This window comes from Henckelia pumila, chromosome 3 (genome assembly GCF_033568475.1).
Source record: "Henckelia pumila isolate YLH828 chromosome 3, ASM3356847v2, whole genome shotgun sequence".
Classification (NCBI taxonomy): Eukaryota; Viridiplantae; Streptophyta; class Magnoliopsida; order Lamiales; family Gesneriaceae; genus Henckelia; species Henckelia pumila.
Window position 1 is genome coordinate 195,456,988 of NC_133122.1, and position 117,992 is coordinate 195,574,979.

At 35.5% G+C, this 117,992-nt stretch overlaps 17 protein-coding genes across 23 annotated transcripts; 6 read left to right on the forward strand and 11 right to left on the reverse strand.

The window, feature by feature from the left end:
- Window positions 1–4,862: 4,862 nt before the first annotated feature.
- On the reverse strand, window positions 4,863–5,222 carry LOC140890285 (cysteine proteinase inhibitor 5-like). The gene has a single exon (XM_073298045.1). It carries the CDS (start codon window positions 5,220–5,222, stop codon window positions 4,863–4,865), a length of 360 nt encoding a protein of 119 aa, XP_073154146.1.
- Window positions 5,223–6,517: 1,295 nt separating this feature from the next.
- On the reverse strand, window positions 6,518–8,178 carry LOC140890286 (uncharacterized). Its single transcript, XM_073298046.1, has 3 exons — window positions 7,882–8,178; window positions 7,307–7,792; window positions 6,518–6,631 (listed from the first exon to the last, which is right to left on the reverse strand). The coding sequence occupies exons 1-3, from the start codon at window positions 8,176–8,178 to the stop codon at window positions 6,518–6,520; spliced, it is 897 nt and encodes a 298-aa protein (XP_073154147.1).
- Window positions 8,179–9,105: 927 nt separating this feature from the next.
- On the forward strand, window positions 9,106–10,464 carry LOC140890287 (uncharacterized). Its single transcript, XM_073298047.1, has 2 exons — window positions 9,106–9,766; window positions 9,905–10,464. Exons 1-2 carry the CDS (start codon window positions 9,106–9,108, stop codon window positions 10,462–10,464), a joined length of 1,221 nt encoding a protein of 406 aa, XP_073154148.1.
- Window positions 10,465–19,272: 8,808 nt separating this feature from the next.
- On the forward strand, window positions 19,273–22,295 carry LOC140891577 (uncharacterized). The gene is made up of 2 exons (XM_073300139.1): window positions 19,273–19,511; window positions 21,798–22,295. Exons 1-2 carry the CDS (start codon window positions 19,301–19,303, stop codon window positions 22,109–22,111), a joined length of 525 nt encoding a protein of 174 aa, XP_073156240.1. The 5' UTR covers window positions 19,273–19,300; the 3' UTR covers window positions 22,112–22,295.
- A 134-nt stretch (window positions 22,296–22,429) lies between these two features.
- On the reverse strand, window positions 22,430–24,226 carry LOC140891578 (acyl carrier protein 3, mitochondrial). 3 transcript variants are annotated; one of them, XM_073300143.1, is made up of 4 exons: window positions 24,159–24,201; window positions 23,814–23,889; window positions 22,951–23,164; window positions 22,430–22,726 (listed from the first exon to the last, which is right to left on the reverse strand). In XM_073300143.1, exons 3-4 carry the CDS (start codon window positions 23,155–23,157, stop codon window positions 22,535–22,537), a joined length of 399 nt encoding a protein of 132 aa, XP_073156244.1. In that variant the 5' UTR covers window positions 23,158–23,164; window positions 23,814–23,889; window positions 24,159–24,201; the 3' UTR covers window positions 22,430–22,534. The 3 variants fall into 3 exon arrangements, with proteins under 3 accessions (XP_073156244.1, XP_073156241.1, XP_073156242.1); XM_073300140.1 differs by lacking the exon at window positions 23,814–23,889 and having other exon boundaries at window positions 24,159–24,226; XM_073300141.1 differs by lacking the exon at window positions 24,159–24,201 and having other exon boundaries at window positions 23,814–24,054.
- A 12,263-nt stretch (window positions 24,227–36,489) lies between these two features.
- LOC140890288 (secreted RxLR effector protein 161-like) lies at window positions 36,490–37,203 on the forward strand. The gene has a single exon (XM_073298049.1). It carries the CDS (start codon window positions 36,490–36,492, stop codon window positions 37,201–37,203), a length of 714 nt encoding a protein of 237 aa, XP_073154150.1.
- Window positions 37,204–38,230: 1,027 nt separating this feature from the next.
- On the reverse strand, window positions 38,231–41,702 carry LOC140890572 (oligopeptide transporter 3). The gene is made up of 6 exons (XM_073298448.1): window positions 41,072–41,702; window positions 40,770–40,867; window positions 39,885–40,454; window positions 39,499–39,754; window positions 39,230–39,412; window positions 38,231–39,145 (listed from the first exon to the last, which is right to left on the reverse strand). The coding sequence occupies exons 1-6, from the start codon at window positions 41,567–41,569 to the stop codon at window positions 38,528–38,530; spliced, it is 2,223 nt and encodes a 740-aa protein (XP_073154549.1). The 5' UTR covers window positions 41,570–41,702; the 3' UTR covers window positions 38,231–38,527.
- A 7,859-nt stretch (window positions 41,703–49,561) lies between these two features.
- LOC140887249 (pentatricopeptide repeat-containing protein At4g16390, chloroplastic) lies at window positions 49,562–51,976 on the forward strand. The gene has a single exon (XM_073294368.1). The coding sequence runs from the start codon at window positions 49,627–49,629 to the stop codon at window positions 51,709–51,711; it is 2,085 nt and encodes a 694-aa protein (XP_073150469.1). The 5' UTR covers window positions 49,562–49,626; the 3' UTR covers window positions 51,712–51,976.
- Window positions 51,977–52,053: 77 nt separating this feature from the next.
- On the reverse strand, window positions 52,054–53,988 carry LOC140887251 (two-pore potassium channel 1-like). Of its 2 annotated transcripts, none has more exons than XM_073294369.1 (3): window positions 53,740–53,988; window positions 52,564–53,478; window positions 52,054–52,327 (listed from the first exon to the last, which is right to left on the reverse strand). In XM_073294369.1, the coding sequence occupies exons 1-3, from the start codon at window positions 53,823–53,825 to the stop codon at window positions 52,183–52,185; spliced, it is 1,146 nt and encodes a 381-aa protein (XP_073150470.1). In that variant the 5' UTR covers window positions 53,826–53,988; the 3' UTR covers window positions 52,054–52,182. The 2 variants fall into 2 exon arrangements, with proteins under 2 accessions (XP_073150470.1, XP_073150471.1); XM_073294370.1 differs by having other exon boundaries at window positions 53,864–53,917.
- Window positions 53,989–56,011: 2,023 nt separating this feature from the next.
- On the reverse strand, window positions 56,012–56,753 carry LOC140893104 (uncharacterized). The gene has a single exon (XM_073302171.1). It carries the CDS (start codon window positions 56,661–56,663, stop codon window positions 56,094–56,096), a length of 570 nt encoding a protein of 189 aa, XP_073158272.1. The 5' UTR covers window positions 56,664–56,753; the 3' UTR covers window positions 56,012–56,093.
- Window positions 56,754–58,074: 1,321 nt separating this feature from the next.
- LOC140887335 (transcriptional adapter ADA2b) lies at window positions 58,075–63,959 on the reverse strand. 2 transcript variants are annotated; one of them, XM_073294518.1, is made up of 13 exons: window positions 63,645–63,959; window positions 63,083–63,138; window positions 62,550–62,728; window positions 62,171–62,236; window positions 61,933–62,058; window positions 61,773–61,848; window positions 61,102–61,150; window positions 60,969–61,027; window positions 60,793–60,870; window positions 60,494–60,716; window positions 60,015–60,225; window positions 59,438–59,695; window positions 58,075–58,727 (listed from the first exon to the last, which is right to left on the reverse strand). In XM_073294518.1, the coding sequence occupies exons 1-13, from the start codon at window positions 63,692–63,694 to the stop codon at window positions 58,536–58,538; spliced, it is 1,623 nt and encodes a 540-aa protein (XP_073150619.1). In that variant the 5' UTR covers window positions 63,695–63,959; the 3' UTR covers window positions 58,075–58,535. The 2 variants fall into 2 exon arrangements, with proteins under 2 accessions (XP_073150619.1, XP_073150620.1); XM_073294519.1 differs by having other exon boundaries at window positions 63,083–63,129; window positions 63,635–63,959.
- Window positions 63,960–71,074: 7,115 nt separating this feature from the next.
- LOC140886796 (scarecrow-like protein 13) lies at window positions 71,075–73,750 on the forward strand. The gene is made up of 2 exons (XM_073293648.1): window positions 71,075–71,209; window positions 71,847–73,750. Exon 2 carries the CDS (start codon window positions 71,966–71,968, stop codon window positions 73,625–73,627), a length of 1,662 nt encoding a protein of 553 aa, XP_073149749.1. The 5' UTR covers window positions 71,075–71,209; window positions 71,847–71,965; the 3' UTR covers window positions 73,628–73,750.
- Window positions 73,747–75,903, reverse strand: LOC140886797 (thymidine kinase a-like). Its single transcript, XM_073293650.1, has 4 exons — window positions 75,395–75,903; window positions 74,506–74,650; window positions 74,235–74,356; window positions 73,747–74,143 (listed from the first exon to the last, which is right to left on the reverse strand). Exons 1-4 carry the CDS (start codon window positions 75,733–75,735, stop codon window positions 73,888–73,890), a joined length of 864 nt encoding a protein of 287 aa, XP_073149751.1. The 5' UTR covers window positions 75,736–75,903; the 3' UTR covers window positions 73,747–73,887.
- A 152-nt stretch (window positions 75,904–76,055) lies between these two features.
- On the reverse strand, window positions 76,056–79,570 carry LOC140886798 (ras-related protein RABA5a-like). Of its 3 annotated transcripts, none has more exons than XM_073293652.1 (3): window positions 79,358–79,570; window positions 76,719–77,455; window positions 76,056–76,608 (listed from the first exon to the last, which is right to left on the reverse strand). In XM_073293652.1, exons 2-3 carry the CDS (start codon window positions 77,056–77,058, stop codon window positions 76,271–76,273), a joined length of 678 nt encoding a protein of 225 aa, XP_073149753.1. In that variant the 5' UTR covers window positions 77,059–77,455; window positions 79,358–79,570; the 3' UTR covers window positions 76,056–76,270. The 3 variants fall into 3 exon arrangements, with proteins under 3 accessions (XP_073149753.1, XP_073149752.1, XP_073149754.1); XM_073293651.1 differs by having other exon boundaries at window positions 79,354–79,570; XM_073293653.1 differs by lacking the exon at window positions 79,358–79,570 and adding an exon at window positions 78,543–79,276.
- A 7,115-nt stretch (window positions 79,571–86,685) lies between these two features.
- Window positions 86,686–89,728, forward strand: LOC140887551 (inositol transporter 4-like). Its single transcript, XM_073294861.1, has 7 exons — window positions 86,686–86,882; window positions 87,300–87,493; window positions 87,595–87,665; window positions 87,758–88,093; window positions 88,177–88,284; window positions 88,409–89,020; window positions 89,120–89,728. The coding sequence occupies exons 2-7, from the start codon at window positions 87,361–87,363 to the stop codon at window positions 89,591–89,593; spliced, it is 1,734 nt and encodes a 577-aa protein (XP_073150962.1). The 5' UTR covers window positions 86,686–86,882; window positions 87,300–87,360; the 3' UTR covers window positions 89,594–89,728.
- A 2,117-nt stretch (window positions 89,729–91,845) lies between these two features.
- LOC140890420 (uncharacterized) lies at window positions 91,846–94,542 on the reverse strand. Its single transcript, XM_073298187.1, has 2 exons — window positions 93,097–94,542; window positions 91,846–92,394 (listed from the first exon to the last, which is right to left on the reverse strand). The coding sequence occupies exons 1-2, from the start codon at window positions 94,399–94,401 to the stop codon at window positions 92,332–92,334; spliced, it is 1,368 nt and encodes a 455-aa protein (XP_073154288.1). The 5' UTR covers window positions 94,402–94,542; the 3' UTR covers window positions 91,846–92,331.
- Window positions 94,543–106,779: 12,237 nt separating this feature from the next.
- On the reverse strand, window positions 106,780–107,184 carry LOC140890289 (cysteine proteinase inhibitor 1-like). Its single transcript, XM_073298051.1, has one exon. The coding sequence runs from the start codon at window positions 107,182–107,184 to the stop codon at window positions 106,780–106,782; it is 405 nt and encodes a 134-aa protein (XP_073154152.1).
- Between the last annotated feature and the right edge of the window lie 10,808 nt (window positions 107,185–117,992).

Consider the following 117,992-nt stretch of genomic DNA (forward strand, 5'->3'; position numbering starts at 1 on the left):
ACAGAGGAGATAGAAGTCAAGGTAGAGCACACACTAGAACAAGTCATTCTCTCTCCACGCAAAGTTAAGAAAGGTAAGGAAGATGACTTAAATTCTAATGTTGATATTTCTAGTCTTTCTTTTCCCCAAAGAGCTAGACAATTAAATTTTGATCATCAATTTAAAAAATTTCTTGAAATTTTCAAGAAACTCCATGTTAACATCCCTTTTGCAGATGCCCTAGCTCAAATACCGAGTTATGCTAAGTTCTTGAAAGAAATTCTAGTAAATAAGAGGAAGCTGACCAATTTGGGTACCGTGAATTTGAATGAGGAATGTTCGGCAGTACTTCTAAACAAGCTCCCACCAAAACTTCAAGATCCAAGGAGTTTTTCTATACCTTGTGCTATCGGTAGTATGTCATTTGATAAGGCTTTATGTGATCTAGGTGCTAGTATCAATTTAATGCCATATTCACTTGCAAAAAAATTGGGTATAAGAATAATGGAACCTACCACTATGTCCCTCAAGCTTGCTGATAGATCAATTAAACATCCTAAGGGAATAGTGGAGAATGTTTTGCTTAAAGTTGATGAATTTATCTTTCCTGTGGACTTTGTGGTACTTGATATGGATGATGATCGTGAAACTCCTTTGATATTAGGACGTCCATTCTTGGCAACCAGTAGAGCATTAATTGATGTTCAGAAGGGGGAATTAATACTTCGGTTGAATGAGAAGCAAGTGGTGTTTAATATGTTTAAAAGTGATTCCTCTTATCCTAAAGTCAATGATTTTTGTCTGAATGTTGATGCTCGTGGTACATGTGTAGGTAGCAATGTTGAGGTACGAAATGAAGTGAAATTGTCCTCTTTGAAGATGAAAGAATTAACTGCAATCTCGCAAAATCCAAAATTTTCTGTCGAAGAGCCTCCTGGACTTGAATATAAATCTTTGCCCTCTTATTTGAAATATGTGACGTTGGAAGATTCAAGTATACCTATAATTGTGTCATCTTATTTGGCAGGTAGGGAAGAATCAAAGCTTGCTAGGCTCTTACGCGATTATATTCGCACAATGGGGTGGAGCATCGATGATATAAAAGGACTTGAACCCATAGTGATGGTGGATGACAGCATAGGCAGAAATCGTGGTGACGAAGGATATAGATCCACTACATCAAATGATCCACCTTAAAATTGAAAGGGAAGCACAGTCGGGCTATAGACTATAAATTTAGCGCTTGCTGGGAGGCAACCCAGTTTCTTTTCCTTTTGTTTTTTTTTTACTTTATTTTTTATTTCGTTTTGTTTTGTTTTTATTGTTTAATTTATTTTTAGTTCTTCTTTAGTTAATCTCGGTTAATTTTTGGGGGTGCAGATTTTTACTGAATCTGAGTAAATCGATGATTGAGGAGGAGAGAGCGCGCGTATTGTTGGGCGTCTTATCATTCAGGCTGTCACCTGCCCCTTGTGTTACATGGCCAACGACATTTTTCAGAGAAGTGTTTTTGGTATTACTATTTTTCTTGCTTTATGTTTTATTAGCTTAACACTGAGGACAGTGTCGCATTCTAAGTGTGGGGGTAGGTCGTTCATTACGCTCTGTTTCACATCACTTGGCAAAAACTTTCAAAATAAAAAGAGATGAGCACTTGTGGTTTACATGACATACCAATTAGTTTGCTAGATTTTTGATCGCCTGAAAAATTGTTTTGTACCTAGAACTGAATGAGATTAGCTGTAGTTGCAAGGAGAGACTTTGATATGAACTAGTTTTGCATTGACTTTATGAGACACCTTTCATGCACTTTTGTCAGACTTATGCAAGTTAATTGTGAATTGGTAAGAGGTGATCTCATGAAAAAAAAAATTTGGTAAAAGAGAGAAAAATTGCAGTTGTTATCCCTAGAACTTGTCTGATTAGTCCTCGAAGCGAAAATTTGAATGATTATGACTTAGGGATGATTTAGGCGATCTTTGGACCGTTTGAGCCTTTCAAGCCTACCTGAGAAATTATTTTTTTCCCTAATAACCCCATTGAGCCTGATAAAAATCAAATGGTGTGTGCCAATGACACACAATTAGACCCCATTCGTCATCTCTTATGTCCTACATTGACCATCTGATTTTTAGCCATACACTATGTTTTCTACCTAAGTTTTGAGAGAAACAAACCCTTTTGGCGCTTTTAAATATACAAAAAACTCCAAGTATTCACAGAAAAATATTTGAAGGAGTTAGTGAATTATTTTTGAATGAAAGAAAGGGTTGAGTTGAAAAGCAAAAAAAAAGAAAAAAAGAGAAGAAAGTACCCGAAAAAAAATTTTTAAGGGGTATTGAAAAGAAAAGGAGGAAAAAGAAGAAGAGAATGGTTGTATTGATGAATCAAAAAAAGGTGATGAAATTCAATAATAGATGGGGAATGGAGCTTTTTAATTGCGCTAAATGGCAACTTGTTTGTTGTCTCTCATTTTTGCTTTCCTATCCTTTATTGTAGCCGTGAACCATGGCCGAACGTTATAAGCTTAAAAGACCTATTGACCGAGTCATAATTATTCCACATTTAGTAGAGAGGGATATGAAAGATAAGCATATGGGGCGAGAAAAAGAAAGAAAAATTTTAGTTGGTGAATAAACATGATAGATCTTTAAATCGAAAAACTTTTGAGGAGTATAAGTTCTGACACTCACACTACACACGTCTCATTCTGTTGATCTTTTCTGGGTAGTGTTCGAGTTTTAAATTGCGACGAAAGCGAGGCTTGTGATTTTCGAAGTATGAGCTTTTGATTGGGTGTGACGAGATTTGGTAGATTGAAAGGTTTTGATTGTGCCACTTTGTGTCGATATTTTTCATTTCTAATTTCTTCTGATTTGTTCGAGGACGAACAAAAGCTAAGTGTGGGGGATTTGATAAGCACGAATTTTATAGCTTATTTGGCACTTTATTTTGTCGTATTCGTGCTTATCTGGCATTTATATTCCGAGTTTTGTGCATAAATCGTCATATTTTCTATGTTTGTATGTTTGACTAAGATTTGAGAAGAACTGAATATTGAAGAAAAAGTCAAACAATTCAATGCCACGTTGGATCTTGGCCGAAGAACATGAAAAAATCTTAAGTCGCCAAGAGAATTGAAGGAAGGAAATAACACGGACCCTGTGCATACTTTGAAAGAGGGTCTGTGCATGTTCGATGCAAAAGACATTGGAAGAAAAATAATACACGGACCCCGTGCACATTCTGGAAAAGAGTCTGTGTACCATTGGCTTTTGAGATGTTCATCACGAAAAAATGCACGGACCCCGTGCACCTTCTGGAAGAGGGTTCGTGTGGCTTCGTAAAATGTTTGGGCTGGAGTTTTTAATGCCCGGACCTAGGCACGGACCATGTCCGGGGTCCGTGTACATCGCAAATATGGAAAAAAATAATTCGCGCAGAATTTGAGAATTTTGGAACTCTGATTATTTTGGGCTACATTGAATATTATTTTGGACGAAAAAAAAGAGGAGGTATAAAAGGGAATCAAGCCCTAATTAGAGAGGACTTTTGAACTTCTTATTTTAGACTGATAAATTTTGGAGAGATTTTTGGGATTTGACGGCTGGAGCTTGGAAGAGAAGAAACGCGCAACGCAAGAAAGATTCGACACTATTGCTGAGAATTTTCTTTTCCTCTTTTTCTGTTTTATTTTATTATGAATTCAAACATGAAACTTTTGTTTGATTTTATTATTATGGAGTAGTCGTCTTTTGACCGGGGCCACAATAGGGCCAGACTATTGATTTTTTTTTCATGGAACGGATTGATTGAATTTTGATTTATGGAATATTTATTGATTAATATTTGTGCATAATTCTTGCTTTTAATCTGGCCAATTAATTGCATGTATGTCGTTCGATCTGGACTTGAAAAAGAAAAGATTGAAATTTAGCTTCAAAAATATTGATCAACACATGGTTAAACCGACTAGAAATAGTATTTGTTTCAGTGTGCGATTTTAGGCGAAAGCTGAAATTCCATAACTCGTGAATGCGTTTTTGTTTAATTAAATTCATTTAGAAGTAATTGGACTGTTAAATGAAAATAGGGTTATTAATTCTAGAAATTGGTTAATAATTATTCTAGGGAATTTCGTCGTGAATATAAATGAGTTTTGTTTGATTAAATCCAATACGTGGCAATTATCGATGTCTGGTACCGTTGTGTGTTCCTGGTCGTTTTCCTAAAATTTGAATCAGTCTTAAAGCTTTTCTGCTCTTTTAATTTAATTTAAGTTTCTGTTTTAAAATAATTTATTTTAATTTAATTAGTTTAATAGTTCAGAAAAATCCTTCATTTTATTTAGCCTAGATTAATTTGAATAGTCTATATCTTAGTATTTAAACATTAGTTTCTGTGGGATCGACTTGGACTCTGTCCAACTATATTATAACTTGACATGGTACACTTGCCAGTAATTATTTTTAATACCGAAATAATCGGTCAATACCTTATCCTAAAAATTAGCTTAGAACCTTCAATTTTCTGGAGACGACATGCCATGCAAACATCCATTATGATTTTTGCATGTGATCTTGAATATATTTGAATTCATCAATTGTTCACTTACACATTGTTCGGTGCAGCTAGCAGTAAGCTTTTATATATGTATCTTTATTTTGCATGATTAAGAACTTTAAAATCTTCAAGTGGTCGATCGATCAATGTTTTTCAAAAAGTTTGGTTGAATTTAATCTCGGCTATATATGAACAACACCAAATTGCACAACTCATGATCAAAAGCTAAAATTTTATTAATTCCACATGCAAGCTCATGAATACACACACACACACACACATATATATATATATATATATATATATATATATTATATTAATTAAGCTGCAATCTTCACAAAGGAAATGAGGTTCCTCTCTTTCATCCAAGGCTTGTCCAAAACAACCACTTGATAATTGCTCTGTGTCATCAGGTCGGCGGCATCTGCGGCGGAGACGACGAGCTTGTAATTAATACCATTAACGATTTGAGTTTCTCCTTTAACTACCGACACAAGCCGTAACATGCCACTGACATGCATGTTGTTGTGTTGTTTCACGGCAAACTCCGCGATCTCCACCACTTTTGGGTCCGTCACGTTCTTTATCGTCTGCCAACCGCCGAGGGCGGCTTCGATCGAAGCGGAAGCGAGAAGGATGGAGCAGACGACGACAAGCAATGAGAGACATTTGGATGCCATATTTTTTGCCTTGGGTTGCTGGTGAAATTCGAGTGATGATACATGGGTTTTTATAGTTGTGATGCTCAAATTAAATTAAATACTTGATTTTTATAATATTAAACGGAGATTGCTTTCATTGAAAGAAAAGTAAATGTAGTTCTTTTCCTATTTATTTTTGTTTTTTTATTAAAAAAAATTCATTCCTATTCATTTCTTATTTGTTGTTAATAACTATATGACAATTGTCAAAAAAATAACTATATGACAAAATTTAATAACTATAAGGATCACTTTATATATATTTAAAAAATATATTTGGACTCTTTATAAATTCTATAATCATCCAAACTTTATCCAATAATTACTGTAATTTTTGTGATAAAATTGATAACTGAAATATGATATTTCAAATTAAATGACTGTAAATTTATATTTTTTTGAAAAATCATTATAAATTTATTTTCGTTATTTAAAAAAAGTAAATATATACTACTTTTTTAGAGTAGTAAATATATACTACTATTTAACAAAAAAGTATATTTTCTTATAACTTCAAAGTAATGCGATTTTTTTTCCTTTCCTTTTTATGTTTTTTGTTTCACTTTTATTCATAACTTATTTTATTCAAGACATTGTCGTTTCAAATGGAGCACAAGTGTTGGAAATCAAATTTTGGTGTTTGCGAATCAAAATTAACCAAACTGATCATATCGAAAGAAGTCAATTAAACTGATATTGGGATGAAAATGTTAAATTGATATCATAAAGGAAGATAACGCCAAAGTACTGGACTGACATTACCACAAAAGATATTAAACTAATATCAAGAACTAAATCGATCGAATTACCAAGTACGTTAAACTAAACAAGCGTGATCTAATTACAAGCATCTACTTAAGAAGCAGTGAATGTAAGAAAATATGTCACATAATTAAAACGAGATATATATGATGATGAAAGCGGTGACGACCGATGCCGTGCGCCATACTTTAATACTGTGCATATGGCGTCTCATATTCAGAAAAGTGAGACACGCAACGCATACTTATTTGAATCTCGTGTTCCCGAATACTCATTGATGATATGAGAATTTGCCTATAAATACCGAGGCTCTTGAGCTCCCTAAATACACAACTCATAATAACACAAATACACCATCTGCGAGAGAGTTGGAGTGTTTAGAAGGCTTCAACTGAAGAGAAAAACAGCACACTTACAAATTATTCGATGACTGGAGGTAACGCTCGATCTTGCTTCCGCATATTGTTTATCATGTTCATATATTTGTATAAACATGATTATTGAGAAAAATCCTAAGAGCATCTCCAACCATCCTCCATTTTGGAGGATTCCTTCAAAATGGAGGATGGTTTGGCCTCCAACCATCCTCTATTTGCATCCTCCATTTTGGAGGATGTTACAGTGATCTTCCATATTTGGAGGATCACTGTTCAAATAGAGGATGGATTTGGAGGATGACATATTTACAAAAATGACATCTTCCAAAATTATTTTTTAGACCTTGAAAATGATGAATTTATTTTTTAGTCCCTATTTTAAATTATTTTCAGTTTTTATATTAAATATTACTTGGTAAATTGGTCTAATTTTTATTATTTTGAGTGTTCTCCCATTTTATTTTTAAAATTCATTTCAGTGTTTAATTTTTTTAGTTTAATTAAATTTTATTTGTTTTATTTATAATTTTTCAATAAATTAATTGTAATTTTATTATTTTTAAATAACATTAAATGGAAATTATGAACAAAGTAATTAGAAACACACAAAACAATTTAGCACAAACATTTTATTCAAAACACGATTTACTACAAACATTTTGTCGACTTAATATAACTTGGAAACCATGCGATTATTTTGACACGAGAATAAATCACCAACAAAAAAAAACACAAATAACAATAAAAATAAACACACTCGTCGTAATCAAGAAAATAAACTAGTAGTCCGATAGGTTGGGTCCGAGTGGTGAAGTTCCTCCAAAAAAATTGTCCGAAAGGTGCAAAATTCCCAGCGGAACTATCCCCCTTTGCTAGTCTTTTCTTAAAAATGTTTTTTTGCTGTTTGATCAAGTATGGACGCACTGACTCATCAACAGACATGAGGTTCAACAATAGTATTTTATTATCTTCCTTCTCGGCTATTATATCATTTCTTTGTCTCTCAATATCAATGAGCTCTTTTCGATGGATCTCAGCATTCTTCATCACAGCCACCATTTTCTCACTACATTTGGCCATTATGGAAAGGTCATTCGAGTGTTCTTCATTAGTTTTTCTTTTTCCTTTGGCCTTTTTTATGCCAATTGGACGCTTAAAACCCCCTGATGGGCTATCTTCATCCAGGTTTATAGCAAATCCGGATAAAACTGGAGAATCGGGTGTTGGTGATTCTGTGTTGGGAGAATAGTCTGATTGGGATGAATCGATGTTCCCATGGTTTGGTACAAAATTAGGTAAAACAACGTTGGATGGTCTAAACTTCTCTTGATCTTTAAGTAACTGCCAAACATGATCCAACCTCCAAGTCAACCCAGATGATTGCTTAAATAATTCTTTTGCTCGATCCAACTACAACCACATATAATTTGTATCTTAGTTACATACTGTAAAAATAAAATTCATTTGAAATATATATTCTAACAAAATTTACTACTCACAATGTCTTTCTCAGAAGCACCACTTGGACGGCTATGTTCCATCTGGCTAACACATGAACTAAAGTTTTGAACAATCTTGTTTATGTTGAACCAGCGGCATTGGAGGGCTTTAATAGTACGAGGCTCTGCTGAGCTATCAGTGACTTGTTCGTTGTAGGTTGCTGCAACTCGCGACCACAACTTATCACGTGATTGGTTTATACAAATTATTGGATTTTGGGGGACATCAAGATACGCCGTGACAAGGAGTTTGTCCTCCTCGATTGAGAAAGCAACACCGCGTTTAGATGAAGTCATTTGATAGTAAATAATTAGTTTATGTATCTGATATATGTGAATGCTAAGAATGTCACTTTTATTTATAGCTCAACAATTTTGGATAACAAATATGGTCTAACGGTTAATATTAAAGGATATATGATCTGACGCTTCTAATCAACTTACTTGGATGTATGTTTCTTGAGATACGCAAATTGAATCTGAAAGGTGTATATTTAGATAACTAAGTTTTAAAAAAATATGCAAAGATATGTTATGTGTACAGATGAGTAGTCAAATCAGTCATCAAGACCCGTGAGTAGTGGCCAACTAGACATCACATCTTTTATGTCTTTCATTGCACGATTGTAGACAACACGTGATAAAGCTGTGCAATAATTGAGTATTGAGTTGTCTCTGATCGCGACTAGACAACCCATGCCAGCTGCTACTAGAAGACATGACTACTTGCAAATAAAGTATTAAAATATGTAAATATATATATACATGACCTTTATATGTGTGTATTGTACATGACCAGTCACATCATTTGTTACTACCCGTGAGTAGTGGACAACTAGACACACCCATGCCAGCTGCTAGTAGAAAATATGAGTACTTGCAAATAGACAAATAATGGAGTATTTTATTGTAAATAAAATGAAACAAGTGGATAATCCATTATTGGATTCCATTTCAATGACACAACCCGTGACATTTATGTATAATCAAGTATTAAAATATGTATATATATATTCTAAAAAAAATGTAAATATATGTTATATACATAAATGACTAGTCGCATCACTTGTCACTACCCGTGAGTAGTGGCCAACTAGACACACCATTTTTGTGTTTTTTTATTGTAAACATACAATTTTAGATATTCCGTGACATTTATTCATCCTACTGAATATGAGTATTTAAGACCCAGGACTTGGTCTTCATTTACACATCCTACTGAAAATGAATTTTCATGAGGGAGGTCCTTCAAATTTTTCTTTCAATGCACCCTCGCCACCATCTGATGGTGAAGAGCAACCTAGTGTCATGATAAAGAATGAGTTTCATCTCATTGACCAACAACAAATGGTTTTAAGTCAACTAATTAGTGCTACCGTTGCCACCGAGTACTTCCAAGAAAGCGATAATTTGCAACATGGAGGATCAATTCCTGGCCATATTGTGATTAATCGAGATAGATTGGCCGCTGATCAACGCTTATTTGCTGACTATTTTTCAGAGTCTTCGATGTACAATGAGTCAATGTTCAAACGACATTTTCGAATGTCTCACCGCCTATTCTTGCGAATTATGGAATCCGTTGAAAAACATGACAATTACTTTGTTCAGAAAGTAGATGGATTAGGGAGGCCCGGGTTGTCACCACACCAAAAGATAACTGCTGCATTGCGAATCTTAGCTTATGGTACATCGGCAAATTCAACGGATGAGTATATTAAAATCGATGAGTCTACTGCAATTGAAATTTTGAAAAGATTTTGTCGGGCTATGGTGGAGGTGTTTGGTGACTGGTATCTTCGGTCTCCCAATACCGAGGACATTGAAAGGATTCTCCTTATTGGAAAACAACGTGGATTTTTGGGGATGCTGGGAAGCCTCGATTGTATGCATTGGAAATGAAAAAATTGTCCTACCGGTTGGGCTGGACAATATACAGGTCGTAGCGGAAAACCAACTATCATTTTGGAGGCCGTAGCAGATTACGAGTTATGGATATGACATGCATATTTTGGTTTGCCAGGTTCAAACAACGATATTAATGTGTTGTCAAAATCTCATTTATTTGCTAATTTGGCCAACGGGGTAGCTCCTCCCGCTAACTATGTTATACAAGGAAAAGAATACATAGTGAGATATTATCTAGCCGACGGTATATATCCAAAGTGGGCTACTCTAGTGCAAACAATTCACAATCCACAAGGTCCGAAGAGACAATATTTTGCAGCACGACATGAAAGTTGTCGAAAAGACGTTGAACGCGCATTTGGTGTACTTCAATCAAAGTGGGCAATAATTACTGGACCAGCCCGATTATGGAGCAAACAAGTCTTGCATGATATCATGACCACATGCATAATAATGCATAATATGATTATTGAAGATGAAAAGAATGAGCATGTATCAGTCACAAATTATCGCGAAGCACCCACCCCATATGTTGAAATGGCACATGATGAGCATGTTCGATTTCAAGAGTTTCTTGCACGACATCGTCAAATAAAAGATAAGTCGGTTCACTATGCACTTCGGGATGCTCTTATCGACCATTTGTGGGAGGAATATAGTAATTCAGAATTTTAGTATTCCTAATTGTCAATTGATGTATTGTTCTTTAAACTTTTATGTGTTGTTTATGTTTATGCTAATTTTTATTTTGTTTGTATGATTAATGTTTATGTTGTGTGCAATGCAACTGTTTTCATGTGTTTGCAATTTAATTACCAAATAAATGCATATTTTTTTAAAAAAATAACGAGTCGTGTAAATTTAATTTTTTAATATGTTTAACATTATAATACATAATTATTAATATATTACACGATTTTAATTTTAACCATATCCAATTAATATAGTTGAAAAACATATTATGTAATTTTTTTATTATATAAATATATATGTTTTTAAAAAATAAAATAGAAAATGGAGTATTTGGTAATATTTAGAGGATATGGGTTGAAGAAATTTTTTGAAAATAGAGATCACGAATATCTATTTAGAGGATAGAAGATGAAATATAGAGGATATGGGTTGGAGATGGCCTAACATTTGATATCAGAGCCATGATACCTCTGCCGTTAATATATTTGTTCTTCATTTTGCTCGATCCTTGGTACGGAAACTTCGGAAAATTGATTTTCAAATTTTGATATGCAAATATTTTTGAAGCATGTATTGAGAATCGAAAAGTGGACATAAGATTTTGGTAAATTTAAGAAAATAAAATTTTGAAACTTTTCTGTCCGAGTGTTTTCGGAGGAAGGAGAAAAGCTTTCTGTAAATTTTGAATTTTGCAACGAAAAAGATGAATTGTGAGTGAATTGAATTCGGATATATTATGCATTTGATAATTGTGTTGACAAATCCATGTGATTCAATAAATGAGCCGATACATGTGTCGGCAAGTTTGATTTTTTTTAATATATATATGCATATATATATTTGAATGGTTCAATTGCATGCATATACACGTGTGGGTGTATATAGGAAACAATGTGTTTATAAATTATTGTGCTATGACAATTTTTAATACATGTTTACAAGGTAATTTTGCATGTTATATGTCAAATATTATGGATATTTATTTCTCTGATTAACATGCAAATTTAACATTATGCTTTGCATTTATATTCTTGATTTTAAATATAACTATATTGGAAAATATTGGTTTTATTTACATTATGTTCATATTAAATTATTATTATGTTATTTATAATTTAATATGAACAATTTATGTTTAAAATGTGAATAAAATTTTTGATGAAAAATTTTTGGCATAAAATTCACATTATGGAGTTGAATAATAATTATGAGGTGATATTATAAAACATGATTTGGAAGAGTTTTTCACAGACCGGTTTAAACTGTCTTGACTTGCGACTGGGCTCCCTGATGAACGTTGCTATGTCTAGAAGATAGGTTTTTAAAAAGGCCTCGCCATACCTATCAACTGGAAGCACTCTTAGAAAGTTTTGATTATGTTACTAATTAATTATTATTATAAAATATTAAGTGAAGCCAAAATTTTTGTCTGGTGAACCGTATAATTTTAAATAATTAAGGTTTAGCCTCAGCACCATTAATTATGTAAAATTATGCATTAAGTTGATTTGGATCACATAATGGACATAAATTGTAATTAATTGCATAAATATGATGAATTTTACCCCACATGGATATTTATTATATTTATGTGATTAATTAGAATAAAATATCAAAATTATATTTTTCTTAATTTACCCACAGGAGTTAAGAAAAATTATTTTTGATAGTTTTATTATAAAGTTACATAAAAATCTTATTGAATTAAAATTTTAGCACACATGCAAGTTTTATGTCACTAGATTTTTATGACATATTTTTTAAACATGAAATTTACCTCAAAATTTTAAAGTTATAAGCATATATATTTTTATGCAGTTATGCAACCTGCGAGTTTTTCTGATATGAAATGTGATATTCTCGAACTAAAGGACGATAATTATAAAATATGAAAGGAGAGAATTCTTCTTCAATTAGGGTGGATGAATATTGATTATGTTATTCGGAAATACGAACCACCTGCTATTACTGAAAACAACATTTTGGATGATGTTGATTTTATGAAAAGTGGGAGCGATCTAATCGACTCTGCGTAATGTTCATAAAAACCAAGATCTCTGCTGGTATGCGTGGTTCTGTCGATCAGCATAATAATATCAAAGAATTACTGAAGACTATTGATAAACAATTTCAGTCTTCAGATAAGGCACTTGTCAGCACCCTAATTATGAAATTCTCTTCATTAAGGCTCACCAATGTGAGAGGTGTGCACGAGCACATCATGAAAATGCGGGATATAGCGGCTCGACTGAAGATACTTGAGGTGGATATATCTGAAACTTTCTTGGTGCATTACATTTTGAATACCCTTCCACAACAATACGGTCCTTTTAAAATTTTTTATAACACACATAAAGATAAATGGTTAATTAATGAACTTATGACCATGTGTGTTCAAGAAGAAGGGATATTGTTAATAAAATCGGGTGAGAATGCACTACTGACGATAAAAGGAAAGAATCAGAATCAGGTCAATAAGAAAGGAAAAGGTAAAATACCGCCCCAAGGAGGAATCAAGAAGGAATCCAAGTGTTTTTTCTGTAAAAAGAAAGGACACATGAGGAAGGATTGCTCTAATTCCATGAATGGCTAGAGAAAAAAAGGTATTCCAATCTCATTTGTCTGTTATGAATCTAATATGGTTGATATGATTATAACACTTGGTGAATTGATTTTGGTTCTACAATCCATGTTACAAATACCTTGCAAGGTATGCAAAACCTAAGGAAACCTCTGGAAAATGAGCAAAACATCTATTCAAGAAACAAGATGTCTCCGCTTGTGGAGGCTATTGAGACTTGCTGCATAGTTTTGGATAGTGGTTATATTTTTAAATTAGAAAAGACATTTTATGTTCCTGGGTTCTCTAGGAATTTAATTTCTGTTTCAAGACTTGTACCATTTGGTTATTTTTTCAGTTTTTGAATAACTCAATAAATATAAATTATAAATCCAATCTTATTAGAAATGGTACAATTATTGATGATCTTTTCTCTCTTTCTTTACAAAATAATACAAATACCACTATGCATGTTCAGGGAGGTATTAAAAGATGTGTTATAAATGAAGATTCCTCTATATTATGGCATCAGAGATTGTGACATATTTCCATTGAGAAAATAAAAAGATTAGTAAAAGATGAAGTACTTAGTACTTTAGATTTTGCTGATTTTGAAACTTATGTGGACTGCATAGAAAAGCAGACCAACAAGTCTAAAAAGTGTGCCAAGAGGAGTACAGACATATTTGAAATCATACATTCAGATATATGTTGTCCAGACATGGACATGCAAAATCCGAACTATTTCATCTCTTTCATTGATGATTACTCACGATACATGTATATCTACTTGCTTCATAACAAAAACGAAGATTTGGATGCCTTTAAGGTTTTCAAGGCCGAAGTGGAGAAGCAATGCGGAAAACGTATTAAAATTGTGAGGACCGATAGAGGTGGAGAATATTATGGTAGATACACCGAGAATGGACAAGCACCTGGTCCGTTTGCAAAGTTTCTCCAAGAACATGGGATTCTTGCCCAATATACTTTGCTTGGTTCTCCAGACCAAAATGGCATAGCGAAAAAGAGAAACCGAACATTATTGGACATGGTGCGGAGCAGACCAGACTGATGTGAGAAGACTTATCGGATTGGACCATGTTGACTTTGAGATTGGGCCTTAGTAAGGTGTTGACCTAAAGCCCAAGAAGAAAATCGATGGGTTTTCTTTATATAAGCACATGGAAGCAACCGTAACCAAAACAACAGAAAATCAAATTCTTCAACCTCCAAAAAATAATTGAGAGAGAAAAAAAGAGAGAATTCAGAGGAGAGAACTGAGGCGCAGATTGTGACGGAAAGAATTCAATGATCAAAAGCTTGAATTGTGTCTGTATCTAGCGTTAGAGTTGTCTGGTCTGGTTGTGTAATAAGCTCGGGTTTTTTGAGTTTAGATTTCATCTGTTCGTGATTAATAAAAAGTGTTGTGTTGTTTTCCCATAGACGTAGGCAAATTATTTGTCAAACCACGTAAATACTTGTGTCGTTTATTCGCTTTTGCATGAGTTGGTGTTTGATTTGAGTTGTGTGTAGGGATGTAAATGAAACGAATAGTTCGCGAACTGTTCGGGTATCGGCTCGATAAAAGCTCGTTCGAGCTCGTTTAATAAGGCTCGTAAGGCAAACGAACCAAGCTCGAGCTTTACAATATTCGGCTCGTTAACTCGTGAACATGCTCGTTAACAAGCTCGTAAGTCATCTCTTAGACGAAAAAATAATAGTATTGATATTTAATTTATAAATTTACACTTTACTTATGAAAAATATTGAAAAATATATAAAAATTAATTTATTAGAATAAATTACAAATTTTAATAATAATATTATATTTTTTTCAAATATAAATTTAGTTTTTAATTAATTTAATAATTATTTAAATTTATAGTTTAAATATATTAAGCTCGTTTAGAATCGATAAAAGCTCGAATAAGCTCGTGAGCAATGAATATATTCGTTAAATAAGCTCGGTCTCGGCTCGTTTATAAATGAATCGAGCTTGAACATTCAAAAGCTCGGCTCGACTCATTTACATCCCTAGTTGTGTGGTTTTTTGGTATTGTGTTCATGAGTTGCTGTGTGTGTTTGTTTGTCTGAAAAATATTCTCGGGATATCGGATTGTTCTGATTGATTTCTAACATACTTCTACACTAAATTCATATATATATATATATATATATATATATATATATAATAGGAAAAATAAGTTTTTTGATCAATTAACTTGTCCATGTTTTAGTGTTTTTTGGTCAAACGGCATACGTGTCAACTTCTGATTGGTCCAAAATGATGACGTTGACCAATCAGAAGCTGACACATATGTAGTTGGACCAAAAAATATTGAAAATGCAAAGTTAGTGTACCAAAATCCACATCGGAAGAGTTAATGGACCAAAACCCAAAGGAGGTAAAGTTACTAAACTAAAAAACTTATTTTCCCTATATAATATATATATATATATATTGTTTTATCATCTAATCTTTTTGGTTTGCGCATTTTCAAATATCAATATACATTTATATTGATTCATGATAGATCAGTGCTTTTAAAAAGCGCGCTATAACCTAATTTTAATGTCAAGCGCTATATAACGTTTAATTTTTGCGATTTACACAAATAGCGCACGATATTCAACAAACTTTGATAGTAGAAACTTTCCAACCATGGATAGTCTTGATGAAGATAGTGACATAGATTTGGATAATACTCAAATTATATTGTTTTATAGTTGAAAGAATTGTTAAATTATTACTTTCTTAATTAATTATCTCACTTATTTACTTATAACAACAAGTATACTTTTATTTTTTTAATAAAATAATTGACGTGCACGAATAGCTTACACAATATTCTTTGTGATAAAAATACTACCGACGAATGATACGCGAGAATACAATAATCAATGGGTACATATATCTAGGGCTGACATACCAAACTAAAATACCGAATTATCAAGATATCGTAACGAAATGTTTTTGATATATAGATATTTTTTTTGGTATATAGAGTTTTTTTCGATATCTGTGTACGGTATCAACATGATTTTTTCATATCAAAATTTTTGAATTTCGATATCGATATCGATATGATTTTTTTTTTCATACAGGTATTTTTGGTACGATATACCAAAAAACCCACCCTTACATATATAATATATTGTACATAAATAATTAGCATCCATTTAAACAAACATAATTATAAAAATCCTTGTCCTGAGGTGAATAATTAACTTATATTATGGCAACTTTATTAGCATTTTTGTCCCCCTTACGCCATTCTTATTTTAATATTTACTTTTGAGAAATCATTATTCTAATTTCTAAAGCTTGGATTGCAGGAAATCAAATTATCATAGTCAATTATCATGTTATTCGAAGAGGATCCTCTAATTTGAACCCCTTCAAGAAAACAAAAGCCATCAAAATAGGATTGGGCGGACTGACTCGTCCATATATCACACAAAAATAAAGTAGATTTGTTTGTAATTTCTCGATCCATTATCCGGCCCGTTTTGACAGTTTTAAAGAAAAGTGATAAAAACAATTTATTTATGAGATATATAATTAAAAAGTAATGCTCCATGCTTTTGTTTTTGTTTAAAAAAAAAAACAAGAAAAAACGACTCAATGCATGGGAATCCGAATCACTAGAGTCTACACTTACCGGCTCTGAATCATTTCTATCACTCTGAGTTAAATAATATTGTTAGATAAAACAAAAATATATAATAAGTAACGTATCATCTTTCACATTAATGAGATTTAAAACTATCGTCACATGCGCGCGTCATATGTTATGAAAATAAATTCAGTAAATTGGATGTAGATGATCAAGAAATTGCACAAACTGACTACTAATCTATATATACAAGAAAAAATACATTAAAAAAAATTATGGACTTTGATTTTCATACAAAGAGAGGGAGACTGAAGAAATTTACCAAACAAAAAGCACCAAGAATAATGTGTAAAGCAAAACACTTAAAGGGAAAAGTGAAAAGAAAAGAGCCAAGGAAGAGGGAGGCTCGGGCTTCATGTAATGAGGAAATATGACTATCGCCAAAACTAAGAGTAAAACCATTAGAATCAAAGCACATCCTCTTTGCTCAAATTCATCCATGATCCCATCCACTTTTGTTTCAAAATTCAAGTTAACATGATATATACCAATTTATAGGATGGATTAGGATCGAGATTTGCATTAAACACGTCGATTTTAAATGGAAAATAGTATGTACATTAAATGCGAGTGATTTCATCTTGATTTGTTATTTTGATGTCTCTCATAAAAAGATGATATAATTTATTATTGAAATTCATGTGCGTATGTATTTTAACCCAAAATTAATATTTAAACTGATATTGTCAAGTTCGTCATCATCAACCATTAATTTTAAATATTTGACCATTAACATCTAATCCAATGTAAACACTAATGTAATCGTGATTTATCCATGTGGAATAATGTAATTATAGTAATAACTCATATTAGAACAGAACTAGAGTCTAAAAATAAGAGTTAAAACCGGATAAGATTGTTTTTATTAGTTTAATTTGTTCAGTTTAATTTGTATATATTATCCTAATAAGAAAAGTATATGGCATATATCGGACAACCAAGGAAATAAAATTAGGGAAATTAAAGATCATCAGATAATCTTTTCAAACTCTATAGTATCATACTAATAGTGAAAATAATGATCATAATTCATATAAGTAAAGTGATAATATTATTTTTCTTATTTTATAAAACACTTTTTTATGACTAAAAGAGAGTATAAAAAATTTAATAAGAATCGATAAATATTGAATAAATTAAAGCGAAAAAGGGATAGACATGTTTTAGAGGGACGAAAAATAAGAGTGATGTTACAGATACAACGAAATTTGTACTTCAAATCTTACAAGACAAAAAATCAATACAAGAATTTAATTTATCAAAATCTCACGTGTAATATTAAATACAAAATTTCGCGATAAAACATCAAAATTTCATGATATTATTGTTTTTTAAATATCGATTAACACAATATTTGTTGTACCGTTAATATTATTCACAAAAATAATTTAGTCATTTAAAATATAACATCCGTACATGGCTTTTGGGTTAAATTTTGGGATAGAGAAGAAATTTTAGAGTGGTTTGACTACACCAAAAAGGTTATATGAGATGTGCAGCTATTATATAATAGTAACGATAATATATATATATATATTGATCGTATATTGCTAGGGAAAATTGCTTTTTTGGTCATGTATGTTTATCACTTTGCGTTTTTAGTCCTTTATATTTTCAGATTTCAGTTTTAATCCGCTATCTTTATTTTTTTTGGCAATTTTAGTCCTTTTTCCGACGTGGCGCTGACGTGGCACCAATTCAGTGGTGATGTGGAGCTGACGTGTACAGTGTCACGTAAACATTTTCGAATAAAAAGGATCGAAATTGCCAAAAATCAAAACATGCAAGACTAAAACTGAAATGTGAAAACACATAGAGGACCAAAATCGCAAAGTAACAAACATATATGACTAAATTTGCAATTTTTCCTATATTGTTGGGATATGCTTGACTAACGTATATACTGGAATATTTGCTTGTTTACCCAAGGATACAACGTTCTATAAATTTAGCTTACTTAATAAAGCGATGCTTATTCGGTAAGGGTATTAGGCTACCAACCTAAGCAGTTAGCCTTCCATTTCTCAACTCCCATACTTAATTCTCTGAATCACCCTTTGATACAAAAGATGAAATTCAACATCATTATTATCTTATATTTGGTACTACACTCAATTTATTTCAAAATACTAATGCTCTTCAACATACTACAACTTATGTATGTCGTGTCTTATGTACGTAGTGTTTGAGATTGATTTTAAAAAACACTTTTGAGTTTTTCATTTCAAAAGATTTTACTTTAAAAGTTTAAATTATGTGAAGAAAAAATACAAAAGTGCTTCTTAAAGACAATTCCAAAAACTACCTTAATCGTTATCCGAATTCCGCGACTGCCCAACTCCATTACTTTATTTTAAAGATTTGTAGTTCTAATGAAAGAACCTGAGAAGCTATAATTAAATTTTAAGTTGAAACGCAAACATCAATCAAGAAACATGTATATATAAATCGAGGACAATATGGTAATTTGGAATATGATGTCCCTTGCATACATATACAACCCTAACGTAGTAGCTTCCACTTCATTTTCCCTTCATTCTCAATATCTTTGCTTCCATACAAAGTTTAAGCTCCGGTGATCATGTTCTCAACGTTTGTTTTATTCATGATTCTGATCGAAACTCCGGTGATATCAGCCGGAAGAACGCGAACGGAAGTCGATCAAGTGTTGGTTAACTGGGCTGGTTATGGAGAAGAGAAGCTCTCTACCGTTGTGATCAGTGGCAAACTTCTCTGCCATGAAAGCACTGCAGCAAATGCCAAGCCAGAAGTCCATCCAAATCCGGTCTCGGGTAATTTTAGTTAGTTTATTCTTCAGTCGCAACAATTTCTGCATGTATATTGATCTTTTTCTTTCTCAAAAATAAAAATAAAAATAAAAAATTATTTTTTACAATTTTTCTTTCTCCTAAATAAATGCATTTCAATCAATACAGCAAAATGATCACTTGCATTTAATCTTAAAAAATTGTTGAAATTACCTAAAGATATTTCAAAAAATAATAATAAGGTTTCGTTAGACGAGTATTTTAAAAACGTTAGAGTTTTATAAGTGAAAAAAATTTAAAATATGTGTTTCGACAAAAATTTTGTAAAATGTTTCAAAAAATATTTTAAAAAAATGTTATCCAAGTATAGTTTTTAAAGAAAATTGATATGTGTTTTTTTATGGTTTTAGAATTGAATGCAATATTGTTAATGAAAATCAAAACATACTAAATTTTAATTGTAAATCCATTTTTTAAAAATAGTTGTCCAAACACATTTATTTCTGAAAACAGCTTTTAAAATATTTCATAAAAATTTTTTATATAAATGTTTTAAAAGTATTTATTCAAGCATAGCCCAATATTTTAAGAGTAGGGAAGAGGGATCCTATGATTCAGCTACGTGGGAAGGGATTAATGATATTGGTTAGAAGTATTTTCAAATCTTCTAATTTAATTATTGCTTTTGATCTTTTAATTTTTCACGCAAATGAGATATGATAAGAATCTTTAGAAAATTATGTCTGAATATATACAAGTCATATTTACCGCCAAATTGCGATGATTATTAGTATTTTCCTAATCATTTGGCGTGATTACAGTTCCATTATTTCATGATTACTAAGTTGATACTATTTTAAATCAAGCATCAACTAGTTAATCAAAAGAATAACGTGCAAGTATGGTTTCTATATGGAGCGTTAAGCTACCAAACCATGTAACAACTTTCAAGTTTTAGTTTCTTTTCCTTTCTTTGAAAACAACGAGTTCCACACCTGCTTGACATGCACCGGTATCGATAGCTTATAGATCTTCTCATGTTAAGGTTTAAATTTGAGATTAAGGTCTCGGATTTGAGATCAATTATAATAAATTTATCTCTCAACTCCAAAAAACAAAAAAAAATAAATAAATAAACAAACAACAAAAACAAAGAAACTCATTCGTTCACGTATGAATCTATGACGTCTTATAGATTATACGATACCAGTGATTCAATTTGATGTTAGATCTCAAGTTCAAGATCAATTATAAAAAATTTCTCCCTTATTAAAGAAAAAACAAATAAAGAAATAAAGAAACAAAAAAATGACTCATTCATTTATAACATTAATGTGTAAATTTTATTAAATACTAATGCGTGTATACAATAATGATCACAACATAATTTCATACGGGATGTTTTTCAAAATATTTATATATTTCATACTGAAATGAATTGTACGATGAAAAATATGATTAAAAAAATAAGTAATTAAATACAAGCAAACATGTGAAAAGTTAGCTCAGATATTAAAGAAATGTGAAAAGAAAGTTATGACGGAAGTTATATTTACGTGGGAGAAGTTAGTTGGTACGGACTTGGAAATTGGGCTTAGAAGAATTGGACAGAAGCCCATTAACAAAATTGTTTACTTTAGACCTCTAGTATTATGGGCTTAAGTCAGTTGGGTCGGTTAGCTAGGTAGGGAAGGGTTCAGCATATTTTCCATTTGAGATGTTACTAGCATAGTCAGAGGGCAACAGAGGCTTACTCTGGGTATTTTTATTCATATTTGTATGCATTCCATTGTTTTGCTTTCTTATATGAGATATGAGGATTGAGGATCCTATCAGTCAACATGTGAAAGAAATGTGAAGAAAATGGTAAAATTAAAAAAGAAAAGTTGATGTTTTCTGACAAACGATTTTTCTAACCCTCTCAACTATTATAATATAGTATAGATATAAAAGGCAAATAAACCCACTGGCTTCTGCATTACTTTTGTTGAAAAATAAAATAACTTCTGCTTTACTTCTGTTGAAAAATAAAATAAAAACATATTTTAACATTTATCCAAATATAAAAAATGTTTCTATTCAAATTCCATATTTTTGCCAATTAACAGCTACCGCGTGTGCCCGTAATTATTTTGGTGCCGAAAAAGTATATGTTGATAATTTTTTTCCTATACTTTACTTTAGTACTATAAACGACACTTGCCTTGAATGAAATACATTTAATATATAATAACAAGTAGGAGACAAAGAAAAGGATATAACAAGAAGAAAAACCTTGAGAACTTCACTTTCAGTTAACATTTGTTGCAGGTGCTTCAGTGGCTGTTTTCTGTGGTGCAAGCGGGAGGAAAACAAAGAAAACAATGGCCAAATTAGGCAGCACAGATAGCTATGGAGAGTTCCAAATCGACCTTCCATCTCATCTCCATGCCATTCCAAATTTGGAAAAAGTATGTTATGTTAAAGCCATTCACCTCCCAAAGAATTCTCCCTGCAAACAAGGTTTTACGGGGAAACACAAAGGGATAAAACTTGTATCCGTAGGTGAAGGTATCCGTGCTTATACTACGCATGAGATACACTTGATGTTCAAAACTTTGGGAGGGCAAACAAGGAAAGGATGAAAAAACGAAAGCAAGATATAAATCTTGGAGCTTATTGGGATATTCACGCCCGTGCAGGGGAAACTTTGGTTGTACATAATTAATTACAAGCTTCAAAGGATTGTTTTAAGTAGGATGAAAAGATGTGCACCTGAGATGGAGAGAGACAGAGAGAGAGAACTGATGTACAGTGTGGTTGGTTTGGTTGAATATAAGATACACTTAGTGGAACTTCTAAACAAACACAAAAAAGCAGAGTGCAAATATACTAGTACTAAAAGTGAAGATTAAGTTCATTTCAATTTTATGAATTAAGTAAACAATAGAAAGAAGAAAAAAAACCACTGAATCAGCAACAATGACAATATAGCACATAGCTTGGAAGATTCTTGCATATATGGGGTATTAGTACAATTAACTATATCACTTGCCCCGTAAGTACAATTAAGAAGTCTCCGAAACTTTCTCACTGGGGCCAGAAGTAATATATTTCGCAACATCAGCACAACATTTAAGCTTATCTGCTTCTGCATCAGGTATCTCAACAGAGAATTCTTCCTCAAAAGCCATAACAAGTTCCACTCTATCCAGACTGTCAAGGCTCAAATCCTTTTGAAAATCAGCAGTTTCTGTGACCTGTGAAGTGTGATACGAAGAGTATGTTGCTCATTGTCCTTTCATTCAAAACATGCCCTCGCAGAATTCAGATTCAGCATGTCATTGTTGAGGAAAGGGCACTCTGTTTTTTTTAATTTTATTAATAATTTTGTTTTAATGAAGAGGAAAGGGCACTTCTAGTTGGATTATTAATCCTGAGAGGAAAACAATAGCAGCACGAGAAAGAAAGCATTGCTTATTACCTTTGCTGCATCAATCTTGTCAAATTTCTTTACCAACCCAATTACACGGTTGATCACCTGATCTTGGTTAGTGCTTGCATCAGTGCTGCATGTACGGAGCAGTTGCGCATACCTACACAGTCCATACAGATCTTCTCTATCCGAAAGCCCTTTTGAATAGACCCCAATTCTCACACGACTCAAAATAGCATTACGCAAATTTAGCATTGTTTCACTGTCAAAAAATCGGTGAAACTAAAAACTCAAATATGCTTAAGAACAGTACATAAAATTCGTGGATAGCTTAAGCACAAAAACATAAATATAATACAGTAAAGATCATAGAAAAACAATGCTAGTAATAGCATAGATGGCTTTCTTTTTCCTAATGATCTTCTAGAACAAGCCAGGACCGATCAAACCTCGCTAATTTTACAATTTTGACCAGTCAAAAGATCAGTGAAACTAAACAAAATTATGTAAACAACAGCAAATAAGGTTTGTGGATAGCTTGAGCAAAAAAGGAAGGAAAAACAAACAAACAAACTCCGAGGAAAATGGCTAATATGGCACAAAATGGTAGGAAAAGGATTATTATCCAGGATCGATCAAAACTTTTTTTCAATTTATTCCACTTAACATCTTTTTGGGTTTAAAAAACAACATTTATGCAAGAAACATCCCAAATGCATAAGTTTCAACACCAAGAAAACTATGTCCCGGCCTTTCACTTGACTAGAAATCCAGAGCATAATCGCATTCATTAATCATAGAATCATTCCTACATCCAACAACATGCCTCCATGACGATCAAAACGAGGATTTCAACTAAAGCATACTGCTCGTGCAAGGCTGCCAGAGAATTTCCTCACAGAAAACCATACCTGCAGTATCAGCCCAATGCATCCTCACGGTAATCCTTAATGTAAAATCCACTCTTTCATTTCATGCAATGTGAAGCTATAAAAACACTCAAAGATGTTCATTCCACGCTCAAAATTGGAGGAACTAACAAATTCGCAGCCTTGTACTAATTTAGAAGAAAATGCGTGTACGTAAAATTCGAGAATGTACACAATCATGGCAATAAATAAAGCTACATATATCGATTTCAACTGGTAAAACAACGAATCAAACAGAGAAAATGGCAAGGCAAACTTGAAAAAAAAAAAAAAAGAAAGAAAGAAAGAAAGAAAGAAAGAAAGAAAACTGCAGTAAGGAGCTGTCACCTGTTTGTGATATTGTCTCAAGGAGAATACGAAAGAGGCGGACAATTTTGGAGGGGAGGATAATTCATATGGGCCTGCTATTTATAAAAAAGGACAAATCATGGGCTACATTGAACAAGAAATTGCAATGGCCCAGTAAGCCCATCACAAGCCTTTTTTTTAAAAAAAAACAAAACAAAACAAAACAAAACCTCATTGAGAGGACTTGACAAAGGAGCAGGCATGTTTACTCCAAAGTCCAAATAATGATAATAGGAGCGCCCTTGGATCGAAAATTTATGGTTTAAAATCTATTTGATTGTTTGGATCAATTTAAGTTGAGTGAATGTCAAATCGAGCTTGCTTTATGTTGACGTGATTGTACTTCTGATGTATTTGAAATTGAGTTTGGATCGAAAGATCCGATGCTTACCATTGCATTCAGGGACGTAATCAGGATTTTGCGGTAGGGGAATTAATTTTACATGAAAAAAATATGAATAAAACTCATATGGTCAATATACATATTAGATTTATGTTAATATTTTATTATTCATATATCTTTCAACTTGTTTATGATTTTAAAAAAAATTGAATATCAATCATACTAGTAATGACACAAAATTTTAATATATCAATATCTTTATAAATATTTTATATATTCAACAGTGAATGTATTTCAATAATGAAATTATATTTTATAAAAAAAAATTGAAAATTTGATGGGTTAATGAATCAAAAAAATTTCTCTTTAAAATAAGTTGAATAATTGTTTTATATTTTATAAAGTAAATTTTTTTTAATGTGATAATGCACATAATTATAGATTTACTTTGAATTTATGATGTTATTTTGTACTCAATAACATATAATGTTTAATATATTGAATGTTTCATGAAATGGTCTATATAAACACAAAATATAGAAGCCTAAATAACTTAAATAAAACTCATATATATCAATAAATTAAAAAATCCAATCAATTGCAAATAATAATTAATATATAAATATATATATATATATATATATATATATATATATACTAACTTGTGAAGACCGTGGTTGACTTCAAAGTTAGTTGCCATGGATGGTTAGGATTTACTTGTTAGTAATGATCCAAATCCAACGGCTAAGATCTAACTAAGAGGATTAATAAGAGTTGTTAAGTTAGTTAAGAGCTCAATATATATTCTTGTTGTGCGGTTCTTGATTGACAGATCGAGATTAACTGAAACAAGGGCTCAAAAGAGGATCGAACTCTCTGAAGGAAAAACTCGAGAACCACAGATCGCATTCGAGATCGTCTTCTGTTATAGGCGTTGAATTGGATCGTGAGAAAGATAAAGAGCTGCAGATACTTCTGAACATTGGATTATACTGCTAAGTGTTATTCTTTGTTTTTTGTCTCAAGATTGTAGTGTTCTTCGTGAGAGGGTTGTATCGATTATAAACACTCTTGTTATAGTGGATTCGAATGGGATTATTCCCAGATCCTTGGATGTAGAATTGATCACAATCCGAACCAAGTATATCGTGTCTTGTTTTGTCTATTCTGTTCTTATACTTGTGATTGTGTTGCTTGTGATATGCCTGTGAATGTAGCGACCCTACCCGGATCCACTACCTAATCAGAGTGATTAGCGCAAGCAACAATAATTAAAGCGTTAAATAGCAGATAATTCCAAAGTACAACAAATCCAATCGATAGAATACAACCGACGATAAAAACAGTGTATAATTCTTTATACAACAAATCGAAATTAGGGTATCAGAACCCCTAACAAACTACCTCTGCACGGTAGCAACCTCAACCCTGCTGGGAACCACCGGGACCATCCAGCCTCAGACCTGACCCGCCACAAGGTGTCCCAAAACACGAAACATAAGGGGCGTGAGCGACTACGCTCAATACGGAAGCAATGATATAAATACAAATATGAGCATGCACATGACTTTAAAAATCAGGGTTAAATCACTTTACTCATGGCGCCTGGAATACACAGTACCAGGCAAGATAGCGACTCCGCGTGGTACTCGTATATTCCCAAGACACGAATCCTCATGAAGAATCGCCTCGACTGATGGAAACTGTCATGACTTACATCATACCCGATGCAGTCTCCATAAAAACATATGCATGTGCTAAAAACAGTAAAACATAGCCAATACAGCACATACATCATGCATCACACACATATGTATAAATATCATGCCGGCTATCTCGGTCAGTACTTACGTACCTCTAACACTGCAGGTCAACTCCTAGCACACCCGTCTAGGTCCAAAGCCTACAAGTCTGCTCTACTGCGTCTACACATGCAAAAGTCCATGCATTACTATAAACGCTCTAAAAGCCTTAACTAAGCTATTTCATACTCCTAAATATTTTTAGGAAGCCAAATTATACCTTCGTCCGTCGTCAGCCCGCTGGTGTAGAATCGTCTCAAAACCTAGGCACACCTCCGCTACGACGCCGAGATCGCTAGGCAACTTCCGGATTCCAAATAGGATGCCTAGAACTCCGTAGATCTAAGTAAGAAGGTTCGAAAACCAGAGGAAAGAAGGGAAAATCGGTGCACAGAATGAGGGCTCGGACCCCTTATTTATAGACGGCGATCGGAACGTCCGATCCCTCATCGAAACGTCCGATCGCGAACGGAGCGTCCGATCGTGACATCGGAACGTCCGATGTCACCTCATGTGCGTAAGCAGTGACGTCATCTTGCTGACGTCGGTGATGACGCCAGCCCTAGCCAGAACAGAACCTCCGATCCTCCAACGGAACGTTCGATCCCGATCGGAGCTTTCGATCCGTGCTTCGGAGCTTCCGATCCACTTTGGATAATTTTAGGCAAAATTTAGTAATTAATTTCCTTAATTACCTTGATTAATTGCGGGTACATTCTCCGACGAAATTACATCTTAAGGAAAACATAGTACGCAAAATCAATGCTCTTATTACAACTGAACAATATACATTCGATACAACAGAGTACAAAATCTTAAAACAACTCGGGGTGCTCGGCTAACATCCGACTCTCCAACTCCCAAGTAGCTTCCTCTGTACCTCTGCGTTGCCACTGTACCATCACCAACGGTATGCGCTTGTTACGAAGCACCTTGTCCTTCCTGTCGAGAATCCTGAGAGGTTTCTCCACATATGACAAATCGTGGTCTAGTTGCACCTCAGTCGGACGCAAGATGTGGGACTGATCCGCCACGTACTGTCTCAACAAAGACACGTGAAACACATCATGAATCTTCGAAAGATTCGGTGGCAAGGCTAGACGATAAGCCACGTCTCCAACTTTCTCGAGAATCTCGAAAGGGCCAATAAATCTTGGTGACAGCTTACCCTTGAGACCAAACATCATCACCTTCCGGAAAGGTGATACACGCAAGAATACATACTCTCCTTCTTCAAAATGAAGTGGCCTGCGGTGAGTGTTCGCGTAGCTAGCCTGTCGATCCTGGGATGCCTTAATCCTGCGTCGGATCAATTCTACTACATCAGTCATCTGCTGAATCATCTGAGGACCCTCCACCTGCCGCTCACCAACCTCGTCCCAAAACAAAGGTGTACGACAACGATGTCCATAAAGAGCCTCAAATGGTGTCATGCCAATGCTGCTATGGTAGCTATTGTTATAAGTGAACTCCACCAATGACAAATGATCGTGCCATGCTGGGCCAAAATCCATTACGGTAGCTCGAACATGTCCTCGAGAGTACGGATAGTCCTTTCCGATTGTCCATCAGTCTCTGGAAGATACGCTGTGCTCAAACTCAAAGTAGTACCAAGAGTACGCTGAAAACTCCCCCAAAATCTTGAGGTGAAACGAGGATCTCTGTCGCTCACAATACTCAGTGGAATACCATGCAAACGGACAATCTCTTGCACATACAGCCGTGCCATCCTGTCGAAGGTGAAATCCCGGTTATATGGTAAGAAATACGCGGATTTCGACAATCGGTCAACAACAACCCAAATCGCGTCGCAATTCCTAGAAGACATAGGCAAGTGGGTGACAAAGTCCATCGTCACATGCTCCCACTTCCACTCAGGAATATCGAGATTGTGAAGTAGACCTCCTGGTCGACGATACTCTGCCTTGACCTGCTGACACACAAGGCATCGAGACACGAACTGATAAACGCTGCGATTCATTCGTTTCCACCAAAATCGAGTACGTAGATCCTTGTACATCTTCATGCTGCCAGGATGTACTGAGAACCTACTATGATGAGCTTGCGATAAGATCTCGTCTCTAAGTGTGGAATCATCAGGCACAACCACACGGCCAGTAAGACACAACAAACCATCCGCCTGAAAATGGAAACCAACTGAATTCTCACCCTCAGTGAATCGGGCTAATCTTTGAATCTTGGTATCAACACCCTGTGCCTCACGAATACGTCTATACAAGGCTGGCTTGGCAAGCACAGACGCAACACGAACTCCCTGTTGTTCCTTCTTATGACGAAAAGTGAAACCCAAGGAACAACACTCTTCGACCATTCGTGACACTGCACTGGTACGAAGGGAACTCAAATAAATCTTGCGACTAAGCGCATCAGCAACCGGATTAGAAGATCCTGGATGGTAATTGATTTCGCAATCATAGTCCTTCAGCAAGTCCATCCAACAGCGCTGTCGCATGTTCAACTCTGCCTTAGTGAACAGGTACTTTAAACTCTTATGATCAGTAAAAATCTGGAATCGTTCACCGTACAAATAATGACGCCATATCTTCAGAGCAAAGACAATGGTTGCAAGCTCTAGATCATGTACGGGATAATTTCCCTCGTGAGTCTTTAGTTGCCTGGAGGCATAGGCAATCACATGCCCAAAAATGAGTCAACACACACCCCAAACCCTGAAGAGAAGCATCGGTGTGGACTACGAAAACACCAAATCCAGTCGGCAAGGATAGTACTGGAGCAGTCGTCAATCGATGTCTCAACTCACAAAAACTGTCTTCGCACGCGGAAGACCACTCAAAAGAAACATCCTTTCGCGTCAACTGTGTCAAAGGCCTGGCTATCTGAGAGAAATTCTCCACGAATCGACGGTAGTATTCGGCCAAACCCAAGAAACTACGAATCTCAGATGCTGTCGTCGGGTGCGATTAATTTAGAATAGCCTCTGTCTTGCTAGGATCCACTGATACTCCATCTCTAGAAATGATATGACCAAGGAACACAACTCGGTCAATCCAGAAGTCACACTTGCTGAGCTTAGCATACAACTGATGCTCTCGCAAGGTCTGTAAAATAGTATGAAGATGAAAGGCATGCTCATCCATGCTACGAGAATACACAAGGATGTCATCGATGAACACTACAACGAACTTATCCAAGAGCTCTCGGAAAACCCTGTTCATCAAATCCATGAAAACAGCTGGAGCATTCGTCAGACCAAATGGCATCACTAAGAACTCATAGTGCTCATATCGAGTACGAAATGCTGTCTTCGAAACATCCTCGTCTCTAACTCGCAACTGATGATACCCAGAACGCAAGTCGATCTTGGAGTAGACAGTAGTACCCTGCAATTGATCAAACAGATCGTCAATCCGCGGGAGAGGATACTTGTTCTTTACTGTCACTTTGTTCAACTGACGATAGTCAATACACAAACGCATCGAACCATCCTTCTTCTTGACGAATAGAACCGGGGCTCCCCAAGGTGAAACACTGGGTCGAATGTAGCCCTTATCAAGAAGATCCTGCAACTGCTGCTGCAACTCTCGCATCTCAGATGGAGCTAATCGGTATGGTGCTCGGGAAATCGGCGCTGTCCCTGGCAACAAGTCAATGCCAAACTCGATCTCTCGCACAGGTGGTAACCCTGGAATCTCGTCGGGAAACACATCTGGGAACTCACTGACTACTGGTATCTCCTCCATGTCCGGACCCTCTAAGGATGCATCAATCGTATAGATCAGGTAGCCTTCCCCGCCAGACTCTAAAGCACGTCGGGCTTTCAGAGCAGAAACCACTGGCATCGGGGGTCGCGCTCCCTCACCATAGAAATACCAAGCATCCTCAGCCTCGGGGCGAAACTGGACAAATCTCTGGTAGCAATCCACTACCACTCGATACGAAGTTAGAAGATCAATCCCGATGATACCATCAAAGTCATCCATCGCTAAAACCATCAGGTTAGCGCTCAACAGATGTCCCTCAAATCCCAAAATACAACCCAAAACAAGACGTTTAGCTAAGACTTCCTGACCCATCGGAGTCGAAACCGCTAACAAGACGTCTAAGGAAACAAAAGGTAATCTATCCCTCTTAACAAATCGAGCTGATATGAATGAATGCGAAGCACCAGTATCGATCAAAAGATAAGCAGGAAAACCGCATAAACTAAAAGTACCTGCAATCATGTTCTCACTGTCTGCCTGAGCCTGCTCCTGGTTCAGCGCAAACACCTACCCCTGAGCACGCGGGCGCGATGACTGTCCTCTCGAAGAAGACTGAGAATGATGTCGCTGCGATGGCTGAGACTGCTGACGCTGCTGCTGCGAAGGCTGCTGCTGATACTGCGGTGGCTGATAGATAGTGGTCTGAGAACCACCAACACTCCCCGAACCACTCACTGTACCGGCCAAAGTGGGACAATCTCTTTTCATGTGACCCTCCTGACCGCACTGAAAACAAACACCAGCGGTATGAGGACACGGTCCTGGGTGATGCTTCCGTTTGCACTGACGACAACGTCGTGAATCACCAAAACGATGAACACCGCCAGATCCGGAAGAAGAAGAAGAAGTACCACCCTGTCTCTTAAAAGACTGGGCCCTTGGACCCAAAGAGCTAGATGGTTTGGATGCAGAAGATCCGAAAGTCCTGTTCCTCTGCAGACTGTCCTCTGCCTGGTGACAATTTTTCACCAAATTCTCGAAGTTCCTTTCTCTGCCCACGGCAACCAACTGATGAATGTCAGGGTTAAGGCTCTGAAGAAATAGATCGTGCATCGTCTCTGAGCTACTCGCAATATGGGGACTAAAAGAAAGAAGCTCAAAGAATTTCTGCTGGTACTCATCAATGGTCATAGCACCCTGTCGCAAACTCAGCAACTCGCTCGCCTTCGTCTGACGCAAAGCTGGAGGAAAGTAATGCTTCTCGAAGGAAGACTTAAACTCAGCCCAAGTAGCGGTACCCCTGGCGGCAATAAACGGAGTAGAAGTAGCTCTCCACCACCTCTTCGCATTTCCCTCTAGAACAAAAGCTAAAGTCTCCATCTTTTGGGTTTCAGTACATGATACTCCCGAAAACAACTCTCCATACGCTCCAACCAGTCCTCAGCAACTGCAGGAGCCTCGCCACCCATCAATGGCTTAGGAGCCATCTGAAGAAAACGGTTCATACTAAAACGCCTATGATCCTCATGATGATGTCTACGGTGATGCCTCCTTGGTGGATCACCCCAACGTCCACCGTTAGCCTGACTCTCGTAATCATCATCTGCCATCTGTCAATAACAACAGAAAACTCTTAAAATCCGCTTTACTAATTCCCAGTTGCAATGCGCTCTGATACCAATAAATGTAGCGACCCTACCCGGATCCACTACCTAATCAGAGTGATTAGCGCAAGCAACAATAATTAAAGCGTTAAATAGCGGATAATTCCAAAGTACAACAAATCGAATCGGCAGAATACAACCGACGATAGAAACAGTGTATAATTCTTTATACAACCAAATCGAAATTAGGGTATCAGAACCCCTAACAAACTACCTCTGCACGGTAGCAACCTCAACCCTGCTGGGAACCACCGGGACCGTCCAGCCTCAGACCTGACCCGCCACAAGGTGTCCCAAAACACAAAACATAAGGGGCGTGAGCGACTACGCTCAATACGGAAGCAATGATATAAATACAAATATGAGCATGCACATGTCTTTAAAAATCAGGGTTAAATCACTTTACTCATGGCGCCTGGAATACACAGTACCGGGCAAGATAGCGACTCCGCGTGGTACTCGTATATTCCCAAGACACGAATCCTCAGGAAGAATCGCCTCGACTGATGGAAACTGTCATGACTTACATCATACCCGATGCAGTCTCCGTAAAAACATATGCATGTGCTAAAAACAGTAAAACATAGCCAATACAGCACATACATCATACATCACACACATATGTATAAATATCATGCCGGCTATCTCGGTCAGTACTTACGTACCTCTAACACTGCAGGTCAACTCCTAGCACACCCGTCTAGGTCCAAAGCCTACAAGTCTGCTCTACTGCGTCTACACATGCAAAAGTCCATGCATTACTATAAACGCTCTAAAAGCCTTAACTAAGCTATTTCATACTTCTAAATATTTTTAGGAAGCCAAATTATACCTTCGTCCGTCGTCAGCCCGCTGGTGTAGAATCGTCTCAAAACCTAGGCACACCTCCGCTACGACGCCGAGATCGCTAGGCAACTTCCGGATTCCCAATAGGATGCCTAGAAATCCGTAGATCTAAGTAAGAAGGTTCGAAAACCAGAGGAAAGGAGGGAAAATCGGTGCACAGAATGAGGGCTCGGACCCCTTATTTATAGACGGCGATCGGAACGTCCGATCCCTCATCGGAACGTCCGATCGCGAACGGAGCGTCCGATCGTGACATCGGAACGTCCGATGTCATCTCACGTGCGTAAGTAGTGACGTCATCTTGCTGACGTCGGTGATGACGCCAGCCCTAGCCAAAACGGAACCTCCGATCCTCCAACGGAACGTCCGATCCCGATCGGAGCTTCCGATCCGTGCTTCGGAGCTTCCGATCCACTTTGGATAATTTTAGGCAAAATTTAGTAATTAATTTCCTTAATTACCTTGATTAATTGCGGGTCACTACAGTGAATTAGAGTTTCTAGATTAGAATCGTAACAAGTGGTATCAGAGCCTTAAGATTAAGATCTTGGGGCTAAAGAATTCGATCTTGAGGGTTACTGTTTCTTCTCTGTTACAGATCATGTCAATACCTTTTCGCTTCTTAATTTTGCACGTGTTGTTCCATGACAGGGATGTCTTCTGTTCAAGGACATTCTTTGGCAATGCCCACATCGAGGTATGAGGTAGATAAATTCAACAGAAAGACATTTTAATCTATGAAGGGAAAAGATGGTAGCCTATCTAGGTAATCTTGGTTTGGATGAAGCCATTCAAGGTGAATCCAAGATTCCTGACACCAAAGAAAATAAGGCAGAAATCTTGAAAAAGGCTAGGAATACTATTGTTCTCAGTCTAAGCGATCAAATCCTAAGGAAAGTTGTGAGAGAGAAATCAGCAGCTGATATGTGGTTGAAGCTGAAACAACTCTACATGACTAAGACTCTGCCCAATCGGATATATCTTAAGCAAAAGTTCTATGGCTACAAGATGGATGAACACAAGACAATAGATGAAAACATTGATGATTTCACTAAGCTACTTGCAGATCTGGAAAATATGGACGTGACCATTGATGATGAGGATCAAGCCATCTTCTTACTGAACTCACTACCTAAAGCTTATGACCAACTAAGGGATACTCTAAAGTATGGAAGAGAGACTCTTACCCTTGAGGAGGTCACTGGTGCTGTGTATTCAAAAGAACTAGACTTGAAGGCAAATGGTAAGCTTAATAAACCAGTTGGTGAAGGATTAAATGTAAGAGGTCGGTCAGTAGAGAGAAAAGATAACAATAGAAAATGGAGACCACGATCCAGGTCAAAATCAAGGCCCAAGAGAGTGTGCTGGTTATGCAAGAAAGAAGGGCATATTAGAAGGTTTTGTCTTTCTAGAAAGCATATTCAAGGGAAAGAAACAGCCTCAATTATTGATTCAGCAAACGTATTGAAGGAATATGAGATTGCTGAAGTCCTAACTATATCTTCAGAGGATATAAAAAGGACTGGATACTTGACTCAGGCTGCTCCTATCATATGACTCCAAGGAAAGACTGGCTTACTGATTTAAGGCCAGTTGATGATGGTTATGTACTGCTAGGCAACAATGAGTCCCGAAAAATTCATGGTATTGGATCCATAAGATTAAGAATGTGGGATGGCACAGTAAAACAAATAACTGATGTAAGATACATACCAGACTTGAAGAGGAATCTAATTTCCTTAGGCACATTAGATCAAAAAGGACTCAGTTACAAAGCTCAAAATGGCACGCTTAAAGTGATCAGAGGCTCACTAGTTATAATGAAAGGCATCTTGAGTCAAGGCCTTTATGTGCTTCAAGGAACTACCCTAACGGCGGAGGTGAATGTGTCTACATCATCAAAAGACAACACTCATTTTTGGCACAGGAGACTGGGCCATATGAGTCTTAGAGGACTTCAAGAAATAAGCAAACAAGGAATGCTGGATTCAGAATTAATAATCAAACTTGACTTCTGTAAACACTCTGTACTAGGAAAAGCTCACAGGCTCAAGTTCTGTACTGCAACACACAATTCAAAGCAAGCACTGGACTACATACATGCAGACTTGTGGGGTGCACCGTCGGTACCTTTCTCACTCTCTAAATGTCAGTATTTTATTTATTTGATTGATGACTATAGTAGGAAAGTATGGATTTATTTTCTAAGAACCAAAAATCAAGCTTTTGATAAGTTTGTTGAATGGAAAACATTAGTTGAAAATCAATCGGGCAATAAAATTAAAACATTGAGAACAGATAATGGGCTTGAGTTCTGTAATTATGAATTGACATTTTTTGCATTAAGAACGGTATTACAAGACACAGAACTTGTACATATACACCACAACAAAACGGTGTTGCAGAACGTATGAATAGAACCATCATGGACAAGGTGAGGTGCATGCTAAATGAGAGTGGTCTACCTCCTAAATTCTGGGCAGAAGCTGCTTCAATAACTTGTTATTTGATAAATTTAAGTCCAACTTCTGCCATTGACCTGATGGTTCCAGAGCAAAAATGGTCAAAACACAAACCTATGTACAAGCATCTTAGAACTTTTGGTTGTATTGTGTTTGTTCATTCAAATCAAGGCAAGTTAAGCCCTAGAGCAAAGAAAGGGGTATTTCCTGGTTATCCAACTGGTGTTAAAGGATATAAAGTTTGGCTAATTGAAGATCTTAAATGTGTAATAAGTCGCGATGTTATTTTTAATGAACTTCAATTTTATAAAACTGACAAGAATAGTGCAGAAAAGGCCAGCTCTAACCAAGCTAAGCAGAATCTACATGACATGGATATGAAGCAGAACACAGAACCTGATGCAAATGTAGGTGGAGTCAGTTGTGAAACACCTGATAATCTAGCCGATACTCTTAAAACTGATACATTGGCAGCCAATCAAAATGATGCTAAGATGGATCTAAAACAAGGGGAACAGGAAGGCTCTAAACAGGATCCAGCTCTTGATGAATATCTTCTTGCAAGAGATAGGGTAAGAAGAGATATAAAATTGCCATCCAGATTTGCCTCTTCCGTGTTCACTGCATTTGCACTAAATGTGGCTGACTTAATGGAGTTAGAGTAGCCAACAACATATACTAAAGCTGTAAAGTGCAAAGAATGGAACCAGTGGAAGACAACAATGAATGATGAATATTTATCACTCATGAAGAACAAGACTTGGGTGCTGGTTGATAAACCAAGGGACAAGAAAGTTATAGGATGTAAGTGGGTATTCAAAAGAAAACCAGGAATACCAGGGGTAGAAAGACCAAGGTATAAGGCAAGACTAGTGGCAAAGGGGTTTTCACAGGTTGAATGAGTGGATTATCATGAAGTATTTTCACCAGTGGTTAAACATACATCTATTAGAGTTTTGTTAGCCATCACAGCTTCTCAAGACATGGAACTTGAACAATTAGACGTCAAGACAGCTTTCTTACATGGAAGCTTAGAGGAGAAGATATATATGTCACAACCAGAAGGTTTTGAGGTTAATTCAAAGGCTGGAAAAGTGTGTCTCTTACAGAAAGCGCTCTATGGACTAAAACATTCTCCCCGACAATGGTATAAGTGTTTTGATGAGTTCATGTTGCTGCAAGGATACACAAGATCAAAATATGACAGTTGTGTGTATTTCAGACAGTTACATAATCTGTCATATATCTATCTTTTAATCTACGTGGATGATATGCTTATAGCATGTAAAGATCATACTGAGATTAGAAGGTTGAAGGATCTTCTCAATACTGAATTTGAAATGAAAGATCTTGGTCCAGCTAAATAGATCTTGGGGTTGAGATCAACAGAAATAGAAAGTTGTGTTCTTTGTCATTGTCCCAAGAAAGATACATTAACAAAATTTTGAGTATCTTCAGTATGACGGAAGCAAGGTCTGTAAACACATCAGTAGGAGCACATTTTAAACTAATGGCGGTGAAAGATGATCAAGAGGAGCTGGAAGCAATCCACATGAGAAATATACCATACTCAAATGCGGTAGGCAGCATAATGTACTTAATGGTATCTACTAGGCCTAATATTTCTTATGTTTTGGGCCTTGTAAGTCGATTTATGAGCAAGCCAAGCCGAGAGCATTGGCAAGCAGTCAACTTGTTATTCAGATATTTAAAAGGACCATCTAATCTGAAGCTTGTCTACTCAAACCATTCTGCAGAAACTTGTGAGGTAAAAGGATACTGTGATTATGCGTCTGATCTTGATAAGAGGAGATCAATCTCTGGCTATGTGTTTACGGTTGGTGGGAACATAGTAAGTTGGAAATCTAGTCTCCAAAATGTTGTAGCTTTGTCTACAACTGAAGCAGAATATATATCACTGACAGAGGCAGTGAAGGAGGGTTTATGGATAAAAGGTTTTGTCTTTGAATTGGGGTTCGATCAAAAGATGGTGACAATTTTCTATGACTCTCAAAGTGCCATACACCTATCCAAAAACTATGTCTTTCACGAGAGAACAAAACACATTGATGTTAGATTACACTTTCTAAGAGACATCATTACACAAGGAGTTGTGAATATCCAGAAAATTGACACCTTAGTTAACCCAACAGATATGATGACTAAGGTTATACCAGTCAACAAGCTAAGAGGAGCATTGAGAATGCTCAACTTGCTGGAATAGGAAGAAATCTGCTGAAGGGGAACTCATTTGAATTTACTGCATGCCTCTAATTTTCAGTCAAAGGTGGAGATTTGTGAAGACCGTGGTTGACTTCAAAGTTAGTTGTCATGGATGGTTAGGATTTACTTGTTAGTAATGATCCAAATCCAACGGCTAAGATCTAACTAGAGGATTAATAAGAGTTGTTAAGTTAGTTAAGAGCTCAATATATATTCCTGTTGTGCGGTTCTTGATTGACAGATCGAGATTAACTGAAACAAGGGCTCAAAAGAGGATCGAACTCTCTGAAGGAAAAACTCGAGAACCACAGGTCGCATTCGAGATCGTCTTCTGTTATAGGCGTTGAATTGGATCGTGAGAAAGATAAAGAGCTGTAGATACTTCTGAACATTGGATTATACTGCTAAGTGTTATTCTTTGTTTTTTGTCTCAAGATTGTAGTGTTCTTCGTGAGAGGTTTGTATCGATTATAAACACTCTTGTTATAGTGGATTCGAATGGGATTATTCTCAAATCCTTGGATGTAGGATTGATCACAATCCGAACCAAGTATATCGTGTCTTGTTTTGTCTATTCTGTTCTTATACTTGTGATTGTGTTGCTTGTGATATGCCTCTGAATTAGAGTTTCTAGATTAGAATCGTAACATAACTATATGGGATGGGCTGGGCTCCCCCATATAGTTCCGTCCCTAATTGCATTATGCAATTTTAACCATCGGATGTTGTTTCAAGGCGTTTTGAGAGAACCTCTCGAGTTCACATCTGATTTTAGAATTCTGAGTAATTTTATTCCCTGCAACAGTAGTGATTTTAAATACAAGCAATGCAATGCATTTTACTAGCAAGAAATATGCAGTAATTCTCCTATCCATTGCTAGCATGCATGCAATACTAAAATTTTGATTTATTCTTTATTTATGAATCTTCCATAGGTTAAATCTCTTGTGCACATCATCATCCTTGATTTCAGCAGTTTATCCTTAATTCTCGCTCATAACAGATGTCATTCATTTTTTCAAATACATGTGTAGAGAATGTCATTGTTCAAAGTTTCATTTCTTAGCAGTAATCCATCATGGACTTTAGAATATTCCAAGTTTCTGCTCAGATAAGCTAAACCAGATGATTGTTTTGAGGCGAATGTTTATTCAACACTGAATCGAGCTTTTTGTACAACAAGTTTTCTCATCTCCCGTCGTCTTTCACACCAAACGCGTGCCGGCCGCAAACCAAAGAACTTTAGTTACAACTAACAATCTGGTATATTTCAAGACCGCGCGGAGGCTATCTTTGTATCATCTAAATTCATTTTATTTTATTTTTTATCTAAAAACCGGGCACCCTTTAACTACGATCCCTGGTGCAGTGGGACATGTAGCCAAAGGGCAATGGTCTGGACTCGTTCCCCACCATTTCACAATCTTCCCCTCGTTTTGCAGCGCAAAGAACAACAGAACACCCATGAAAGCTGTTCCAGCATCCAATGCAGCAGACAACACGTAGTTATACTTCTGCCACCATTCTTTCCTGTACTTGAACACAAAGTAGTTGAATATGGTTCCGGTCAGAATCCAGCTAGCGATGTTCGTGGGAGTTGCCGGTGGCATTCCAGCGAACCCGTAAGATATGACAGGTATGTTGATCAAGGGGATCCATTTCTTTTCTGGGAAAATTCTGCTCATTATCCAAACAGGAAGCGGCAACAGAGCTCCTATGAGGAATAGCCACACCAAGTTTCGGTACATTCCTCCGGCTCCGAAGAGTCTTTCGGGTCCTATTAGACCCCAGATGACGGATGCATCAAATGTGACTCTAAATTTGGGACACGTCCAGGGGCTCTCAGGATGTAAAGCCTCCACATCGCAGATGTTTTCGATGTTTTCCATCATCCACCACGCGACTCCAAGATTCACCACACCAGAAACTAGTGTTCCCACCAGCTGGAAAAAGGGGAAACTTTTGTTATGAAAATAACAGATTATATCGAATTCAAGGAAGAAAAATGAGTTCTTGTGTGTAAAAACCTGAGCTGTATACATGCATCGAGGTGGGATTTTCATGTAGTGCCCGAGTTTGAGATCGGCTAGGAAAGACAGAGCATGTATCGTGCTGATTCTCCCGTAAATCTTGAAAAGAAGGTTCGCTATGGGTTTTCCAGGGAGTATGAAGCCAATTATGAACTGCGCGATTATGTCATATCCAGGTTGCTGCATTGTTTTTCACTAAAAATATGTATCACATTTCCTACAAAACCAAGGTAACGATTTATAAGGCGAAAAGAACAGTTTATTACCTGGTTGGTAGTTGCTTGAATGACTCCGATCGGAAGAGTTACTATCCAAGCTAAACAGAATGCAAGAATCAACCCCCACCATGGAATCTGCACATCATCTTTCCACACAAAGGACATCATCAAGGACAAGGCCATGCTTCCCACTAATAAAACCAGGTACCACCATTGAGGAACTTGCTTGTATCCTTTCATCAATCTCGAATGTACATCTAGTTTAATGTTCTTTGCAGCAGATTTACTCTGCTTCCATATATCACTACACAATATAAATCAAGAATGAATTCTGAATTGAGTTTCGATAAGCCAGAAAATGTGATTTCTACAATAAGATAAATCCTTTCATAGCTGAACTTGATGGTAGTAAATTTCTGAAGTAGCTAGCTAACCTGCCATGAAACAAGGCCACATGAGTGAGAGTTGCTGTAAACCTTGCGAACCCGGATCCAATGGAGAGGGCGAAAAGAGGGCTAAGGTAGAGTTTGCTATAGTTATCATAAGCAGCAACATTAAGGTCATACTGTGGGGTTAAAATCTTGGTAGTATCATACTTCTGTCCACTAGAAGTAAACAGCTGGTTCGAAAAGATGGGGAATTTGCGAGCATCGAAAGTATTGAACTTCCAGTAGCATATAGGGACGATGATGTATATAAACATGACGAATCCGGCCATAACATTGAGAATGGAATAAAAGGGTGTCACCAAGGGGCTGCCATGGTAAGCAGAAATGCCAGCCCAGTCAAGGGTGAAGGCACCGACACCGAGACCGTGGTATCCCGAACCGATTTGCTGGGCTGTGATACTATGAGGCCACACCCAACATACCCATGAGAAAAAGGTTAAAATTTGAAACAAGTATCCAGGGAATAAGTAATAAGCAAAGCTGGCAGCCATGAATATGAGGAAAAATTTCATTCTTGTCATGTCTGTTGGCTTGGGTTCCTTTTCGTGTAGTGCCCTGCAAAAGTTTACGTGACAACACAACTTTTCAGCATAACTAGTATTTGATTCTTTGTGGATCAGTTTGCACAAAAGTGAACTAGTTGATGAGTGATCTTCACTTTTAAGCTTTATATTCGCTGGAATGTAACAGTTGTGGAGAATTTGGAACTGATTTTCCTCTCATTTTGATCGTTGCTTTTCAAGGGAAATATCATCCACTGAACTTGTTTTCAATGGTTTTATAAAGATATTACTCAGCATCTTCCAAATAATTACAGCATTAAATCATCACAAATCATGAAACACTTATCATCTAAAGAGAAAAACTAACCTAAAGAGAGAAACTTGAGCAAGATTGGATGGCCACCACATCTCAACTGGATCCACCAAGTACTTCCTCAACATTCCAGCCCATCCATATCCCACGATCTGCGATCATAATTAGAGGCTTCAAATCTTGGATTCAAGTCACAATTGGAAAAAAGTTCAAAACTTTATTGATTAATGACCAATTTTCTTGTAATGGGTATTTGATTTTCCCCCCCAAACTTTACGATAATGAAAAGAAAGAGAACATCAAGAACAAGATTGGAGCCATAAGTAAAGAAACAAAATTTCAAAACACTTACGTACCTGAGTAGTCAAGACAATTAAAAGAGCGCACAGAAAATTCAAGCTCTGCTTATAGTAAGTCTTCATCACGGTTATGGCACCAATGGAGTACGCGTCGCCGCCGCCGTACGACACCCCGCAGTTGGCCATGACGGTGATGATCACGTGCTCCTTTATGTTAAATGGGCCCGGGTTGAGGCTGAAGCTCCACCTCCCGAACACCGTGAAAGTCCTCTCCGGCAGCGCCGCCGCCATGAACTTGCCGAGGGGCAGCGCCAGTATTTGCATGAGGATGGCGGAGATGGTCAAGGGCTGCGTCCGGTATATGAAGAATGTGTTGAAGAAAATCAAGACCGTGCACAAGATTATCCCCAGGAACCATGCCCGGAATGTCATGACGGGAAGCGTGGGGTCGTCGGTTTCCGGCACCACCAGCGCCACCTCCTCCACGGTGCACCTCTCTTCGGCCGCCTCCTCGCCGTTGGCGGCGGGTTTGGCGGCGGCTGAGTTGGATGACATCGATGCTACTGTTTGTGAGAGCTTAGACTTGGAAGTGGTGATGGATTGCTCTGCGATAATACATTAATGGCTTACACATATATATGTATATATATACACTCCATGAGTATGGAAGAAGAAGAGGTGAATTAGTAAGCTCATTGGTGAAATGTTTGCGGCTTGTTTGGCCACGTTTTTGTTTTTGTAGTTTTATACTTTTATTCCCCTAAAATAAAAGAGCATGTATTCGTAACACGAATCGATCCGACTCATATTTACAACTAAAAGTAATATTTTTAACAAAAAAACATTAATATTTTTTATGAGTCGAATCGATATAAAATTTGTCTCACGAATTTGATTTATGTGACTGTATAAGTTGTGAAAATAAAAATAGAAATACAAATATTTACCAAATAATTTTTTCCCCAATTGGATTTAATTTCTTTCTGTTTTTATCAAAACAAATTATGAAATTAATACAATGATGAATATAAGATTTTATTTATACAAAATTTGATTTATTCCATTTGTAAAACTTTGAAAACAAACATGAAAATTGAATCAAACTTATAGAATTAATAGATTATTTATAATCACATTAATTACTAAAATATAGGTGGCTTAATATTGAATTACGGAACTACTTTGTTTCATCAATTTGTAGTTCGATTGAAATATGCTTCCTTCCTATCTTAAATAACATCACATCCTATCTTGATGAACATCACATCACGAATATAATCATTTCATTATTGAAGATACTAGGGTATAATGTTTGGATTAATATTTTGTGTTTTAGGGTTAAAAAAATGAGGTACACGTTAATCTTATTTTGATAGCAAGTCGAAGTTAATTAGGCGAAGTATTTTCTTACATAAAAATTTGTATATTTTTCTATGTATCACCTATTACATAATTATTTTGATATTTTAAAATATAATATTTTGTGTTGAAATTTAATATAATCATGAACTTTTTAAGGTTGATACAAAAATTAACTAGAAGTCCTTTTTTATGCTACAATTATATCGTTAAAAGAACTCTTATAATATTATCTTATGAATTAATTTTATGGATTGATATTTAATTCGATCCGAATTATTAAAAAAATATTTATTTTTATATAAAACATATTATTTTTCATGAAGTAATTAATCAAGTAGATCCATTAAACGGATATATGCATGTAATTTTTGTATCATTATCTTTATATGATACCTTTTATTTTCGTATAGATTATAGTCCTATACGTTGTTGGGAGATTAGGGTGAAATCTTTACGTAAAGTTTTACACGTGTAAAATTAATGTGAAATAATGATGGAAAATACGATAAAAAGATAAAATAATAAATATTTTATTTTATTTTATTTTATTTTCAATACATACCAAACATTAGGTATGCGGTGGGTCCTCCCAAACTGATCTTTAGGAGGAAAACCCATACTAATCAACAATATAAAATTATAATAAATAAATAAATAAATAACTAAATATCTAAATAAAAGGTGCAGTAATTCTATTTTCAGATCTTCTTCACTATTATACGGAGCTCGGAACTCAAGACGGAAGGATTCAAATTAATATAATCTTTCCGTGGTTGCCTTTGGATTTATGGTTTTGAATTTACAAGAATTTTCAAATGTATCTGAAATGATAATATTGAATAGTTAATTTGAAATTGAAGTAAAAAAAAACGTAATTAATTAATTAACAGGTTTAAATTAGAATAAAATGAGTGTGTAAATATTTCTATCCAAACACACTCATAATGTTTTGTGGATTATTTTATGCTACACCTGGAGTACTTCTCTCTCATGATATGGTCAAATGTCAATAATTAGATTATCAACACACATGTTAATTTTATGAAAATATAGAGTAACAATCCTGTGAGACGGATCAACTCTATTCATATTTATAATAATAAGTAATACTTTTGGCATAAAATATAATATTTTTTAATGAATAACTCATATAAGATATCCGTATAAAAAAATGACCATTGGGACTGTCTCATAAGAGTTTTTTCGAAAATATAAGGGTCACTGTGATCTAGTGATATCGAAATAGGGAGAACAACACTCTCGGTGTAGCATAGATGGAAGATTGATTGCATTTACATCGTAAAATCCACTTGACCATAAATTTTAAATTCAAATCAATTATTTTTTGAGTTATTGTGGTGGATTTAAAATTTATACCAACATGAGGTCATATCAAATAATTCTCTTAAATGCTCCCTCAAATCCAAACGTAACCTAATGTTGCATTTGGATAGAACGATTTGAAATATGGATTTTAAATCCATGTATTTTAATTTCATTTGATTACTTGAATGAATTTATGTTAGGCGAGTATCAAATTCATCTCTTGTTAAACTATACCTGCAATAGTAGTTAAGATAGATTTGAAATGTATTCAAGATGAGTATCATTTCAAATTCATCATCCAAACCAAATTTTATAATCTAAGCACAACCTAAATGAATATGGCACATAAGCACATGTCACTTGATAGAAATCATAGCCAAGAAAAGAATAATACCGAAGGAGAGGTCGTCTCACTTATTGGTGACTCGGGGTTAAATTCAAAATACCTATGAATGACTCCGATCGAGAGAATTGAAGTTATATATAAAACAAAGGTCAGGATTCAAATATTGTGAATGATGAAACCAACAATTGCTGAGTTTTCTTATATTGAGATAATTTATAGACTGTAAAAAGAGTATATTTTAACAATCAGTGTAATTTTGACTTAAAGTTGAATCTATGTAATATTGAAATTTTATTTTAATTGTAATACAACATTTGGTCATCGTGGTTTTTTTTTTTTTTTTTTGAAAAGAACATTTGGTCATCGTGTTACTTTCACCAGAGGTGTGAATATGCAACAATTTTAGCCAATGAACTCATAATTACATGGGAAGAAAAGTGGAATACATTGGGTGATCACCAAAATGAGATTTCTCCTTTTGGGGCGTGTGCGAGCCACGGGTTGTCCGGACCTGACACACTCTTGGACTGGAGTCGCACGTGGCAACCCACGTAGGACCCACGCTCGACCCTGACACGTGTACCGGGTTTCCATCAGGGTGCTGACGGACCCATTGACGCCGTCACTCGGGGACTTCGTCTGTCACCTGTTACAAAATAGACGGGACCGTTAGTTTTGACGACAAGTACGTGCCCTAAGTGTGTTTCATTTAAACCGCAGACTTTGGTCTTAGTGCCCCCTTCTTTTAGAAGAAAATAGGTTGACCGCTCCTAAATAAGATATCAAAAAATCTAGGCTATTGAATTTTCAATATATATATATATATATATAGGCTATTGTGGATATAATTTTGAATAAATTCATTTTCTGTTCGGAATTTATAGGATTTGGAAACATGTTGCCAGAATGTACAAGTCAAGGGTTAGTATATGTTCCATCTGAAATGTATAAATATTTTACATCACATATTCGTGATCAGAAGTCTAAAATTTCACCCTAAACACTTTAGGTGTAGTGTATAAATATATATATATAATACCATTGTTTAAGTGGTAGAAAGCCCTTGTGTACTTAATTAGAACCATCCGAATTCATATAAATGGAGTCCACCACATCCAAGGACCAAGGATTAATTTAGGGGTGCAAAACAATCGAATCGAACCATATAATAGTAAACATATTAAGGATCGAGTTCGGCTCCAATGAAGTATATTCAAGTTCGAGCCTCATTCGAAATTCAAAAATTTTAAATATTTTTGCTCAAGTTCAGCTCGAAATATTCGAACATGTTCGTGAACTATTCGAAGTATTGTTCGGATATTAAGAATCGAGAACTTCGTTCGAAAGCTCAAAATGTACGAAAAGTTCGAAATATATATTTATTATATCATTATATTATATAATAATAAAATATCAAGGTTCGCAAACTATCGAACAAAATAATTTTGGCTCAACTTCGGCTCGAAAAAAGTTCAAACATGTTTGAGTTCGACTCGAGTTCGATAAGTTTGAATACGAATCAAATATTTATCGAATCGATTCGAAAAGCTCGTAAATCGACTCGATTTGTTCAAATTCATGTGTTAATCAAACAAGGAGAATGTAATGACAAAACAAACTACTAAACAACTCGAAGATAACATGGGATTTTTATCGTATGAGTAATAAAATAGTTATGCGGTACCCTTACGTCGAGTTGATTGCTAAATAGCACTCAAATTCCTAATCTTTAACGTAATAAAATGGTACAATATAGATGCTGAAATGGACAGACTTGGATTCAAGTACTTATATTCTTTAAAGTTGTACGAATTTATTGTTTCATATCATTTAATTTTTAAAAACGGATAAGCTCTAACAATATACTATAGACCGTGAAGAACGACACATTTTGTGTCTTGTTTTGGGGGAAAGAACACCCATGTACATGATTGGTGGAGCCACGAGGCCGGTGCTAACATTTTGTGCCAATGACAGAACTCCATATATATTTTTATTTTATCGAATATTTGTCTCTGAGTTTTACGATAATTGAAGTTAAAACTGTTTACGTCATTCATATATCCAATAATATATAACATCATATGATGATTAACGTAATTTGCATGTTATTGCGTTAGTCCGAAAGTTTACCCAATGTGCACTGAAAAGTAGCAGATGCGAGTTTTTACGTCATAAAAAAACAATAATAAAAACATCCTATGAGTTAAAATAGATATTATCTAAATAATTTGGAACATGGAGCCTTGCAAAAATGACAAAACATATGGGAATTAAAGAAGAGGCAAATTAAATGAAGCTACACCAGTTGATCAAAGTCTGATAGGAATCTGTCCGGAATTTGACCTCACTGACTAGTCGACAACAGAAAAGACCCCACCAATTGTGCTTTGTGAACCCAACGTTTTAGTTATTGGTGGGTACCAATCGGAATAAAGCTGCTGATATGTCAAAATTATATTATTAATTAATTAAATACGCATTAATATTTATTGTTAATAATAAAACAATATAATTAATTATATAACGTAGAATAAATTTCAAATTACATCATTATTGAGTATAATTGAAAACAAAATATATATTTGAATTCATGAATTTTAAATCATTCTATCCAAATGCAACTCAAGTGTTTAGCTAGCTAGCTCTTCATAGTATTATTATATTCTCAATAATACATTTGTGCACGTTGATGTATTTTTCACTATACATGAAAAACAATAACTAAAATTTCATATCAAAATACCACTTTCAACTATAATAAAATTCCTCAATAATTTATGACCGGTACTAGTGCATGTGATCATCACTAGCTTTTGTTGACATAAAACCGAATCACTTCGAATTTTGGACAGTTTCAGCGAGTGATCGAGCACAGTGCTCAAGTTGACCCGAGTTAGTAGAAAAGATAACAAAAATGGGATTTAATCGATTCGTTTCAGTCGTCAACTAATATCTAGAGATGGTGCATGCATGGTGGCCAAGCTAGCTAGCTAATTGTACGACTTTTACCTTTTGGAAGTTGGATGCTTCCCGCAAGTTCCTTTCAAATTTTATTTGGCTTTCAATTCTTCTCTCTTTATGCATAGAATCATATCTTTGATCATCGACGTTAATTCCTAGCTTCGAGTTCTTAGTTCGAGTTCTTGGAGTTATTTCTTTTCTATCTATCTCTGAGTGTGCTAAAATCCGACTCAATTTAATTTTGATTTCATGTCAAATGTAAATATCTGTAGTTAATTTCATGTAAGGGGGGTTTGAAAATTAGTTGATTGGAGATACGATTTTTGTTGAATTTAATTTTGAACATCTTAATTAACTACTTATAAATTAAATTAGCACCTAAATTGAAAATTTTAATTATTTCGTAATCACGAAATATGAAGGATAATTTCGTATAACTCAATCATATTTAACTTTTCAAATGAATGAAAGAAGCCTCATATTTTAAACTTCACTCAGAACCACATTTTTCATAGGATCGATCCTAGGACCCCGATGCCCATTGATATACATGTTTTCTATATGTAGACAAGAGTCTTACAAAAAAAAAATTAGGAAAGTTGGCAGCCAGAAAAATAGACGAGGCCTCTCCTGGCTGCCTCCACCACTAAAGCGTAGACTTGCATGATGGAGTCGTGATCGAATATGTCAGTATGGCATCGACAAACGCATGGAACAAACAGACCACACTGAATGGCGACTACTTGCTCCATCCCCACATTGTTTTTTCTCATATATATATACATATATATATAAAATCATGTGCATTTCTACAGTGGAATTGTGGGGGCACATGTTGGATGTGTGAAAACGATCCATGCCACACATTTGAATTATTAACTTGCATGCAAAGGTGGAGGCAAGAGGAGGTCAGTGGTTGCATTCGTCACCCTCAACTTTGTATTTTTATAGTATATATTTTATCTTTCAAATTTGTACAAGTAGATCTTCTTCTAAATGATTTATCGACGTCCCTCTCATCCTTGTCCAATAAAAATCATTTTCGCCTCTCTTAATTGAATTTCTTGGCTCCGTCCATGCTTACAGAAACATCATCTTTGATTTTGATTTTGATTTAGATTTAGATTAACTAGATTACGTACGTTTCTGCTAAGAGCTCAAGAAATTCCAAGATTACAAATCTAAGGATGTAGCTTCGATTGGCGAGCACATGAGTATATATGCAACAATCATGCATAATCATTAATCAACCTTAATTAATCACCACAAACAACTGATCCGAAAGCACGTAATGGATCAAAAAGGTTCTCAAGGGAAGTACAGGTGTCAAGATTGTGGTGAGAATGAGGTTTAATTGAAAATAGCTCTTTTATAAAACTGAGTAGATCTCTAAAAAAAAAAAAAAAAAAAAGGACAGAACAGGTATTTTATTAGACAGTTTTTATTAAGATTTTATGTCAATGAGCTAGATGGATCGGCCATGTTTATTTTATTAATGAAAAATAATATTTTTTTACGGAGTCGAATTTCATTGAAAATCCATCTTATAATTGACCCATAAGACGGTTTCATAATTTTTTTGTGAAATTAAATAAAGGTTTATCATGATAATGGGGGATTACATTGAAATTATCAAGAATGTAAAGTAATATAATAATTGACTATATGCAAATGCATATAATTATCATTTTTCCCCCAAAGAAACAAAATGTATTAGTTTAAAATTATGGGATGACCTAAGGCCTTTAATCGTATATCAAGACAAGCAACAATGATTTGATATTTTTAAACACGAAAGATAGAGGGAAAGGAAATGCATATAGATTTATAACAAGTTAAAAATTTATGAGATCGAGAATATCCAAACTCGTTTAATATTTTTTAGAAAAATTGAGAAGATGTTTGTTAAATCTCTACCCCTAGACCTTGTCTCAAATTTGAAAATTTATATATTGATTTTAGTTTCGAATCTATATCTACATATATTTGGGCTTCGAGAGCCCACCCTATAAATTTCTATTGGAAATCCAATAATTGACAAGCCACATTGGTGGATTTCATTTGGTACGTACAATAATTGGGCCCAACTTAAATTTTATTTTTTCAAAAAAAAAAATGAATATATTCTTCCATCTTCAAATTGAGTATGATTTCTTCCGGAAATCACATAAAAAGAGTAAGAAATCACAGTATCTCATTTCAATGTAAAATAATTATTTACATTAAATTTTTTTAATCAGTCTCAAAAATAATTCAATCATGTACATTATAAAATGTCGTGAATTTTATGTTAAATATTCTAGAATAGTAAATAAAGTAGATATGCTATAAAATTATTTTTTTAAAAAAAATATTTTACAATTTCAAAAATATATTAACGTATCAATACAACATTGATAAACCAAAAACACAAAAACTCTTATAAAACCATCATACTATATTTGTTTGATGAACTTTTTAATCTATCTTATCCATAAAAAAAAATAAAGGGCGAGGGGTATTTTGGTCTCTCCAACATGAATTGATAAGCTAACAGAGATATCCAAAAACTCGGCACTCTCACACACTAAACCCCCAACATTGTGTGAAACAGAGGAGCAGAGGCAGAGCAACAATGGCGTATCTCAGTGCTTCTACATCTGCTTCAGTGTCCCACGAAACCCATCACTTCTTCCCCTTTACCTCCCCTCCAAGCCTGCTTCAACTCAGACCACCAACAAGAACTCTCAAATTTCACTCCCCGACGCCTTTCTTTAGCGTCGCCCAAGTTTCTTTGCAAGAGCAGACGGCCATCATCAATTCAAGAGATGCTGACAGCCCAGATGAAAAGGCCATGTCTTCATCGAATCCTCACGTCTGGGTCAACCCGAAGAGCCCCAGAGCTTCGAAATTGAGGAAGAAATCTTCTGATTTCAGGTACGCTTCGTTGGTGAAAGCCGCGGAATCCTTGGATTCTTGTGGGCCAGTTGAAGAGGATATATTGAGTGTTTTAAGTACTCTAGGAAACAAGATTGTCGAACAGGATGCCGTGATTGTGTTAAATAATATGTCCAATACTGAAATTGCATCTCTGCTTCTTAATTACTTTCAAGATAGATTCAAGATTACTGGGCGGGTTGTTTTGTATAATGTGGCTCTGAAAATATTTAGGAAGTGTAAGGATTTGAATGGAGCTGAAAAATTGTTTGGTCAGATGCTGGAGAGGGAAATCAAGCCGGACAATGTTACTTTTTCTACCATAATCAGTTGTGCTAGACATTGTAATTTGCCTGATAAGGCTGTTGAGTGGTTTGAAAAGATGCCATCTTTTGGGTGTGAGCCTGATGATGTCACTTACTCAGTGATGATAGATGCGTATGGGAGAGCAGGGAACGTGGATGTTGCTCTAAGTTTGTTTGATCGGGCAAGGAGTGAGAAATGGCGTCTTGATGCCATAACCTTTTTTACTTTGATTCGGATCTATGGGTCTTCAGGTAATTTTGACGGGTGCTTGAATTTGTACGAGGAGATGAAGGCTTTGGGGGTTAAGCCTAATGCAACTGTTTATAACACTTTGTTGGATGCAATGGGGAGAGCCAAGAGGCCGTGGCAGGCGAAAAGTATCTATCGGGAGATGATGAGCAAAGGGATTAACCCTACTTGGGGTACTTATGCTGCACTTATTCGGGCTTATGGCAAAGCTCGATATGGTGAAGATGCACTTGTAGTGTATAGAGAGATGAAGGAGAAGCAATTGGAGTTGAGTGTTGTTCTATATAATATTCTTTTGTCAACTTGCGCTGACGTAGGATTTACTGAAGAAGCTTTCGGGATTTTCGAGGATATGAAAAGTTCAGGGACATGCACTCCAGACAGTTGGACATTTGCCTCCATGATTACCATATATTCTTGCAGTGGGCAAGTTAAAGAGGCTGAGGCTACGTTAACTGAAATGTTGGAAGGTGGCTTTGAGCCAAACATCTTTGTCTTAACTTCACTTATCCAGTGTTATGGAAAAGCTGGCCTTATAGATGATGTTGTGCGCACATTTGATCGGCTATTAGAGGCCAACATAACTCCTGATGAGAGGTTTTGTGGTTGTCTTCTTAATGTTATAAATCAAGCCCCAAAAGAAGAACTCGGTAAGCTGACCAGTTGCATTGAGAAGGCTAATCCCAAGCTCGGTGGTGTTGTCAAACCCCTCGTTAATGGAGAGACTATTAATGGGGAAATCTTCAAGAAAGATGCCAGTGAGCTCTTTGATTCAATCGGCAATGATGTCAAAAAAGCTTACTGCAACTGCTTGATTGATCTTTGTATCAACCTAAACCAGTTGGAGAGGGCTTGCGAGTTGTTAGACCTTGGGCTTACGCTTGAAATATACACTGATATAATGTCTAGAACTCCAACACAATGGTCTTTGCATCTGAAAAGCCTTTCTACAGGGGCAGCTTTGACGGCACTCCATATATGGATGAATGACTTGTCCAAAGCTCTCGAAAATGGCGAGGAATTACCATCTTTACTCGGTATTAACACAGGGCATGGAAAACATAAATTTTCCGAAAAAGGCCTGGCGGGTGTTTTTGAGTCGCACTTGAAGGAACTTAATGCTCCCTTTCACGAGGCACCGGACAAGGCTGGCTGGTTTTTGACCACAAAGATCGCAGCAACATCATGGTTGGAGTCCAGGCGTTCCCCCGAGGTACCTGCTGCTTAGGTGAAATTCTTTCAGGCTGGTGCTATACTACCATTAATCACCAGATCTTTAGACAAAGGCATCACAACGTATCTATAGACATAAGGCATCACAATGGTACAAGTGTTTCTCAAATTCATTTCCCTAATTTTATTATGAATCTGCTACCAGAGGGAAGTTTTGTATTGTTACATGGTTATAGGCTATACCGAATTTTTCTTGGTTATTTTTCCGTTGTATGCAATATATGGGATATGAGCTGTTGAAACCAGTATTAGTTATCGTTTTTTAGTTAAATCCTATAATGGATTTTTGAGGCATAAATTTCCTACGAGATATTTGCTAGCGGATAAGCCAAAAGCTTTATGAACTAGAAGAATCATCAAATTTCCAAAATCTGAAATGTATTTTTTTGTCTTGGTGATGTCCATTGTAACAAATCCATGGCAGAAGGGAAAAAGCTGAGACATTTCACCTTCTAAAATATCTAAACTATTCAGGATTCAACAGATCAGCTTTTGTCAGGGTTCCTGAATGATCAATATCAAGACTTCTAAACCCAGCCATCACCACTGCGATATCTTCCTCGCTGATCTTCCCCATCTCTTTGAGCTTATACACGACGAATTCAGCAGCACTGTATGAAAAAGATGGGGGGGGGGGGAAAGGAAAAAAGAGTGAGTCTATTATACGATATACTCGAGTCTTGATGATGGATATGTCCAAGAAGAGGCATACTGGGATTTTAAAGATCTTGTTCTAGGGCAATCCAAAATCCAAGATTAAACATAAAGTTTGAAATTTTTAGTTTAGTTGCCATTTTAGTTACTTTTGGATCATCCACGGTCGAAACCATATTATTATTTTCTTTACCTCACTACTTTGTCATTATCAAGATCAGCAGCTTCAAGATCCGAAACTGTAAACTTCCTAGAAAGAACCCATTTCACCAGTGACCGCCTCCTCCTCTCTGTGTATAATTCAGCCACAGAATAAAAGAATTGAGCCAAACAAATGGTGCTGATCAATATCCAGAAAGAAGCAAATAAACGTCCCCCTGATGTCGAAAAGCTCTTATCCCCATACCCGAGCGTGGTAATGGTGGCACAGACACAATAGAATGCATCAAAGAGATCCAATCCCTCTGTCAGAGACAAGAAAAGTATTCCAGCGCACACAAGAATAAGAAGAAAAGCCAGTGCAGTGATGACTTTGTACTTGGCCCTGTGGGTCTCAACCTCTCTAAGTATCTCGCCGGGGCTACATTTCTCGTGCATGTGTATTGCCTGAACCATGAGTATCTCCTGCTTTTCAACTATATAATCTGCTGCTTTGCTTAGTAGAAATCCAACAAGAGCCATGCCAATGAACACGAAAACACAGGCTAGGAGCTTCGACAAAACACTATCAGGCACCAGATCTCCATATCCAACGGTTGTCATTGTAACAATGCAGAAATAGACGGCATCAATGATTCCATTTGTTTTGTTTCCCTTGATCTGATGGCTGACGAGGAAGAAGCAAATGGATCCTATGCCTAGATATGCTGCCAAGAAAACGACAACGCGTTTGAAATCAGGATAATCTGCAAATATTGAGTTGGGTTGATGAAGGGACGAATCTAGATTCTGCTCTGGATGATTGATATCTTCAGCTGGAACACTCTTGCACCGGCCGCATTTTCTTTTCTTTAAGGCCGCGTTCGAGCTAGATTGATAAGAAGAATCTGCAACTGGGGCTAGTAATGGATCACACTCGTCGTTCTTAGCCATTCCAGACGCTCGAAACCTGTAAACAAGCACCTATTATAAGGTGTCGCTAAATTAAGATAATGCTGCATTTTTCAGATGAAATGAAATTAGCTCATAATCAATCTTTGTTGTGCATCAAACTCATATATATTCATCCAAATAATCCTTTTTTTAAAGATCCCATTTATGTGGAATCTTTTTAGATTTTATATTCATGTTCTTGACAATTAAAAGCTTCGTTCTTCAAATGCATTGTGAATTAATATGTAATCTTGGCAGATGGATTCCAAGAACCCACTTGATCCACGAACACAGAAACCGTATCGATGAATGAAATGGAACCCAAAAATTCCACAACGATCGATCAAGGAAATGAAAGTGCATGGGAAGAGTTATATATTATGGCACGATTCCATTCATACCTGAACGAACAAAGAAGCAAGGAGAGAGGGAGGGTAAGGTTTTGTTTGGCTGAGACTTACAACACAAGAAATTTCAGCAATCTTGGAATTTGGATCGCTGCATGTATAAATATAAATTTAGTAAATGCGAGAGGAATGGGAGGATATACATGTAACATGTCTCATGTGAAATGATTAATCGATGGTTTATAGTTTACATGGCATGGAAATCTTAAAAATTTATGACGAGATCTCGAATTTATCAAACTTTTAGAATGAACTCCATTTTTTTCATGGGTAGTGTTACATGTACACGGACACGTTGGGTTAACAATACACTTAAAATTACATGATTATCCTACATGCATTTTTGAAAGATTTTTTCCAAATAAAGTGCAAGAATAATCATGTAATTTCAAGTGCATAGTGTAACCCAATGTGTAAGTTGTAACACTCTGTGTACATGTAGCATTACCCTTTTTTTCATTCCCTATTTCTCCTCTTCTTTTTTCTTTTCCTATCTTATATTTTCATATTTCAACTGTCATTCCGTCTCATTGCATTAACACTTAACAAGTCCAAAATTGGCATAGATTTTGGCACCGAAAAATACAATTTGGACACTAAACAAAAACCATAATCCGTTTATCTATTTCAATTTCATTCTGAAAATATATTTCTTATTATCTTCTTTACAATAATTCTTCCATTCAATCATATATATGTATTTGTATAGTCACCTATATTAATAATTCATTTAAACAATATATATTAATTAAATACTGAATTAAATTTAATATTACACGAACAAAATAGTAAATTCATAACAAAACTAATTTAAAAAACGCAATTGCATCGTAAATATTGTGATGAAAATAATTATTGAATTATTTGGATGCCGGAAATTTTCGAAGATGGAAGGTTCTTGGAATTCGTTTGGAAGGAAACAAACTATGAAATAACAGAGGACCTGCATTCCTAAAATTTTAATTATTTTTGTCAGGATATTTTAATCCAACAGGAAAGTGAATAGAATTAATCAGCATCTGGATCCTTGCAACAAACAATTCTTGAATGTTCAACCTATAATGTCAGTTTCAAGAAATGGGCCATTTTCGTGTGTTATTATTTAATCCCTTACGTCATCTTTTTCATTTGAGGGAAAAAGCAAAAAAAAGAAACTAGCATTGCTTTGCTCATTTGACACTATGTCAAAGATAAGCAGTTGAAACTTAGAAAAGAGCTGCTGACTTGCTGCTGAGAAATGCAATCCAAGAATCTCGTCCCCACTGTTATATGTTTGTGGTAAGTTTCTATTAAGTCGTTTCATTCACAAGAAAAAATATATGTAAGGTTCCCAAGTGATCATGGTTCCGAAATAGTTGGCACGGTGAGCTTATTCTATCCAACAGCCAGTAAGAGTTGAAATGTGTGAGTGATGCCAAGGAATTGAGTGTACTTCAACGATCTCTTCGTTCATGGTCAAGAAGCTAATAAAGTTTGCAACTTGGTGAAACATATAGATAGATCAATATGTTTGTTGCAGATCAGAGAGCTTGTTTGAGCCTCTTCCATCAGATATAGGTTTTAACAATGGAATCTTCTTCCTCCTTTGTTCACAAGAACTACATCAGATGATGTGTTTTCCTATCCTCGTCTGATGCCTTCTTTGGAACGAAAAAGATAGAGGCATGTTGGACTGTTGGTAAGTTAGTGGAAATCGGGTAAGGACGATAGCCAGAAGGGAATTCAGGGAAGGCAAGAGCGGTGTTTAAAGGCATAGAAGCAAAATTTGGAGTGTCCATTGGCACATCTCCTTATCTAGTAACAACATCACTCATATTTTCTGGGAAGGTAACACTAATACAGATAGATTAGCTACTGAAGGCTCCTTCTATAAAATTTCTACAATACGAGACTCCAGCTTGATAGTCGAAGGCTCCCAAATTTCAATTTTCTTTCTTTAAAGTTCAATAAACAATCCAACTATTGCAATTTCTTTACTTGAAATAGAGGGCGTCAACTTGCACCGGAGGAGCTTTCCTCCTTATTCCTTAACTTGATCAGTTATTTGCATTTTGCATGTACAAGTCTTCCTTTAATTCTTGAATTCATTTGCATTGATACTATCTAAAGATAGAGATTTACCACATAGATCCATATGATTGCTAAAAACTCAAAAATAGAAATTTTCATCATTGGAAAATATTACTAAATTAAAAAACATGAAGTATACTCTGCAATTTCACAACTAATAATTATAATCATATGAAAAATCACTCAAACCAACCATAGCTGACACCACCTGAGAAACAATGAAAATGCCTCCACCAACTATGGTCAGTATGAGAATCGCAGAGATGGGATTCTTCAGCAGCTCCACTATAGGCTGCAAAAGAGTGTAAATAGCACCAGTACTTACTGTCAAAACAAACAGTCCATATCTCCTCATATTGTCCCAAAATTCTTCCATCAATGGCCCTTCTGGACCCAAAGCAAATGCCTTTTGATGATCGTCCAAACCCATTAACAAAACTGCAAGTCCTAAAGACATAGCTCCAAAGAAGACGATTCTTGAATGCCCTTTTGAGGTAACTGCAGAAAGTTCGTTTCTTGGCTGAATTTTGGACTTGAGAGAAGCAAGATCAACGAGGGTTCTGTCATCATGGTTTGATTTTCTCTCGGCTCTTTCATTTACACGTGATGGTAAAGACTTAATGGGGTTGAACTTGGCTTTTGTTTGAATGATTCTTGGGGGATTTATGGTTGGATTGTGAAGATTTGAGTGCATGAAGTGGAGCTGAAGCCTCAAAGTGTTCATCTTCGCTTGCTTCTTTTAAGGTTAGTTGAGGTTTGCAAGGAAAGCATGTCGATAAACGGGTGGTGTTGGTGCTAAGGTTTTAGACTTGGTTTTTTTGCTTGCCTTATCTTCTAGGAACAAATGGGCCTACAATTTTGGACTTTGCATTGTAATACTTCAATTTCGTTGCACAGTCTCTCCTAAAATTAGCCCAATCAGTGAGGGAGTGTTTGCAATAGATTGTATTTTTGTAGAAGTGATTAATTTATAGATTATAAAAAAGTTAAGAAAAATCAAAAGTTGATAGTGTTTGGAAACAAATGTGAAAATCTAAAAATCAAAATTTGGTAGTGTTTGATAAATAAGTGATTAAAGTGATTTTAACAAGGACCTTCTTATTAGAATCACTTTTGGAGAATCACAATCACCACATGACTAGCTTTTGGATTTTAATTAAGTTAAGCATAGCTAACACATAATCTAGGTTTAAAAAACACACAAAAATGATTTTTTTAAGTCAAAATCTAACAATCACTTTTTTTAGTGATTGCAAACACTCCATAAGATATAGCAGAAATTTCAATCTGTTCACCCTAGAAAGATGTATCTATCCAATGAACCTTTAGATATCATTTAGGATACGTAAGCTAACTTAAGGTAAGCATCTCATTGCCCATAATTCAATGGGGCTTTCTTCAAGTTCTCAAAACTTGATTTACACTTGGAATATTATTCTCAAGGTTTTATAAAGCGTGAAGCATGACGAAGAGCTTAAGCGAGTTTAAAGCAAGCTTAAGCGTAAAAAAGCGTTTTTCATTTTTTTTTTATAATTTTAATTATATTAAATTAATTAATAGAATAAATAACATATGAACATAAAGATTTTAAGAATAAATAAATAAATTTTCAAGTTATAAAAAACGTAAATCTCAAAATAACAAATTATCTAAAATAAAATGTTTGTGTTAGATCAGATTTTATCTCTTAGTCACAAAGAAAGAAAATGTACTAAACAAATTTAATTTTTATGTATTTAAATGTTTTTTTAAAAAATATATATTATTAAATATTTATCATTTAAAATAAAATTCAAAAATTAAAAATATTAAATTAAAATTAAAATTTTAATTAAATATTATTTTTAAAAATATATATTTTTCACGCTTTTTTCAAAATTTTTCACGCTTGTTTGCGCTTAACATGGTCAACCAAGGGATTGACCGCTTTTTTCACGCTTTTGTCCAAAACGAAGCTTTTTGTTCACGCTTCACGCTTAAGCGACGCTTTTTCGCGTTTTTTAGAACACTGCTCAATATTGATCTTGGGAATATACAGATTTATTACGGTGTTGGACCTGCATATATGCTAAGAGAATTGAAGATGAATCCTTACACAGCCCACAGCCTAATCTTGATGCATGATATCCATCAACTAACAAAAAACATAAATTGAAATTCCATTGAAATATCACTCAATCTCTCGTTTCAAATACTATACTATAGTATTCACGTGCGTAGTTTTGTATACGATGCAATTAAATACGTGAGCCGTTTACAGAATAGAAGATTTGAACATACAATCTACACCCTTTGAAAACATTACACATTGCTAATCTTTTTCACAAGGCAGCAGCATACATGACAAGATTTTGTAGAGCTCATTGCATATATTAATTAACCTTCAAAAATATTTTCTTTCCATCCCTTACTGAATCAACGGAAAAGGCAATAATGATGATTTTCTGCGAAGTCGCTCCTCCTACAGCCTGTAAAAGAATACGGATACAAACCTAAGTTTCTCTCCCCGTACGTTGGCGATATTTGACGGAGACCATCACATGTTAGCAAAGACATCATGAACTGGAGCATACATTTGAGTGAGTCGCTGGAAATTTCATTGTTGTACCAATCCTTTCTTCAAAAGCAGATCATATACTCTGTCAATTTTGGTTCGATCAACTTGGAAGAATGAGTAAGCATCGGATTTGTTGGATAAATTGCCGATCATAAACTGTATGGTCATTTCTGCCTGAAGTTTAAGAAAATCAGGTGGCGCTAACCTGATCTCACGGCACAGTTGTTTCTCCTGTCGAAGCATAAAAATTATATGGATAAAAAGTTCATGGTTAACCCACAATTTTGACAAGGCGGTTAGCAAAATAACATTGGTAAAATAATTTTTTCAAAGAAAAAAAAAATCTCAAGTGCATATCACACTCAGATACTTTCAAAAACCAAGTTTGAACAAGATTATTTCCCAACTTTGGCTGCAAGACTCTTGTTGTGCCCTTCCAGCCTTATTCATTTGTGACTTGCAGCCTTGTATTAATAACTCAGTAAAATCTACTGCTCACTTTTTTAAAATCCAAAGTTGGTCGAAACACCAAGTTATGATCATTTTGTCTCATAAATATATACAGGAGAATAAAGGCCATTTTTACTCCTCAAGAATCCCCTCCCATTAATTATTAAACAATTTAAACTAACAATTCATGAAAATCAAGCACATGACTCTCTCTTTTGCTGATTATCTTACCTACCAACGGCCATTGTACCAGAACCTGTAGCAGATTATAACAATACAACCCCAATCTTTCAACTCGCACAACAACAAAAATGCCATAGTTCAATTCCAGTTGGCGGACAAAGGATAACAGGGATTGCTCCCCGACAATATTTCCAGCTTCAAGATATTCATCAATCTTTTCATCTCAAAAAGCTTTACAAAAATAAGCAACACTCCCGGCTAGCTCAATGACTAATTGCTTTTCTATCACAGCATAGAGAAAGACTTACAGATTCAGATAAACAGTTTGCAGCAGAAAACGGAACAATATCCATATCAGTCTGTGTTGAGTTGGATTGGCCTGCAGATGGTGTGTTCGAGTATGTACCAAATGAATCTGAGGAAACAGGTACACACAGACTTTCCTGGCTGCTTGGTCCAGCCTGATAACTTTCTTTCAGGCTAGCACCATCTTCAGCTTCCCGCCTTTTTTGCTCAAGATATCTGTCAGCTTCGGTTGAAGAACGACAACCGGCATCTCGTGCTTCCTGAAGACACATTTCCAAACATTAATTATATGTAATATATTCTCTAAATCCTAAGTTCCATTAATATTACAGTATTTCAACTTAAGTTCCTATGCAAGTGATTAATAATAGTCTACCATTGAAAAACATTTTTACTAATCATTTCTTCCACTATTCTGAAGCAAATTAAACTACGTCAGCAAATGCGTTTAGTGCGTCACATGCAAAAATCTTATCCTTGGAGCACACCACAATGAGATGGAACATAATTTATAAAATTCCTCATACTTTGTCTTATTTAACAAGGCTAGCGACTTACATTTCAAAATATAGGACATACCTTAAGTTCTTGAATACGTTTTAGAATCCTGTACTCTGACACAACAGTTTTGATAAGTTCTTCATGCTCCTCCTTCGAATGGAAACGCATGAAGACATCATATCGCCGGCATAAATCCTTCTCTTCTTGAGATAATTCCTTGCGGAAAGGACTAGGATGGAGTATGTTCCTATCCAGAATGAAATCTTTCCTTCGTTTTCGCTCATCAAGTCTGCAAAGATTCATCTCAGTTATGAACTCAAGTATCTTAGATACATAAGCTTATTGTAAGCAATCAATGAATTTGTCAACAGAATTATTAATGGAGTATATGCAAAATTGCAGCATAAAGAAACTGAAAAGTAATCTGTTGTGACTATGGAGACACTAACCATATGAGGAAAGCCAAATAGGTGGCTTTCACTCATACAGCTTGGAAAGGAGTATGGAGAAGTATAGATAGCCAAAACCTCTAATATTCCGCGTCTCAGGGAAAATACCTCTTTGAATATATGCGAAGCACTCGCAACTTTAACTCGCGCTCCTCTTCAGTATCAGTTTCCTTGAATTCCATATCAGCCAACAATTGTTCCGCGTCATTATCATATTCAGGATCAAATTCTTGTCTCTTTGCATTATAACCACCTGAATCCGGTAAAGATGGAGCCTCGATCTTTGCTGATTTTGGTTTGTTCACGCCGAAACTCCTCCCTGACATATGATCTGCAGGAAAATTATAAAGAAGCATAAATTTTCCCGAAATTGGAACTAAAAATAAAACTAAAACATTGTCACTCACCCTCCATTTTCAAAAGATCACCATGATCCTTGATGTGGGCCATGTTGGATGCCTTAACTTTCGCTCCAGTAAAATTTTCTATGTCAATAGTTTCAGAATATATTTTGCAATGAGAAGAAGACAATTTGTCACTTGGTTGGTAATTAAAAATAATTGATAATTCTAATTCTAACTACCTGCCAAGGAGGTGGAAGGTAAACGACCTGAAGGACCACTTTTGTATGAATCTTCAATTCTAAAATTCAGTAAATAGATGATTAGAAGTGCTTAAAGATAATTGAAACATTTTTGAAAAAATGGTGAATATACTTGACTCTCGAGGGAGAGTATGTAGATTCCTCCTTTAGCTGAAGTTCCCCTGCCAAAGAAATCCAAGTAAACTATAACTGTCTATATTGTTAGAAAAGCATCTCAAATTGAGAATGTTTGATGCATGGGAGACTTTATTAACTTGCAGCCACATAGGGTCCTAACATGCAATGAAAGAAATTGTTGAATTCTCCTACGTACAGTGATTAGACATACTTTCCATCATTTAAAACATTACGCTGCTAATTACCATACTTTCCATCATTTAAAAATTCCATGCAAAAGTTAAACAATAATGTAGTTTACACAACGGTCTACTTAACCTTCCCCTGTCATACAAAATTTTGAAGCTTTTATCAAATTGCATTCAAACAAATTAACTGTGTAGGTTTCCAAAGCCATTTGCGGACAAATTCATGCATGCCTACCAAAGAAAGTAGTCAAAATGGCATCCCTTAGGCTATATGAATGATTAAAAGAAAACAATTCCTGTCCATGAGCCATGACCTATATTGCTAGAACAGAACAAAATTATGTAGTATTTTCAGTGTTACACAATTTCCTAATAGCTAAATATACGAGTAATGGACTCAAAACCTGACTAATCGATGCTAGAAAGAACAACAAGAAGAAAAGGCGAAGAGAAGTAGAAGACTACCCATAACACCAACCTCTTTTGTCATCAAGATGCCCTTTAGCCATAGCAAGTAGTTCATTTCTATTTTTACCCACTACATGAGTCATGTCCTGAGGAAACAAATGTATATCTTTTAGCACTAATTGAAGAAAAAACAGTTCTTAGAAGCAACTTAATTATTTAAGAAATCATACCGGTATAGGAAAGTGAGGAGAGTTTAGATATGCATTCCTATAATGTTCTATACACGCTTCCTTCGTCTTTGTCCCAACATGCTCCGCAACTTCTGCCCAGTTACACATGCCATACATTTCAATCCCCTGCTAAACGAACATTTAATGAGGCAAAAACAAAGCTAAGATTTTCAAGAGAAAAGGGTGAGACTTTACAGCTCAAGGGTCTGATAAACACTCAAAAGAAGTAACAGATCACCTCCAGAAGTAGCATTTCTTCATCAGCATTCCATTCTGGACATATGAGAGGAAAGGATAATATGTCCTGTTAAAATTACACTTTGAAGACCATCAGCAATGTGAGCAGGTACATCACTCAGCTTTAACAAATAAAATCATATGGAAAAAGAATCAATGGATAGGGATACATTCAGAAGCAGAATTAATTTAAGATACATTTCACTCTTCTCATGTTAAGTTGTGAGCAGAAACTTTAAAATGACAAAGTAAATATGCACCAAAAGATACACTGCATTATCACCATTTACAGAATAGAGTTGATAAAAGTAAGTAACCTCGATTTCAAATATAGAATCCTTTGTGTTTAAAACAGGAAAAATATCAGATGAGGAACTGACCATAACCCGATACCGATGACCACTTTTGTGTGGATGGACCTCAGCCCCTACTGAGAAACACTCAATGCATAGGTCAAAATCAGAACATACACCACATTTTATACGAATTCTCCCAGTAATATCTTTGTTACAATAGTTACAGTGGTATAAAGCCCTTTTTCCTTCACTTGTACCAGGACCTGAGCATTCAAGAATCAAAAGCAGGATATAAACAAGTTTAATGTATTGCACGTCATATAACATAAATTGTGTAATTATCACACAAAACAAAACCAAACTCCAAAGTCATCTACAATAATATACTTTCCAGTCATTAACCCAAAATGCGTAGATTGTGGACTCCTATAAGATAATTTAACTGGAAAAATTCAGTGTCACTTGACATAGCAAATCATTAACTGAGTGATAAAGCCGAGACAAGATGCTAGGCCACCAGAACCGTTTCACTCCATTCTATTTTAACTCAGTACAGTCAAAGATAGCCACAGTGCTCTGCTCAAAGAGAAACAAACATACTAAAGAAGACAGTCTACCTGTAGCAAGAGATTCTATGTTTTCTCCACTTGCTGCGCTCTTTTTTCTCCTTGATCTGCCAAAAAAAAAAGCACCGAATATTTGAAGAAACGAAGAGAAGTACACTGATTGAATCGTACATAAAAAGAAAAGGAAAAGTGATTGAAAAATAAAGACACAGTTCCACTCGATCTATCGGAAAAAGGATAAACCTCATGGCATCACAGAATGCAGAAAATCAGGAGCGATAAAGATCAGTCAGACAGCAGCAATCATTCATTTTTGCACAAAAAAAATATTCTTGGCAATGCTTCAAACTTAAAAAAAAACACAAAGTTACAAAACCATATCCCAATACTGAGAAATGAACTCCTTCATGTGTGGCATTGCACAAAGGACCATCAAATCAAATAAACTACGTCCCCCTACAACCCAAACAAACAACAAAACAGCAAAACTAACTGTTAATGCCTTAAAATCTTAGCAGAGGATAAAAATACCAAACATATTATGCACCCATCAGCATATGCAACATGCAAGATGATACCAAAAAGGTAAAAAGATATCGAAACAAAAGCTAACCTTTGACTTGGATCTTCTTCCGAATGAAAATTCCCACGAGAACGACCCATTGCAAGGATCGAACAAACAAAATTTATACCGCAAAAGGAAACTGTAAAGCGCACGCAATTGACCTAAAAATGGATCGGGTCTTCATGTGAGCTCCATCATTTCAACGGAAAGCACAAGAATTAAGTTCGTAGCGCAACAAAGAAGATCCGGGTATCTGTCATGAACCCTAAATCCCTGTAAGAAGTGGAAAGATTCAAGAAAGAAGCCATAATTTGTAGTGTGAGGAAATGTTCCGACATGTGCAAAGTGCAACTAAACAGTTTCTCTATGCGCTCCACTTGCGCTGTTACACGAGTAATACCAAACTATTTTTATTTTTGCGACTTTTTTGCGCAAGTATAAATTAATTTCGAAAATAAATTAATAAAATTTTCGAATATCATAAATTAAAATTTCTCTAAAATTATCAACATAATTTATAATAACTTTAATAACACGTGATTTTATTGTTATTTAATTTAACTTTAGAAATTCAAGATGAGAGAAATTTAATCTTAGTTCTATATTCCATTATTGTTTCTTGGTAAATTCTTATTTGGAGAGTGAATATAATGAATATTATGGAGTTTACTTTTATATTAATTAATTAATTTTTAAAATATGGGAAAGACACTAAAATAGTGTTTGAAAGAACTTATAGGAAGCACTTTTCAGCTTTTTTTAACAAAAATTTTCCTAGAATTTTTCTCAAACACTACCTAATAAAAGTCTTTGGTTTTTATTGTAATGGAATATATGTTTATTGAATTGAAAAAATACTCTTAAAATAATAAATTATTGATGTATCTATTAATCGATACTTTTTTAAGTTAACAATCTCAATATTATTAATTTATAAAATTTTATTGTATGTAAAAGCTAAAAAAAACCTAAATAATAATATATGACAAAACTTGAAAATTTATTAGGAACATAACATCCACATAAATTTTTATTTTTTTAAAAAGAAACGTATATAATTAATTAATATATAAAAACAGTTACGGATGGCCCATAATACCATCACAAAATTGGCCTAGTCCAGGCCCATACTGTGTCCTAGACTCGTAGGTGGTCTTTGTAAAACCTAGGGATGTCCATGGGCCAGCTATGGTTCATCAACCTTGTTCGACGGAAACAAATTCTCTTGATTCGTAATTTCGTATAGTGTGTATTATGTTTTTCATTAAGTTTGTTCATAATAGAAGCTCGATTAATTATTTTTTTTGAGAAAACTGCAATTTTGATCATGTATGTTTATCACTTTAAGATTTCGGTTTTCTATGTTTTTATATTTCAGTTTTACTCCCGCATGTTCCGATTTTTAGTAATTTTAGTCTTTTTTTAAAAAAAAATGCTTACGTAACACTATACACGTTAACTCCACATCAGCGCTGTGTTAATGTCACATCAGCGCCACATCGGAAAAAAGAACTAAAATTGCCCAAAAAAACAAAGATAACGATCTAAAACTGAAATCTGAAAATATAAAAGATCGAAATCATAAAGTGACAAACATGCAGGACTAAAAATGCATGTTTGTCCTATTTTTATTATCATTATCATCCATAAATTAATCAAGTTATTCGACATTATTGTTATTTTGATTGTTTTCGTTCCATATCTGGCGAATATTTATTTTCATTTTATTGTCGTCGATATGATATTAATCAATATCTTCCGTTGACTTTTAGTCATTCTTTCTTCTTTTCTTCTTTTTATTTTTAATTTTTTTGGGTTATATATCTAGAAAATGTTTTGGTTTTGTACTACTTTGAACATAACCACAAAAAATTAATAATAATTTTCTGCCTGTTATAACTACAAATCACGCAACTTGGAAATTTAGAAAACATTTTCAAATTGATTCGTGGATATGGATGCATTCGTGTCAACAAAAATTTCTTTATGAATTATTCATGCCAAATTTTAATAATTGAAAGTAAATTATATTGTTTAAATTCGATTACCTAAACCACATGTTACTGCGAAATCAAATTAATGTAGACGATAAATAGTTAAATTTATTTTTATCACCGATGTCAATAGTCAATACACAATTAAGAAAATAGAGCTCTTCCATCTTAGAAATTTTTGTATAGCATATTATAGATCTTTTTTTTTTCTTTATTTAAACGTATTTGAATTAGGTGTGTACCTCTCCCGTTGTCATCCTTATTACAGTTCCAACCAATTTTTTTTATCAGTTATCATTAACCCATAAAATTAATATGTATATAAGTTTATAATAGTATTCGGTGCATATGTATAATGTATGGTATAGACAAATAGAAAATTAAATCGATTTGAGATCATCAGTCACCTAAAATTAGGACATATTAAAAAAAAGTAAGCCTGAAATTTAAAATTAAAAATAATAATTAAGCGAACAAATTGTCTTGGTTCTTCCTTTCTTTTTCCATGAGGGCTGACGCCAGCAAAGATTAAAATTGACGATAAATACCACTAAAGAGACAAGTGCTTTGTCATTTTCTTTTTGTATATAATATTATTAATATCTGTGTGCTTCCTATAATTTCACTGACCAGTCAAAATCGGCTAGAGGTGATATATAAATATAAATATATATATATAAATTGGTAGGTAGAAGTTGTACAACATTCAACTTGGTCTGTAAATGGGAATTAATTATCTACTTGGTACAATATATATTGTGAGACCAGGGGTCGAGTTACGTGTTAGGCATCATGGTTGTTGTTTTTATATAATTCTTATGTATTTTTTGGATCATTTTAAGAGTATCCGGTGGAAAAAAATATTATATAAGTTATGTCCAGCTTTTTGGTCCAATTTGATATTAGCTCAGGCAAATACGTAAACTAAAAAATACGTATGAGTCAAAAAAGGCAAAGAGACACTAAAATCATATCTAATCTCCAAACTCCCAACTCGTTAGCTTTTCATTTCTCCACCATTTCTCATCGGTGTCGTCGGTTCCGGGCGGAGAAAGGTTGTCAACCTAGTCCGGGTACTTTTCAAATGTTGGCTCCACTTTAGTGTATTAGGGTGATGTGGTATATATCATGAAACTATATTCGTGAGATGAGTTAACCAGATCTATACATGTAATGAAAAAGTAATATTTTTAGATTGATCGAATCGAATCGAAAATCTATCTCATATAATTGATTCGTGAAATAATCTCTCGTGAGTTTTTGTACATCTTTGGCCAATTGTTAAAGATAAAACTAAGGCTCTTCCTTATTTGGTATTTCAAGTCCGATATTCCGATTAATTAAATATTCTTCGTAAATCATGTCCTGCGTATGCTAGATAATTATTTGACTCATGGTTGAAGCTCGCTCGCTCGCTCGTTTGTTTTTTTTGTTTTTATTTTTTTGTCACTTTACCTCGCATTTAACTCTATCCGAACAACATAATTTCAAATCTATCATACTTATTCAGAAGAAGGAAAACGTAAGAAGTAATTTAACCGAAGTCCGACCAAACATGGCCGTAGAATATCGGAGGGAATATAAATTAAACAATAGTACTGATTTAGATTAATTAACTTGAAATTAAAAGGGCATTAGTGGACAAAAAGAGTTCATTCCCACCAGGTTCGATGCTATGTGGCTTTTGGATCTTTATTCCTTCTGCAGGCACAAAAAGGAACTCCACAAACGTAAAGAAGCCAACAAAATATTATCTATCAAGTGAATTAAATATAAGACATTGTTTGGTTTGATGTATTATTAATTTATGTATAACTTATCCCAATCAATTTCGTCTTATTTTCGTCATATTATTTATCTATTTATTAATTAATAATTTTACATCAGTTAAACCAAATAACTTATAATCTATCTATCAAATCAAATAATGTATTAACTATTTTTTCTTATTTATTTTTAATTTACATTATATTACTTATCTATGGATTATTTATCATATCACTCAAACCAAACGGTGCCTTAGTATTAAACTTGTGTTTGATTCAAGTTTTATAATAACTAGAGTTAAAATAGTTATGTTATTCACATATTTTTATTTTATCATATCACCCGGTAAAATAAACTATGTATCATGTATGCACAATATATGATAGTTTTTTTGGATATCACTGATAATGTCCTCAAGTCAATGAGTTAATTATCATTTAAAAATAAACAATAAAAAGTACTGTTTATTTCATTAATTTATGTGTCATTATATGTTCTCGATATTTTTGTACAAGATATTCATATATCAAATAAAAATAAGATTTCATCCGTATTTTTTTTATTCTGAACAAATGTTTAATAAACATTTTGTGTAAAATACACTCGAGATTATTTCCGACCGTAGCATAAACCAAACCGATCATTATAGGTATGACGTAAGGGAATTTTAAATCGAAAACGTCATTATGATAACTTTATTTACCACTGAAATCGACCCTTTATTTATTTATTTATTTTGAAGAAATGTGGGGTGCATTGCGCATGTTTGGCTTGCTAACGTGATATTTTTCAAAATCACACGCACGAATTTTTTGTGCTATCTTGAGTACTGTTCTCAATCATAGTCATATTTTATTCTATAAAAAAAAAAATCATAGTTATATTTCATTGGACACCTACTCGATAGCTAGTTAGAGAAATCCATTTGCTCAGAGTAATCATATAAAAATTTGCTAAAATATATCACAAATATTAAGCTCGGATTCCAATTATTTCTGGTGTTTCAAATCGAACGAATAAAATTTAAAATCGAACTCGATTTTAATAAATATGAAGATTTAAAAAAATGTTAGACTCTTTACAGTATGTCTCATTTGAGATTCGTATGTGAGTACGGTTCATAGTAAAAATTAATATTTTAATTGACATAAAAAGTAAATTTCTCATGGATTGAATCAATTTGGATATCGATCTCCTAACTTATAAGATCATTATCTCATAAAAATGTTTATGTTTAATTTATTATAGTTATTTAGTGCTCTTAAAGTCGAGGAATTTCCCCATTATTCCAACCTAAAACTTTAGCTAAGGAAAGCATTATTTTGTGGCCCCTCGTGCCGTTTCCACCGGTTAAAGTGTCAATTCTCCATTTTAATAATACTAATAACAATATATTACTCCATAATGCGCATCCTTATCGTAATTATGAATTCCAAAAAAAAAAATCTTTATCGTAATTATTGCTTCAACCTTATTAAGCACTTTCTAAATTCCCACGAAATCTAACATAAATTTCGGAATAAGGGAATTACTCCAATATCATTTATATATTAGTGCATAAAAAAATAAACTTTGGGCTAAGAAAAATAGTTGTATAATATGTCAGACAAATAAATCACACTAAACAAATTTTATAAGACAAATTCATTCAATAAATTATTAATATTTAGATATTGTCTGACTCGCTCGTAAGATAGTATGATTAAATATATATGATACAAGATACTAAACTAATATATTATATATAATCATTTATAACTCGAATCTTTTGTAGATTTCGAATTAAACATTTGATAAAAAAATGTGCAATCGATTAATATATCAATATTATTCACTCGTTCATGATTCTAGATAAAATAAACACATTTGTAGGGTATTGTATTAATCTAAAAATTTACCCAACAGGTATCGATCGAAAATTAATGACCATAAATTTTTACGTTAAAAATAATAATAATAAAATAAACACGTGGGGTGAGAACACATTAAGACGTGTATGTCGTCATCTCGTCCCCATGGCTTAGCTTTAACCAAGCCCGGGATAGTATATATAATCTCCATGGCCCATTGGGTACAGTAGAAGGAATGTCTCAAGAAATTACATGATAAATTAGTAGAGATAAATAAATAGACTTATAGACAAAAAACCAAAACAAAAAATTTATCAATAATTAATTTCGTGAGATGTATCTTCATCAGCTCAAACTGAAAGATATTATTATTATTTGTTTCAAGAACATTGCTTTTTATAGTGATTGAGTCGACCTATCTGACAAATATAATTAAGTGAGATCGTTTCACACGAGACATATCAAATATTCATGAACATAAGCAGAACAAATAAGCTTGAAATTAGAGAAAATATTGTGCATCAAATTTGCTCAAGCACTCATATATGATAAATTTAGCTCATCATGTATTTCGTAGTGAGACCCGTGTGAGCATCCATTCACCTTTATATTTTTTAGGCATGGTAAGAAAATACAATATTGAATGTTATTTAATTATTAAAATAATAAATATCACTTATTTATATTTTTATAACGATATGTGTACTATGACTTTGTTTTCTTTTTTAATATATATGAAACACAATGATTTTTTTATGTAATTAAATTAATGTTCAACGAATTGAAAATTTACTCTTTAAAATAATAGATGAATAATCTATCGATTAATTAATAACATTCCAAAACAAAGAAATTTCATGGTTCCAAAATGATTAAATGATAGAGCTTTTTTTATTGCAATTTGATATTTTTTCAATGAATAAGTCCTCCTCTCATAAAGTTGGATTAGTTAAGTATGGGAGATAATTTGAGTTTTTTTCTACCCTACATTTAGAGAACTTCTTGGTAAGAAGTTTCCCACCACAATCCAATGGTCACGTTATTATGAAATTTACCAATCACTTTGTGAATTTATTGAGTGAATCCTTATAATTAAAGCGATCTTTTTGCATGCTAAAGTTCTTGCAAAATGAAGATGGGAATATTGTAATCCCTTAGTTTTGGGATTCCTATGAGGGCAGAATATCATAGTATCCAACCAATCCATAAAGATAATGATGTATTTATTTTGAAAATGATACTTATAATAATTAATCTAAGCCGAAATTATTAACATGTTTCTCCAACCGAGTACTATTGTGCCCAAACAGCCCAATGTCATAAATGACCAAAAAAAGAAAAAAAGCTATTTGTGGTACGCATGTGTTCCGTACATAGTCGTAACAACTCATATAATTTTGACAAACAAAATTCTTTTTTTAGGACAACTATTCTATCATATTCAAATATTCTAAATTTACATATAAAATAAAATTTAAGAAAATTGGAAGAAGGATTCAAGATTCAATTTTGACCTAAATTAATTTTGACTCGTGCGATGTCATGATAATATCGTAAGATATAAAATATAATAAATTAATAGATATAAATAAAATGTATGCTATTTTTGTAACTCGAGTCATATTTTTAACTCGAGACGAACAATTTTTATTTTTCACATCAAGAGATGCACCAAAAATTGGGAAAATTGTGGTATGTGGGAGAAAAATAAATTGTTTTTTTAATGACGTGAGAACAGAGAGTGCGTGGAAAAAGGAGGAGTAGAAGAAGAGTATAAATGCATGGGTGGGGGTCTATACTTTCTACACGTTTCCGCAGTGGCATTTACGTAGTAAACTATTAAATGAAGGGTAATTAACTGAGCCACCGGAAGTCACTATGTTGTATATAAGAAATTACTTGCCTATCGCCAATCATTTTGTAAGCTCCTTCAGCCCCGTCTCCCCTTTTCTTTCTAAGTCGGTTTCTGTCTGGAAATTCACAAAATTTCAGTCCATCGAAGGTAAGATTAGCTTACCCAATATCGTGATTTCTTGAATTTTAATTGGTTTCATTTATTGGTGCGTGATTAATGCTTGATTCAGGAGGGTAAAGTTGTGATTTTTGTGTCAAGTTCTTGGCTTTGAAGATCTGCTTGTTTTTGTCAATTTTTACGTTATGTTTTTGCTTCATTTATGAGTTCTGGCTTTATGGGTTCTTGGGCTAAATACGTTTTTTTATGAGCTTGGGCTTTAATTGACAACCAAAGCCTGATTTTTCTTCCGACTTGCCCATGTGTTTGATTTGATTATTTTTCTTGTTTTTGCTGATTTTGACTTCCGTGCAAGGCAATTAGTAAGTTTATTTGATGAACAATTTACGTTGATTTATCCATGGGAGGATCTTGTTTGTTCAAAGGTGTTGTGCTGAACATAGGTTGACTTTTAGTTCGACAGACGTGGCATACAGTCATGTCAAAGATTTTATATTGCAGGCGGAGGGAGGTACAATAGCCATCCCTATGTATGCGAATATAATAGTTATGTGGTTGCCTTTTCTCTTTTGAAGGCTATGATTTCATACAGTCGATCATTTTTTAATCCTGCCTCTTGGTGTCTTAACTTGAAAACCTCTGATCCTATGTTTTTTTTCCATTGCAGATTTGTTTTTCTTCGTGTTCTGACATAAAGGTGGAAACTTTCGGGAGCTGTATTTGTCATAATATAGATTCATTGTATCTGCTTAATTGAGGCGACAGTACCGTTTCCTGTCTCCTGAGATGCAAACCTCCCGGGATATGAAAACACCCTCCAGCATTGACGGGTTTTACCATCAGCCAGTGCATCAGATCGAGCCGTATTGCCTGTCAAACTACCAAGTTTCTAATAATGATTCGAGTGCTAGCAGAAGCCAAGGCACGGTTGTTTCATTTCAAGCTGATGCTGAAAAATTTTTCACTCTCGAATCTACACCAGCAACCAATTATGCTGCCATCTACAATTCACCTTCCACTGTTAGTGTCTCCTCCAGTATGAGCCCTTTTTCTCCCCAATTATCGAACTCGCACTTTTCTGATCCGCACTACTCGTCTGAGAATACTTATGGATCACCCTTTAGTGGGTCATCTGGTGTGGATGACGAAAACAAGCTGATGCAAGCTCTGTGGGTTTTGAGGAACGAACTGTTGGGGCCCGAATCAGATTTCGAGGATAGTGGCTCCTTCAATGGTGTTCCCTCACAACCTTCTTTTTTCACAAAGTATGACAGAATTCTTGAAATGGCTCCCCAGATGGACCTGAAACAATTGCTCATTTCCTGTGCTGAGACGGTGTCAGAAACTGATACAGCCTCATTGTCTGATCGAAGTGTTGCTTTATCAGCCGCCGAAGCTCTAATGGACATACTGGAGAAAAGGGTTTCTGTATCAGGTGATCCTTTGCAAAGGTTAGGTGCATACATGCTAGAAGGGACCAGGGCAAGATTATTGTCCTCTGGAAGCATAATATACAAGAAGCTGAAGTGTGAAGAACCTACGAGCTCCGAATTAATGTCTTACATGACTGTGCTTTATCAAATCTGCCCATACTGGAAGTTCGCTTATACGTCTGCCAATGTCGCGATCAAGCAAGCTATGGAAAATGAGAACCGAATCCACATAATTGACTTTCAGATTGCTCAGGGTAGTCAGTGGATGGCCATGATTCAGGCCCTTTCACGTCGTCCAGGCAGGCCACCATATATCCGCATCACAGGTGTTGATGACTCCCAGTCAGCTCATGCTCGTGGCGGAGGACTTGACCTTGTTGGCCAGAAGCTAGCAAAACTGGCAGAGTCGTGTGGAGTACCATTTGAATTCCATGGTGCTGCTATGTCAGGATGTGAAGTCCATCTTCAAAATCTCAACATTAGGCCTGGAGAAGCTTTGGCTGTGAATTTCCCTTACATACTACACCACATGCCAGATGAGAGTGTGAGCACAGCAAATCATAGAGACCGCCTACTTAGACTTGTGAAGAGCTTGTCACCAAAGGTTGTCACCATAGTCGAACAAGAATCCAACACAAACACTTCAGCGTTCTTGCAACGTTTTCGTGAAACCTTAGATTATTATACGGCCATGTTTGAGTCCATTGATGCAGCACATGCACAGGATGGTCGTCAACGGATCAGAGCCGAGGAAAACTGTGTGGCAAGGGACGTAGTCAATATACTAGCTTGTGAAGGTGCTGATCGGGTCGAAAGGCACGAGCCTTTTGGTAAGTGGAGTCAGAGACTTATGATGGCCGGTTTTTCCCCAATTCCACTGAGTTCATCAGTCAACGATGCTGTTAGGGAGATGTTGAAAGATTATAGCGCGAATTATGGAGTCGCAGATGCGCATGGCGCTCTGTATCTCGGGTGGAAGAACAGAGCTATGTCAACATCATCTGCTTGGAGATGATTATTTTTTTCGTTTTAGAAGGAAAAGATCCTAGAGATCACAAGTTTAGTTTTCTTGTTTAGAGAATTTTCACTTGTAAATCTTGTACTGTTACTAATATATAATATATCAATACTTCGATAATATTGAAGCATTTATACATTACAACACCAAGATTTTGACTGAATGATAACACCTTGTATTGCAAAAACAACCTTGATTGTCGATTCAGAAATAAATGTAAGATCCCAGATTCCAACATAAAAATCAGGGGCAGGCCCTTAGATAACTGAAGTGAACTGTGCGTTTTGGGACTCAAGAACCGCCCTTGTGGCTTCTTTGGCGACTTGTCCGCTCGCGTAGTGGTTGCGACACACAGGCATATACACTTCAGCCCCAGCAATAAGTTTGGTTTTAGTCTCGTCTGTCTTCCTCAGAGTAAATACCGCACGTTTACCACATACCTCACAACGGGCAGTAAGCTTTGTAACAGAGTCAGCAATGGGAATTATATCGAGAACTTGGCCAAAGCTCCTTCTGCCAAAACCCCAAAAACATGAAAATTGAGACAAATATCAGAAGTTAAACTAGGATAAGATCATAAGAGGACATGAAAAATGAAGCTTACCTCAGATAGTCGCCATCCAATCCAGCAACTATTACTGTCTTCCCATCACGGTCAGCAGCTTTGCTGCAGAAATCGTATAGATCTTCAAAAAATTGAGCTTCATCAATGCCAATCACCTCCAGCTGATGTATCATTGAAAAACTATTAGAGCATATGATGAAAAAAATTACCTAAAATTCGGAGTAAATATTAAATGATTCAACCGTTATACGTGTTCAACTTAACGCAATATGTTCACATATACTAAGAATCAGAGAGAAGAGAGTAATGCCTTTTCATACGCTTCGGCACCTAGCTTTTCTCTGAATGATGATAGATCAGCTAATGGCAGGCATGGCAACTTTTCTCCATCATGGGTCACAATAGAATCTAGCCCATACCTAGTATCCGTGTTTGATTTTATTATTGCTACGTTTCTGCAAAATCACCACAAGTTCGAATAAGCAACGACAAATATCAGGCAAAATTTATGGCACGAAGTCTGCTATTTCCAATAGCTAAGCATGAATTTTCTTTTTCGGGGTGCATGTGCATCAACGACGAGGGCCGCTACTCTACTTATGGAGGAGTCCAACACCTTTAATCCACGCATAGAAAAGGTAATAGATTAAAACATCATACTAGAGTGAGGTGCCATCAAGAAGCAGATTTTATTATTTATTGATAACTTCTCGAGGTTTGCTAGGGCAATTTATTCGCTTGGGGTCTCAAACTTTTTTCTTTCATGGAAATTGCAACCCAAAATCTTGATCGAGCAATCAGAAATCGGAAATCCTAAGCCAAATCAGAAAAAGCTTCGACATTATTGAAACGGTGATATCCAACATCAGGGGAAATTTCAGGGGTGCAGCAAATGCTCAACCTTTCAAGACATGTTCACGAGATTGTTCCCCACATCATCTTATCCTGTGATAAAAACTCTATCGCATGTATCCTACTATACAGCAGTAATGGGATGTAAACTCCATTGCCCAAATCTTGAAGCGGACCCCAAGATATGCAGACAAGAACCATAGACAAATATCATGAACAAATCCACAGAAAATTAATGTATACGCAAAACATATATCAACAAGTAAAACTCAAGAACAACACGCAACAAACGTGCGTGACCTAAGTCCGATCAACTACAAAACGAATTAAAACTAAAAATTGTCAACCTGCCATTACTGCTTTCGGACTTCATTCTTTTAAGAAGAGTGGTAGTTTTTCCAGCAAACATGGGTCCCACGATCACATGAATCTCTCCAGGGGCCCTTCCTTCGGAGCAAAAGTCTCGACTTTGACCACAATTTGCGGGTTTTGAATAATTTGCAAGAGAATTTACCACAAAATGCGTGGGAAGAGAAATGGGATTCCGCAAAGTTTGAATCTTTCGATGAAAAGCAGGTTGTTCCGAGTGGAAACGAAGGGGAAAAAGCGAGGTAATAATGGCCGCCGGAGGCTTGCAGAAAGATGGGCTGAGAGTAAGAAGTGATTTCATTTTCGATATCTTCAGCATATATGAATTAATGACACTATTTACCTCTCTTTTAAAAAGACTCTGCACTGTGGTAATATTGAAATCATATGTTTGAATGGCAAATGGGGTTTGGGGGTTTTAGAGGAGAAGGGTTTTCAGAAATGGCGGTCTGCTGAGGCAATATTTTTAGTATTCTAATATTTCTCAATGTTACAGTTATCAGTGGAAAATATAAGACTCAACCAAAAGGCCCAAAGGCAATTGGGTCAGATGGCAGAAACTAAAGTGGCCCAAGTTCCCAACTCGAAGCGAAACACAGAATATTATTTAACAACTATAAAACGGAAGTGTGGAATACATGAACGAAATACCCACTCGCAGTTGCATTACCAAGAAAATTTAACCAATTCAAGTCATTTACAATTTCCAGGGCAGCACAGATTTTTTCCCCTTTTCTGGCCCTGATACCAAAGTTACAAAAGTAAACTCGGGGTGACAGCTTCAACAATAAAAACAAGTAGAGTTACATCTTAAGAATATGAGAAAAGAGCCATCGTGTTCCTTGCAGAATGAATCATGATGAACAACACCAACCCTTTTTAATTTGTCCATCTGCTTCTCGATCCCCATCGGCCTGTATAACTACTGTTTTCCCATTTCCTATCCGGCCACTTTCTTTATGTTTGAGTTCTTGAGATTGAATTACTTTCCTACTTAAAATGTTATAGATCTCTTTTACAACCATCTGAAAGGCAGAAACTACATTGGATGAGTCTAGAGCTGATGTTTCTATGAAGAACAGACCCTGCGCCTCAGCCAAGGACTTGCCTTCAGCAGTTTTCACCTCACGGGCATCTTTAAGATCAGATTTATTGCCCACTAATATAGTCACCACGTTCATGTCCGAATGAGCTGTTAAAAGATTATAACAATAAGTACGCATATTAATAAAGCATATATCTAAACAATACCAAATCACATAACAAATACGAAAACGAAGTCCTAAAGGCCGCATTGCTTACTGTGAAGTTCATTAAGCCATCTGCCAATGCTTTCGAAGGTCTGGCGTCTGCTAATGTCATAGACCAGAAGCGCTCCGACTGCACCTCTATAATAGGCAGATGTAACGGCCCTAAATCGCTCCTGACCAGCCGTGTCCCATATCTGTGCTTTAACTTCCTTCCCATTGATTATCATCTTCTGAGTCTGAAATTCCACTCCAATGGTAGATTTTGAATTAGCATAAAACTCATCCCTAGCAAATCTAGCAAGCAAGTTTGATTTCCCAACAGCTGAATCACCAATCAAAACAATCTTGAAAAGGTAATCTTCAGTCTGTTCTTCCTCGGTATAAAAGGCCATCTCTTCACCCTTTAAAATTCTTAGCTACAAAACCATATTTTGAGTACTTGCTAACAAGAGAAAGATTCCTGTAGATATTTTAACACCGTTCAATATCAGACTGCACACAGTTCAAGAAGTAGGATGATGGATGTCACTTGAGAGCAATATGTGCGTCTATAAAGACCATCAGATAAAGCTCGTCAGGCAGATATAGTACATGCAGCGGTCCAGCACTAACACGCAAACGAGATGAAAAAAGTACAACAAAATAGTTGCATATGTAAGACCACAATGAGCCAATTGCTCAGTACTCCACTCCAAAATAGCAGCTTTACTGGCAGCCACAGCTTCAGCCTTCAAGTAAACTATTCCAGATTCCCATTTATTCCCCAAAAAATCTGAGATATAAAGGCACCTGCAATACCAAGCAACCGTTAAGAGCAAATAATTTAATACAAATCTAGAATACCTCTGTAAAAGAAAGTTCATAAACAGTCAATATTACACAAAAAAGAATAACTTTGTAGTTTGACAATGTTCATAACAATGAATAATTCCTTGCCTAAGCATTTCCCAAATACATTATACACATAATTGATTACACCCAAAAATCTCCAATCACTTTCTCACACCAATACTCATTATACACATAATTGATTACACCCAAAAATCTCCAATCACTTTCTCACACCAATACTCTTTCCTGTCTGTGTCTTAATCCCTCATATGCATGTAAACTGAAAGCTGTAACATCAAATAAGCACCGAATGCATGGGTACGGAATTCTGAATGCCGTGTGCATCAAATGCTATTCATAGATATTCCAGAAAATGTTAACTGAAGATATTCCAGAAAAAAAGAAAGAAAGAAAAAAGCCGTCTGCAAGCTCAAAAAACATTTTAGGATACGAATCCCACATATTATTTCTTGAATTTAACACATTTACGGCATAAACTCGGTTTAAATTTCCTACAATGTGGCCTCCCTATGCTTATGATGGTGATAAAGATGATTTGGATAAAAACAAGTGATCACATAGAAACATTAGTTCTGCAAAAAAAATATAACAGTCAGCGCTATGGAGCAATGCTCTCAATTATAGATTTTCTGCTTACTTCACTATGATTTGGTACGAAAATCTACCAACACATGTCCCATAAAAACACATAACAAATAGGTACAATATGTAAACTACTCGCAGACATACAAACCACAGTCACAGACGAACAAAAAATTAAAAAACATTTTCCCTGGTTGAGCGAGATGCGGAGGAAAAAGTTCTCCATAGAGTAAAAACGGCATTCACAGATTGAATCCAGTAGGCATAAATGTCCAACGGAATAACACGAACCTGTCAACTTTACAACCGAACAAAGAAACTACCTTTAACATAGAAAATGACTATTTTTTGCAGCTAGCGTAAACTTTTATAAACTGAAAGAGCCTGCTTGAAATTTCGATGAGTGAGGTAATGAATAACAGTTGACCAAAAAAAAAAAGACCTTGGAATCTGTCTCCAATTTCAAGGAAGTGCTGAATCTCCTGAAGTTCGTGAGTTTAAAAGAGAACTTCAATAAAAGTCAATCGAAATGCAAGATGGTGTTTCCCTAAAACACACTCTTTAGCTGCATGATACCATGGACCCACAAAGCACGCGTTTATACGTTTGAGATCAAGAAACGAAAGCTTCAGAATTGGGTTAGAAATATTTCGTTCAAAGAATTCGTCATTCCAATCCAATAAGCCTATGTTTTATAACACATCAGCGATAAGATCTCCTCAGAAAATTACAGCGAGAATTTAATATTTGAAGAGTTAGAAAGAACCCTCGGCCAAAGATCTTGGCATTACTTCCACATTATTGCACCACGTAAAATTGTACGGTGATTACGAATTATTTGGACATATTTTGACAAGTCCTGCCGCAGGGTAATTAGAATGTAAAACAACAGTTAACTCGGACTGGTTTAAATTCTTTCTAGTACATCTCAAACAGTCTTTAGTACATACATTAAGAATTTGGAAAAGCGGACACTCAAAATCTAAACGTCAAATCAATTTAAAACTCACGCAATAAATTCTATTATTCCCACAAAATCTGTATCTATCAAGTGTCAACCAAACCAGATAGATAAAATTCTAAATACCCAAAAAAATCCCAGCGCTTTCAGATTAACCCCCCCAATTCAGTGCTGATTTTCTCATTTCCCATTTAAAAAAAATAAAAAAAGCAGCCATCTTGAACCAACGAGCGGCATTCAACATTCATATCAGAAATGAAAATGACAGGATAAAAAAAAAAAGGAAGCATACCGACCCACAAGTTGAAACAATGAATTCAACACTCGTTCTCCTTAGCTTCTGCCCCCTGAATACTGCACGATCAAATCAAGAAAGAGGGGAAAAAATGAATTCAATGACAGCTAAGGAGAAACGACTAGGGCTAAGTTTTGGAGAATTGACGAAAGAGAGGGAAAGGGAAACCCAGATTTACAGTTATGACGGTAACAGTCGGGTCAAGATAATATATATATGGGCCTTCCCATTTCTCTTATAAGGAATTATTGGACTCCTCTGCCTGCTGTACATACATATAGAGCCGTTAATTTGAGTTACGTTTCTTTAGATCGGCCCGGTCTGTTACATAATTTAAGTGGGTTGGGTTGAAAAAATTTTAACCCAACAAAAGATGGGCCTAAATGGGCTAACCCGCCTAAATTAGCGACTCGCGGGGGTTGGCCATTCGCGACCCGGGAGAATTAATAATTTATTTTTATTTTTATTGTGATATATGTATTTTTTAATAAAAATTATGGATTTTTTTGCATTAATTACTTTATATAAAATTTACACACATGAAATCAATAATTAAAATTTTTATTAATATGTTTCTATTAATATTTATTTATGAAATGATATTTATAATTAATTATAATATTTTTTATTTCTTTTTATTTGTCATAAGCCAACCCGTGGGCAGGCCTGCCTAACCCGCAACCCATCTTGAGTTGGATTGAGTTGAAGATTTTCAGCCCGCCAGGATGATGGGTCGGCCTGCCCCGCCATGGGTTGACCCGTTTGACAGCTCCACATACGTACATATTGATAAATTTTTTTATATTTTTATTTTTATTTACATTTAATTAATTATTGTGGCCCAAATGGAAGATTTCATAATGTTATTGCTGGAGGCTGACTTCTCGAAATAGAAGCTTATAATACTTCATGGTAAAATCATTATTTTTTATAGTCTCACAGATATGATATTATATATGAGATCGTTTCACAAATCGAAAGAGACTTACCTAACCAATAACTTTTAGATCAATGAATTGTAAACAAACCATGTTATCACACATCGAATATGAACAAGGTCGGGCTTTCACTACATGAATCGCACTTACCATTGAATGGGAAAAAAAAACATGGGATTAAAAGTGGTGTGATAAATTTCATGTGGTCAACACTCCATCAGGTACTATATTTTTTTTTAAAAAAAAAAAACAAAAATTACAAGACATGTATTTAATTATTAACAAGTGGGGTACTAAACTGTAACAATTTTTTTTATAAAAAAAATCAAGAATCTGAAAAAGAATAAGACACCGAACCAAAATTAATGGTTAGGAGTTGGAGTCACGAACCCAACATTTTAAAAAAAACTACATTTGAGGTCTGAGGATACTCGGTCCAAATAAATAAATAACTATTGATTTTAATTTGTTAAATTTAATAGGAAGCTTAAACATAATCCAAAATAGAGTTTATCCTCGTATAAATTAAAATAATATTTGAGATAACTTTTAAGAAGTTTTTTTTAAGTTTTTCTTTCATAAAATTTTCTAGATCTAGTGAGTGAGCAATATCGGTTCACAATAAATTAATAATCAATGTTTCTAGCGAATTTCATGTGAGGTAGAAAAGAAAATGAGTACAAGTACCAGACTAAATGCGAATTCCCACAGAAATATTTTCCCTATTTAATTATTGTGCATATTTTGTTAGGTGAACATTTAAAAAAAGAAAGAAAAAGATTTGGGTTTCCAGATTACTACAACAATCAATTATATGTAGATAGTGTATTCAAATACTTTAAAAAAGTGATAATAGATTTGGTTGAGTCTGTGATATATATATGGGGTTTACTCCCTATATGTCCAATTCATCATCTGATAGAGCTTTCACGTGGTTTTTATTTTGAATTTCGTCTATTAATTGAACGTGTTATATTAAAATGTAAAAAAAATGTTACTCCATATGTAACATAAACGACCCCTACTACTCTTGTGCCACTCTTTCCTAGTTCCAATAGATTGCTGAATCAATGGATGAGTACCAATGCAGCCACTTCAAATTCTCACGCCAAAAGATCGCGATTCTTTGTGCAAAATCCTCACGCAAAGTTCAACCACTCCGAATTTATATCACCCGTATATATGCTAGCCTAATTAACATAAACCAATATTCGGATCCACCCTAAATTTTAGAATCATGGACGAAGAAGTGCTTCTTAAAAGCTCTCTTAAACTCTATCTTAATATATTTGGCTATAAAAAAAACAATATTTTACAACGTAATTTAAATAAAATTTTGAATTTATCGTTAGACATGGTACTAGAAGGATGTAGGAAGTGGCATTTTTGGTTTATGATTATATCGTGCATCTATAGCTAGTTTTCGACATATTTGTGTAAAATTTATGGCATGTTAGTAAATAATAATTTTGTTTTTAAAAAAAGAAAAGAGGGTTTTGATTTTTGGATAAATTTTAAATGACACATAGGTTCAAGTTCGAAAGAATTGAGCAGACCTCCATTGACTCGTCTCTGATATCAGGTTCAAACAATAAAGATATTATTTGTAATTCATTCTATTTGTATGTTATTAATGTGTAAATAATAACTAAACAAGTAAGACGCATGTCTACGAGTTGTTATATTAGTTCGCTCTGAGTATATTTGCAATCGTTCCATCAATTGTCATCAAAATTGTATCACTTGATATGAAATGAATTTGATAATCACTTCATATATCCAGGTAATTAAAAAAAATTAAAAAATCGATGAATTTTAAATCCGTCATCTCAAATTTAACGATAACAGCGTGACCTGACACTATAATAATTTCATTTGAAATTAATTCCATATGAGGACCACAAGGCACAACGCCAAATCCCAGAAACATATCGGGTAAATATGTGAGACGGGCACGGATCCCCATATGGAAAGTTGGGGTCCCGATACCTATATTTTCGTGTGTATAATTATTGCCTACCGATGGTATGGTACGAAGATAAAGATGCTACCCAAAGAATAGGCTGTGATCCCAGATTCTATTAATTTATATCATCCACAATTCCACATTACCAATGGAAATATCTCATCCTATCTCCATTATATATATCAATCTTATATACATGATATAACCATTGTCAAATAATCATAAAATTTCGGGTTTTCTAATCTTTGGGAGCAACGATTAATGTTTGCATGTGCTATGAGAGCGACCGACACTTCCATTGACACATCGGAGTTACACATATTTATCGTTGATATTTTTGTTCTGTGATCACTTATTGTTTAATCAATTTTTTTTAGCGACTATGAAACTAAGCTAGCACTGGCTATCTTTCGATGCGTATTATCATGTTAACGACGTAACATGCGAAGCACGTCAGTAAAATGAACTGGACAAACCTCGTGCGACAGATTCGTCGGATAGAAAAGATTAACCTGTGTGTAACGTGAGTGCGGGGAAGCATGGTAAATGGGATGGGGTAAGTAGGTGGGCATGGATGCATGCATGTTGGAGAGGCAATCACAGGTTGGAGTGTGACAATCAAGTACAATTTGCACGCTAACACTGCCATCCTATTAATGGATGGTTGATTATTGTGCGGGGGACCACGGGACCCACTTTTCTTTCTCCATGAAAATACATGATTTCACAAAGATTTTGTGATGTCCGATTTTAGATTTTCTAGGGGCCAAAAAATTTTTTTTGAAGAATTATAATTTCTGTCAAATTCCTCATTCAATATCTTGCTTTCTAATGGTTATCTTTGAGATGTAAAATGGTGCTTTTGGGCCATTTTGCTTCATCCGTCTCTCTTTTATGTGCCGATTTCTTGATTGGAACTCAAATGACAAATCGGGTTTTTATTTTTTATTATAAAAATAAAAACCCCACAGCTTCTCAAGTTTAAGCTAGATGGTTTGTTAATAGTTTTTAGGTGACACAAACATAATTTTCTAGAGATGAATTTTGAAGTCAACTATAGTATAGCCCAATTTTGTTTGGCCCAGAAGAATTAAAAATTTATGAAGAGGACTAGTTGGTCTATGGTCCATGGGCCAACCGCAAAGTGATGAACATGGCCCTGTATTAAGCAAGTCATTCATACATACACCCCAAACCAAAAAAAAAAAAAAAAAAAAAAGAGAGACCTTAATTTCACTTTTTTTTTGTTGTTGTTGTTGTTATTATTATTATTATTATTTTATTGAGCATAACATACATCAACTGTTTTTGGTGAAATTGTGATTTCCCTTTTTTTTTTTTTTTTTTTTTTTTTTTTTTTTTTTTTTTTTTTTTTTTTTTTGCTTTAATACACATTCCCTCCCTCTCCGACGCTCCATTTCCCACTCCCAACATGGACTCTCAAACTCCACTTATAACTCACTTCTCTCGTATTTGTTCTCAAGTACTCGCATTTACATCAACAAAATTTTAATATAGATTTGAAGAAAATTTTGTTTTTAAAAAAACAAGAATAAAACAATCTGAAATTTTACAAAATTTAGAAGTTATTTATTACGTGATACCAACAACACGTGTACTGTGCGTCGTTCTTGATATTATATTATAGTGGCGACCGCCGTCAACCAACATGGATACTCTACTTTTAAAAGTCATTTTGAATCTTTTTGGCGTCAAGTCAATGCATGCCTTTTTCTGGACGAAATCTTCTGCTACACTTGATGCTACAAACCGTGCTACACTTTGCTAAAAACAATCCTGTTAGCACAAATTATTAAAAATTAAATTCATTAAACAATATGGATGAACAAAATATAATTAATCATTGATAAAATTTTCGATTCACTTATTTTTTCAATTAAAAAAATCATCAATAAATTATTTTACTCATTTATCGTGCTTAAGACACAATTTATTGCCTATTTTAATTGAAAAAAATAGGTGAATCGAAAATTTTATCAATGATTAATTATATTTTGTTCATCCATATTGTTTAATGAATTTAATTTTTAATAATTTATGCAAACGGGGTTGTTTTTAGCAAATTGTAGCACGATTTGTAGCACCAAGTGTAGCAGAGGATTTTGTCCCGCTTTTTTCTTTCTTTATTCCCCCGTATATCCAATTTTCAGAGAAAAATTGCAATAAAAGAATTAACTTTTTAGATCTTTTTGATAGTTTAGAAATAAATGGATCCGAGAGGTCTTCACCCTTCAAGATAAGGCATCCACGATCATAATTGGCCAAAAAAAACTTTAGAAAAAGTGACATAAAAAGATTTATTGAATTTTCTCATTGTTATGTTTCAATCCGATCGTGACAAAAGTTTTTGAAAGAATAAAAATATTTCTTTTTTTTTTCAAAAAAAAAAAAAAGAAAGGAAAATTATGAAAGATGAACAATCATTGATTCATTTCAATTCTCATCCATTTGATCGATAATTGTTTTTTAAGCATCACTTTATTCGGTTCAATACATTTATGTTATTTGAACAATAATCGAGTCAATTTAATTATCTCAAATACATAACAATATCAAATACGAGAAATATATATTATAGCTATTATTTTATATATACAACCCATTTGAGTAATTTATGCACAAAAATATATGTATTGGTATTAAAAATATGTAAATCTTATTACATAAGGTTAATTTAATTATTAGATATTTATATGCTATACCAAATCAATGTGTTTTGGGGATAGAGGATTTATTAAATAAATAAAGATATTTATCATAATTCAAGAGTTTGTGGTAAATATTATATGAATAGCAGAATGCAACAAATATAAAAATAATAATGAAATTATTTTGATAAAATTTAAAATCGACCCCCCACATGGGTCTGGACATTATTCAATGTAGTGATGTGCAAGTGCAAAAACTTCAAATTTGACTATTATCAGATATTGGTTAGTCAATCGTCATTTGTTTCCTCAAATGATTGAATGAGATATGTAATTAAATGTTTTTTTTTAAAGAACGATCATTCGTATATATAAAATTTAAATAGTTTTGTTTGTTTATAACTTAGAATTTGAATTTCATCATGGAATTTGGAACAGCCCGGTAACCCGCTGACTTGTTTGTTGTGATCTCCCGTGGTTTGTGTCAATTATATTTTTTTCCCCAAAATATTTCTATATATATTATATTTTACCTGTTACAATTTTGGTATTTTATATTGTCAAACGTCAATTTTTATAATTTTAATGTTTTTTTTATTATGTGTTATTGAATCATGTAATTTTACGTCAACATTCCCGATGATAAATAATTAAAATTGATGGTATAGAAAACTAAAATTGCAAAAACACACAATCGTTATCAAGAAGTTAAAAATGCATGTGAGATGGTTTTACATATCAAATTTGTGAAACAAATTTTCTTTTTGACCTGACTAATGAAAAAAAATAATATTTTTTATTGTAAATTTGAACACGATTGACCGTCTCATTGATAAAGATTCGTGAGATCGTCTCACGAAAGAGTTACTCAAATTTGGTTTCACTTATTGTTATGTCAAAAATTGTATTTAAAACTCTATGGATTTGGGAAAAAAAAAATTGTCAAAGTTTATGGTGTTTTGTATATTTTGGATGATAAAAGATATGTTCATTTCAATTATTTAAAAAAAAAAGGATTTGGATAAGATTGTGGTTGTTTTATCTGCTAGTAAATTTGCGATGATAACAATTTTTTTTTAAAAATAAGAGTGTGTTTGATATTATATAAACGCGTCGTGTGACTTAAATCAGGTATGACTTCATTAATTCATTTAAAATATATACGAATGCTTGCGTTTCCACTTAGTTTTAAAAACATTAGAAGAACGAAGTTTATATACAAACATCCTATTTTATTCTTATTTTAATTTGAAAATACAAAATTATTATTTTTAGTTATACATTAAAAAAAAATAGTTATATATTTTTACCATATAGGAACACTAATATAATTGAAAATTTTGCATTGATTACATGTAACATTGCATTTATTGAATTTGGATATGGTCAACTCAATACTTCAAAAAAATCAAAATCTCCTTGAAATTCACAACAAGATGCCACTTATTTTCAGCAAAATCTTAATCTTGAATGGATAATGTGTATAAATAGAATCATGCAATCTTTAACGAACGTGCGCGCAAAATCAATTTTCTCCCTTATCTTCAAGATTTCACACAGCAATTTGTTTGGTCTTTTTTTCATTTATATTATATATATTTCCCTACCCATATCATTCTGTTATAATCAATCGTTTTTTATTATCAATTTGGTTTTATAATAATCAAATTATCTATTTATTATTGTGTATCTCAAATAATTTTGTAGAATTATAATAAAAATTAATTAATATAGATTTTATTCATTACAATTCTAACACAATATGCCACCCCTCTTACTCTTACGTCAAAGTATTCAGAGTTCACATAGGAATCTACAAAACAGTCCAAAGTAGTCTGTTTTCCAATCGATTTCGTTCTCTATATAAACACCTCGATCGATCGCATATCTGAGAAATATATTCAATTATATTTTTTGAACACAAACTCCTACAAATTTTGCATGCAAAAGAAGGTGAAGTTCATAGTTTTTCTTGATTTCGGTTTCGCTTATTTGTGCTGTTTGTATTTGTATGTATTCGAATCCTCAAAACTTGATTAATTCCGAAGGAATTCATGAACGAAACACCAAACTTTTTAGGCCAATCCACCATGTTCTTAGTTTCGTTGGTTTTCTGTTCTTGAATCTTAATTTCCTTGATGTTTTCGCTACGATATAGCTAGGGAGTACACTTTGATTATGCTGCTTAAATCTATGCCGGATTTTATAGTATAATTCTTTGTTTTCTTTGTAAATTCTTTCTGGGATTTTTCTGCACTCGATGTTTGATTAATTTGTTGGCAAAAAACATTAAGAACTTCCCCAGATTAAGAGAGTTGAATGTATTTTTGGCAGATAAGAGTACTCATCTGCATTGTCTATTCTTTTCAGGCATAGAATTTTGGTTGATCTTGGAAAACTGTGTTAAGGTTAACTTGAAGCTCGAAATCTAATGGAGGGGGGAGTTACTAAACCGGATAAAACAGAATTCACAGAATGCTGGCGCACGACTTGGAAGACTCCTTACATCATGCGCCTCGCCTTCTCGGCGGGCATAGGAGGGCTTCTGTTTGGTTACGACACCGGTATGCAAGCGCTGCCTTTTGCTTTACGTACTTTTTCGCGCAATATTTTCTACTGTCAATGATTTATAAGATGATTGAATTTGTTGTTGCACGATCACTAGGTGTTATTTCTGGTGCCCTGCTCTACATTCGAGACGAGTATCCATCTGTCAAGAGCCAGACATGGCTGCAGGTAACTCCTTCTCCTCCTCCCCTCGTCTTGGCTTCGGATTCATACCATATTTCGTTTGTGGTAATGATTAGTTTTGGTTCATCGATGTTAAGGAAACGATCGTGAGCACGGCAGTAGCAGGAGCTATCTTCGGTGCTGCTTTCGGTGGGATGATTAACGACAAGTATGGTCGAAAGAAATCCATTCTTTTGGCTGATTTCCTGTTTCTCATCGGTGCGATCATCATGGCTGCGGCTGTAGGCCCTTGGATGATAATCATAGGAAGAATATTGGTCGGTTTAGGAGTAGGGATGGCATCCATGACCGCACCTCTTTATATTTCCGAGGCATCCCCTGCTCGGATCAGGGGAGCCTTGGTTAGCACAAACGGTCTGCTGATCACAGGAGGACAATTCTTGGCTTATCTCATCAACTTGGCATTCACAAATGTAGGTAGTTTATTTTTCAGAAGGTTTATGCTTCAATTTGTTGTTTGCATCTATCTTTACACTCACTGTGAATGTGTTTTCAGACGCATGGAACGTGGCGTTGGATGCTCGGGGTAGCTGGAGTCCCAGCCGTTGTTCAGATCATCTTGATGATGTCGCTTCCTGAGTCGCCTAGATGGTTATATAGGCAGGTAGAAACATCATACATCCTATTATCCTAAGCCCCTTTCTTGCACTGTTTTATTGATATTTACTCTTATGGAGGGAAATTTGATCTCAAACATTTGATGAAACTCTCTCACAAACCTTGAGCAGGGCAAAGTTAAAGAAGCCAGGGCAATTTTGGAGAAAATCTACCCTCCCCACGAAGTTGAAGACGAAACCAACGCCCTGCAATCTTCCATTGAAGCCGAAAAGGCCGAGGAAGAGGTGATCGGAAAGGGCATACTTTCCAAACTCAAAAACGTCTGGCGAAACGACGTTGTAAGAAGAGGCCTATACGCGGGAATAACCGTTCAAGTCGCGCAACAATTCGTCGGCATAAACACCGTCATGTACTACAGTCCCACAATTGTTCAGCTAGCAGGATTTGCTTCTAACAAGACAGCTTTAGCACTGTCCCTCATCACCTCAGGCCTGAACGCCATCGGCTCAATCGTTAGCATGGCTTTCGTCGACAGATTCGGGAGACGCAGATTGATGATCATATCTATGTTTGGGATCATAATCTGCCTTGTCACGTTATCTGTCCTGTTTTACGAAGCCTCGGAACACTCACCACGAATCAGCACTTTCGAATCGACCCACTTTGGCACAAACTCGACGTGTTCCAGTTTCTTGCAAGCCACACAGCCATCTTCCTGGAACTGTATGTCATGCCTGAAAGCAGCCTCCCATTGCGGCTTTTGCGCCAATGGAGACAACAAAGTAAGATTATATATATCCTTACATTCTTATGTTACATGATATCGAACTATATATATATATATATCAAATCTAACATGGTTTTATGTCACATTGTTTTAGTATCACCCCGGAGCATGCTTGGCTGCAACTAGTCCCGTAGAATCAATGTGTCGCGGAGAACGTCGCACGTGGTATACAGAAGGGTGTCCGAGCAAGTTCGGGATCTTTGCGGTTCTACTTCTTGGACTATACATAATATCGTATTCGCCAGGCATGGGGACGGCGCCTTGGATCGTGAACTCGGAGATATATCCGCTAGCATACAGAGGCATTGGCGGAGGGATCGCAGCTGTATCGAACTGGGTTTCGAACCTGATAGTGAGCGAGACATTCTTGACTTTAACCAAAGAATTGGGTTCTTCGGGCACATTTCTGTTGTTCGCAGGATTTTCGTTCATCGGACTCGTGGCCATCTTTTTCCTAGTGCCGGAGACGAAGGGAATGCAGTTCGAGGAGGTGGAGAAGATGCTGGAGAAGGGATTCAAACCCAAGTTGTGCGGCGGCGCTTCGGAGGAAGCCGATGGTTCCAAGTGAAACCCCCCCGGCCCGCTTGCTTTATTTTCTTGGCCTAGCCTTTTGTTTTCAGTTGTTTCTGTTATACATTAATTAGTACTGATGGATAAGGATAATTAGTTAGATTTTTTAGGTTTCTTGTGTTTTTTTTTTTTTTTTTTAAAAAATCAAGCTTCTTTCACTTGGAATTATTGGGTGATTGTCTGGTCAAATAGGATTTTCGATTAGAATATTTATTTAGGTCGTGTTTGGATTGATATATTTCGATTATAGTTTTATTATTTATGATGAAATAATAGATTAAATATTAATCCGCATTTTATTTATTTATATATTAGTAATTAGTAATATTAATTAGAATGTAAATGATAATTGATACCACTATTGTGACAATGAAATATATCATAATTAATACAAAATATCATATAAACATTAGATTTAAAGTTTATGATTATACTTCTGTGTATAACGGAAATATGTTTGAAATTTTTTTATCCAAATACAAGATATATGGGTGACTGTGAAATGAACATATAGGACATCCCAGGCTTTGATTTACTAACAGTAACAGATAGTAGTAGGATAAATTTGCCGACACTTTTCTTTCAGAGCAAGAGCAAGAGCAAGAAGAAAAAAAGTTTGTTTTGGGAAATATTTTCCACCACTGAAAATTAAACTATATTTCATTACATTATCCTTTTTTCTAGAAAAAAAACTAATAAATAATTATTTTCAATTAAATGTTATCTTACTATTTAAACATATTAAAATATATAATATAATCACATAATTGACACAAGCTTTAAAAATAATAGATATGTCCCACGACTAATCATAATTTTTAATATAATATCAAGGAAAAATAAAACTTAAAAGAACGCGGAACACCACCGTAGAGTCCATGGCAAAAATAATTTTACTTATATGTGACAACTAATATACAATTATAATATGATTCAAAAAAATATACAATTATTATAATATAATAATATGGATAAAGAAAGAAAGCTAGGAAGTATTGATATTTACCAAAAGACGTAAATATTTGGTGGGGTTGGTTGCTGGTTGGGGTGGGGTGACCGGCTTTATCATGAAGAGGAGTTGTTCATGCATGTTGTTGGTAGGCCCATTGCATCAACACATTCAAAGTTCCACAACCTAATTTATTTTTTCACAAAATTCATATGAGACGGTATTAAAAATCAGTTTTTGTGAGACTTACATCTTATTTGATTTGATCTATTAAAATTTTTTTTTTTAGGTTAAAATATTATTTTTCATTGTAGATATGACTCGAGTCAACCCATGTCATGTATATATATCCGTGAGATCGTCTCACAAAATACTTACTTTTAATTTTTAGGAACGACCTTTTAAAGGAGTTCATATCCAAATCTCTCTTTCTTTAAATTTTTAACCCCTACTGTTTATATATATCACCAATCTCCTAAGAAACGGTGAGATATGTCGATTCGATTCATATTTTAAAAATAAAAGTAACACTTTTAACACAAAAAGTAATGTTTTTTATAGTTCAAGTACAAACTGTATAATAGAAAATCTCTCTAACAAAATTGACATCTTGAAACTTTTTCATAAAAACTTTGTGAAACCAAAATACATTTTAATATCCTAAAATTAATATTAAAGTTACTTATTCGAAAACTCAATCGTAACAAAGTATGAATCAATCGTAATAAACGTGGAACCATATGGTTGTTAGCTCGAGACTTTTGAAAGTGTAAGAATGGTTAGAAATTAGTGGAGGGTCAAAGGATGAGACACCGACGCTGACCAATTCAGGTGAATACTATCATAATTGAAAAGAAATTGCATGCCAACTAAGGAGTCGTTTGTTATATATGTTTTATATTCATCGTTCACGTGGGAACAAATTTTACCTTGGGTAGGTTCAAATGGACAAAATGATGGGGTCTCTTTTCTCATCTTACAAATTTCATGTGCCAAGTTTTCATTTCATCAAAACATTTAATGCACCACTAACATTGCCATGGGAATGGAATTCTTTCTGCTCTTAACTGTATTTTTGTTGCACCAATAATCATGAAAAGCGAAAAAGAAAAAGGAATCCGAGTCATGAGAAAAGGACCCAGAACAAGTATTGGATTCTATCTATGCAAATGGCTAGTTTATCAATTTGACAGGCTTTCTTGAATCTTACTTTTCATTTCACAACTATTCATAAAATCTTATGTGTTTGCACACCATACATAAACCTCTCTCAACAAGAGAAATTTCACCGAGTTTCAATCTAAATAATGTAAAAATATAATAATATTATCATTACAAACCAAACTCAACCATACTTGACTTTCAAGTAGAGGACTAGTTCAGAAAATTAGCAAAACCTTCCAAAGAACTAGGAATCACCCAACAAAACCAAGGATGACAGCCCCAACCAAAGCTAAAAACAAACTGCACCAGTCATCAGTAAAATAATAATAATAATTATTATTATTATAATAATAATACTAAAGAACAAGGGCCATTAAAAATCCCCAAAAATTAAAGGTTATGTCATCTTCTTCTTGTCACCGGCTTCTCAATTTTCACCATTTTTGGTTGTTTTCTTGCAAACCTTCAAAAAGACTCGACCACCCTTTCCATCCCGTCAACACACTAAACTATATACAGCCAACAGCACACCATTAACTTCTTAGGCACAATTTCATATAATATAATACATTACAATATAAAGCATTGATCAATGAATTTGACCATCTAAAAAGCCTCCTCCATTATGGACTTGAGGCAGAAGCTTCGTGTCTTGATTCTCTCAAGTACCCAAGAAGTGTTTCAGCCTGCAAAAAGTGAAGATAACACAACTCCCATTCAATCAAAACATTGGGTACATACATTTCATTTACAGAACAAGAAACCGAATCAAGAACACGAAAGCAACCCCACAGCCGTTGTTATCCGGGCTGGATCACGCAAGAGGAAAGACAATAACGGATAACATAAACACTTCCCATATCTACCTAATTAATACCAACAAAGAAAGTAAGAACAGCATTGAATAATAGATTAGGACCTGACCCTACATCTGGACCAAGAGATTATGACATAATTAGAAATTTGGTGTTAACTTGTGGTGCTTACTTTAGTAAACTTTAGTTGTCATCGTCATCATTAAGAAACAGATGCCACTTGAGAGATATATGTCCATCTTAACAGTTTACCTAATAATTAAGACAACTTTGCAGGACCAACTTCATAGGTTAATCAATCCCCCTCACGCATCAAAGCTAGTCAAATAGGATGGATAAATGTTGATTCAATGATGGCTGATTATTTACAGACATTAATTACTTAGCTTATGAGCCACATGCTAACTGAATAGAAACCAGTTTTCATCAAAATTTGAAATCCAAGAAAAGCAAACATCAATCAATCCAAGATTCTTTATCAATGGTCTAAAAACACACACACAAAAAATCTAATCTTGTTCATGTTGCAGCTAATTGAAAACATAAACTGGCACCAAGAAAAAAAAAATCAACCTTATGTTTAGCTTTGGCCGTCCCGATCTGAGACAAGGCAACCAGCGGCGGTATCCCTCCCTCTCGGACAAGAAATCCCCTGTTTCTAACACTCTCAACACACAACTGCAACAAAGTTAACACCGCGAATTCCTTCCCCTTTTCACTGCTGTCTTCAATGGCTTCCACCAAAGCTGGGATCCCACCTTCTTCGACAATGGCTTCACGGCCTATTTCGATCCCCGACAAGCTACTCAACACCACCATGGCCTTCTCCGCCAGCCCAGTTCCCTGTTCAGTCACAAGACTCAACAACGGGGTCACTGCCCCGGCACTTACTGTTCTTTCTTTATTCAATTTCACAGAACAGAGCTTGTAAAGAGTGGTGAGGGCGTCCTTTTTGCCACGATTTGAACCGTTTATCAGAAGTGCCACCAATGGGGGTATCGCACCGCAAGCTCCAATCGAGAGTTTATTCTCATCTATTAAAGACAGGCTCAACAGAGCGCAAGCTGCGTTCTGCTTGGAAATTTCGGTACCTGTTTTCAAGACATAGATTAAAGATTTCACCGCGCCTGCTTTTGTGATCAATGTTTTGTTGGATTCGTGAAGGGAGAGGTTCAGAAGAGCGGTGACGGCGTGTTCTTGGGTCATGGGGTCGGAGCAGCGGAGGAGGGGGATTAAAGCGGGTACTGCCCCGGAATCACCGATCAAGACCCGGTTGTCGGCCCGATTTTTCGCCAACATTCGCAATTTGGCAGCAGCAGATCTCTTCACGGCAACTGATGAAGATTGCAAACCATCAACGCACAATTTCACGGTGGGCTGCAGGTCTTCAGGTGAGATACTATCGATAATCTCCGTGGAAAAAGTATCTCTCTGTAAGAACCCAGAACAAGGTTCGGATTCAGGTTTGAAATCCATGTCCGGGTCAGGACCCGGGTCGGGAAGAGTAGCCAAGCGCTGTAGCTCCCCGGAAATGTCGCTGGAACAAGCAGAAAAATCACTGAACGCGTGCGAAACATCCAAAATCTCATCGATATCCGAGGAGGAAGGACTCTTGGAAGTAGCAGAAGATTTCTGAGCGAGTTCTCCGAGCCGGAGGTCGATAACCGAGTCAGTAAGAATCTCCGACACATTCCTGGATCCCACGTCGTCATCTTGGAAGATAGTAGAACGGATTGTCCGCATAGAACGGCCCATGGAACGGTTCAGCTTGACAGAGGACGACGGCGGCGGCGTGTAGTAGTAGTAAGGCCGCGTTTGTGGGTAGCGAGAGGAGATGTTGGGGTTGGAGTGAGAGTTGGAATCTTGTACAGAAACCATTGTGAAATCATAAATTTGCAGTGAGAGACAGAGAAGAATGGTTTGGTTTTGGTTTGGATTATATAAAAAATGAGTGGATTTGGTTTAATGCAAAAGAATTTTGGGTTTGCTTTCAATGTCACAGCTAGCTCAAGAATGCCATTTTGACTCGCAGGTCAAAACGGTCCACTCATTCTAATTCTTTTATTCATTCTTCATATCGAACTTCAAATCTCATCTCAAAATTAACAAGATTATTATGATCGGATTTTGAATTTAAGTAGAAATTGAATTAATTTATACTAGTGCCTCTCTACAGCTAATGTGTTGCGTGATTGTACTCTTGTTAATTAAAATAATTCTTTCTGATTTTTTTAAAAATTTAAATGTTTTTTATAAAAAGTTACGAGGGTAATTGTAGTTTGGTGTAAGGTTGTGGCTTAATATATAGTTAGTAAGAAAAAATTGTTTTCTTACAGAAATTAAATTTCGTGATAAATTATTATGTGGAAAGATGCAAAAAAATATTATAGTTTAAAAAATATTAAAATAAAAGAGCAAGATGAGAATTTATTTCGATGATCAAATACATTGTATTCATAATCGGACCGATCTACCTAAAAAAACGATTTAACCGGTCAAATCATTTTAACCGAATGACCAAACCAAAATCGTTTATATAATATAATATAATAAATAATATATTTTGAATTTTAAAAACTCAAAAATATATATAAATAAACAAATATATGTTTGTCATAGTTTGAAAGTTAAATAAATATGTAAATATATTCAAAATATCAATTATATATATTATTTAAATAATAAATTATTTAATTTTAAAAAACAAATAATTATTAAAAGAATTTTTTCAATGAAGTATAAATTCTAAATAATCATGTATGTATATAAAAAAAAAATAAATTTAAAGTTTTAAAAATAAAAAAAATAAAATTTTAAAAAATAAAATAAAAAAATTCAAATAACTGGTTCAATCGGTTGAACCGTTTACTGACCGGTCCAACCGGTTTTTGACCAGTTCTAATCGGTTGGACTGATTTTCTGGTTCGTGGAGGAGTTTTGGATCAGACCTGTGATTGGTTTCCGATCGAACTGATCGATCCGGTCTTATTCTTAAAACACTCATTAGATATTCATTTTGTCACATACTCATTCCCAATAAATGAACAAATAATAAAAGTTTACATATTTGATAATTTGAAAAATACTTTTTTAGTCTATACATTATCCGTCATTTTACTGTTTGAATAGGATGAAAGTTTGTTATTATTAAATGAAATGACTCATCTTAATAATTAATATCCCATCTAAAAACAATTTGAGATATAATTTATTAGGAAAGGATCGATTCGAAACGAGCAACCAATCAATGTACTGTGACATCGTGGTTATGTGTTACTAAAGTCAATTATTTGAGTTCCATTCGCAAAAGTTTGTCTCAATCTGTTCATTTTCTCTCTTTTTTCTTTTTTTTTGTTTTTTGTTTTTTTTTACCTTTAAAACTAAATATTATTAAAGGAAATTGACATATTTAAGACCAAAAGGACAAAAACATGTACATTAATGTATTTCCAGAATCGAGAATAATCCACAATAACGTATTGCTGCAACAGTAATTTTCCAACAACATCATGATTCATAATATATCTAAAAAAAATAATATATCCAATATCAAAGTTTTAAATTTAAGATAATGTATCCATTCGACACCCAATTATAACACAAACCTCCAAACTCAAAATTTTGGTACGCTATTACGCTAATCAACAACTTAAAATAAACAACACACTCAGTTTGAATGAGCTTATCTCTAAACATAGGATTTGAGGGATAAAACTAAAGTTGATGCATCGCTTGATGTGAAGCCAAGAAAATAAGCAATAATGTGTTTTTTTTTTTTTTTTTTAAAAAAAAGTAATCAGGCGACATATATACCAAATCACTTGTTCAATCATTAATAAAATTTAATAAAACAAAGTAGTACTAACACTGCGTCGTGCAAACGAGGATACTCCAGATTTGTATGTTATTTTGTGTTTAATTCAAATTTTATAACAATTAAAATAAGATAATAATTATATTTTAAAAAATTTCCGTTTATTTTACCCTGTGCCTCATATCATTGATCAATGATGCTAAAAAAATAATTAAGACGCTATTAAAAGATACATAAAAGAAGCCATACTGTGTTTGATATATATATATATAATATATTATATATATATATATATATAATTAAATGATATTGAGATCTAAAAAAGATCATTTGATTTCCTAGGTATGTAAATTATGTTACGAATAATAAAAAGAATAAAAATGATAACCCAAGAAAGTAAAATTTATTACATAGATAAAACCAGTGTCGGCAGGCCGCCGGGTCCATGTCGAGGGGCAATGCCGCTGCAAATTGCATCGACACGCGTCATAATGAACTTTGCTATACGAGAACCATATTTGATTTATTCTTTTATTTATATATTAAGATTTTATTTGATATACTCATCGGTGAACATAGACACAATTACGTAAATATCTAATATAAAAATAATAATTATTATGGATTTTTTGTACACTCTTCGAGTACTATCCCAAAGATAGTAGCGAATGAACCATATATTAGAGCACCTCTCATATACATGAAATGAATCACAACCATTGTAATTCGAGAAATGAATCAAGAAGAGTGAAAAAAGGTGGAAGAGGATTTGTGATGGGATATTCGAATTCAGAAAAAAAGTTGTTTTCTTTTTTTGCATTAAATTTTTTTTTTTTGACAGGCTAGTCCAAAAAAGTGTTGACAGGAAAAATCGAACTCCTGACATTTGGTCAAGAGTTCACCTGCTCCATCAACTTGAACATCCCTTGGGGGTTCTTTTTTTTTTTTATTTTATGCTTACAAAGAAAGAGATAAACATGAGTTTTTAAGTTTTGATGTGAGTAATGAAATTATTTTTTGAGTTTACGATTCAATGAAGATGCTCAAATAAATTCATAAAATTGTTATCTATATTTTTTTTATTCAAGAAGTACAATCCACTTTATATATATATATATATATGTATGTAGAGTTTCGATCACATGGGCAACCACTATGGACACCTACGTGGGCAACAGCTGACGTGACAATCACTCATTAGATGTACAAAATGTCACATCAACTGTTTTCCACGTAATTGCCAATGGTCAGGGGCGGATCTACATGGGGACCCGGGGGGGCCACGGCCCCCTGAAAATTTTAAATTTTTTTAGTGTTATATATGATTTTTTTTTTATAAAGTATGTATATAGTTTAATAAACCATTCAATATATCAATTGGGACTTAGCCTAAATGGTAAGAGCGTTTTTGTCGTGAACGAGGATAGGAGAATGGTCCAGGTTCGAATTCCCTTGTCCCCTCATTTCTTTTTTTAAATTTTTATTTATATATATATATATTTGTCTTTGGCTCATTTTTTATTTATTTGTATTTGGCTCATTGATTAATATTTTTATTTGTCTTAGCCTCATAATTAATTGACATATCTTCAATATATTTTTAATTGAGACAATTTTAATGTCTATTATTAAACATTTATTAAATTGAATTACTTTTTTTTCCGATGTTATGCATGAATATTTTTTATAAAACTAAAACTTTACTTTTAAATTTTATTTTAACTCGCTTTTTTTTATTAAAAAAGGTGTAAAAAATTAGTTAAAAAAATACTTCTAAACTTTAAATTAAAATTTAAAATAACATGAAAAAAAAAATAAGAGTTTTATTATGTAAAAATTTGATTTCGTTAATATGACAAGATTATTGTGGCCCTTGAACAAAATTTTTTTTTCAATTTTTTTTCTTTCTATCTCACATTCAAACAGAAAATTTTAAGAAAATAATGTATGATTTCAAAACAATTTATTTCCCCTTGTCGTGCTCAAATATATAAAATATGTATTACAATTTAACGTGGCTGAACAATATTATATATATATATATATATATATATATATATATATATGTATAACTGGACCTAGTGAGTAGTAGCTACCCAATAAAAACATGAGTTGTACTCTTGTCTATATCAGTGTACTTTTTACACAGCGATCTACTCTGCTCGTAGTAGTCACGGATTTCAACAAATTTTCGCTCTAATAATTTTATAGGTCCCGAGTAAAAAATATTTACATGATAATAATTTCAAAAAATTATAAAATCTACTGGTATTTATATATAACATGTATGCATGCATGCACACAGCATATACTTGTTCGGTTTATGATTTTTTTTTTTTCATTACATCGAGTCCGCTGCGGTTTTGTTTTTGACATGTCGGGATCGCGAATTTAACCATGGCAACTCGAACGATGGGGAGAAGATCGCGCTAGTACATCACATGGGTGGTCTCGTTTTAGGTCATTCTATTTGATTTCTCATAAATGCATGGAAACCAACATAGCAAAAACTGGCTGAAATCTATAAGAAATTAAATTTTAAACTTGATGTAATTGTCACGTTATCATTTTTCCATTATTAAATGCGAGATTGAATATAGATCACGAAATTATTACAAAAAATCCCATCTTTGCTCTGCAATTTTCTTTTATCTTCTTTTCCCCTAAAGTAACTTTGATATGTTAAACATCGATCATATGCACCGATTCATCAGGTAAAAATATCCTCAGGTCTCTGTCGCTTGTGCACATTTTTCGATTTAACTTTCGCATGAGTCAATGAGTCTGTGACACATGTGAGATGAGGTTTTCTTCGGAGTCAAACTTTAAGATTGATGTGAGAATATAATAAGTTATACCGCGGAAAGGGACAGCAACACGGAATGACATAATTATTCAGCTTTAAGCATTAATTCAGGAACTAATTAAAGGTATCACGCTCAATAAATATATATATTATATAATAAAAATCAAGGGTGTCCCCTACTTTTTATAGTATTGTTACGATAGAGAATTATTTTGTAAAATCTTTATATCTTTATAGCCTTTGTTTGTACTCTATATATTGAAGGGTTGATATCAGTAAAATCATTCAACTTATATTTGTCTATATGGTATCAGATTAGCCCATTGGCTAACGCCTCAAAGAGCCGTCCACCTTCTCCCCTCCACCATACAAACTCCATGGTCGATGCTACTCAAGCTTCCTCTGACCCAGCCCCTTCTTCTCTTATAACCATAAATTCCCTTGCTCAACTTCCCCTTAAACTATCTTCTTCTAATTATGCGGCATGGCATCTCCAGTTTCGATTTTTATTGATCGGCTACGATCTCTTGAAATTCGTGGACGGAACTCATCCTTGCCCGTCACCCACCACCTCTCAAAACGATGTCTTCATCTCTAACCCAGCCTACTCCCTTTGGATCCGGCAAGACCAACTCCTCCTAAACGCTATCACCAGTTCCCTCACTCCTATACTCAACCCTTTCATTGCCCAAACCCAAACCTCCCAAGAAGCATGGTCGATCATGGCCAAAACGTATGCTACCCCGAGTCGTGGCCATATCTTACAACTAAAGAACCAACTTTCACATTCAGTTAAAGGCTCCAAATTGATCACGGAGTTCATGCATGGCATTAAGGCCACCGTCGACGCACTCGCCCTCCTGAATGTCTCTTATGACACCGAGGACCTCACCCTTAAAGTTCTTAATGGACTTGATGTAGACTATAAGGAGCTCTCTCATGCTATTCAAGCCCGAGACTCGCCGATCTCCTTCGATGAGTTGCATGAGAAGCTACTTAACTTCGAGCAACAGCTCCTCCTTCGGCCGTCTCCTACCTCTGGCCCTGTCACTGCCTTCTCCACGTCTCGATCTGCCAAGAATCTGCCAACAACTGCCCCAGGCCAATATCATTCCCCTAGACCAGCCCGCAATTGTGACTCCTGTGGCTCACTGCCATGGGCTGCTCATCCCCCCTCAGGATCCTCTAGTGCCTCTCCCCACCCTTATCTTGGCCTCTGTCAATTATGTGGTACTCCGGGCCACTCCGCCAAGCGTTGTCCCAACTTTCAGCACATTCCTTGGACAACCTCTCCACCTTCGAGTTCTCCTGCTCCTGCCTACGCCCCTCCGCGGGCCCATACCGCATTGAACACCGCCGCACTACCATCTCCCACTGAGTGGTTTCTCGACTCCGATGCCTCACATCATGTCACCACAGATTTGGCCAACCTGTCTCTCCATATGAGGGATGACGGGTCTGACACCATGACAGTTGGCAACGGAGCGGGTTTGCCTATCTCTCACACTAGCTCAGTTTACTTATCTACATCTACTACTCCCCTCTTACTTGAAAATGTTTTATGTGTCCCTACCATGACTAAAAATTTGATCTCGGTTCATCAACTATGTCACACTAACCAAGTTTCTGTAATTTTTTTACTTTCTTCCTTTCAGGTGAAGGATCTTCGCATGGGGGCCCTCCTCCTAACCGGTGACTGCAAGAACGGAACTTATGTTTGGCCAAGCTTTGCTTCTTTGCCTGTCGCCCTAACTGCCACTTCTTCCTCCCTGTCCTTGTGGCACTCTCGTCTCGGTCACTCATCGTCTGATATTCTGCGTCATTTATTTTCCTCTAGGATTTTGTCTGTGTTTTCTAAATCTTCTTTGTCCCATCATTGTAATTCTTGCCACATTAATAAAAGTCATAAGTTACCGTTTTATCATTCTACTCTTACCTCCATTCGCCCCTTAGAACTCATTTATTCTGATGTATGAACCTCCCCCGTTCTCTCAATCGATGGATATAAATACTATGTAATTTTCGTCGATCACTACCCTAAATATATCTGGCTTTATCCCTTAAAGCGTAAGTCTGATGTGCTCCATGTCTTCCAAAGCTTTACTCCCCTGGTTGAAAATAAATTTCAAACTAAAATTATCACCCTCTACACGGACAATGGCGGGGAGTTTCTTGCTCTCCGTCCTTTTCTCTCCTCTCATGGTATCTCTCATCTTACCACTCCTCCCCACACACCTGAGCATAATGGGTATTCCGAGCGTCGACATCGTCATATTGTCGAAACCGGACTTACTCTACTCCACCAAGCTTCACTTCCTCTAACCTTATGGCCTTTTGCTTTTGCTGCTGCCACCTACACTATCAATCGCATGCCCAAGTTCAATCTCTCTATGTATTTTTCCTTCACCAAACTATTCGGTCACTGTCCAAATTTACACAAACTTCGTGTCTTTGGGTGTCTGTGTTATCCTTGGTTGCGTCCATATAATCAGCATAAACTAGACCCCAAATCCAGTCCTTGTATTTTTCTTGGCTACTCGCTTACCCAGAGTGCATACATGTGCTATGATCTTGTGTCCAACAAACTCGTAGTCTCACGTCATGTCCACTTCGAAGAGTCTATCTTCCCCTATAACAACCTTGTCCATTCCCCTACTCCCTGTGATATCCCTGTCGAATCTTCCCTTCTTCCCATCGCCTGTCCTTTAATCTCTCGGCCTCCAAACATAGTTCCGCCTGCTGAACCGCCTCCTTGCGTGGATACTTCACTACCGCCGTCACCACATGCTGCCGCCCACCTTCCTCCTTCTCAAACCCACCATATGATCACCCGCTCCAAACATAACATTCGAAAACCAAACCCAAAGTACTCCCTTCTCACCACACCCAGTTCCTCTGATCTTGAACCCACTTGTGTCTCTGTGGCCCTTAAAGACCCTCGTTGGCGAGCTGATATGTCTCTTGAATTTGATGCTCTTCTCCGCAATGGCACTTTGGATCTTGTTCCCTCTCATCCTAGTCAAAATATTGTTGGTTGCAAATGTGTGTATTGCATTAAGCGCAATCCTGATGGCTCTGTTGACCGCTTCAAAGCCCGTCTTGTTGCGAAAGGGTTTCATCAACGCCCAGACATTGATTTCTATGATATTTTCGGTCCAGTGGTCAAACCAACCACTGTTCGTATTATATTAAGTATTGCTGTCATGCAGGGCTGGTCTCTACGACAACTCGATATAAATAATTCTTTTCTGCAGGGCGCCTTGGATGAGGAGGTCTTTATGGCACAGCCACCCGGGTTTTGTGATGTAAACTCCGGAAGGCTATCTATGGTCTCAAGCAGGTTCTCCTCGAGCTTGGTACCATGCACTACAGACCTTTTTGCTCTATCTCTGATGCCTTGTTATTATACTCTGTCGTGGCTCTGACACAATCTATCTTCTAGTTTATGTTGATGATTTGATTGTTACTAGAAGCTCTCCATCTCTTGTTACTACCATTATAGCCCAGCTAGCTGCTCAGTTTTCTCTCAAGGACCTGGGACCGTTATCTTACTTTTTGGGTGTTGAAGTTCTACACACATCTCATGGTCTTCTTCTCTCTCAACGCAAGTATGTTTGTGATCTCCTTGCCCGATTCCACATGCAGACTGCCAAACCAGTCTCGACTCCACTTGCTGCCGGCACATCTCTTTCTCTTCATGATGGTGGTCCCTCTACTGATGCTTCTCGCTATCGTCAGGTTGTTGGCAGTCTTCAGTACCTTCTCATTACACGCCCTGATATTTCCTTTGCTGTCAACCGTCTGTCTCAGTTCATGCATTCTCCTTCTGAACATCATTGGGGTGCTGTCAAGCGCGTACTTCGATATCTTAATGGGACCCTGAATTACGGCCTTCATCTTTGAAAAGACACAGCCTTATCTCTTCATGGGTTTAATGATGCAGATTGGGCTGGAAACCCAGACGACCGTTGCTCCACTGCTGCTTATGTGATTTTCTTAGGCTCTAATCTGATTTCCTGGAGTTTCAAGAAACAACGGTCGGTTGCTCGCTCTTCTACTGAAGCCGAATATCGGGTCATTGCATCGGGAGCGGCTGAACTCACTTGGATTTCCTCTCTTTTTCGTGAGCTTGGCGTGCAATTACCCACTGTTCCTGTTCTGTACAGTGATAATATTGGGGATACTTACTTATGTGCTAATCCGGACTTCCATTCCCGTATGAAACATATAGCTCTGGATTATCACTTTGTTAGAGAATTATTTCAAAGCTCACAACTGCGTGTATCTCATGTTTCTTCTCAAGATCAACTTGCTGATGCCCTCACCAAGCCTCTATCTTCTGCTCGGCTTCGTGATCTCACTTTCAAGATTGGTGTTTTTCACGAATCGCCATCTTGAGGGGGCCTGTTAGCAAATATTATGTAGATATTACTAATATTTGTTTTTATCTTTATTCTTTATCTATCGGTTTGTTACCGTATATATAGTATTGTTACGATAGAAAATTATTTTGTAAAATCTTTATATCTTTATAGCCTTTGTTTGTACTCTATATATTGAAGGGTTGATATCAATAAAATCATTCAACTTATATTTGTCTATACTTTTAGCATGTTGGAGTAGGAGCTTCAATGGATGGTCGGACTAAAAATGTCATCCAAAAAAGGGCCACAAATATACCAAATATGTGATCATCCCCGATATAAAATAAAAATATTTAATTTTTAAGTAAAACCCATAAAAATATAACATCGGTTTTTAAAATACAAAATTTGACCCGCCATAGTACCTATGTGTACACACAGTAGCAAAAGATTATCTTCATTCATCTGAAAATTTTCAAATTCGGAGAAAATGTACCCAAATCTATAGCACATATATGATCAAATATTTCTGGCAACTCCAAAATTTGTTGGTTTAACTCATGAACTATTTTTAAATTTCAAGCATCGTGTGTTGATATATCCCTAGATCTATCATGGGAACAATGCCTGTATAGGTAGGTTGAAATCATCCCTCATTAGGGATAATTATTAGTGAAAACAGGGCACAATAAGCTTAAACTTAATCAATAATTAAATTTGGGGTGCTTTTCAAGATAAAGCTTTCATCTACTTCTATTAAAAATTTAAAATCCACAATTATTTGAAAATAAATTAAAAAATAAAAGGGTAATTAAGGCTTAAGCAAGTTGCGGACTTGCGGAACAAAAGCTGCCTCGTTGCATTTAATTCGAACATCAACTTAATTGTGACCCCATAGATTTTTAAGTTGACTTTTCCAAATTCCAAAAAAATATATTTAATCAATTACGTTTGACCACACATGAGATTAATTATTCATAGAATGGATAAAAGTAGTTTTTCTAAATCAAAACACTCGAAAATTTACATGCACATATTTTTTAAGTAATTATTTATTTTCAAAATCTTTGAGTTGTTAATTATCATTGATATTCTAGTAGGATACCCCGGGTGACTATACCCCGGATGCCAGGAGTATCTCGGATGATGATAAAACCCAGAGAGTTTAAGCACTCAGGAGACCCCGGGAGGTCTGGGGAGAACCCGGGTAAAAGCAAAAGAAAGCAAAGCTGGGGGGCCCAAGTTTTCTTTATTCTCAAGGCCAGAAAACAACCACGTCTGCTTAGAGTGTGTCAGGATCAAATCCCCAACCAAATCATTATGGACCACGCTCCAACGGAGTGAGCTCTTTCCTTAAACTACGGGATGTCTAAATCACATGTGATGGCCGTCCCATCACCCTAAAAGCCGTCAGTTAGCCCATACCCAGTAATCATTGAAGGCCCAAGCGGGCCATTATAAAAGCTAAGGGAGGGTTGGATAATTGAGGGAGGACTCATTCTCTCAAATATATTCACCTATCTTTTCCGTCCGGGAGTTTACTCGCCCCCGGATAGTCATTTTATGATAATCGCATCAATCATGAACAAATAATTTATTAGGAAATAAACATATTGTCCATCAATTAAATGACCAAACTAATTACCATTATTATATGATAATATATATTATTTTTGGGAAAATAGAACGATACATTCTTTGAATGTCACTCGACAAATCTAGTCTAGGAATTTATTTAAATAAATAATTGGATAAGGCGACTACAAAATGATGGCCCCATGCATGATCCATGTACTACGGAAAATTATATATTAAAATTTGGCTCCATTGTGTTAGGTCAATTAATTTTCTCCAATAATCAAATTCCCTAATAATCCTGACAAAATAAAATAGCTGGTGACGATTATAATTTATAAAGAATGACCCCAGCGCCTATCCCATCTGGGCATGCATGATTTTATTTTTTATTACCACCGGAATTATATATAATTATGAGAATCGAACAAAACTCCGATTATACGGATAATAATTAATTAGCTGGGATTCTGTTTTTTCTTTTGTTGGAAAATAGAATTTGTGTAATGTATAGGACAAAACTCAAAAGCAGCAACAACTCCAATTGAAGCAATAAAGTTTATTTATTTTTATTGAAGTATTATTTGGAAATCAAATATTTTAATAAAAATGTAAATTGGGTGACAAATACCAATTAGAATAATATATGTAAAATAAAGAGAATATTTCGAAAATATTCATTTTGATGTAAGATTTGATTTAAATATGTTGGAGATGAACGTATGATTTAGTGCAGAACTTGCACTAAAATGATGTTTGTGGTTGGAGATGACCTAAATAAGAGGGCTGAATAAGCTCAATAAATTAAACGTTCGTTTGATTGGAGAAGCTAATGTGTTTAAAAACACTTCCTTTTTTTTCTTTTCTTTTTTTAATTAAAAAATGTGCTTTTCTTGAAACATGAATTGTTTGGTTACAAACGGATTTTAAAAAATACTTGAAAGAATAATTTTTGACGAGTTAAAATTTCTAGCATTTGGATTTTAGCTTTTACTTCTAGTTAAAAATTTATTAAAACTTTAAAATTGCTTCTATATTTTTTAAAAAAATTGAAATAAAATCCATATAAAAAATTTGATTCTAATCGAAAGTGTTGATGTTACATAGTATATATGGCTGTCATGTCATCAATGCCTCGCAACGAGATCAAAATTATTATTTTTCTTAATTTTAAGTATACTTTAGATTGAGTTATAAATGCGCCTTCCCTTTGGTTGATTGGATCCATTGTCCACACAAGGTGATTGAAATAGCTAGCATCGATTATGAATCAATGATCTTTATCCGTCATCTTGAATTGTTACGAATTCATCACTTAAGATCTACATTTTTGGTAATCTTATTTGCAATTTTTTCTCTTTTGTTCTTGTTAATTGTAAATTTGTATTTTTACTCCTATAATTTGTATTTTTTTCCATTTTTATTCATGTTACAATGAATTTTCATTTATAGCTAGTCCCGTAAATTATATATTGTTTTAATTTTTTATCCTTCAATTTGTATTTACATTCATTTTCAATATTTTTTAATGATCGAAAAACACGATAGACTCCGAATATCTTCATTTTGGATCAGTCGTAACTTTTATAAAGATCTTCAAGTGGATCAATAATATCCTTAGAGTTTCCTTAATTTTATTTTGAACATGTAACAACACCAAACTGGCATATTTCAACAATACACATACATATACATGATTAATTAAGCTTCAAAATCTTCTCAAAGGAAGTGAGGTTCCTCTCTTTCGTCCAAGGCTTGTCCCAAACAACCACCCGATAATTACCCTCGAGAGCGTCGTCCTTGGCTAAGATGAGGAGCTTGTAATTAATACCACTAACTACCTGAGTTTCTCCGTGAACCACAGACACAAGCTCTAACATGGAATCGACAATCTTGTTGTGTTCTTTCACCGCAAACTTCGCGATATCAATCACCGTCGGGTCCCTTAGATTCTTGATCACCTGCCAACCATCGAGTGAGGCTTCGATCGAAGCTGAAGCAAGGAGAATCGAGCAGATAACGACCAGCAACGAGAGGGATTTTGGTGCCATATTGCTGATGAAATTTGAGTACATTGCATGTGGGGTTTTTATAGCAACCATGCCCAATCAAAATACTTGCTTTTATCATATTTTGTTGACAAGTGTAATCGGAGACTGATTATTAGTCAAATCTTCGTCAAAACAAAAAGTATGTAAATTATATATAGTACTTAACTTTATTTTTTTGAAGAAATATTTAACTTTCAATATTGCACTTCACATTTTTTTTAAAGTTGATTTTGTTAATATAAATCTGGCATATTACACATGACTATGCTTTTATTGACACAATAATAAATAATTTAATCGATATATTAATTTTATAATAATCTATTTTCATAATTATTATTTGATCTATACCGATATATATATATATATATACACCCTGACAACTTAATTATACAAATAAACAAAACCAAATTATTTAGTACATGAAAATAATAATTTTTAAAAAATCCAATCTAATCTCTAGTTAATCTAGATACTTAAAAGTAAGGGTCAAATATTAAAAACTAAAACAAAAACACCGTTGTTACAACTAACCACGGTTTTAAAAAAATCATGGTTTTATGAAGCCGTGGTTTTATAACCACGGTTTTTAAAAACCATGGTAAATTAAGCCACTGTTTTTTTTTTTAAACCGTGAAATTAGTTGTAACAACAGTTTTTTAAAACCATGGTTATTTAACCACGGTTTTAAAAAAACGTGGCAAGATAACAACAGTTTTATAAATCGTTGTTAATTTTAGTAACGGTTTTTCTAAACCGTGGTTGAATCAACCACGGTTTTTAAAAAATGTGATTAATTCTCCACGGTTTAGAAAACCGTGGGTATTAATACCGATGGTATTTTAAACCATAGTTAAAAAATTAAGGTTATTTTTAGCCACAGTTTTTTAAATAAACGGTGGGTAATTGACATGGTTTTGTACCCTTTTTTTTTCTCCTCTTTCGTCGTTATCAAATATATTGTTTTTAGTATTGTTAGGGATGGTGTTTTGTCAAAATTCTTTTTTTTTTAGTACTATAAAATTTATTGTTGTTATTATTATCTTAGCTTATTAATTTAATACAAGTATTATCCGAAATTTTATTATTATTATTATCTTAGCTTATTATTGTTGTGTTATATAAATAGTATGTAAGAATTTAATTTTGACTATATTATTACAATTATAATAATATAATTATTTTCATTGCGATATATAGTTCTCATTATTATTATTATCATTATTATTAATATCAAACCATTATAAGTAATATTTATTGTTTTGTAAGAAGTACAAATGAACATACAAAGAAATAATCTTCAATTTTTTATATTTGTCGCGCTCGAGCACAAATAATATTGCTCGAGCACCCTAAATGCAATAGCTTCACTAATTGGTGCGCGCAAGAGCATATCTTTTTATACTAGAGCGACAGTTCGGCAGTAAACAAATATTGTAACACTCGATATTTTTAATACGTAAATTCGTATGCATAATTAGGAAATTTATTTATTTAAAATTTTAGATTATGGGTTAAATAATTATGTGAAATTATTTATGCATGTTTTAAGTTATTTTTAAGCATTTAACCCATAATTAGTGATTTTTCATAATTTATGGAAATTTAATTATTTTGATCGCGTAGACGGGACTGTGAACGGACGAGATACCAAAATATTTAGCCAAAAATATTTTATGAGTTTTATGAGCCTTAAAATAATATTTTAAGATATTTTGTCAAGAAAAATTTAGTATTTAGTTATATATTTATTTAAGGGTTTATTTTTAGCCAAAATAAGTCATTTTAATGACTTTTATTAATATTTAAAAATTTCCTAATATTATATTTCGGAATTTTGGCTGTGTTATCAGATTTTTAAATATTTTAGGAGTTTAAAACTTTATATTTAAGGTATAATATTTACATATTAATTTAGTGAGATATTTTTAAGATATTATCTACAATATACAATAAAATAAAAACTTAAACCTACCCCAAACCCCACCACCCATTCAGCCGACATCCCCCCATATTTTTCAGCCTCCATTCTCACGTTTTGACAGAAGATTTCAAGCCATAGTCGATCCTCAAGTTTCTTAGAATTTTCGTCGTCCCGGAGCCGTAAACGCATGATCATTCATCAAACAATTATAAAGACATGTTGAATTCTCTTCTTGAACACCATATAAGCTAGTTAATTCATTCATGTCAGATTTTCATTGATTAGTTGATGTTATTTACAATTATGATGAAGTTTCTTGGTTAGAACATGAAGAACTCATGGTTTTACTTGTTTTTCATGCTAAAGCTCACGTTTTTGCCATGGGAGACGGGCTGGCTGCTGGTCCGAGGTTCAGAGGGGTGTGTTAGGGTTCTTAGACTTGGGTTGGCTCGGTGTTTAAGGTTTGAAAGGGATGGAACCGAAGCCAGTCCTTCTGATGCGCAGCAGATCGCGCAGATTGAGCGGGGTTGGGAGATTGGCTCGTTCTCGGTCCACAGAGCGTGTTTTAAGGTGATTCCAGTTGGGTTAGAACCTCAAGACATTGCCAAGGGTATTCCAGGTAGTTCTCCCGCCATTGGTGGCCAGAGATTGCCGGCCGATTGGCCGAAAGTCCGTGCTTGCGTTCTGCGCGCGAGCAGAAACAAGGCCTATAGTGTTTTGGTTCGTTCTCCTACTAAAAAACTTGGTTTGAGGTCATATTTGTTGGGTAAGAACCGTCTTGATGTTGTCTAAGTTTGGGCGTTGGTTTCAAGGCCATAGGTGGTCGGAGTAGGCAGCACGAACGTTTTTGGTGAAGCCGCTCAGCTGGGTGCAGGTTTAGAGAAGAAGGAAGATAGAATTCACGGTTAGGGTTACGGATATGGGTTTTATGGCGGGCCGGGTCGGGTAATGTCAGTAAGTCATGGGTCATGTTAGTTGGGTCCGAGTCCGGGTTAAGTGAGTCGGGCTCGGGTATTTTTATTTTTAAATTTTAAGTTTAATTAAGGGTTAAATGGGCTTAATTAAATCCCAAAATTTGATTGAGCTCCATTTAATTATTTGGGTTGAATTTAATTGTTATTGAGTTTAATTAAATTAAATTAAGTTAGCCCAATAATTTTATGGGCTTGGGAGCCCATGAAAGTTATTAGGCTAGTTTATGGGCTTTTGGGCCCATTGGGCCAGAATAGGTTGTTATTGGGCCAGAAATGCATTAATGGGCTTGAATAAATTAATTGGGCTTAGAAATGTATTTTTGGGCTTAATTATGTTAATGGGCCAGTCTCAGTGTTAATGAGCCAGAATTTAAGAAAATGGGCTTGAGTGTCAGGGCCAGCAGTTCAGTACAACCCATGAGAAATTGCATGTGTCCTGAATATATATTTAATTATTTTTATGCATGGAAGTTATTTTTAGTATTTATATGTTAGTATGAAATTAAATTAAATATATATAAAGGACACACATTTTATTTAAGTACATGCATTCATGAAATAATTTTTATGCACGATTTAATGTTTAAGGTTGAGCAAAAGAAAATAATTTTATGTTGGAAGTTGAAGTAGTGTGACAATTTAAGGGGGATTCGTCCCCATATGTGAACTATTGAAGGGCAGTTTACTGCCAATTTAAGAGGTGATTCGTCACCGCCACGTACGTTGATTTACCACGCTGATCAGTATTTAATGTATGTATGGTTACACTATGGATACGACCTTTCGATGTTAGAAAATACTTTGTTCAACAATGTTTATGTATTATTATGATATTCAAGTTTAATTTAAGTTTATGTTATGTTCATGATATTTTTAAGCATGCTCATTCATGTATATGTTATGTATTAGTATTAAAGTGATTTAAATTATTTTAAACCCTTGTTATGTTATCATGTTGGGCCTCTAGGCTCACTACACTGATATGGTGCAGGTGACTACGTAGAGGAGGATGTAGTACCCACCGGCGGCGAGGACCTATGAGCGGACAAGCAGTAACCCCGTGACCGTTGTCTGAGTCTACGTCATGTTTTGAATATTTTTATCGTGTTATACATTTTTATTTATTTTCAGTGGTGGATATTATTACTCATTTTATTTAAATATTTTCAGTGCATGCAAATTTTATTTATTTTGCTTATGTCAGTATTTTATTAAATGTTAGACTCAGATATTTAATTTATTAAAGGTTGCATTTTTATTTAAGTTATTTATTTTTAAATCTATTTATTCAATGCATATATGTATGGGCATGTATGTACATATTTTTACTTAGTAAGTATATATAAAAAAAAATTTCCGCATATTTATTTATATTTAGAGAGTTAGGGTCGTTTCAGTTGGTATCAAAGCACGGTCCTTGGAGGGGTCATTACTGCTATGCGAGCTCAGAAATCCACGCTACCGGTCTGTAAGTTTTAAGTGTTTATAGCATGATTTACTTTTAAGAATTTAAGTTAGCATTAATGTTAAAACACTTAGTTATGCATGGCGATTTACGTAAAGAAATATGTGGTGGTGCAGAATGCCTCCGCAGAACCCTCTTGCAGCATTGGAGCAGGCCAATGCTAATATGATGGCAGGGATTACTGCTCTGTTGGAGCAGCAGGCTGCACGTCCTAGACTGTCCCACGAGGAGGACGTAGCTGAGCGGTTCCAGAAGAAGGGACCGAAGGAGTTCACTGGTACCACCGATTCATTGGTGGCTGAGGGGTGGATTCGCTCTTTGGAGTCCATCTTTGCATACATGGGGATTACTGACGCCGACAGGGTGAACTGTGCGACTTATATGATGAAGGGAGATGCAGCTCTTTGGTGGGAGGGTGCTTCCAGGGGAGTACATCTTCCTACATTGACTTGGGCGAAGTTTAGACGTATCTTCTACGCCAAGTATTTCACGGAGGATGTGCGCAATCGCATGATCCGGGAGTTTATGAGTCTCCGACAGGGGGACAGGTCAGTGGTTGAGTATGTGAGACAGTTCGAGAGGGGCTGTCATTTTGTGCCTCTGATTTCAGACAGTCCACCGGAGAAGATGAGGCAGTTTGTGGAGGGACTGAAGGCGGATATCAAGCACGACGTACGTACGATGGACGTCGCTACATATGAGACGGCAGTTAGTAGAGCACTGAGGTCAGAGGAGGGTAGGAGAGAGATACAGCGAGAGCAGCAGGGGAAGAGACAGATTCACTCTAGATTTCAGCGACCATCTTCGCAGCCTCCTACGAAGAAGCAGTATACTGGGCCGTCTAAGGGCCCGAACCAGCAGCAGAGGCCACAGCAGCCGATGGGCGGGGCCCCTAATACTGGAGGTTTTCCTACTTGCCCGAAGTGTCAGAAGATGCATTCGGGACCTTGTCTTCTGGGAGCAGGAGTTTGTTTTCACTGTAGAGAGCCAGGGCACCAGATAGCTAATTGCCCGAGGAAGAAGAACACTGCTGGTAGAGTGTTCGTTATGCAGGCAGAGGAGGCAGACCCAGATACCTCCTTGATCACCGGTATATCTTACCTCTAGTATTTTATAATTTCTTCCTTTGGTTAAGAATTTCGATTTTTTTTCTTTGTGGAATAATTTGTTATTTGGGTTACCTATCTGCATGTTAGAATAAGAAGCATGTTTTACTTGTGATTAGAATTAAGGGTTATTAGTTCATCTTTGGGGGAAAGTTTGGTAGTGGTATGAAATTGTTGGGATTCTTCTGCGTGCAGGGAGAATTCTAGTTGGAGGCAACTCCACGTTTGCGTTGCTAGATTCAGGGGCTACGCATTCGTTTATCTCCCTAGAGTTTATCAGACGGATAGGCATCACACCTGAGATTGCCGACAGTGGTTATGATGTCACGATGCCGTCAGGACAGATTATTTCTACCTCTAGTGTCATTCGAGAGCTGGAGTTGGAGCTGCAGGGGCACTCCATTCACGCAGATGTGGTGGTTTTGCCGTTGAGTGAATTTGATTTGATATTGGGTATGGACTGGTTGACAGCCAATGGAGCTTTGATTGACTTTCGTCGGAGATCAGTGTCAGTGAAACCATCAGAAGGCGACCCGTTTACCTTCCATGCATCTCAGAGAAGTGATATTGCTCAGGTGATATCTCTTATTCAGGCGAAGAAGCTGTTGAAACGGGGTTGCCGAGATTTTCTAGCGAGTATTGTCACGACCTCAGAACCATCTAGCAGATCATTATCAGAGATAGATGTGGTTCGTGACTTTCCGAACGTCTTTCCGGAGGATGTTGCAGGAATTCCACCAGTGAGAGATGTGGAGTTCAGCATCGACTTAGTGCCAGACACCGTGCCTATCTCTAAGGCACCATACAGACTTGCTCCTACCGAGATGAAAGAGTTGAAGGAGCAGATACAGGAGTTATTAGAGAAAGGCTTTGTTCGTCCTAGCTTTTCTCCATGGGGAGCTCCAGTATTATTTGTGAAGAAGAAGGATTGCAGTATGAGATTGTGCATCGATTATCGAGAGCTCAACAGGGTCACAGTGAAGAATAAGTACCCACTGCCGAGGATAGAGAACTTATTTGATCAGTTGCAGGGAGCTTCGGTGTTCTCCAAGATCGACCTGCGATCTGGTTATCATCAGCTGCGAGTTAGAGATGCAGATGTGTCCAAGACTGCTTTCCGGACACGTTATGGGCATTACGAGTTCTTAGTGATGCCATTTGGGATGACCAATGCTCCAGCGGTTTTCATGGATCTCATGAACCGGGTTTTTTAGCCGTATCTTGATCAGTTCATCATAGTCTTCATTGATGATATCTTGATCTACTCTAGGAGCATTGAGGAGCATAGGCAGCATCTACAGACAGCCTTGCAGACTTTGAGGGAGCATCGTTTGTATGCCAAGTTCAGCAAGTGCGAGTTTTGGCTTGAGCAGGTGACATTTCTTGACCACATTATTTCGAGAGATGGGATTGCAGTGGATCATTCGAAGGTTGAGGCAGTGCAGAAATGGGGTATTCCGAGGAATGCTTCGGAGATTCGCAGTTTCTTGGGTTTGGCAGGATATTAAGTTCATCAAGGATTTTTCCTCTATTGCACTACCCTTGACTTCCTAAACCAAGAAGAATGCGAAGTTTATTTGGACTTCAGACTGTCAGAGGAGCTTCGATCAGCTGAAGGAAGCACTCACTACCGCACCGATTTTAGCGATGACAGTACCACACGAGGAGTTAGTGGTATACACCGACACGTCTAAGCTAGGGTTAGGCACAGTACTTATGCAGTGTGGTAAGGTTATTGCTTATGCGTCGAGGCAGTTGAAGATTCATGAGCAGAACTACCCGACACATGACTTGGAGTTAGCAGCAGTGGTCTTCGCTTTGAAAATCTGGAGGCACTATCTGTATGGCGAGAAGTGCAAGATTTTCACTGATCACAAGAGCCTCAAGTACTTCTTCACTCAGAAGGAGTTGAACATGAGACAACGGAGATGGTTGGAGTTGGTTAAGGATTACGACTGTGACATTAGCTACCATTCAGGTAAAGCTAATGTAGTGGCCGATTATTTGAGTCGGAAGTCGTCAGTGGTATCGTGTTTGACAATGCAGTTACCACTGCAGAGCGAGATTCAGAGGTTTGATTTGGAGTTTTACTCGAGTGGTCATGCACCGAGCTTGTCAGTGTTGATGGTGCAGCCAATTCTACGAGATCGGATCAGAGATGGACAGTCTACAGATGAGGAGTTGCAGTGTTGGAGGCAGAGAGATGAGACCAATGGTGGTCTTCTGTATACAGTTGTGGATGACATTGTTCAGTACCGTGGTAGGATGTGGGTACCGAACGTCGATCAGTTGAGAGCTGAGATTCTAGCAGAGGCTCACACATCTCCGTACTCCATTCACCCCGGAAGTACGAAGATGTACCGAGATTTGCAGCTATTGTATTGGTGGCCCGGGATGAAGAGAGACATCAGGAGAGTTGTGTCAGAATGCTTGACATGTCAGCAGGTCAAGGCTGAGCATCAGCGTCCAGCAGGACTTCTTAGACCTCTTCCTATTCCGGAATGGAAATGGGAGAACATTACGATGGACTTTGTAGTTGGTTTACCGAGGAGTGCCAGAGGTTGCACAGCTATTTGGGTGATCGTGGATAGACTCACCAATTCAGCTCATTTCTTGCCGGTGAGGACTACTTACTCGTTGACACAGTATGCAGAGCTTTACATCAAGGAGATTGTTAGACTGCATGGCATCCCAGTGTCGATAGTATCATACAGAGATCCGAGATTTACGTCTGCGTTTTGGAAGAGTTTGCACACTGCATTGGGGACTAGACTTTTGTTCAGTGCAGCGTTCCATCCCCAGACAGATGGTCAGACTGAGAGAGTGATCCAGGTTCTCGAGGATCTACTGAGAGCTTGTGTCATCGACTTTCAGGGCTCATGGGAGACTAGACTGCCATTAGTGGAGTTTACCTATAACAACAGTTTTCAGTCGTCTATAGGTATGGCTCCTTATGCAGCATTGTACGGGAGAAGGTGCAGATCTCCTGTGCATTGAGATGAGATCGGTGAGAGGATTTTACTTGGTCCTGAGATCGTGCAGCAGACAGCTGACATTGTGACTCAGATTCGGGATCGAATGAGGACTGCTCAGAGTCGTCAGAAGAGTTACGCAGATACTCGACGACGAGAGTTGGAGTTCGCAGTAGGTTATCACGTGTTTCTGAGAGTGTCACCTATGAAGGGAGTGGTACGATTTGGCCGGAGAGGGAAGCTTAATCCGAGGTATATAGGGCTATTCGAGATCTTGGAGAGAGTTGGCACGTTGGCCTACCGTTTAGCTCTACCACCAGGACTAGCGGCAGTGCACAACGTTTTCCATGTATCCATGCTTCGGAGATATGTCTCTAACCCGTCGCATGTGTTGGATTTCGAGCCCTTGCAGTTGCCACCTATTCTAGTTTATGAGGAGAGACCAGTACGGATCTTGGCTAGGGAGGAGCGGAGACTTAGGACGCGAGTCATACCGATGGTCAAAGTCCAGTGGCTGAATCACTCAGAGGAGGAAGCTACTTGGGAGACCAAGGCAGACATGAGAACTCGCTACCCGGAGTTGTTCGGATAAGTACTTTAATTTCGAGGACGAAATCCAAATTAAAGGGGGGAGAATTGTAACACCCGATATTTTTAATACGTAAATTCGCATGCATAATTAGGAAATTTATTTATTTAAAATTTTAGATTATGGGTTAAATAATTATGTGAAATTATTTGTGCATGTTTTAAGTTATTTTTAAGCATTTAACCCATAATTAGTGATTTTTCATGATTTATGGAAATTTAATTATTTTGATCGCGTAGACGGGACCGTGGACGGACGAGATACCAAAATATTTAGCCAAAAATATTTTATGAGTTTTATGAGCCTTAAAATAATATTTTAAGGTATTTTGTCAAGAAAAATTTAGTATTTAGTTATATATTTATTTAAGGGTTTATTTTTAGCCAAAATAAGTCATTTTAATGACTTTTATTAATATTTAAAAATTTCCTAATATTATATTTCGGGATTTTGGCTGTGTTATCAGACTTTTAAATATTTTAGGAGTTTAAAACTTTATATTTAAGGTATAATATTTACGTATTAATTTAGTGAGATATTTTTAAGATATTATCTACAATCTACAATAAAATAAAAACCTAAACCTACCCCAAACCCCACCACCCATTCAGCCGACATCCCCCCATATTCTTCAGCCTCCATTCTCACGTTTTGACAGAAGATTTCAAGCCATAGCCGATCCTCAAGTTTCTTAAAATTTTCGTCGTCCCGAAGCCGTAAACGCGTGATCATTCATCAAACAATTATAAAGGCATGTTGAATTCTCTTCTTGAACACCATATAAGCTAGTTAATTCATTCATGTCAGATTTTCATTGATTAGTTGATGTTATTTACGATTATGATGAAGTTTCTTGGTTAGAACATGAACAACTCATGGTTTTACTTGTTTTTCATGTTAAAGCTCACGTTTTTGCCATGGGAGACGGGCTGGCTGCTGGTCCGAGGTTCAGAGGGGTGTGTTAGGGTTCTTAGACTTGGGTTGGCTCGGTGTTTAAGGTTGGAAAGGGATGGAACCGAAGCCAGTCCTTCTGATGCGCAGCAGATCGTGCAGATTGAGCGGGGTTGGGAGATTGGCTCGTTCTCAGTCCACAGAGCATGTTTTAAGGTGATTCCAGTTGGGTTAGAACCTCAAGACATTGGCAAAGGTATTCCAGGTAGTTATCCGGCCAGTGGTGGCCGGAGATTGCCGGCCGATTGGCCGAAAGTCGGTGCTTGCATTCTGCGCGCGAGCAGAAACAAGGCCTGTAGTGTTTTGGTTTGTTCTCCTACTACAGGACTTGGTTTGAGGTCAAATTTATTGGGTTAGAACCGTCTTGATGTTGTCTAAGTTTGGGCAGTGGTTTCAAGGCCATAGGTGGTCGGAGTAGGCAGCACGAAAGTTTTTGGTGAAGCCGCTCAGCTGGGTACATGTTTAGAGAAGAAGGAAGATAGAATTCACGGTTAGGGTTACGGATATGGGTTTTATGGCGGGCCGGGTCGGGTCAAGTCAGTAATTCATGGGTCATGTTAGTTGGGTCCGAGTCCGGGTTAAGTGAGTCGGGCTCGGGTATTTTTATTTTTAAGTTTTAAGTTTAATTAAGGGTTAAATGAGCTTAATTAAATCCCAAAATTTGATTGGGCTTCATTTAATTATTTGGGTTGAATTTAATTATTATTGGGTTTTATTAAATTAAATTAAGTTAGCCCAATAATTTTATGGGCTTGGGAGCCCATGGAAGTTATTGGGCCAGTTTTTGGGCTTTTGGGCCCATTGGGCCAGAATAGTTGTTATTGGCCCAGGAATGCATTAATGGGCTTGAATAAATTAATTGGGCTTAGAAATGTATT

Excerpts from the sequence above, each read along its gene's own strand:
- LOC140887551 (XM_073294861.1), top strand. The coding sequence starts at position 87,361 with ATGGAGGGGGGAGTTACTAAACCGGATAAAACAGAATTCACAGAATGC. Across the intron at positions 88,094-88,176 it reads TCAACTTGGCATTCACAAAT|ACGCATGGAACGTGGCGTTG; the intron begins GTAGGTAGTTTA and ends ATGTGTTTTCAG. Across the intron at positions 88,285-88,408 it reads CTAGATGGTTATATAGGCAG|GGCAAAGTTAAAGAAGCCAG; the intron begins GTAGAAACATCA and ends AACCTTGAGCAG.
- LOC140886797 (XM_073293650.1), bottom strand. The coding sequence starts at position 75,735 with ATGCTGAAGATATCGAAAATGAAATCACTTCTTACTCTCAGCCCATCT. Across the intron at positions 74,357-74,505 it reads GTGCCGAAGCGTATGAAAAG|CTGGAGGTGATTGGCATTGA; the intron begins GCATTACTCTCT and ends ATGATACATCAG. Across the intron at positions 74,144-74,234 it reads TTGGATGGCGACTATCTGAG|AAGGAGCTTTGGCCAAGTTC; the intron begins GTAAGCTTCATT and ends GGGTTTTGGCAG.
- LOC140886798 (XM_073293652.1), bottom strand. The coding sequence starts at position 77,058 with ATGGCCTTTTATACCGAGGAAGAACAGACTGAAGATTACCTTTTCAAG. Across the intron at positions 76,609-76,718 it reads ATGGCTTAATGAACTTCACA|CTCATTCGGACATGAACGTG; the intron begins GTAAGCAATGCG and ends ATCTTTTAACAG.
- LOC140886796 (XM_073293648.1), top strand. The coding sequence starts at position 71,966 with ATGCAAACCTCCCGGGATATGAAAACACCCTCCAGCATTGACGGGTTT.
- LOC140887335 (XM_073294518.1), bottom strand. The coding sequence starts at position 63,694 with ATGGGTCGTTCTCGTGGGAATTTTCATTCGGAAGAAGATCCAAGTCAA. Across the intron at positions 62,237-62,549 it reads GTCATCGGTATCGGGTTATG|GACATATTATCCTTTCCTCT; the intron begins GTCAGTTCCTCA and ends TAATTTTAACAG. Across the intron at positions 60,226-60,493 it reads CTTCGCATATATTCAAAGAG|ACTTGATGAGCGAAAACGAA; the intron begins GTATTTTCCCTG and ends GAATCTTTGCAG.
- LOC140890288 (XM_073298049.1), top strand. The coding sequence starts at position 36,490 with ATGGCGGTGAAAGATGATCAAGAGGAGCTGGAAGCAATCCACATGAGA.
- LOC140887251 (XM_073294369.1), bottom strand. The coding sequence starts at position 53,825 with ATGCACTTTCATTTCCTTGATCGATCGTTGTGGAATTTTTGGGTTCCA. Across the intron at positions 53,479-53,739 it reads TTTCTGTGTTCGTGGATCAA|GTTTCGAGCGTCTGGAATGG; the intron begins GTGGGTTCTTGG and ends GCTTGTTTACAG. Across the intron at positions 52,328-52,563 it reads GATAATGACAAAGTAGTGAG|TGCTGCTGAATTCGTCGTGT; the intron begins GTAAAGAAAATA and ends TTTTTCATACAG.
- LOC140890420 (XM_073298187.1), bottom strand. The coding sequence starts at position 94,401 with ATGGTTTCTGTACAAGATTCCAACTCTCACTCCAACCCCAACATCTCC. Across the intron at positions 92,395-93,096 it reads CGGCCAAAGCTAAACATAAG|GCTGAAACACTTCTTGGGTA; the intron begins GTTGATTTTTTT and ends CACTTTTTGCAG.
- LOC140890572 (XM_073298448.1), bottom strand. The coding sequence starts at position 41,569 with ATGTCATCCAACTCAGCCGCCGCCAAACCCGCCGCCAACGGCGAGGAG. Across the intron at positions 40,455-40,769 it reads GCTCAAGTTTCTCTCTTTAG|GGCACTACACGAAAAGGAAC; the intron begins GTTAGTTTTTCT and ends AAACTTTTGCAG. Across the intron at positions 39,755-39,884 it reads GTGGCCTTGTTTCATGGCAG|TGATATATGGAAGCAGAGTA; the intron begins GTTAGCTAGCTA and ends TATATTGTGTAG.
- LOC140891577 (XM_073300139.1), top strand. The coding sequence starts at position 19,301 with ATGTTCTCAACGTTTGTTTTATTCATGATTCTGATCGAAACTCCGGTG. Across the intron at positions 19,512-21,797 it reads CCATCCAAATCCGGTCTCGG|GTGCTTCAGTGGCTGTTTTC; the intron begins GTAATTTTAGTT and ends CATTTGTTGCAG.
- LOC140887249 (XM_073294368.1), top strand. The coding sequence starts at position 49,627 with ATGGCGTATCTCAGTGCTTCTACATCTGCTTCAGTGTCCCACGAAACC.
- LOC140890286 (XM_073298046.1), bottom strand. The coding sequence starts at position 8,178 with ATGACTTCATCTAAACGCGGTGTTGCTTTCTCAATCGAGGAGGACAAA. Across the intron at positions 7,793-7,881 it reads GTGCTTCTGAGAAAGACATT|TTGGATCGAGCAAAAGAATT; the intron begins GTGAGTAGTAAA and ends ATGTGGTTGTAG. Across the intron at positions 6,632-7,306 it reads TCATGTCTGTTGATGAGTCA|ATCACTGTAACATCCTCCAA; the intron begins GTGCGTCCATAC and ends CAAATATGGAAG.
- LOC140893104 (XM_073302171.1), bottom strand. The coding sequence starts at position 56,663 with ATGAACACTTTGAGGCTTCAGCTCCACTTCATGCACTCAAATCTTCAC.
- LOC140890289 (XM_073298051.1), bottom strand. The coding sequence starts at position 107,184 with ATGGTTGCTATAAAAACCCCACATGCAATGTACTCAAATTTCATCAGC.
- LOC140891578 (XM_073300140.1), bottom strand. The coding sequence starts at position 23,157 with ATGCTAAATTTGCGTAATGCTATTTTGAGTCGTGTGAGAATTGGGGTC. Across the intron at positions 22,727-22,950 it reads ACAAGATTGATGCAGCAAAG|GTCACAGAAACTGCTGATTT; the intron begins GTAATAAGCAAT and ends CACACTTCACAG.
- LOC140890285 (XM_073298045.1), bottom strand. The coding sequence starts at position 5,222 with ATGGCATCCAAATGTCTCTCATTGCTTGTCGTCGTCTGCTCCATCCTT.
- LOC140890287 (XM_073298047.1), top strand. The coding sequence starts at position 9,106 with ATGAATTTTCATGAGGGAGGTCCTTCAAATTTTTCTTTCAATGCACCC. Across the intron at positions 9,767-9,904 it reads GATGCTGGGAAGCCTCGATT|GTTCAAACAACGATATTAAT; the intron begins GTATGCATTGGA and ends TTGGTTTGCCAG.